This window comes from Muntiacus reevesi, chromosome 8, assembly GCF_963930625.1.
Source record: "Muntiacus reevesi chromosome 8, mMunRee1.1, whole genome shotgun sequence".
In the NCBI taxonomy this organism is placed as follows: Eukaryota; Metazoa; Chordata; class Mammalia; order Artiodactyla; family Cervidae; genus Muntiacus; species Muntiacus reevesi.
In genome coordinates this window covers 15,078,479-15,222,657 of record NC_089256.1, presented here as the reverse complement: position 1 = coordinate 15,222,657, position 144,179 = coordinate 15,078,479, and the positions used below count along the sequence as shown (strand labels likewise).

At 39.4% G+C, this 144,179-nt stretch overlaps 1 protein-coding gene and 2 pseudogenes across 2 annotated transcripts; 2 read left to right on the top strand and 1 right to left on the bottom strand.

The window, feature by feature from the left end:
- Positions 1-27,260: 27,260 nt before the first annotated feature.
- Positions 27,261-142,640, bottom strand: RYK (receptor like tyrosine kinase). 2 transcript variants are annotated; one of them, XM_065942386.1, is made up of 15 exons: positions 142,224-142,640; positions 116,595-116,716; positions 105,014-105,113; positions 103,105-103,239; positions 100,018-100,071; positions 96,363-96,507; positions 89,867-89,967; positions 85,903-86,028; positions 84,581-84,667; positions 77,283-77,352; positions 70,011-70,143; positions 68,995-69,104; positions 68,672-68,831; positions 29,884-30,020; positions 27,261-28,373 (listed from the first exon to the last, which is right to left on the bottom strand). In XM_065942386.1, the coding sequence occupies exons 1-15, from the start codon at positions 142,450-142,452 to the stop codon at positions 28,262-28,264; spliced, it is 1,821 nt and encodes a 606-aa protein (XP_065798458.1). In that variant the 5' UTR covers positions 142,453-142,640; the 3' UTR covers positions 27,261-28,261. The 2 variants fall into 2 exon arrangements, with proteins under 2 accessions (XP_065798458.1, XP_065798457.1); XM_065942385.1 differs by having other exon boundaries at positions 85,903-86,037; positions 142,224-142,639.
- On the top strand, positions 44,802-45,483 carry LOC136173602 (proteasome subunit beta type-3 pseudogene; annotated as a pseudogene).
- On the top strand, positions 47,825-49,988 carry LOC136173510 (geranylgeranyl transferase type-1 subunit beta pseudogene; annotated as a pseudogene).
- Positions 142,641-144,179: the final 1,539 nt, after the last annotated feature.

Sequence of the window (144,179 nt, the reverse complement as noted above, 5' to 3'; positions counted from 1 at the left end):
AAGCAAAAGTCGCTCAGTCATGTCCAACTCTTTGCAACCCCATGGACTTCTCCAGGCCAGAACACTGGATTGGGTAGACTTTCCCTTCTCCAGGGGGATCTTCACAACCCAGGGATCAAACCCAGGTCTCCTGCATTGCAGGCAGATTGTTTACCAGCTGAGCCACAAGGAAAGCCCAATAATGTATACCATTCAGTCAAAGATGCTGTGAAGGACTTCTCTTGTGATCCAGTGGTTAAGAATCCATCTGTCAATGAAGGGGACATGGGTTCAGTCCCTGGTCCAGGACGATGCCACATGCCACAGGGCAACTAAGCCCCTGTGCCTGCATTGCTACAGGCTTAGTAGTGCAACATTTAGACAAATTTTACCATAAACCTATAAAACAAATTTGAAAGAAATGAAAACACATAGAGCGTGTTCTGTGACCACTATGCAATTATTCTAGAAGTTGACAACAACAGAAGATAACTAGAAAATTTTTATTTTGATATTAATGAATACATTCCTAAATAACCAATGGGCTAAGGAACCATAATGGAAATTAGAAGGTATTTTGAATTTACTAATAAAGAAAATGGTAAGTAAAACTCATGTGATCCAGCTGAAGAAGTATTTAGAAGAAAAGGTAATGACTACAGTACATATACTAAAAAAGAAAAAACACCTAAAATAAACTTTTAAATGTAGAAAAAGTACAAAGCAAATCTAAATAAATGTAAAGGAACAAAGGAATTTATGAAACAGAGATGCAATAGTGAGGATCAGCAAAGCCAGAAATTTATTATTTGAAAAGATTTTGAAAATTGAACTCTGATAAAACCTGTCATTAAAAGAAGACATATGCACCCAATATCATGAATAAAAAAGTGAAACAATTACAAATGCTACAGACATGAAAAATATAAGAAAATAAAATTATAAATAGGGTTTCTCTGATATCTCAGCTGGTAAAGAATCTGCCTACAATGCAGGAGATCCCAGTTCAATTCCTGGGTTGGGAAGATCCCCTGGAGGAGGGCATGGCAACCCACTCCAGTATTCTTGCCTGGAGAATCCCCATGGATGGAAGACCCTGGAAGGCTACAATCCATGGGGTCACAAAGAGTCAGTGACAGAGTGACAATTACATGAGTCACTCTGACAATGAATGACAGATATCATGACAATATCATGAATAAAAAAGTGAAATAATTACCAATGCTATAGATATTACAATTATAAAAAATATTAAAAATATTTTGTATACATTTGAAACATGTTATAGAGAAGTTGCTAGGGAAAATACAACTTAAGAATGATAGAAAGCTAAATAGCACTGACTTCAAAAGAAATTGAATCAGTAATCAAAGATCTTGTCACAAAGAAAGCTCTAGATACAAGTCACTTCAACAGTGTTCACAATTATTCAATAAATAATTTCAATCACACATGAACTCTTCTAGAGAAGAGAAAAGAAGGACTATCTCTAATACATTTTTCCTTGTGGGGGCTGGCATCAAAACCCTAATGCCATAATCTAACAAAGAAAGTATAAGAACAAAAAATTAGAAACTATCATCACTCATGAATATATATTTTAAAATTATTTTTTAAATGTTATATCAAATACAACAATATATAAAAAGAATAATACAGCATCAATTTGTATTCACTCGAGGTATACAAAATTGGTATATTATTACTTCAGAAAATCAATCAATTAATTAATTTGCCACATAACAGATTGAAGAGTATGAGGTCCATCAATACATTATGTATTGTATTGCTCTGATGGCTGTAGAACAATATAAGGTATTAGAATTAATAAGAAAGTTTAGTTAGCTTGTTGGGTACAAATTTAATATAAAAAAATCAACATTCCTTCAGCAAGGTTGCTGGATACAGTATCAACATACAAAAATCAATTGTATTTCTACAAACTTGCAATAAAGTCTGATGAAATGAAATTAAGAAAACAATCCAATTTACTCTATCATCAGAAAGAATAAAATACTTCAGAATAAATCTGAAAAAATGAGTGCAAGACTTGCATATAGAAAACTACAAAATATTGTTGAAGAAATTAAAGAAGTTTTCAATAAATGGAAAGCGATCCCATGTTCCTGGATTGGAAGACTTCATATTGTTCAGATGAAAATATTCCCCAAACTGACCTGTAGGTTCAATGTAAACCTAATCTAACTCCTAGCTGGGGTTTTCTTTTCTTTTTCAGAAATGACAAACTGATCTTAAAATTCATGTGGAAATACAAGGGATACAGAATATCCAAAATAATCTTGAGAAAAGTTGGAAGACTTAAACTTTCTAGTTTCAAAACTTACTACAAAGCTACAGTAACCAAGACAGTATGGTGCTGGCATAAGGATAGGCATATGGGTTAATGGAATAGAATTGAGAGTCCAGAAATAAACCCTAACAGTTACAGTCTCTACTTTTTTGCCTATTCTGAATATTTCATATAAATGAAATCATTTAACATGTGGTCTTCAGTGACTGGCTTCATCATTTAACACAGTGTTTTCATGGTTTGTTCATGTTGTAGCATAATATCAGTATTGCATTCTTTTTTATAGCTGAATAATATTTTGTTATATGAATATACCACATTTTGTTTATCTAGTCATCATTTGATAGACATTTTGGTTATTCGCACTTCTGGATATAATGTAGAGAATTTAGAAGTCATCACCCTCATCCCTACATAAGAAAAAAGCCAACAAATGGAAAATCAACAACTCTTCTTAAAGCCACAGAAAATTGAAATCATAGGGCAAACTGTTTCCCTGAAAACTAGAGAAACAGATGGATACAGAAACCCATATCGCACCAGGAGAATCCCAGGAGCAGAAGTCAGTATGATAGAAATATAAATTACAATTGACAGATTGCTGGAAGCTCAGCATAGACAAGCTTGAGAGCTAAAAACTCTGAAGGGGGCAGTCATGGGGATTCTAACCACTTTTATTACTTTCAGGAGCCTCTCGACCTCTCAAGTAGAGATTGGAGAAGTTTCCCCTTGTGCTGGGAAAAGTAAACATTTTAGAATATGCCCAGAGTCCTTTGTTCTCCTTGACATGGCCCACCCTCAAGAGAAACTATTTTATCTGAGCCTGACTGACTTGAGTTTTGCCCAAGTCTAACCAACCTGAGGAAAGGAAACTATTCAACTCCAGTCTTCTCTGACCTTCCTGTCTCACTTAAAGGGTGAGGGAGCTGAGAGGCACTTGTGATGCCCAGGGACACAGGCCTATTAAAAGACTGAAATCCAATGATAGTACTATAGAGTATGTCCCCTCCCCCGCCTCCACGTCCTGCACAACAGGGATAACAGCTACAAGATTGCAAACCTCAGATCCAATTTAAGAAGGAGTCTCTTGGGAAACTCAGTGAGGGACAGGGCAGACAAAAACAAGAACACTAGGAGAAAATTTAGCCTCTGACCATAGCTACAGCTAGCAATGAACACAGCCTAATTCCTAGCCAGGCAAATGTAAAACATTCCACGAATACTCTATTCGTTCCTTTTACACAATATTTCACAGCCAGCTTTCAACAAAAAATTGCAAGCCTTGCTAAAGGCAAAAAAAAAAAAAAGACTGAAGAGATAAAGTATCAGAATCAGACTCAACTATGGCAGAGATTTTGGAATTATCAGGCTAGGAATTTAAGAGTCTCATGCTCTATCGACTGAGCTAGCCGGGCTACAGATTCAGGCTAGGAATTTAAAACAACTGTGATTAATACACTGGGGGCTTTAATGGGGAAAAAATGGACATGTGGGAACAGATGGGTAGTATAAGCAGAGGGATGGAAACTCTAAGATACAACGTAAAGGAAATGCTAGAAATGAAAAACACTATTAACAGAAATGAAAAAATGCCTTTGATGGGCTCATCAGTAGATTGCACATGACTGAGGAAAGAACTAGTGAGCTTGAAAATATTTGAATAAAAACTTCCTAAATTGAAAAGCAAGGAGGAAAGGAAGGAAGGAAGAAAAGGAAGGGAAAGGAAGAATATCCAAGAATTGTGGGACAATTACAGAGGGTTAATGTAATAGCAATAACAGAAGGAGAAGAAAGAAAGGAATAGAAGTATTTTAAGCAAAACAATGTCCAATCTCTTTACTTTGATTTCTAGATTCATGAATTCCCAATCAAAATGTTTAATAGGCTGGTTTTCTTTGTTTTCCTTTCTTTTAGTGAAACTGACAGGTTGATTCTAAAATACACAGGGTTAAGAGCCAAAGAATCTAGAGGAAAACGAAACAGAAAATCTTGTCCTAGCAGATATTTAAGACACTACAAAGAGATAGTAGTCCAGACAGTGTGAATACAGTGCTCATAAACGTAGATCAATAGGCTAGTTTCAAGACAAAGTTAGCACTACAGAACAATGGAGAATGGCCTCTTTGATAAATTATTCTGGATTTCTCTATATAATATCCATATGAAACACGAATGAAGCTCAACTCCTATATTAAACCATGCACAAAAGTCAATTTCAGGTGGACTATAAACCTAGATGTAAAATGAAAAACAATAAAGTTTTTAGGAAATAATAGGCGTTACTGGTGGTAAAACAAAAACAAAAACAAAACAAACCCACCTTACAGGGTAGGAGACATAAAAGATTGGGTTGGACCCCTGGGTCGAGAAGACCCCCTGGAGGAGAGGAGGAGGAGAAAACCGCAACCCGCTCCAGTATTCTTGCCTGGAGAATCCCACGGACAGAGCAGCCTTGCCCGCTACAGTCCACAGGGTCACAAACAGTCGGACATAACTTAAGTGACTTAGCATGCATGCCCTGAGGAATCTCTTCTAACTGCCGGATAAAGATGTTATCTTAGAATAAGTCACAAAAAGCACTACCACAAAAGCAAACACTGATAAAATTTGACTACATTAAGGAAAAGAATTTGGTTATCAAAAGATGCCCTTAAGGCAGTGAAAAAGACAAGTATAGGATAGGAGAAAATATTTGTAATATTTTCTGACAAAGGTCTATATATCTGAGAAACAAAGGATTCCTATCATTCATTTATCTAACTAAAAAGGCAGATAAATAATAGAAAAATGAGCTAATGGGTTGAAGAGATATTTAAAAGAGAATACCCAAGTGACCAAAAAAGAGACAGAAAAGTGTTCATCCTCATTAGTAATCACCACAGTGAGACACCACTATACCCTATGTGACTGGTTGGAATGTGAAAATTTACAAAAGCAGAGAGATATAGACCACCAATGCATGGTGGAATATGAAAAGATCAAGTTGCAGAACAGGAGACATACTAAAGAAACAGTGATAACCTGTGATGGGAAATATCAAGGCCATGCTGGTATAATTTATTGGCTTACAGCTAGTCTGCCTAACTGCAGAACCATTATGCATGTGAATGCAAATTCTAATGTAAACAGCACTTCAAGAAATTGGCCCAGGTCTTGGAAACATCTGAAGGCTAAAGTGGAGAGTCTGAAATTCCCTCCCATGAATTCTCCCAGAGAGCTCAATTCAGTTCCATGAAGAATGTGGGAGCTCCCCTGACACGGGCACCAAGGGAGGCCCCTTCGGTCTTCGCCCCAGGCACTGAGATGAGCCCTTCACAGTGGAGGGGGCGCAACTAGGACAAGGTAAACGCTTATTGGGCTCCCAGGTGGGGCTAGTGATAAAGAATCTGCCTGCAGTGCAGGAGATGTAGGTTCAATCCCTGAGTCGGGAAGATCCCCTGGAGAAGGAAATGGCAATCCACGCCAGTATTCTTGCCTGGGAAATCTCATGGAGAGAGGAGCCCGACAGGCTGCAGTCCATGGGGTCACACGGAGTCAGACACAACCGAGCACACACGTGCAAGTCTTTTATTAACAGATTAAAATCCATTTATTCTCTAAGCAACACTCCTCCCAAAAATGTGTGATGAGTTAATGATTGTTGTTAACTGAAGCATAATGAGAGAAGGGCTGGCTTTCGTTCCTTTAGGTAGGCTGAGGCAATTTGTAAAGAAACCAAAGGAACCACCTGATCTGCACTTCAATCCAATCAAATAAGCAACTTGCCATGTATCTGGTATATTCTTATCTCTTCCTAAAAGTGAGGGGAAACACAAACACTCTGCTGGAGGTTTCCTACTTTTGGAAACAAGGGATACATGTGGACTTCCTGAGAGGACCTGGACCAACAGGAGGGAGAATTCTACCAATAGCATGGGTAAGAGAGCAGAGAAAGGCCAACTGAGGTTGGAAAGGACTTCCCCCAGCATTGGACGTAATGAGTACCCAGCGAACGGCGGTGATGGTGGTGGCGTTGGGATGGTGTGGGTGGTTCTGAGGATGGCAGGGTGGTGGTGGTGGTGGAATTGATATTGGTCACGGTTAATAGTCACAGTGGAGGATAACAAAGATGGTGGGGAAGGGCAAGCTTAGGCAGCGGAGGCTGGCGAGGATGCATGGTTGGTGATGATGGTGGTGCAGTAGGTTTGATAGTGATGGAAAATCTTTGACCCCTCATAGAAGAATGTGACTGGGCCCATCAAGGCCACACAGCTGGGACAAAGAAGCCCAGTTAGACTTAGACCACCCTGCTAGGGCCGGGGAGCCAAATCGACGACGAGAAGCTTTATCCCAAGTAAAGGGTGAGTTGTACGCTGTAAAGTTAGTTATTCTGGTGAAGTGGATTGAGGTGCAGCATCCTCAAGATTACTAGGAAAACTCTCTGGCCAAAAACAGATGAAGAAGAGAGGCTATTCCAACGCACGCTGTCTCTCTTTCTTCATCCAGTCAACCCCACGTCCTGAAGGTGCTCTCTCCTCCAGCCTTCCCAGTGACTCTGTCTCACTTCAGGCCCCATCATTGCTCATAATGACACCCAATTCCCTCTGCTTCACAGTCTATAGTCTTCCAGAAGTCTGTGACTTTCCACAGCCAGAAACCCAACTCGTTAAGCCCAGAGGCTTGCAGAAAGATCTAGAGAGGGAAAGGGGCTTCTTATGTGAGGGTCATAAGGCACTTGCTGTGGGAGAAATAGTACCTGGTGCCTATTCGGGGTCTCCCCGTGAGTTACAAACCTCGTAGCCCAAAGGAACTGGGCAGAAGCCTGGAGTTTCTAGGGTCTGACTGGGCCTGCCCCACAAGGCCACTGGCTTCTGAGCAAACACAGTTCAGTTCACTCAGTCGTGTCCGACTCTTTGCGTCCATATGAACTGCATGCAGCATGCCAGGCCTCCTTGTCCATCACTAATTCCCAGAGTCCACCTAAACCCTTGTCCATTGAGTCAGTGATGCCATCCAACCATCTCATCCTCTGTCGTCCCCTTCTCCTCCTGCCCCCAAATCCCTCCCAGCATCAGGGTCTTTTCAAATGAGTCAACTCTTCACACTAGGTGGCCAAAGTATTGGAGTTTCAGCTTCAACATCAGGCCTTCCAATGAACACCCAGGACTGATCTCCTTTAGGATGGACTGGTTGGATCTCCTTGCAGTCCAAGGGACCCTCAAGAGTCTTCTCCAACACCACACTTCAAAAGCATCAATTCTTCAGCGCTCAGCTTTCTTTACAGTCCAACTCTCACATCCATACATGACCACTGGTAAAACTATAGCCTTGACTAGACAGACCTTTGTTGACAAAGTAATGCCTCTGCTTTTTAATATGCACACCTTCCTATTAACTGAAATTGGCTCCTATTGGCTCCCATAAACCTCTCTGGGCCACACAGAGCCAGCCTGCCTTCAGAGCATGTAGCTGCAGCTGAAAGGAACAGCAAGTTCAGTCCCAGGGCTCAGTGGCTGGCGGATGTGATGACATTCTTACCATCAGGAACTGGGATTGCCAGGTTCCCCTACAGGTTTGGGTCCAGGGCGGTGAGGCATATGGGCTCTGGGGAGGCTGGGAATTCTGGGTGGGCAGAAGGCGATCAGCAGCATCCCTTAAGGTCTAGTTATGCCTCCCCAGGAAGCTTAATCCCTAGACATTCTGGTACTGACATGGGTGGAGTCATTTTGCTTTTTGTCCTCAGAGAACTGCATATTTTCAGTGGTATTTTTTAAGCATTACAATGAATTTACCTCTTACCTTGAACAAGTGAGACTAAAGAGAATAGAAACAGAAAACACCTTTATTTCTGCCCCTAGAAAATTTTCAGCAGGTCCCATGGCTTTCTGATCACTCTCGAATAATAAAAAACTTGTAGTCTCAAGAATCCTATAATAAATATGACCAGTCCGGTGCAAAAATCAAATCCTTCTCTCTTTCCTGTCAGCTTCTCTGTCACTGAGTGGAAACCAGTGCTGGTCTGGAAGTGCTTGTGGAATAGATTCTCTGAGCCCCAGTTTTCTGATCTGTGAAAAAGAGGTATTTCACACTGTGCTGCTTACCTTGTAGAGCTGAGGTGTACAATAGCAGAATAAAGTGGCCCTGCGGTGTCCCTAGAACTCTTCCCTGGCTGGGAAGACTCCTCCTAAATCCCCCTCTCCTGGCCAGCTCTACTCTTCCTCCTGACTTAGCTCCTGAGAAGCCTTAGCTCCTGGGATACCCCAGGCTGAATTTGGGGCTCCTCCTTCATGCTGCCCTCTCTTGGAGCTTGATCACACAATTTGCACGTGTGTGCTCTTATCTCATCTTACATCCACCACCACAGCCTACAGTGGTGTTTGCTGAATACACAGAAACAGAGGGGAAGAGAGGAGTGTAATAGTCCCTGATAAATGGTTATGAGAACTTAACAATGTGAGGCTGCTATAATCAGCAATAAATGAGAGAGGAGAGGAAAGCAGGAGGAAAAAAGAGGCAGGGTGGGAGAGAAAGGAGAGTGAGGACGAGAGACAGAGGAGCTACCCAGACTCAGAGGCTTCCTGTGACATTTCAGGGGTTGGGGCCAGCTCACCCCCATCTCCTGCTGAGCTGCTGGAGGAAGGAGGAGGGACAGCGTTAGCTGGCTGCCTCCCTCCCCCTGCCCCCCATTCTCCCCCTTGTTCCCTGTGGCCCAGCCCCTCTACAGGTGGCCTGTAGGCAGGGGGAGGGGGTAGGATTTAGAATAAGATTGTCTCCAAAGAAATTCTCCCATCTTCCTTGCTCTTCCTTTGTTTTCTTGAAACAGAACATTCTTTGGACATTTTCTTACAAGTTTTGCAGTTGATGGTCTGTCTCAGACTTGGTGGAATCTGATTGTCATGTTGGTGACTCAGATGAACTGAAGAGTCCCATTTTAACACTGATTACACTAGTTTAAAAAATGGCAAAGGGAAATAAAAATTACAGCACTAAGACCGGGAGAGGGGCCACCAGAAGAGTTTGAAGAAAATCATATGGGACCATCCTGATGGGCAAAGCAGACGGGCAGCCAGAGATGTAGATGCCTGGGAGGTGAGAACCAGTGCTCATGGGGACCTGGGAAGAGTCAGTGGTCAGAAGGTACAGGTACAGAGGTCAGGAGATAGCAGGGAGGAGAAATCAGGGTGAGTCCTTTGCCCATCTGGAAAAGAGTTGTGTCCAAGAGAACATCCACTGTATGCTTGCCCTCTGTATTGAGTAGGAAGAACAGTAGGCCAAGATGGTACCCACCCCAGGCCAAACCGGAGGGTGCCTTAGAATTTTGGGAGAAGGCTGGGAGCTCCTGCAGCCAGTGCTACCATCCCAGGAAAAGGCTTCTCCATTTTACCGGGGGCTGGGAGAGAAGTGGCCCTGGCCATGACCCTTAAATGGAATCTTGCCAGTTGATATGCCAAAGGTTCCAACTTAGAGGAGAGGGCTGTTGAAGAAATAGAGTCTATGATGGGAGAGAAGATAAATACTAGCCACCTATATTAAACCATAAAATCCTTCGTTCGCAGATATAAATGTGTAGCCAAGGATCCCCAGATCTTTGAGTAAAACCAACAACCCATAAAAAAGGAGCCAAGACAAACAAACAGAACCCTGAACCCAGAAGAAACAGAGGTAGTGTGGGGAATAGAAAATAACTTTAAAAAAATCTACTTGGTATCCTCAGGGAGATTTTTAGGAGGTTTTTCTTTTATAGACAAAGAAAAAAAGTCATCAGAAAATAGAAAACAATGAAAATGTTCTTGGAAATTAAAAATGTAATTTTCAAACTTAAAAAATGCAAAGAAGTAGAAGAAATACCTGAGAACAGTAGGTCTCAAAATGTGATACCCAACTAGCTGCATCAGTATGACTGGGAAACCTTTTAACATGAAAATTTCTGAGTTCCAGTCCAGACTTAATCAGAAACTAGGGGTAGGGCCCAGCAATCTGTGTGTTTTCACAAGCCTTCCAGAAGATTGGGGTGCACCTCAAGTTTGATAATCACTGTGACCTAAAACATAGAAAAAAAAAACCAGAGAGGTGAGAAACATGAGAGAAAAATTAGAAAATCTAGAGAATGAATGGAGGAAGAGTCATCGAAAAAGAAAACAGATTTCTGGGGAGTACACAATCAAATACATAATTTCAGAAAATGTCCTTGAACTGAATAAAGATATAAAACTTTAAATCTGAGAGTCTTCAGAGTTGTATCTTCTCGGAATTGCTGGGAATATTAGAGCTAGTATATGTAAAGAATCTATAACATCTCATAACACAAAGCAAGCACTCAGTAAACTATTATTCCCTCCCCATTCCTAGGTTATTTGCTATGTGCTCTTCCAGGCCTCTCTCTACACCTTTATAGAGTCCTGCTTGTAGTTTATTTTTTTCATAGATTTATCTTACTGTATGTAGTGTTTTGTAACTTAGTTTTTTGTGTTTAAGAAACAGGATGTTCTCCAAGGTGAGTTCCTCCAGATTTACTTCAATTACTAGGCAGTATCCATACTCCACCTGCCTCTTGTTGATAAGTTTACATCTACTTTTTTACAGTTATAAATAATGCTGTGCTAAGTTTCAGGTCTTTCAGTGAAGGTACCAATTTCCTTCATCAACACTTGATATTAAAAGTGAGTTTAATTCTTGAGACACGTTATTAAAAAGAAAAGATCCTCTTACTGCATTTCACTGCATCTCCTTGACTTCAGAGGGAGTGACCTCTTTCTTGTGTTTGTTGAATATTCATGTTTTCTCTTCTATAAATTTTATGTTCATAATCTTTGTCTAGTTTTTTTTTCATATCAAGTTCTTTTATTTATTGTTTCATATAGTATGAAAATGAACCTTTTCTTCTCAGTTGGTAAAGAATCCGCCTGCAACGCAGGAGACCCTGGTTCAATTCCTGGGCTGGGAAGATCTGCTGGGGAAGGGATAGGCTATCCACTTCAGTATTCGTGGGCTTAGCTGAAAAATAATCTGCCTCAGCTGAAAAATAATCTGCCTGCAATGCAGGAGACCCAGGTTCGATCCCTGGCTTGGGAAGATTCCCTGGAGAAGGGAAAAAGCTACCCATTCCAGTATTGTGGCCTGGAGATTCCATGGACTGTATGTTCCATGGAGTTGCAAAGAGCTGTACACGACTGAGCACCTTTCACTTTCACTTCATGCAACATATTTAAATTTACAGCATAAGGTTAATATTAATTTTTGAGGTTATAACTTTCTAATTTTTTTTCATATAGATAATTTTTGAAAATTAGCATTTGAATAGTTTTCTTATCCTAAGAAAATGTTGTTTAAATCATTCCCCCATTTTCCCATGTAAATATGCCCATTTCAGGGCTCTCTATTCTGTTTCAGTGATACATTTTTCAAATCCTTAGTAATCTTCCCCACCCCAACCACCATCACTACTACCAATCACCATCATCCTCTATCTTTTTTCAAAATATTCTCATCTATTCTTGAACATTTTTCTCCCAAATTTTAGAATAAGCGTGCCAAGTTCATTTTATTTTACACTCACTCACTACTTTTTCAACATTCCCCCTCTGTTTAGATCCAAGTTTTTGACCTATATTATTTTCCTTCCCTCTAGAAGAACTTCCTCAAACATTTCTTGTTTGAAAAGGTCTACTGGCAACAAATTTCCTGAATTTTTGTCAGAGAAAGTCTCTATTTCTCTTTCACTTTTGAAGGAAATTTTACAGGTTAAAGAATTCTAGGTTGGTGAGTTTATTTTTTTTCTCTTGACACCTTAATTTCACTATACTGCCTTCTTGTTTTGCATGTTTTCTGAGATGAAGTGCAATGTTAATTTTTACCTTTGTTCCTCTGTAGGTAAGGTGTTTTTCCCCTCTGTCTTCTTTCAGAATTTTTTTATTTTTGATTTTCAGGAGTTTTAAAATGAAACGCCTAGTCTTTCTTCTGTTTTTCCTTCCTTCATTTCCTTCTTTCTTTTTTTAGCATTTATCCTGCTTTATGTTCTCTGAACTTCTTCCCAGTTCTGTGGTTTGGTGTCTGACATTTAGTAACTAACAAACAAAAATTTTTGTAACACAAAGAAAATTTTTCAGTAATTATAGTTTCAAGTGTTTCTTTTGTTCCTTACTTTCTTCTCCTCTGGTTCTCCCATTACACGTATATAGGATACACTATTGTTGTCTCACAGACCTTGAATATTCTGCTCATTTTTGATTGTTTGCTTTGTCTTTTAGTCTTTGTTCTCTTTGCTTTTCAGTTTTGGAGGTTTCTATTGAGATATTCTCTAGCTCAGATTCTTTCCTCAGTTGTTCCAGTCTACTAACAAGCACATCAAAAGAATTCTTTATTTCTGTCATGCTTCTTATCTCCAGCATTTGTTCCTCTGCTTACATTGTTCATCTGTTTTTGCATGTTGATAACTCTATCCATTAGGTTCCTTAGCATATTAATCACAGTTGCTTTGAATTTATGGTCTCATAATTCTAATATCCACCCCCTTACATGTCCAGTTCTGACGTTTGCTCTGTCTTTTCAAGCTGTTTTTTGTCTTTTAATATACCTTGTAATTTTTCTCTTGAAATATCCAACTCTGGTTAGCTCTAGTCTTCCACAAGGGAGAAGGGAAATTCCCAACTCCAGCCCCCTCTACCCATTCTGTCCCACTAGAAGTTCCACCCCCCCATTCATTAAAAAAGCCCTCATTTATAACTGCATTGAAACTATTAGTTAATTTGGGAAGAACTGACATGTTTATAATTTTGCATCTCTGTATCCAGAAACATGTTTAACATCTCCATTTATTCAGGGTTGCTTTTTGAAAAGTTCAGTAACTTCAATAATGCTTGATAGATTTTTTTACAAGTCTTGCACATTTTAAGACTTACTTATTCCTATTTTGTATAATTGTTTATAAAGCTATTTTTATAAAATTCTTTTTAAAAAGTCAAGTACCCTGTTTGGTATTGTTGGCTTCTTGAAATGTTAATGGTTTTGGTAAGCTATTCCTTACTAGGCTTCTTTTTTCTTTTTTTTTTTGGTTGTTTTTGCTTTTTTCATTATTTTAATAGTTTGTCTAATAGTTTTATTAGTTTTAATTGTCAGTTGAGTCCCCTGCATTTTCTAGCTACTTGATGAAAAAAGCTGGTGATGATCACAATTTTTGTCACCCTTCCTGCACCACTCCTTGCCTTCCTATATTATTTCTTATTCATGTCTTACTGTATCATGAGATTTTGACAAATAAGGCCTGGCAGAACATGAAGTCACAATCCGAATTTATGGACCACATGAGAAAAAAAAAACCACCACTAATGAAAGTCAGCAAAAACATGAGCAGCTTGAGACTAAGAAATTTAAGAAATGGAATTAATAGATCTAGATTATTAAAAAAGCAATGTGTACAATGATTAAAGAAATAAAAGGTGTAATGAAAAACATAAGCAACTACTTAAGTAAAAAGATATTTTTTTTACAAAAAAAAAAAAGGAGAACTTTGGGAAATGAAAAAATAGAGGCACTGAACTTTACTTATTTATTTATTTTTGAGACACTGAACTTTAAAACTCAAATTCCATTAGAGAGCAGAACAACTATAATTGAAAACAAAAAAAAAACTGGTAAATCAGAAGCTACGTTACAAAAATCTACCCAGAATGCAGTGCAGAAAATTAAAATGAGGAAAAATTTTAGAGAGAGGTTAAGAGGCATGAAAAGGGGAACAGGTAGGTAGGCAGGTTTGGTAGCTCAGTCATGTCCGACTCTTGTAACCCCATGGACTGTAGACTGCCCGGTGGCTCCTCTGTCCGTGGGAGTCTCCAGGTAAGAATACTGGAGTGGGTTACCATTTCCTTCTCCAGAGGATCTTCCCAACCCAGAGATTGAACCTGGGCCTCCTGCATTGCAGGCAGACTCTTCGTTGACTGAGCCACCGGGAAAGGGGAACAGGGAAAGACAAAATTAGACTTCAGCATATTTTTTTCCCCTCTTATTGTTGAGGATTACTTAATCTAACACTATACTCTAGCCCTGTATCCACAACTTGGCATTTCCTCCCAGATAACAGGAAGCTAATCAAATACTTACTGCTCAAGTAATTTACACACAAGCATATTTTCCTTAGATCTTCAAAAACAATTTCAAGGCTGCTTCCTGGTATCCTGTGTTTAGATGAGAAAGTATATTTGTAACAAAGGTACTGTGTGCTTTCTGATTTTGCTGCATAAAATTTTTTTGAAATAAAAAACTAGATCAAGGAATCTAATTCCTGGGTATGAAGGAGTGAAGGAAGGCATTTGTCATGAAATCACCATGGTGGTTGCTGGTGCCTCTCTTCCATGGTAGGTCAGCCAACCACGTCAACTCTTTAGAAGGACATTCTAAGTGATGTTTGTGCTGATGAATTAGAGCAGAGAGTGATGATGTCTAGGTCATGGGTCATTTCCTTAGTGGCTCACTGCCACAGGCAGTCGCCCAACCCCAGTAGGCGCCTTGCGGTCTCAAGTCTGGGTCCAGAGGTCAGAGCCATTGGGCCGAAGTTGCTATCACTACTAGAAAAGCAGCTCCAGGGACTCTACCTGGATTGTGCACATGCATAAATATAGGTTGAGTGAATGCATAAACATATGAGCCAGCACGATGCTCTGCAGTGGAAAAGGGACCCCATCTGTGGGTCTCACGTAAAAACTTCCTACACATGACCATCTCACCCAGTAGACTGCATTAAGTGCATTCTTCTGTTTCTTTCAGGAGGGTGTGTCTTAGAAACCAACCGTCTCTCACATACCTTCCTCCAAGGCTTTTGAATACATTTAGATTTTTTTTTCTGCCAGTAGGAACTCTGAGAATAATGAGTTCCATATGTGCACATTGCTCAGTGGGAAGATTACCTTTATTTGGTCAGTAAAATTTACTCTTTGCTCCAACAAATCATTATATTTCATAAGCCCTAAGTGCTAGAAGAAGTTGCAGAAAGGAGGGTGGAGTGATCCTTCATTGCTTAGGAAGCTTACAATGTAACAGACTCCAAAATATATATCTATGCATCCATATTTGTTATTGGAAAACATTTCTCATATCAGTTTTTCAGACTGCTTGAAATAAATGCTTGAGTGATTTTCAAAAAAAGAAAAAGAAGGTTAACTCTGGCAGCCAAGGTAAGATTGGGAAGAAAAAGGAGGGGGAGGGAGCAGAAGGTACAGGAAAGGTGGGCCTACAGACAAGACACTCTTAGGAGGATGGGGGCTGGAGCAGGCTTGGTCAGAGAGATCCAAAATTCTGCCCCTGGGTGACTCAGTAAGAACCACAAGAGAAGGAGTGAAAGTGGCTCCCTGGTCATGCCCTGATGGAGGACCGAAAATGAAGAGGATGAGTTTTGTGTTGTCTGCGTTGGTTTGAGGTAGCTGAGTAACATCCAGGTGGGAATGCCCAGGAAGGGATATTCAAAAAGGCCTGGACCAGAGCCCCAGGTGTGGGGGTGCTTGGCATAGAGCAGTTGTCTGAGTATAGATGGAACCACCGCGTAAGACAATGGAGACAGAAGGCTGGGCTAGGAGCCTCAGGAAGTTCCACATTTGAGTGAACGGGAGAGAAAGGAGCCTGAGTAGAAGGCGAGAGGAAGAGGAAGAAAGGGCCCAAGAGAGCAGCACTGAGGGAACAGAGTTTTGAGCAGGGTGATGTGGTTGAGGGGTCAGGAGGAGGACACTGAGTCTTGCTGCTTCAGGAGCACTGGGAACTGCCGAGGGAGGCACCCCAGAGAATAGACACTGGTCACAGGTTGGGGTGCGGACACCTGAGCAAGCCATGAGATGGCCCAGGGGTGTTTGAGCCTCCTCTTCCTGTGACGGTGCCCAGCAGAGGGCACTGAATGGAGAGCAGAGGGAAGTCTGGAGACGGGAGAATCGCAGGGGATGAAGACCACACTGAGAGGGGACCTGGGGCGGGAGGGGACAACAGTGTTGGCAAGAGCGAGAGATGAGAAAGCTCTTCTGAGAAAGGGGAGGGGCATCCGAGAAGGACTTTCTCCTAGGGCTCAGTCCGGGAGTTGCCGGGAAGGGAGGGAGGAGGGAGAAGGTAAGATGAGACGGGAGGACAAGCAGGGCCAGAGGGAAGGAGGGGACACTGAGGACAGTCGTGGGACGCCAGCTGGACAGAGCATAGCACAAAGTGGCTCGGGACAAGCAAGGGACAGCTAGACTTCTGAGAGGTGCCCTGGCCTAGCCTGCAGCCATGACCAAGGTCATGCCACGGTCAGTCGTCCTTTCTCCTGAGCCCCAGGGAACTCAAGGCTTCCAGGTGACCACCCAGACAGTGGTGGCTTCTTTTCTGGGAACACTCCAGCCCCAAAGCCCTCTGTCGAGTATAACCTGGCCTTGCTCTGTTCCCTGTGGTTCCCCCCTTCACTCACAGCTTCCAGGGGAAGGAGGTGATAGTTCCTGTGCAATTCCTTCTGGAATTCCTGCCCAGGCTTTGGGGTCCATAGCTGTCCTGGAGAATCAAGTTGTGCCATACGTGCCCACTGTGAAGATCCAGTGGGCATTCGGCTCAGACAGCTGTGAGGACTATGGCCTGAAGTAAGGGAGGCTGGAGGGCAGCTTCGTTAGGAAGGGGCTGAAGGGTTCTAGCAGGAGTGATGGAGGCCCAGACAACAGGGTCGGTGATGGAGAGAAGGGGCGGGGGCGGTGCAGGGGCACATTTTAGAATGAGTGGATTGAGTAAGGGGGTGAGAAAAAGAGAGGAGCCAAGGCTGATCTCTCAGACTAAGTGGCACTGAATGTTGTCATCTGACCAGCAGACTTCCTAGCAAGAAAGGTACCAATGAGTACACAGCAGCCCAGAGGGTTTTCCACAAAACAGCAGGTGTCTGTTTTCCTGAGAGGGCCAGAGGGTGGGCAGGGCCCATGACTGAGGGCTTGAGAGTGGCCGCTTCTCCTGCCCAGTCATGCAGGGACTTCCCTGAAAGGTTCAGGGTCAAAGTCTCTGAGCCAGCTCTGGGTAGGCTGGGGGAGGTCCAGCCGCATGGGACCACCTCAGGCCCGTGCCCTCAACTTCTCCCAGTTCCTGCCCTGGATGCGACCATGCTGTGTGGGCTGGGAGGCCAGGCTAGACATCGTTCACCATCCTGGGAAGAGAACTGACCTAATGTGATACAGCTTTCCACAATATGGACATTTTTGGTTTTTATCTCTGGGAAATGGAGCATTTGTTTTGCAAGCAACAAACAGATTCTTGGATAGAAAGAACTGGATTTGCAAATAAAAGTTTTAATAAAAATGGTGGGAGCAGGGGAGGAGGCCAGCCAGATCATTTCTACCTGATGCCACAAATGATTTCCTTACTGTGAGGATGAAGCTCAGCCTCAGGGTGTGTGCAAAACTGCAGTCAGACTCTGGGACCTCAGTGGTCTGAGCTACTGGGTTTAGAATATAGGCTCTCCTCACACCAGTTAGAAAACCAAGCTCCAGGACAGAAGTGATGGCCACTCAGATGGACAAGGGCCATGCATATCCATGGAACCCACACACTAGCCCTGAGCAGCATTCCGATCCACGGGAGTGGCTTGAGCAGTTCCCTCTTAGAACAGGAGCCACTGCCCCTTCAGGGATCACCCCACAACTCTGGAGATGCTGGTGATGCCCTCCCCGAGAGCTCAGGCTTTGCTGGTTTTACTGGGCCCTGGGGTAAGGCCCTGTGGGGCTGGAACCCAGGGGGTGCCCCCAGCTTCAGAGCCCTTCCTCTCATATACACTGTACCATAACTGGCCGGTTACCTGCCCTGCACCCCTCTTCTGTCCTCCCCAGCCACCCACGCCAGCCTGTGAGAAGATGTCTTCCTAGCCCTCTCCATTCCCAGGAACTGGCAGAGCTCCTCAGTGTTCTTGTTGAAGGAACAGACCAACAACCCAATACTCAGCCAGCTCGGCACATCCCTTTGGCACAACAGAAACTTTATTCCTAAGCGGTGAGGACAAACACCTCAAAGCGGTGAGGACAAACAACTTGTGTCTCCCTGAAAGCCCCTCCTACACCCAAGGCCTGGCAGGACAACAAAGCAATGACGAGCTTGCCTTTCTTCCCATCACTGCGCCCACGGTCACGGCCGCAGCACTGAGCCCAGCACGAGAAGCAGCTGTGGGTCTCATTCTGTTCTCCTGCACGTGACTGGTTGGCTGACGGCAGGCACAAGTTAGCTCTGCTGTGGCTTGAAAAGATGAGATGGGCACGGCCAAGCAGATGGCCGGCCTTGGAAATCTGACACGAATATAAGCAAAGAACCTGCCGGTTAGTTACAGATATGCAGTGTGTACGCAGAGGGCTGGAATGGCCAAACTGGCCATATGCAAGCTTCAGTTACAAACTATAAATAAGAGAGGAGGAAGCTAGCTGAGACCCAGACAGAAGCCAAGAGGAGGTTTTAAAATTCTAGGGTTCAAGAACAGCCTCTTGGATAAGGGAAACAAAAGCAAAAATAAACAAATGGGACTACGTTCAACTAAAAAGCTTTTGCACAGCAAAGGTTATAATTAACAAAACAAAAAGACAGCCTGTGAATGAGAGAGGATATTTGTAAACCATAAGTATGAGAAGGGGTTAATATCCATTATATATAGAGAACTCATACAAGTCAATATCCAAAAAACAACCAAATTACAAAATGGGCAGAGAACCTGAATAGACATTTTCCCAAAGACATAAGAAATGGTTCAACGGACACAAGAAAAGATGCTCTGCATCTGTCAGGGAGATGCAAACCAAAACCACAATGAGATAGTACCTCACACCTGTCAGAATGGCTATAATAAAAAAGATCACAAATAATAAGTGTTGGTTGGCAAGGATGTGGAAAAACGGGGCCCTTCATGCACTACTGGTGGGAATGTAAATTGGTACAGCAGCTACTATGGAAAAAAGTACAGAGGTTCCTCAAAAAATTAAAATTGAACTACCACACAACCCAGCAATTCTACTTCTGGTATTTTTCCAAAGAAAACAGAAACACTAATTTGAAAACATATATGCATCCCTATGTTCACTGCAGCATTATTCACAATAGCCAAGATATGGAAGCAACTGAAATGTCCATCCATAGATAAATAAAGACGTGGTGTATACACACACACATGAATATTGTTCAGACATAGAAAAGAATATCTTGCCATTGCAACAACATGGATTATACTATGTGAAAAAAGTCAGAGAAAGATAAATACTATGTGAATTCACTTACATGTGGAATCTGAAAAACAAAAGCCCAAACAAAAGAGAAACAAACTACAGATACAGAGGACAAACAGGTGATTGCCAGAGGGGCGGGGAGTGGGAGTGGTGAAAAAAAAAACACATAACTGTGTGAAGTAATGAATGCTAATCAGCTTGACTGTGGTGATCATTTCAAAATGTACGTTTATATGAAACCATCACATGTATACCTTAACCATATACAACTTTTGTCAATTATACCTCAACAAAACTGAAAAAAGATTTTAAAACTTAAATTTTAAAAGGATAGTCTCTTGAGAGAGATGAAATGTGTGGTGGTTTCTGCAGGTGAGGCTTTACCTAGATGGAAAGGAAGTGCGGTGTGGTACTCATTTACAAGAAGGGAGAGAGTGGGAGAAGTCATATAAAGGGTGTATGTGTAAGAGCCACTGGCTTCGTGTGGTGGGTAGAAAGCCAAGGAAGGGAGGAAGGTGCATGTGAGCAGAGGGCAGGCCCAGATGCTGGAGGGTCCTGTGTGCTGGTTGCAGTGCAGAGAACCTTGAATATGCTCTGGGACGGCCTCACTTCTGGGCACCAACATGTCCCCCTCCCAAGGCCATGGCCCCTGCCTCCCCCAAAACTACGCCACTTCTAGATCCAACGTCGAGCCTACTCTACCCACAAACCACTAACTCCTACTCCAACCACTTACTACTTAATCTCACATCTACTCTGCAGCCTCTCTGACCCAAGGCTCCAGGCCTTTAATATCCTGGCCTAACTACTTTGTCCAGCTGGGACTCAGCTGACCACGTGAAATACATCTCACCAATACCTGAAGCTTTCTCATGCTGCTGCCCTTACACCTGTCCAGAAAAACTACAATCCTCCATCAACCCCACAGTCAGCCTTCTCTCCTGTGGTGGGCTCCGAGCGGGCCCCCAAGCCTATTCTCTTCTTCCACACACAATAGTAGAGTTTCATTTGGAAATGGTGTTTAGTTTAACTAGACCCATTTCCCAGAATTCCTTGCAGCCGGGTGTCTAAGGTCCCACCAATGGAATGTGAACAGAAGTGATGTGTACAACTTCCCTCTCTCTTACCTGAAAGGGAACTATTTGCTTTCCGCTTGTGCTCCCACCTGCTCTCAGGAGCTGGAACACTGAGAGGGCAGAGACCTGGCTGTGGCCACATTAGCATAGTCGATGGAATGGTGGAACAAGACTGAAGGACTGAGGACCCTGAGAGGTTCTGGAAAATGAGTCACTCCACTCTCCTCCCTTTGGATTGTAACATGAGAGAAAATAAATGTTTATCTTATTTAACCCATTCCTTGTTATAGCAGATTCAAGTACAGTCAAAAGTGTGCAGCACAATGCTGTAACCAATCAGGGCAGTCCTGTCTCCGGGTCTCAGCTAAGATCCACCATCACTTGATTCTGATCAGGTCCCTTGCGAATTTCCCCTAGTAAAAAGCTTCCAGCTCTCATGTTTATCAGACCCCCCATCTGACTTTCATTCTCCACAATCCTGTCCCTTGTGCACGACAGACGTGGAGATGAGCAAACAGGGTCCACCATGTCCCACACACCCCTGCAATACTCTCCTCTATCCCAGGGGCTGCCGGCCTCTTCCTGAGCTCTGATCAGACTCCCTGGATGGAATTCACAGCTCCACTACATACTATCTGTACAACCCACCTCAGCATTCCTTTCCTCCACTGCAAAATGGAGAAGACAATACTATTTAACAGGACTGTGAGGATAACTGAGATAACGCCTGGTGTTAGTCAACAATGGCCACCAGCCACTAAAACAAATGTGACCACATCAGCTTTAATGGAGGCCTTTTACTGAATCTCTATCACCTACAAAACTCAGTCTAAACCTTGAAATAGATGAAGTCCTTCATGATACATTGGCCATTTACCCCAGAAATCTTTCAAGCCATTTTTCCTTGAATGCTATGTTTCAACAATACCAAAACTGCCCACAGATCTAAAAAATAAAACATTCACTAACTAGACAGATACATCTTAAAATGCCCACTTTTGGAATATTAGTGACTACTCCAATATTAGTGTCTACTCCCCTTGCTGGAAAAAAACACCCACTCCCTAAAAATCACCATGAGAAAAAGCCTGTTTTTTATTCTTTGTCTAGAAAGTGATACTGAATTCAGTTTCCTAAAATAGAAGTTAGGATATTCGTTTTTTCAGCTCTAAAGTGTGATGATTCAGCTCTCCACTAAGATGATTTGGGGCAGGGGAAAGCAATCTTTACATCTGCTTTTTAAATCTTATTCTATTGTTTACATACATTTGAAATGTTGCCTCCTGTGGAAAGGAAAGGATGTTCCTTTCAGAGGGACATGACACACGAGTCTGATGTTGAGGCTGGCAGTAAGACGGCCAAGGTCGCCAGCAAAGGCTGTGGGGATGGGGCAGGCCTTCAGGGCAGAGCCAGCCCCAGGTTTCCACAAGGCCCAGCGGTGCCTGGCTGCAGCCTCCTGTCTCTTCCTCTTCCTGCCTTCCCAGAAGAGGCTGAAGGATCCCCCAGGGAGTACTTACAAGAGTCTGATAAACCGACCAAGAATGCCTGGCAGATCAAATAAAGCTGCCCTCATTTCAGTCAGGTCATCTGCGGGTATCTAAGAGGAGGAAAAAAAAGAGCAAAGGCCAGAGGGACACTGCCTAGAGATTCCAACACAAAACTTAAACACAGGTTTATCAAGACATTACACTTCCTGATGAGATTACGGTCAAGTCAAACCTATTTTGGCCTGAGCAAGTCAGTGTTAGATGAGCTTCATTCAGAATATGAACTCCAGCACTTTTCTGGGGCCAGTTCCTATGACCAATTCCTCCTCAAGTCCACCAGTGTCCAGAATGTCCTGTTCTCTGAGTTATGCAGACAACATTTAAGATGTTCTTTAGATGTATATTAAGTAACACTGTCACCGAATACTTTCAATTCAAAATTAACAAACCTTACATGAATGCAAATAGTCTAAAAAAAGCATATAAAATATAGTCCAATAAATTCATATAATATTTCATTAAATGAATAAACAAATGTTTAAGCTTTTTTAATAAGAATTTTTATGGAGATAGACAGCTAATCTCTAGCTTACTTCCAAAGGCTCTAGGTAGTGAGACTGTGAAGCTAGAGGAAAGGCACCTGGTAGGAGATACTGCAGGCCAAACATTGAGGAGAACAAAAACATCCTTGCAAGGCCAAACCTATTAAGTGGTGGCAGAATTATGGACTGGTGGAAAACAGTAGGGCTGAGGCCAAACGAACAGCAATCACGATGGTATAGTAGGGTTTTCTGGATATAGAGGCTTCAATGTTAGGTAGTCGTCCTGATCTGGCTTTCTCAAACAAGGGCAGTACTCACCAACCTAAAAACAAGCTGACTGGGCCCTCCTTACACTGGGCAAGACTTCCCAATCACTGTACCTCCTCGCATGCTGACAGAACTCTGAAGCAGTGATACTGCTAAAGGAGCCCAGAGACCAGCCCCATACCCCATTTCTGCACAGGGGTAGACATTGCTAGCTGCCCACCAACAGCCATCCCTACTTTCTTACCAATGGAAGGTAAATCTTGTTCAATATATGTGCTCAAATGTGCATAAACTGATGAATAGTATATGTTTACATACATGCTTGCATATATACACACACACATATATATATTCATTACAATGGAAAATTTTGCATAAAAAGAAACACTGAACATGCTAATATATGCATGAACCCCCAAATGTTATGCTGCATGAAAGAAGTTAGACATAAAAAGTTAAATGTTATATGATACCATTTACATCAAAGGTCTAGAACAGGCAAATCTAGAGAGACAGAAAACACATTTGTGGTTGCCGAGGGCAGGGTAGGAATGGAATTAGGAGTGACTGCTGATGGGTATGGGCTTGCTTTCTTTTCGCGTTGGTAAAAATGAATTCAATTGTGGTGATCACACAAGTCTATGAACACACTGAAAATCAGGGTTGTACACTGGACGGGTGATATGTGAATTAAATCTCAATAAACCTGTTGAAAAAAATCCAACAAAACTTTATTTCCCAAGATGGTGGACTGCTAGGGGTGCCCATGTGCTACAGCTCTGGCCAGTAAGATGCTGGTGGATGTATACCATGGGTAAGTTGTCTCCTCAAGAAAAAGACTCAAGTAACTCATGCCTGTTGCCTTTCATCCTCTTCTCATCTTCCTGCTTTGGGGGTCCCTCACAACAAAAACATGTTAAAGCTGACAGAGGAGCCAAAATGGAGGTAGTGGGTAATGGGTGATATCCTGGGATCCCTGCACTAGCTCTGGTTTCTCTGTCTCTGGAGTTGTTATGTGAGAGAAATAAGCCTGTATTTCGTTAAGTGATTATAATCGTGTTTCGATCGCTTGCAGCCAAATACTATTCCTAATGATGCATGCTAGCTAACATCAGTAGGACTGATTCATGGAGCCAAGAAGGCAAAAAAAAGTAGACTCAGAAAGACATAAAAAAGGGGATTCCAAACATAACATTCAGATGCCATGCAGCGGGCCTTAATTTTTTTTAAAAGGGTAGTTATTTTATTTTCTAACTATACATGTTTTTCCCAGTTTTGTATATCCCCAAGGGGGTGCTTACCCCTTTCCAAAAACAAATTGCTAAAAAATGTTTTAGTTTTGAAATACTGATAAACCAAATATGAACAAATGGCATACTATTATTTGTTCAGAGGAATAATTTCAAATATAATCAATTTCCATCTTTTAAAAAAAAATAATTTCTTTATTTTGGCTGTGCTGGGTCTTCGTTGCTGCGAGGACTTTTCTCCAGTTGCAGTGAGTGGGGCTCCTCTCTAGCTGTGGTGTCCAGGCTTCTCATTGCAGTGGCTTCTCTTGTTGCAGAACACAGGCTCTAGCGCATGTGGGCTCAGGTTTTCACATGATGGAAATGTTAAAAGTTCTGTGCACCACTTCCCTTCACCCTCACATTTGCCCCCAGCAAAAACAGAACCTTTACCACAAGGAAAAAGATCGGTGGCTGAAGAGGTTTTCATGCTTGCAGATCAAATGATAAGAATGAAGAGGACTCCACACCCAAGGGATTTTTCTCCCTCTGCTTAGTCATTCCCATGAACAGGGAAACATTTCCTGATACTGTATCTTCACCTGGAAAACAAACATGCCCGTGTCCACTCCCTGCATCCCCTCACCCCAATACTTCTCTGATTTCTTCTAATTACAGCTCCATTTCCCTTCACAGCAAAACGTTCAAGTAAGGTCTCCACTTTCCCACCTAGTATTTACACTTCAACTTGCTCCAAGCCCTACTGCTTCTGCCAAAAATTCCATAATGCCAAATCCCACACAGGCTTCTTCCTCCATTTTGAAATACTTTCTTTTGCTTTTCCTGTTTTTGTTGTTGTTGCTTTTTTCCAAGTAGAGTGGTTTCTTTTCAGTCTTTTGTTATTTTTTCTTCTTTCACTAGACCATTACAAGTTGGAGTGCTCAGGACTCAGTCCCAGGATCTTCTCTCCATCTGTAACTGCTCCCAAACCAAGTTCATCCAATGCCATGGCTTTAAATATGATCTACATGTTACACTCCTACATTTATATGTTCACTAAGACCTCCTCCCTGAGCCGCAGGTTCTTATCTATCTCCTTAACAATCTCCACTTAGATTACCGATCAGCATCTCAAATATGGCTTATACAGTTACTGATTTCCCCTGACAAAGTACAATCCTGAGTTTTTTTGTTTTTTTTCCCCTCCATCTCAGTGTATAGTTTGGCCTTACAGATTCAACTATACATTCAAGTGTCAAATTATCATTCCTGATTGTGCTCTTTCCTTCTTCACCCCACCCTCCAACATCCAACAAATCAGGTCCAATCCGTCCCTCCTGATTTCCTGCACTACTCAGATTAGTCCCAAACCACTATCTTGTCTCTCCTAAACTATGCAACAGTTTCTTACAGTCTCATTAGCTTCACCCTTGCCTAATCTTCACAAAAAGTTGGCATAATCTTTTGTAAAAGACAAATCAGAACATGTCACACCCTTATTTAAACACTCCTTGAATGAAATTCCATTGTATTAAAATATAAATGTGTCACCTGGCTTACAACCCACCCTCCCCACACAGGTCTGTCTCTGCATCTCCTCTGCAGCCCTCTTTCCTAACAACATCCTAGCCACACTGGCCTTTATTCTCTTCTTCCAGTGGCAGCAGCTGGAGAATGAACAGGGATGGCTGACACTGGAGGCCAGCTCGTTCCTGCTTTAAGGGTTCTAAGGATGTCCCCTCCGTCTGGACCATCTCATAGCTGGCTTTTTGTCATTCAGATCTCAACTCAAATGCCAGCTGCCCAGAGAAGCCTGGCTAAAGACATTTAAAGATACTCTCTCTGATACCACTTTGCATTTTTTTTAATAACACTTACCAAAATCTTACTTATGTTCATTATCTGAGTCTTCTAACCAGAATGTGAGACCTAAAATGGGAGGGACATCAGTGTCTTGTTCCCTGCATATCTTGAAGGCCATATGTACAATGGGTTCTCAATAAATACAAACTGAATGAATAACCCAAACTTCCTTACTTTTAGATAGAAAATTTCCTTACAATGGGAGTGTTACAAGAAAGGAGAGAATGTAACAGAGCTCTTGGTCACTAGAGTCAGCTAATACCACATCAGTGCTTTGCCAATTTGCTTCTTTCCTATAAAAATTACATTTTCTACAAAATCTATTCAGTAATATCCACAAACCACTGGAACGAGATCAGCCATGGAAAACTTATAACTGCTTTTTTCGTTGAAGTCAATGACTCCAAGTAGTTCAGCAAGAAAAACCTAAGTCTTAAGCCACCTCTAAAACAAATATACACACATAAAATAACTTATAAACAGAGATACAGTTAAAGGCACTGCACATCCAAGCAAACTGAGAGCACCTCTTACTACATGCTAACTTAGGGCAGACGTCAACGATAGCACTTTTTTATTTGAACTGATCTTGTGTACCGAACTGTGATATCTAAACAACATACTGTCCCAAACACTTAAAAACACGCACTGAATGTTAGAAGTGATGCCAGAGCTTAACCACTCACTTCATGTGCATAATAATACACAGTAAATGCTATAAATATTTGTTGACTGAATGCCTTCTAAGATCACAGGTTGTGAACCCAAACTTCTATGACTTACAAAGTTCAAAGAGCTTTAAAAGAGCTGGCCCTTCAGGGGGCTGAGTATTTCATAAAACTGAAGAACCAGTATTAAAAAGAAGCACACAGAAAGACCACAGTCTTGCTGCTTGTAGCAGAGCATGTACCATGTGAGCTGTTTTCCCAAATGAACTGCTGATTCATAAAGCTCCTTTAAGAACAGCAAAAGCCTTCAACTGCTATGTACCCTTTCTACTCTCTAGTGAGGATGGGAGCAGAGGCAGGCACCTGCAGGCCTAGCTATTAACATTTAAGAGGCCCATTCGCCTCTGCCTTAGGCCAACGATAGCCAAGCATAAACACACATACCCTGAATTTAATGGCTCTGGAGAAAAGCTTTAGTGTTGTAACACTGTCCTGTAATAATAATCTCAACTTTTTATTAGAACCTGGAGGCTGAGTAGAGTCAACTGCACTTGTGTTAGGACTTGGGAGCCTGAGTGAGACATGCATGAAATGAAACAGGGTATCCAGCTGTTGTGTGTTCAAAGACTTACCAGACACAAACAATCATTCATTATGAAGAATATTTTCAATACTGTCATAATATAAAACAAATCTTTTAATTTTTCAAGTGTTTTTTTTTAAACATTTTATACTTAAGTTAGCCTTGAAAATAAGCACAAAATCTACCTGTTTACATTTTTCAACTCACAACAACTCAAGCACCCATTCTGTGCATAGCACTATTCTAGGTGCAAGAAAAGGGAGTCTTAACTATAAAAACAGGATTTCACTTTCTGGAATTCTGTTATCTCCTTTTCCAAAGAGTAAAAATAAATAAAATCACCATTGTTTACTGTTGACGTGCCCCCAAGTCCACTCCTGGCTCTCAGAAATGCTAGGTTCTGCCAAATTCAAGATGTTTCAACAAACTCAGTTCCTACTTCCCCCTAAATAAGAAAGCAGAACTCTTTTTCATTAAAAAAATAAAAAAAGAAACAATTTTCCATGAAAGGACAGTTTCTACTCCTAGTATTTTTCTTTTTTCCTCTCTAGCTTTTCTTTAAGTTTTCTTCCTCCAACATAAGCTTTTCCTGTACAAGGCAAACCAACATCTTTTTCTGTTTTTCTCTTCCTAAGAAAAAGTACTGCATCTTGAAGACAAACCATTCCCAAGACTGGTGATATTAAAACAAACAAAAAACTTTAAAGGTGAATCACCTACATTGATGAAGTAAAAAAATAAAAAGCAGTTGGCACTAAGATAGCTATTCCAAATATCCATATTTAAACAATTTTAAAAACGGTTTATTTATTTTGTAACAATGTACCCTAGTCCAAAGTTAACTATGTTTAAAAAAAAATTTTGGCCAAAAAATTTACACATTTTCAGTTCAATCTAATAAAAGTGATATCTAGAAAATATTCCGCATCATTAAGTCTGTCTTATAAAGTTCAAATTCTAAAGCATTCTTAAGGCACGGTGTTCTGGAAGACAAATGTGCTTCTGTGGTGTTGCGTGACGTAATGTGGCATCCAACACTGGCTCCAAGCAGGCCCGGCAGGCGCCCTCCTCCTGACACTGTGGGACGGTGACAGCAGTCAGACGTAGGCCCCCAGGGCTGCATGGAACTCTGTGAGACACTGGACCAGCTGTTGGAACTTGGGCCTCTCCTCCGGATCTAAGGCCCAGCAACAAGCCATCACAGCAAATCTGCAGTGACAAAACCAGAAAATTTGCCTATTGAAGATATACCGGGTTGGCCAAAAAGTCTGTTTGGGTTTTTCCACAAGATGTTACTCTTAACTTTTGATCAATATGATACCAGCTACGTTTTCGGTCTAAATGTGGGTGTGGAGAGGAAGATAAATTAAAAATCAATCTCTTCACAGAGCAAAACTGAGTTATCTGGATGTTACATGTAGATTTCAATTCTGAACCATGTCAAAATATACCAGCAAGTAAAGATTTTATGTAACTATTTAAAACAGTCAAAATAATAATCTGCATTATCCTTTACAGTTGATTCTTGAAGAACATGGGGCGAGGGGAGCTGACACTCTGCAAAAGTCAAAAATCTGCATAAAACTTATAGTCAGCCATTCATATCCCCAGTTCCTCCACATCCATAGACTCAACCAGCCACAGGCTTTGTGATATTGCAGCATTTATCACTGAAAAAAAAATCTACATGGAAGTGGACCTGCAGAGCTCAAACCCACACTGTTTAAGGGTCAACTGTATGTAAGTTGTGAGAGAAAAAACTTGGAGGAAGAGGAAGCTGTAACTAAGCTGTAAGAATCCTGGATCTGTAGTAAAATCTGTACAAAGCTGCCCCCTCACCAGAGTATAAAAACCTGAGGGGATTCTGGAACTGAGACTTAATCACTGGGCACTCCATCACCCCTGAAGAGCCTCCTGCCCACTCTGACCCCATTATATGGCAAGACTAGCTATGTGGTAAAAGCAGGACACAGGAGATATTTCACTCACTAGACCAAACATCTTCCTTATACGTGTATCAATTCACACCAGTTGGCAAGGCCAAATGGCAAAGAGAAGGGCTCTATATAGAAGCAGAAGAGGGCGTCAAAGGATGAGATGGTGGGATGGCATCACCGATGCAATGGACATGATCTTGGGCAAACTTCGGGAGATGGTGGGGGACAAAGCAGTCTGGCATGCTGCAGTCCATGGGATTGCAAAGAGTTGGACGTCACTGGGTGACTGAATGAATAACAGTGTATTCAATGTTTTCTCACTATGCAAATGAGTATCTTGGATTAATCACTACAAATATGAGACAAAAAAGTCCTAATGTCAAATGCATTCAAGAGTGAATGAGTCTGGCTGACTTTGTGGTTGCTCTGTGTGCATGCTCACTCAGTTGTGTCCGACTCTTTGTGACCCTTTTGACTGTAGCCCACCAGGTTACTCTATCTATGGGATTTTTCAGGCAAGAATACTGGAGTGGGTTACCATTTCCTCCTCTTCCTGACCGAAGGATTGAACCCGCATCTCCTGCATTGCAGACGGATTCTTTACCAATGAGCCATCAGGGAAGCTTATGGTTTCTCTACAGGAGTATATAACTCAAGTCCAAAGAGGCATGATTCTCGAAAGAGTAATCTCTGTATTAGTATGGACACCTGTTCTTATTTCTTTCATCCAATCATTGTAAATGGAATCAAATCCATGTCTTCAAGCTCAGAAAGAAACTTACAGTTCATCAGGGCAGTTGATTGGCTGGGCTATTCGGTAACCGTCTTTCAAGTATGCGGCCATCTCAAAAGGGTCGATGTCCACATAGGGTGTCTGGCCCAGAGTCATGAGCTCCCACAGCGTCACTCCAAAGGCCCACTGAGAAGAAGAGAAGCAACACCATGAGGGGATATTTAACACAGTTGTCAGAATGCTGCTACTTGTGGCCAGGTACAGATCAAAAATACCAAACCAATCAACTCTTGACATATCCAGTTAGATTCTCTTATTGAACAGAAAAGAACACTTCAATGAATGCATCCTCTAAGATGAATATTATTATTGTATATTTGAAAGTAATTAGAGCCACTGGAAAGAATTATTTGTTGATTTTAAGCCCCACCACTCAAAACTGTTAATTATTTCTAAAATTTTCCTAATATTTAAATGTGTTACTTTAAATACCATGGCTAGCCTGCATAGTTGAGAAGTGGAAAGTGTAAATCATGTAAAATACAATGTCATGGATTTTTACTATATTCAAAAAATTCAAATTAACAGAAATTCAGGAAATTTCAGTATCCTGAAAGAATATCTTTCAACCTTGCTTGAGTAAAAGATCAGATTTATTTAAAATCAACACATAAACTATTGGTAGGAGCAGAAATCATAAGCAGTGGCAACAGTGCTTAGTCATGGTCCAACTAGGGCTCCTCAGTTCAGCTGCAGCTTCTGGGGAGTATGTGGTTGGCAGGAATACGTCTACATGCAGCTGCTGGCATGAGGCAGGAAAGGACTCAGACTAGGATACCCACTCATCTGCTACCATGCATGAGCCTTGAGGTCAGGAGAGCTGAAGGTGAATAAGAAGGAAGATATCTGTGTACTGTGCTATCACATTTATGAATCCCTTCAAGTTCTAGACTTCTTTTTTTTCATTTTTTTCTCATTTTTTTCATTTTTCCTTCACAACAAACCTATAAGCATCATTGGTAGCCTGATATTACAGATGAGGAAACAGGCTCAAAGAAATAACTTGCCACAAAATACACTTTTTATAAGTGATGGGGGGAAAAAAGGAAAGGAAAAAAGAGGAGAGGAAAACACAAGAACTGGTCTGTTTTAAACATTTAATCACAATGCATTAAATTTTAAGCTTTTTTAAAAAGTAATAATAAAATCTAGAAAATTATCTAAAGTATACAGATTTTTTAAAAATGTATTAGTGAACAATAGCTTTATTTCTTATTATAATCTAGACAAACAAGAAAACAATAGAATGGTATCTTTTAGAGTATTTTTAAAATTGTTGATGAAGAATTCTATACTAAGCAAAAATATACTTGAAACATGAAGACAAAATACAGGTTTTCAAACAAAAGCTGAGAGAATATGTCACTGGCAGACTTACACTGTGAGACACATGAGAATAGTTCTTCATGAGGAAAGAAAAAACACTGACGGGAATTTGGATCTAGTCAAAGCATGAAGAATAATGAAAACACAAACTAGGTATTTTTTCCTCATTTAAAAATTTCCTTAATAGACTGTTTAAAGCAAAATCCCATGTGCTATGGGGTTTGTAATATAAATGGAAGTATTAGGTTGGTGCAAAAGTAACTGCGGTTTTTGCATTGTTGAAATTTACCATCTGATACTGGAATACACTGTTAAATGTGGTTATGTTATACACCATTTTAATGTGCATTTATTTATTTATTTGCTAATGACTTATTACTTGCTGTTTTATATTTATTTTAGACTAGGGAAATGATGTTAGATAAAAAGCAAATTCCAGCAGTTTTCTTTTCAAGTTCAAAATGGGTTGTAAAGCGGCAGAGACAACTCACAACATCAACAACACAATTGGCCCAGAAACAGCTAACAAATGTACAGTGCGGTAGTGGTTCAAGAAGTTTTGCAAAGAAGACGAGAGGCTTGAAAATGAGAAGCGTAGTGGCCGGCCATCATCAGTTGACAACGACCAACTGAGAGCCAGCATGGAAGCTGATCCTCTTACGACTACATGAGAAGCTGCTGAAGAACTCAACATGACCATTCTACAGTCATTTGGCATTTGAGTGAATTGGAAAGGTGGAAAAGCTGGGTAAGTGGGTACCTCATGAGCTGACCGAAAATCAAAATAACTGTCATTCTGAAGTGTCATCTTCTCTTTCTCTATGCAACAATGAACCATTTCTCGATTGGATTGTGACAGGCAATATAAAGTGGATTTTATACAAGCAGCTATGATCAACTCAGTGGTTGAACTAAGAAGCTCCAAAGCACTTCCCAAAGCCAAACTCGCACCAAAAGGTCACAGACATTGTTTGGTGGTCTGCTGCCCGTTTGATCCAATAGAGCTTTCTGAATCCCAGCAAAACCATCACATCTAAGAAGCATGCTCAGCAAATCAGTGAGATGCACCAAAAACTGCAATGCCTGCTGCTGGCACTGGTCAACACAAAGGGCCCAATTCTCCATGACAATGCCAGACCTCACGTCACACAATCAATGCTTCAAAAGTTGAACGAATTGGGCTATGAAGTTTTGCCTCATCTGCCATATTCACCTGACCTCTCACCAACCAACTACCACTTCTTCAAGCATCTCTACAACTTTTTGCAGGGAAAATGCTTCCATAACCAGCAGGAGGCAGAAAATGTTTTCCTGAGAGTTTGTTGAATCCCAAAGAATGGATTTTTATGTTACGGGAATAAACAAACTTATTTCTCATTGGCAAAAATGTGCTGAGTGTAATGTTTCCTGTTTTGATTAATAAAGATGTGTTTGAGTCTAGTTACAATGATTTAAAATTCACGGTCCGAAACCACAATTATGCTTGCATCAACCTAATAAAATGTATGTCCAGACCAGCATAAAGGATGGGTAGGGATGAGTGAAACAATGTACTGTAAGCTGCTTATATTAAATATGAAGTGGCATAATATTTGAAAGCAGGATGTGTACACTGTAAATCCTAGAACAGGTTTCTTAACCTCAGCACTACTGACATTACAGAGTGACTGAATTTCTGTTGCAAGAGGCTGCCTTGTGCATGGCAGGATGTTTAGTTCAGCAGCATCCCTGGCCTTCAGCCACTAGATGCCCCAAGTGGTGATAACTGAAAACACCTCCAGATACTGCCAAATGCCCAAACCTCCAGGACACAGGGTACAAAACTGACCCCAAGTGAGGAAGCCCTAAGCTAGACTGATCAAAGAAGATAAAAAGACAGAACCAAAATGAAGAATAAAAAAGGAAACATCATTACAGGCCCTATAGACATCAAAAAATATCACAAGTAGCTCAACTTTATGCCAATAAATTCAGTAACTTAGATGAAATGAACAAATTCCTTGATATACACAATTACCAATACAGACACACAAAAAAGAAAATCTATATAGCTCAGTAATGTTTTTTAGAGAAACTGAATTCACAATTTAAAATGTTTCCACAAAGAAAACTCCAAACAAAGAAATAGCCAAACAATTTCACTGGGTGAGTTCTATCAGGCTTGAAAGAAAAGAATACAAGCCTATTATTCGCTTGCTAGGGATGCCATAAAAAGCACCACAAACCAGGTGACTTGAACAATGGTATATTTATCTCACAGCTCTGGAGGCTAGAAGTCCAAAATTAGGGTGTCAGCAGGTCTATTTTCCCTCTGAAGCCTGCAACGGCGAATCCTTCCTTGCCTCTTCCTCGCATCTGGTGGTTTGCCAGCAATCCTAAGTGTTCCTTAGTTTGCAGCTGTAGTACTTCAATTTCTACCTCTATTTCACATATCCTTCTCCCCTTGCAGGCCAGTGTCTCTTCTTATAATGACATCAGTCATACTGGATTAAGGTTTATCTTAATTATGACTTCATTTCAACATTATATCTTTAACAATTCCGAAAAGTCACATTTTGAGGTACTGGGGTTAAGAGTTTCAATGTATCTTTTGGGGGAACACAACCGAAACCACAGCACCATCATATACAAACTCTTTCAGAAACAGAGGAGGATGAAATACTTCTCAATTCAGAGTTATCCTAAATAAACAAACCAAAGAATTAAACTTTTTGGAACTTAAGATCTTTTTCATTAATTGTTACCACTTAGTAGAGCAATGGCCATCCTTGAGGTCTATGCTTTGGGAGGAGGGAAGAGAACAGGATCAGATGCAGATGGGCCTGTATTTATAAAATCTCCATAGAGACAGAGTCTATTGAAATTTCCATAAACTTACCAGTTTAAGAGTAATATTCTATTCTGCTTAAAAATGGAAAAATGATTTCAAATTAATAAAGTTAAAAGAAAGTGCCTGCTTACACACAGGTATTTGTCTACCTTTAAACTTTATATGGCAAATAGATGGGGAAACAGTGGAAACAACGGCTGACTTTCTTTTTCTGGGCTCTAAAATCACTGCAGATGGTGATTGCAACCATGAAACTAAAAGACGCTTGCTCCTTGGAAGGAAAGTTATGACCAACCTAAACAGCATATTAAAAAGCAGAGACATTACTTTGCCAACAAAGGTCCATCTAGTCAAGGCTATGGTTTTTCCAGTGGTCATGTATGGATGTGAGAGCTGGACTATAAAGAAAGCTAAGCACCGAAGAATTGATGCTTTTGAACTGTGGTGTTGGAGAAAACTCTTCAGAGTCCCTTGGACTGCAAGGAGATCCAACCAGTCCATCCTAAAGGAGATCAGTCCTGGGTGTTCGTTGAAAGGACTGATGCTGAAGCTGAAACTCCAATACTTTGGCCACCTGATGCGAAGAGCTGACTCATTTGAAAAGACCCTGATGCTGGGAAAGATTGAGGGCAGAAGGAAAAGGGGACGACAGAGGATAAGATGGTTAGATGGCATCACCAACCCGATGGACATGGGTTTGGGTGAACTCCAGGAGTTAGTGATGGACAGGGAGGCCTGGCGTGCTGCAGCTCATGGGGTTGCAAAAAGTCAGACACAACTGAGCAACTGAACTGAACCCTTATATAAACTCTTAATAATGATAGTAATTGGACTGCAAGGAGATCCAACCAGTCCATCCTAAAGGAGATAAGTCCTGGGTGTGCACTGGAAGGACTGATGCTGAAGCTGAAACTCCAATATTTTGGCCACCTTATGCAAAGAGTTGACTCGTTGGAAAAGACCGTGATGCTGGAAGGGATTGGGGGCAGGAGGAGAAGGGGACAACAGAGGGTGAGATGGCTGGATGGCACCAACTCGATGAGCATGAGTTTGAATAAACTCCAGGAGTTTGTGATGGACAGGGAGGCCTGGCGTGCTGCGATTCATGGGGTCGCAAAGAGTCAGACACGACTGTGCGACTGAACTTGAACTTGAGTCAATGCAATGATTAATTTTTAAAGTAGTGTCCTATTTCCACAGGGAAGGTAGTTCACTACACAGATGGAGCAGAGCTTTTACAAGATGAGACAGATCTGTTATTCACTCATTGGGGCAGCAGCTGTGGGGAAGGAATAATCAATCCAAACAATCTTGGAGGAAGAAACAATGAGACTTGGTAAGAACTGGATGCTGCCACTTCAGTAACCCCATCCACTGACAAGAGAAGTTCTAACAACTTCTGACTGTAAGACAGTAATGCTGGTGGTATCTGTGACCTGGAGTGTGCACAGGTATCATAACAGTATAACATATATAAGCTGACTTTTTAAAAAGTACTTCTTTCACAGTTTTGTCCACATAATCACTAAGCACCATCTAAGGTTCTTGTATTACAAACTGTAGCACTAATAAACACCAAAAAAGAACAATAAAGCCGAATGGAAAGTTGCAGTTTCATTTCCTTAGAAGCTAACAACAACAAAAAAAGTGATTAATTACATGTTGGCTCACTAACCCTCTTTAAAAAGAAAAAAAAATCAGGACCAAATAGCACAAGGACGATTTGTGGAAAACTTTGTGGAAAACTTGTTCTCTAAAGTCTTCTGATAACCGAACTATTTTAAATTTAGACAGACATCCTATAATTTCCACTTGTTTGATGTTGTTGGAAAGGGGGCAGTAAGAAAGTCAGGCTGTTTTCCCCAGAGTTTTATGTAAAATGTATTGCTATGTCCATTTAAGGAACATGTAGAGAGTAACAGTGTTCTTCTATTTCTCTTACTCCTCTTTTCCAATTTGTGTTTTTATAGCTTAATACACAAAGATATAAAATACCTCTTTTCACTAACAACATGTGATGTTCACTAACACATTGATGTGACTTGTCAACAGGTATGTAAATAAAATTTTTTTTTACCCTTTGATGGAATGTTCACTAATGCTGGGACTATTCAGAGATTTTCATTTTGTTACTTCAGGTATTTATAACGCAAGGCTGATCTCAATATATTATATATGATGAGAAAAAAATTTTGTCCAATTCTGAATGATCTCATCTGACCACAGTAGAGCATCATCAAGTTTTCTATGGCTAAAAAATCTGTTAACACTAGAAACTTAACATCCTTTTTTCATATATGGAAATAGGTTCAGATGACCAAAGTAGAATTAATTTAATCTGGGACAAGGGCTTTCCAAGCTGGAGTAATAAGAAGAATCGCCTGAAGTGTTTGTTAAAAATACAGATTCCCCAGTTCCATCTTAATAGTGTGAAGGCATGGAAGTCCACATTTTTAACAGATATTTAGACCCATCTATCCTGCAAATTTAGGAAATAGTCTTAGATGAGTTAGCAGTGATGGTCAGACAGCAAAGACAAAAGACAGTTTTTATTTACTTTTACTGTAGTATGGCCAACATATAATAAACTGATTTGACATATTCTCACACATATATACGCCTCTGAAACAAGTCCCATAATCAAGACAATAAATCCATCACTTCCAAAAGATTCTTACAGCTCTAATCCTTTTCCCCTAGTCCTCTCCACCACCACCCCTACTATTTCCAAATAACCATTAATCTGCTTTCTGTCAACATTAGTTTGCATTTTCTGTTGCATGCATGCTAAGTCACTTTAGTAGTGTCCAAATCTTTGCAATCCTATGGATTGTAGGCTGCCAGGCTCCTCTGTCCATGGGATTCTTCAGGCAAGAATACTGGAGTCAGTTGTCATGCCCTCCTCCAGGTGATCTTCCTGATCCAAGGACTATAGAATTTTACATAAATGGAATTATTTAAACTGTACATCTTTCCTAGCTTCTTTCACTCAGAATAACAATTCTGAGATTCATTCATGATGTAGCATGTATCAACTTTTCACTGTTGAATAGGATATGAATAAAGCAGTTTTTACCTGTTGATAGACATTTGGATTATTTCCTGGTTTAGCTTCAAAAACAAAGCTGCTATAGACATCTATGTACAAGTATTGGTAAAGATACATGCTTACATTTACCTAGGAGCAAAATGACTAGATGTGGTATGTATATGTTTAACTTTCTAAGTAACTGCCAAACTGCCTTCCAAAGCGAATGTACCATATTACATTCCCATCAGCAGTGTTAGTGAGCTACCATTTTTCCATATCCTTGCAAACACTTTGGTCTTCAATTCTAGCCACAGTTAACGGGTGTGTTAATAGTATTTCATTGTGGTTAAGGCTGCATTTCCCTAATGACTAATGATATTAATCACATTTTCATATGCTTATTTGCCATCTATGTATCTTTACCGGTGAAGCATCTGTTTAGATATTCTGCCTTTTTTTTTTTTTTTTTTTAAACATTGAGTTGCTTTTTTTACCTTTTATATTTACTTATTTGGCCCTCCACCCAGCATGTGGGATCTTAGTTCCCCAATCAGGGATCGAACCCAAAACCTTTGCACTGGAAGCACGGAATCTTAACCACTGGACTGCCAGGGAAGTCCCTTGGGTTGCTTTTTTATTACAAGTTTCCCCTGCTATCTGAAAGTAGAGCATTCCTATGAAACAGTTTATAAACTGAAATGGTATAAAGTGAGGCAGTAATTACTTTAGGACCAGTTTACTAACACATGCACAATATAAATCAAGATAAATCACAGATGTGCACATGATTTATCTTGCCCACAAGATAAATCACAGATGTTTGTGGAAACAGAGTTAAAAGCTATGGTGGCTTGATGCTGATATGCTAAGTGTAGTGCCTGGGTAAGGAGCTTGGCAAGGCCACTCTTGGTTAGGGCGGTTAGGGTGAAAGATGCTTCTATAATCACTGCGGCAAAACAAACACTTGAAAGCTATTTTTGCTTTTTACCATTTTTTTGTAAAACCAAAATCCTCTTTGGATTTCTCTTGGTTTGTGAAAATCAGCATACTAACATAGGTCTTTTGTAAAAGACCTATAAAGTCACATAAAGTGAACTTCTGAAAAGTGGGGAATGCCTGTATTGAATTTCCAGAGTTCTTTATATATTCTGCAAATTTGTCCTTTACCACAGATATACGATTTGCAAACATATTGTCTTCTCATTCTCTCAACACAATTTCAAAGGGAACAAGTTTCAAATTTTGATAAAGTCTAATTTGTTCTTTTACAGATCTTTACTTGGTGTCACCAAGTAATTTGCTTAATGGAAAGCCCCCAGAGATTTTCTTGTACTGTTCTCTTCTAGGAGTTTTATAGTTTTACGTCATGCACTTAGGTCTGTGATTTACTTTGGGGTAACCTTTGTACATGGAACAAGTTATGAATTGAAGTTCATTTTTTTTTCCCCTGGTAAATGGATATCCAGTTGCTCCAGGATCATTTACTTAAAAGATAATCCTTTCTCCACTGACTTGCCTTAGCACTTCTGTTGTAAATTAACTGTCCATACATATGTAGGTCAAGTTTTAGACACTCTATTCTACTCCACTGAACTACCTTAGTGCCAATACCAGAACTGTTTTGATAACTGTAATTTGAAATCAAACCCATAATGTCCTTTTTTCAAAATGTTTTATGACATGAAAAAAGTTATCTTTTCATATTAATCTTATCAACTTCTACAGAAAACATTTGAAGTCTGCAAATATTTTCTTTGAAAATGTGCTGAATCTATAGATCACCTTGGAGAACATCTCAAGTTTTCTGGCTAAAAAACAGGTACAGAACTCCATTTATACAGGGTGCTAATTTCTCTCAACAATGTTTCCTAGTCTTCATCATAAAAATCTTCCCCAATTTTTGTCATATTTCTAAGAATTTTATACATTATGCTTTTTTCCCAAAAACCTCTAATATCTGATTTTTATTAGTATATATAAATACAACTGATCTTTGAACACTAATCATATATTCTGTAATTTTTCTAAACTCATTTACTCGATTTTCTTCATAGACAATCAAGCTGTCCACAAATAAAGTTACTTTTTCTATCCAATCTTTTCTTGCCTTTTGTTTCCTTTTCTTGCCTCATTATACCGGCTAGAACCTTGAGAACAATACTGATGAGAGTAGGTGTCCTTGTCTTGTTACTGCTATTAGGTAAAACGAATTCAGCCTTTAAGCATTAAGTACAGTAATAGCTATAGTGTTTTGTTTTGTATAGATGCTCTTTACCAGACTGAGGAATTTCCTTGTCTATTCCTAGACTGCTAGGAATTTTTATTAGAAATGAATTTTGCTTTTTTTCTAATACCTTTTCTGCATCTACTGAGATGATCATGTGGTTTTTCTTTTTTAGTATGTTAACACAGTATATTGCACTGCTTGATTTTTCAAATGATAAAAAAGCTTGTATTCTTGGGATAAAGTTTATGTGGCCATATTATTATTTTAAAATATATTTATGGAGTCTAAACTTTCAACTTTTACATTTGTGACCATGATAATGACATGTAGTCTTCTTCAGTGATGTTTCAAGGTACTGCTGATGTCAGAGAATGAGTTATTAGTGTTAGTCGCTCAGTCGTGTCCAACTCTTTGCGACCTCATGAACTATACAGTCCATGGAATTCTCCAGGCCAGAATACTGGAGCGGGTAGCCTTTCCCTTCTCCAGGGGATCTTCCCAACCCAGGGAGCAAACCCAGGTCTCCTGCAATGCAGGTGGATTCTTCACCAGCTGAGCCACAAGGGAAGCCCCAGAATGAATTATTAATATAAAGTATTCTCTCAACTTTCTGAAGGAAATTGTATAGAATTTGTATTATTTCTTCCTTAAACATTTCAAGGCATTCACCAGTGCCCCAGTTTAATACATACCTAAAATTTTCTTTGGGGGCAGGCTTTTAACTAAAAATTAAATTTTGGGGAAATTCCCTGGCAATCCAGTGTGTAGGACTCTTGAGCTTTCACTGTCGAGAGCCTACGTTCAAGACAGTGCAAGCCACACGGCATAATCAAAAAAAAGAAAAATTCAACTTTTAAATAGATATGGGGTATTCAGATTATCATCTTTTAGGATTTTAAATAGTTCTGCTGGAATTCTGTCACCTCCAATGGCAGTGGGGGAATGTCTTATTTTCCTTTAGCAGGTGTTCCATATTTACAGAATTGAAGTTGATAACATGTGTTTGTTCACACACATGGGCATGTGCCTTTTGGGGCATTTATTTTAAGATCACTCACACCCAGCAGTGTTAGTCTTAGGCTTGGAGAGCTGCATAGTTGACTATATAAAAGGATCTCAGAGGGCCTCACACTGTCCTCTTCTACCTTCTATTTCCATGTTGAATCTTCCTATTTCTCTTTGTCTCACTCCCACAGACTTCCCTTCAGAGGTCCCATCTGCTCCCTTGACTACAGTTGTTATTTATGACCTTTATGACCAGTTATTTAATTGACCTTTGTGGTCTAAGGTGTCCCTCTTAACTATTAGATACATTGCATAGATATCTACTGCGCTTTTGTACCCAGGGTCCATGTTTCTGAAAATGCCAGTATAATCTTTGCACTGTGAAGATGCAACACAATTGAGGACAAGTAGACTGTCTAGTTTTGGAGGAAAACATGACTGATTTGCTATGGGGCATGTTGAGTTCAAGATACTGATGGGTGGAGCGTAGGTCTGGACTTCTAGAAAGACACAGAAGCGGGTTATTATAAATTGGACATCAGCTTCATGAAAGTGGTGATTGAATAAACAGAGAGCTTATGGTTCTCAGAGATATAAAGAAGCAAATAAAAAGAAAAGAAAGCCAAGACAACATAGCGAATGTTTACTTTTAGTTAGTGAGAAAGTAAAGATGAACAGTGAAATAAAGCAGAAAAGTAAGACGAGAATCCAGAGAATGCTGTGTCTCAGAAACCAAGGAAGGAAATAATTTCAAGATTCTAGTCTCTAAACATACCTGCAGTGGTCAGAAAGGATGAAGAAATCATTGGGGGCTTTTAAACAAGCAGGTTTAATAAATCAATAAAGATAGATACGATTGTCATGGCCCTGTGGGAGATGAGAAAGTGGAGACATTAAGTAGATTACAGTTTGACAAGTTCAGTTATGAGGAGGAGTGGAAGGATTGTACCTTAATGGGCTGGTAAAAGCAAGAGAGGTTTTACTGTGTTTTCTTTTATTGAGTTTGTTTGGTTTTTAGGCAAGGAAGCAATAGGGACAAAGAAACTGGACATATGATTACTGGAAGAGAGGTCTAAGCAATAATAGGTGAATGGGCCCAGAAGTCCAGGTGAAGGCATAGTTTGGCATAGGAGGAGGTATACCTCGACTGAGATGGGGATAGAGCGAGAGAGAGGAGAGAATATACAGAAAATTCTTAAAGAAGAATCTCTGTTTGACTGTGGGACAACTTCAGGTTGCTGAATATATTTGTAACTGGGGTCCTCAAAAACATGCAGTGGAGATATGGGGCAGGGGACAGTGGACAGAAAGAATGATGAAGAAATAGCAACTGAAATGTTTCCAAATTTGATGAAAATTATAAAGCAACAGATCTAAGAGCTCAACAAACCTCAAACACTATAAGCATGAAGAAATTTACAGAATATAGTCAAATTGTTCAAAACTAGTGATAAAGAGAAAATCTTAAAAGCTGCCAGAAAAAAAAATGTTAACATACAGAGGAACCAGGATATATGCTCACTGGAAGCCATTCAAGGGGGAAGACAGTGAAGCAACATCTTTAAACATCTTCAACATCTACTGTATGAAAAATACCCAGCTAAAATATCTTTTAAAAAATGAAGGAGGAATAAAGACTTCTCCAGAAATAAAACAGTTGAAAGAATTTATCACAAGCAGATACACACTATAAGAAATGGTAAAGGAACTCTGATAGGAACCAATGTTGTCAAATGAAAATATGGTTCTAACAGAGGAACAGAGTACCAGACATGGTAACTGCATGGGTAAATATGTACAACTTTTTTTTTTTCATCGCTTAAATCCTTTAAAAAGATCATTGAACATATTCCCATGCCCTTTTTGCAATAATTGATAAGACAGAAAATCAGTAAGGATATAGATTTGGAAGACAGTATCAACCATCTTGATCTAACTAACAATTATAGAACATTCCATCCAACAACAACAGAATGTGTATTTTCAGGTACACATGGAATATTTACTATGGTAGACCATATTCTTAACCATGATAAAGTCAATAAATTTAAAGGATTTAATTCATGCAAAGTAGGGTTTTGTGAACACAATGGAATTAAATTTAGAAAACAAAGACAGAAATTAGAAAATCCTCAAATATTTATAAACTAAATAATACATGTCATCCAAATAGCTCATGTGTCAAAGAAGTAATCAAAAGGAAAATTAGAATACTTAGAATTGAATGAAAATAAACACACATTTCAAAATTTGTGGGATGCTGCATGTATACTATTAAACATCAATATTAGAAAAGAAGAAAAGTCTTATATTAGTGACTTTCATTTGCACTTAAGAAACTAGAACAAGAACAAATTAAACCCCAAGTAGGTGAAAGGAAATAATGAAGACTAGATGGAAGTCAATGAAATATGAAACAGAAAAATCAGTGAATACAATTCTTAACTCTGAGAATATCATTAATGATAAATCTTTTGCCAGATTAAAGGAAATAAATGTTATAAATTAACAATATAATGAATGAGAAAGGTGATATCATTAAAGGTCCTTACAGGTGTTAAGTAGTAAGAGAATATTATGAACAACTTTTTCTCAATAAGTTTAAACACTCAGATGAAATGGACAAATTCTTTGGAAGGTAAGAATTCTCAAAGCTCAGTCAAGAAGTAGATAACCTGAATGTTGTTCAGCTGCCAAGTCATGTCTGACTCTGTGACCCCATACACTGCAGCATGCCAGGCTTCCTTGTCCCTCATCATCTCCTGGAGTTTGCCCAAGTTCATGTCCACTGCATTGGTGATGCCACCCAGCCATCTCATCCACTGTTGCCCTCTTGTACTTCTGCCTTCAATCTTTCCCAGCATCAGGGTCTTTTCCAATGAGTCAGCTCTTTGCATCAGGTGGCCAAAGTACTGGAGCTTCAGCTTCAGTCTCAGTCCTTCTAATGAATATTCAGGGATGATTTCCTTTAGGATTGACTGATTTGATCTCCTTGCAGTTCAAGGGACTCTCAAGAGTCTTCTCCCGCACCACAGTTTGAAAGCATCAATTCTTCGGTGCTTAGCCTTCTTTATGGTCCAGTTCTCACAACTGTACGTGACTACCAGAAAGACCAGAGCCTTGACTATATGGATGTTGTCGGCAAAGTGTTGTCTTTGTTTTTTAACACGCTGTCTAGGCTTGTCATAACTTTCCTGCCAAGAATCAGTCATCGTCTAATTTCATGACTGCACTCACCATATGCGGGAGACCCGGTTTGATCCCTGGGTTGAGCAGATCCCCTGGAGAAGGAAACGGCAACCCACTCCAGTATTCTTGCCTAGAAAATCCCATGGACAGAGGAAACTGACAGGCTACAGCCCATGGGGTCGCAAAGAGTCAGACACGACTGAACAACTGAACTTCACTTCAGTCACCATATGCAGTGATTTTAAAACCCAAGAAGAGGGAATCTGTCACTGCTTCTGCCTCTTACCCCTTCTATTTGCCATGAAGTGATGGGACTGGATGCCGTGATTTTAGATTTTTAATATTGAGGTTTAAGCCAGCTCTTTCACTCTCCTCTTTCACTTTCATCAGGAGGCTCTTCGGATCCTCTTTGCTTTCTACCATTAGAATCGGTATATCTGAGGTTGTTGGTATTTCTCCTGGCAAACTTGGTTCCAGCTTGTAACTCATCCAGTCTGGCATTTCTCATGATGTGCTCTATGTATAAGTTAAATAAACAGGGCGACAATAAACAGCCTTGTACTCCTTTCTCAATCCTGAACCAGTCAGTTGTTCCATACAAGGTTCTAACTGTTGCTTCTTGTCTGGCATACAGGTTTCTCAGGAGAAAGGTAAGATGATCTGGTATTCCCATCTCTTTAAGAGTTTTCTACAGTTTGCTATGATCCAGACAGTCAAAGGCTTTTAGCATAGTTGATGAAACAAGAGGTAGATGTTATTCAGGAATGCCCTTGCTTTCTCTATGATCCAGCCAATGTAGGCAATCTTGATATCTGGTTCCTCTGCCTTATCTAAACCCAACTTGAACATCTGAAAGTGCTCAGTTCACATAATGCTGAAGCCTAGCATGCAGCATTTTGAGCACAGCCTTACTAGCATGGGAGATGAGTGAAACTGTCCGGAGGTTTAAACATTCTTTAGTACTGCCCTTCTTGGGAACTGGGATGAAGACTGACCTTTTCAGTCCTATGGCCACTGCTGGGTTTTCCAAATTTGGAAAGCCTTCCAAAGGAGGATTTACAAATAGCTGAAGAAAGGAGAGAATTGAAAGCAAGGGAGAAAGGGTAAGGTATACACAACTAAATGCAGAGTTCCAGAGAATAGCAAGGAGAGACAAGAAGGCCTTCTTCAGTAAACAATGAAAAGAAATAGAGGAAAACAACAGATCTCTTCAAGAAAATTGGAAATATCAAAGGAACATTTCATCCAAAGATGGGCACAATAAAGGACAGCAACAGTAAAGACCTAATAGAAGGCGATTGGAGGTCCTAACACACCGCAATCATGTCTATTATGTCCTATAACGGAGGGGCTGTCATGGCCATGAAGGGGAAGAACTGTGTGGCCATTGCTGCTGACAGGCACTTTGGGATCCAGGCCCAGATGGTGACCACGGACTTCCAGAAGATCTTTCTCATGAGCGACCGACTGTACATAGGCCTGGCGGGTCTTGCCACCGACATCCAGACAGTTGCCCAGCGCCTCAAGTTCCGGCTGAACCTGTATGAGCTGAAAGAAGGCCGGCAGATCAAACCTTACACCCTCATGAGCATGGTGGCTAACCTCTTGTACGAGCAACGGTTTGGGCCCTACTACACGGAGCCGGTCATTGCCCGATTGGACCCGAAGACCTTTAAGCCTTTCATTTGCTCTCTAGACCTTATTGGCTACCCCATGGTGACTGATGACTTTGTAGTCAGTGGTACTTGCACTGAACAAATGTACCGGATGTGCGAGTCCCTCTGGGAGCCCAACATGGATCCAGAACACCTGTTTGAAACCATCTCACAAGCCATGCTGAATGCTGTGGACAGGGATGCAGTGTCAGGCATGGGAGTCATTGTCCACATCATTGAGAAGGACAAAATCACCACGAGGACACTGAAGGCCCGCATGGACTAACTCTTCTTAGAGCCCACTTTTTTTTTTTTAATAAAAGATTTTCTTTAAAAAAAAAAAAGACCTAATAGAAGCAGAAGAGATCAAGAAGAGATGGAAAGAATACGTATAAGTACTGTATAAAGAAGATCAATATGACAGCAGATTTGGAAAACTCAGCAGTGACAACCTGGAAAAGCTCTGTTTTCACTCCAATCCCAAAGAAGGACAATGTCAAAGAATGTTCAAACTTCCACATTATAGGGCACATTTCACAGGCTAGCAAGGTAATGCTCAAAATCACTCAAGCCAGGCTTGAGTGATATACATGAACTGAGACCTTCCAGATGTACAAGCTGGATTTAGAAAAGGTAGAGGAACCAGCAATCAAATTGCCAACATCTGTGGGATCATAGAAAAAGCAAGGGAATTCCAGAAAAATATCTACTTCTGCTTCATTGACTATGCTAACAATTTTGTGTGGATCACAGAAAACTGTGGAAAATTCTAAAAAGATGGGAATACCAGACCACCTTACCTTCCTCCTGAGAAACCTGTATGCAAGTCAAGAAGCAACAGTTAGAACCAAACATGGAACAACAGACTGGTTACAAGCTGGGAAAGGAGTACGTCAAGGCTATACACTGTCACCCTGCTTATTTAACTTATATGCAGAATACATCATGAGAAATGCCAGGCTAGATGAATCACAAGCTGGAATCAAGACTGCCAGGAGAAATATCAATAACCTCAGATGTGCTGGGCTTCCCTGGTGGCTCAGATGGTAAAGAGGAAAGTATTCACCTGTGATGTGGGAGACGTGGGTTCCATCCCTGGGTTGGGAAGGTCCCCTGGAGACGGGAATGGCTACCAACTTTAGTATTCTGGCCTGGAGAATTCCACGGACAGAGGAGACAGGCAGGCTACAGACCATGGGGTCACACACAACTTAGCAACTTTCACCTTCACCTTCAGATATGCAGATGACAGCACCCTAATGGCAGAAAATGAAGAGGAACTAAAGAGCTTCTGGATAAGGGTGAAAGAGCAGAGTGGAAAAGTTGGCTTAAAACTCAACATCCAAAAAATGAAGATCACAGTCTCTGGTCCCATCATTTCATGGCAAATAGATGGGGAAAAAAATAGAAACAGTGACACACTTTACTTTCTTGGGCTCCAAATCTCTGTGGATGGTGACTGCAGCCAAGAAATTAAAAGACACTTGCTCCTGGGAAGAAAAAGTACAACAAACCTAAACAGCATATTTAAAAACAGAGATATCATTTTGCCAACTAAGGTGCACATAGTCAAAGCTATGGTTTTTCTAGTAGTCATGTACAGATGTGAGAGTTGGACCATAAAGAAGGCTGAGTGCTGAAGAATTGATGCTTTCAAATTGTGATGCTGGAGAAGACGCTTGCGAGTCCCTTGGACAGCAACGAGATCAAACCAGTCAATCCTAAAAAAGATCAACCCTGAATATTCACTGGAAGGACTGATGCTGAAGCTGAAACTTCAATACTATGGGCATCTGATGCAAAGATCGGACTCACTTTCAAAGACTTTGATGCAGGGTAAGACTGAGAGCAGGAGGAGAAGGGGACAAGAGACGATGAGATGGTTGGATGGCATCACTGACTCCATGAACACAAGTTTGAACAAACTCTGAGAGACAGAGAAGAACAGGGAAGCCTGGTGTGCTGCAGTCCATGGGGTTACAAAGAGTGGGACACAACTGGGGGACTGAACAACAAGAGATAAAACAGGAAGATAAGGGACAGGAAGTTCTGAAAACCATGGGGAAGGAGTTTGGATCTCTCTTTACCAGTTCCTTTAAGAATTCACTCTGAAGATCAAAATATCATGAAGTAACATTCCTCGAGTGGAGGCCTGAGTTAACTCAATTTTCACCGACATTAACTAAACAATTTTCACAAATTTCCAAAACTAACACTATGCTATATTCAAGGTTTAGGTTTTATTAATATATACCCCTTTTCGAATATCCAATTTTTGAAGCTATAATATTCTACCAAGTATAATTTTTCAGACACATATTTTCAACCCCTTTCCAACTAACCACAGCTGAAACATGTATCTATAGAATTATGTTACTTTTAAAAAGCTTGACTGGCAGCAGCATGGCAGCCACGGAGGATGAGTGGCTGGATCTCCTGTGGGATCAACATGTGCAGTTCTTCCAGGGCTGCCTGCAGGAGGTAAGTGGTGACCACAGTGAGTGTGCGACACAGGCTGGTCCTGGGGAAAGGCGCTGTGGGGCCGGGCAGCCCCCGACCTGGCACTGTCTCCACCCCCGGCAGACTGGCCGCCCTCGCCCCCCGTGGTCAGGTGCAGGGCTGGGCTGAGCAAGTGGCTGCGGCACTTGTGCACTATCCATGCTCAAAATGCCGGCCTCCTCGGATGCAGTGAACAGCGATGACATAACTGACTGGATTTACTCCCTGCAGGTCTTCCCCACAGAAGACAGATCAAATCTAAATCACTGTGGTTTCTGAGGCTCTTCACACCTGGGTATTCATTCAATCCACCAAAGAATCCTTGAACAGGTCACCCTTATGATAGTGGCCACACGGCAATGACCTACATTGACCTTTCATTCCTAGTTATTCTTGGAGATTGACTTAAGCCAAGTAAATAACGACGCTTGCTTCGCAGGTTAGAGAACCCTTCAGCTAAAAGATGAAAGTTTTTGTGCATACCTGAAGGCAGTAAAAATGTCATGTAATTTGTATACCCAGGCTTCAACAATACATGAACCGAGAACTTCCAGGTGTTCAAGCTGGATTTAGAAAAGGCAGAGGAACCAGATATCAAATTGCCAACATCTACTGGATCACAGAAAAAGCAAGAGAGTTCCAGAAAAACCATCTACATCTGCTTCATTGACTACACCAAAGCCTTTGACTGTGTGGATCACCACAAACTGTGGAAAATTATTAAAGAGAAGGGAATACCATACCACCTTACCTGCCTCCTGAGAAACCTGTATGCAGATCAAGAAACAATAGTTAGAACCAGACATAGAACAATGGACTGGTTCAAAATTGTAAGAGGAGTACATCAAGGCTGAATATTGTCATCCTGCTTATTTAACTTATATGCAGAGTACACCATGTGAAATGCCAGGCTGAAAGAAGCAATAGCTGGAATCAAGACTGTTGGAAGAAATATCAATAACCTCAGATATGCAGATGATGTCATGCTAATGGCAGAAAGTGAAGAGGAACTAAAAAGCTTCTGATGAAAGTGAAAAAGGAGAGTGTAAAACCTGGCTTAAAACTCAACATTCAGAAAACTAAAATCATGCCATCTGGTCCCATCACTTCATGGCAAATAGATGGGGAAACAATGGAAACAGTGACACACTTTATTTTCTTGGGCTCCAAAATCACTGCAGATGGTGACTGCAGCCATGAAATTAAAAGACACTTGCTCTTTGGAAGAAAAGGTATGACAAACCTAGACAGTATATTGAAAAGCAGAGACATTTCTTTGCTGACAAAGGTTTGTATAGTCAAAGGTATGGGTTTTCCAGTAGTTATATACAGATCTGAGAGTTGGACTATAAAGAAAGTTGAGTACCAAAGCATTGATGCTTTCGGACTGTGATGTTGGAGAAGGCTCTTGCAAGTCTCTTGGACTGCAAGGAGATCAAACCAGTCAATCCTAAAAGAAATCAAACCTTAACATTCATTGGAAGAACTGATGGTGAAGCTAAAGCCCCATTACTTTGGCGACCTGATACGAAGAACTGACTCACCAGAAAAGACTCTAATGCTGGGAAAGATTGAAGGCAGGAGAAGGAGACAACAGAGGATGAGATGGTTGGATGGCACCACTGACTTGATGGACATTAGTTTGAGCAAACTCCAGGAGATGGTGATGGACAGGGAGGCCTGGTGTGCTGTAGTCCATGTGGTCACAAAGTAACGGACACAACTGAGTGACTGAACTTAACTGTGCTTCTTGCATTTGCCATATACTCAACAACTGGTCTGACATGGATATGAAAAAAGCCATCAACTATACTGGAAGTATGTCCTATGCAATGAGTTCACACAGGGAGCCAGACTTAAATCTCATGGAGGGTCAACTTTTTGTGGCGTTGCATCACTGTGCCTGATGGGTAAACTAGAAGAAGCTTTTCCAGAAATAGCACTGAACAGGATGAAAAGGTGGTGTATAATGAGACAACAAAATGGTTATCATGAAACACCTAACAAACCAAAAGATACCTATTATTTCTTTTGGGTGGGAGCAACTGTAAATTTCCAATATAGTAACTGAGGTAAACAAAAATTACATCTCATCAACTCAAGATTGACTCATAGGAGGATTTGTCAAGTGGCCAGATAGTCATTTAGATGCTTTGCATGTACACTTTGGAATCTGTGGCCTGTCACTAATGAAGGAAAGTGGCATTCATAAAGTTAATCCTGGTCTGAATGTAAGCACACGGACTTCTGAGCGCTTTTGAGATCTCCATTAGAGCTAGAAAACCAAGGACTGTCTGAACAGTGCTCAGAGAATGTACACATCTCCACATGACTAACTTCGATTGGGAGGGTGGGAAGGATTTGTAGCATAACTGTAGCTCAAGGCTAAAAGCCATCGATAACCAAGTGGAGAGCTTCCCTGGTGGCTCAGTGGTAAGGAATCCACCTGCCATTGCAGGAGATGCACTTTCAGTTCCCAGGTTGGGCAGATCTGTTGGACAAGGAAACAATAACCCACTCCAGTATTCTTGCCTGGGAAATCCCATGGACAGGGGAGCCTGGTGGGCAACAGTCCAAAGGGTCACAGAAGAGTTGGACATGACTTAGTGACTAAATAACAACAACATAACCAAGTGTGCTCTTCTTTAAAGAAGTAGAGTCTTACAACAGAATCTTGTGCTGATGTCACTCTGGAATATGGTCTTGGGCCAGTAACCTCTATACTAGGTTCAAGAAAATCTCCATTCAAGTTTGAACCACAGTGGACTCTGCTGTGGTTCTTAAATGTTTATACTGCATCTCTAAGTTCTGTGAGGCAAATTAACTATATGGTACTGTAGGTTATCTTTTTAAAAAAATTCTTCAGTACAAAACTGTATCATATTATAAAATGTACACAAATCTTCAAAAGAAGTTAACAATTTACACAGCATTGATAAACTTCAGGTGAATACTTAGTGATCATTTAAAAAGCTTGACTGCTTATGGTAGAACACTGATTTAATGAACAAAGTATCTGGGATTGTTATTTGAAAATGGATGATCCCATAATTTTTAAAAAGAACAATGACTTACTTTGTCTTATTCTTAGGTAAAATGTGCCAATTAAACTTTTGTGGCCTACGCAAATGAAACTAACTTCACAGCAAGAATAAACAGCTTAACTAATACAATAATTTTCTAAAAGGAGATTTTTCTGCTGTGTGGTTCTTGTATTTTAGACGCTGCTGGGGTAAATAATAGTTATATTTGATTATAACTGCAAATTATTAGTTGCCTTTTTTTCCTTTCTGCAGAGAAAAGTCTTATCTAGAAGGAAAGACATTTAGTGGTTTTGTTTCTTTTACTGAGATAAATGATACTGTAAATTGTACTTTTATAACTGAGTTATTTTTAGCCATTTGATTTTTTTTTTTAGTTTGTTGCCCGTTGTGTTAACTGCTGTAATTTCAAACTGATGGTTCTTTAATTTTTTCTAATTAAATAACTAAACATTTAAGTAGGAAAAAAGATAACGCCATTCAAGTAAATTTAATGGTATAGCCCCATACACAGTCATACATATTCATATATTTGTATTTTCAGGTAAGCTGGAAGGAAATGTAACATTTAGGGGTTAAGGACTGGAGATGTGCTTTGCTTTGCTTTGTTTTCTTCATTCTGTGACCTACTTGAATTGTAAGGAAGTTAGTATAAAACTTACTTTTATTAGTAATCAGTTTATCAGTAAATCACACCATCACTGTTAAAAGAAAACAAAAAATAAAAAAGCTTTACTGGAGGCACAGTGGTGGCATGTTGAACAGAGAGAGGCAAAGGACAGAGGCAGGGATCTGATTAATAAATTTATACAAGTGAGCTTTAAAGGGGTCTTAATAACTCTTCAGTGTAAACTATCACCTAAAAATCTTAATATCTTTATATTTATGCCACAATATTTTATATTGTGGCAATATTATTCTACTACAGGTAAAAAAAAGTCCCCAAGTGTACAATGACTGTATATAAAATGCAATAACAAAATATACACACTGACTGCAACAGGTAACAAATTTAGTACATGTTGTTAACTCAACTTCAAAATCAGAGTGTCACACATGACTGAAAAGAGACCAATTCTACCATAAATCTGTCCTCAGATCTAATATTGGATGCCTACCAAGCCATCACATATATCTGCTACATACGGTATTTTCCTCCATGGTATCAGATGCTTTCACATTGCTCCATCAGAACAATGGGGCCATTTGAAGGGAATATTAAATAGAATGATAAGGAAAAGGCAGGAAAGGAAAGAGACATTCACAAGATCTCTTAAGGAAAGTATCTATTCTCAGTTCAGTTCAGTCGCTCAGTCATGTCCGACTCTTTGTGACCCCATGAACCGCAACACGCCAGGCCTCCCTGTCCATCACCAACTCCCGAAGTCCACCCAAACCCATGTCCATCAAGTCGGTGATGCCATCTAACCATCTCATCCTGTTGTCCCCTTTTCCTTCTGCCCTCAATCTTTCCCAGCATCAGAGTCTTTTCAAATGAGTCAGCTCTCCGCATCAGGTGGCCAAAGTATTGGAGCTTCGGCTTCAACAACAAACCCTCTAATGAACACCCAGGACTGATCTCCTTTAGGATGGACTGGCTGGATCTCCTTGCAGTTCAAGGGACTCTCAAGAGTCTTCTCCAACACCACAGTTCAAAAGCATCAATTCTTCGGTGCTCAGCTTTCTTCCCAGTCCAACTCGCACATCTATACATGACCATTGGAAAAATCATATCCTTGACTACACGGACCTTTGTTGGCAAAATAATATCTCTGCTTTTTAATATGCTGTCTAGGTTAGTCATAACTTTCCATCCAAGGAGTGAGCGTCTTTTAATTTCATGGCTGCAGTCACCATCTGCAGTGATTTTGGAGCCCAGAAAAATAAAGTCAACCACTGTTTCCCCATCTATTTGCCATGAGGTGATGGGACCATATGCCATGATCATAGTTTTTTTGAATGTTGAGCTTTAAGCCAACTTTTTCACTTTCATCAAGAGGCTCTTTAGTTCCTCTTTACTTTCTGCCATAAGGATGGTGTCATCTGCATATCTGAGGTTACTGATAATTCTCCCAGCAATCTTGATTCCAGCTTGTGCTTCCTTCAGCCCAGTATTTCTCATGATGTACTCTGCATATAAGTTAAATAAGCAGAGTGACAATATACAGCCTTGACGTACTCCTTTTCCTATTTGGAACCAGTCTGTTGCTCCATGTCCGGTTCTAACTGTTGCTTCCTGACCTGCACACAGGTTTTTCAAGAGGCAGGTCAGGTGGTCCAGTAATGCCATCTCTTTCAGAATTTTCCACAGTTAATTGTTATCCACACAGTCAAAGGCTTTGGCATAGTCAATAAAGCAGAAATAGATGTTTTTCTGGAACTCTCTTGCTTTTTCGATGATCCAGCGGATGTTGGTAATTTGATCTCTGGTTCCTCTGCCTTTTCTAAAACCAGCTTTGTTCATCTGGAAGCTCACTGTTCATGTATTGTTGAAGCCTGGCTTGGAGAATTTTGAGCATTACTTTACTAGCGTGTGAGATAAGTGTAACAGTGTGGTAGTTTGAGCATTCTTCAGCATTTCTTTTCTTTGGGATTGGAATGAAAACTGACCTTTTCAGTCCTGTGGCCACTGCTGAGTTTTCCAAATTTGCTGGCATATTGAGTGCAGCACTTTCACAGCATCATCTTATAGGATTTGAAATAGCTCAACTGGAATTCCATCACCTCCACTAGCTTTGTTCATAGTCATGCTTCCTAAGGCCCACTTGACTTCACATTCCAGGATGTCTGGCTCTAGGTGAGTGATCACACCATCATGATTAATTGGGTCATGAAGATCTTTTTTGTACAGTTCTTCTGTGTATTCTTGCCACCTCTTCTTAATATCTTCTGCTTCTGTTAGGTCCATACCATTTCTGTCCTTTATTGAGCCCATCTTTGCATGAAATGTTCCCTTGGTATCTCTAATTTTCTTGAGGAGATCTCTAGTCTTTCCCATTCTATTGTTTTCCTCTATTTCTTTGCATTGATCGCTGAGATAGGCTTTCTTATCTCTCCTTGCTCCTCTTAGGAACTCTGCATTCAAATGGGTATATCTTTCCTTTTCTCCCTTGCTTTTTGCTTCTCTTCTTTTCACAGCAATTTTTAGGCCTCCTCAGACAGCCATTTTGCTTTTTTGCATTTCTTTTTCCTGGGGATGGTTTTGATTCCTGTCTCCTGTATAATGTCACAAACCTCTGTCCATAGTTCATCGGGTACTCTGTCTATCAGATCTAGTCCCTTAAATCTATTTGTCACTTCCACTGTATAATCATAAGAGATTTGATTTAGGTCATACCTAAATGGTTTAATGTAGAAATAACTTAATGGATTTAGTGGAGAAAACCACTGAATGGATCAGTGGAGAAATAACTTAAGAAAGAATGAAGGGATGGTGTCAAAGCAAAAACAACACCCAATTGTGGACGCGACTGGTTATAGAAGCAAGGCCCAATGCTGTAAAGAGCAATATTGCATAGGAACCTGGAATGTTAGGTCCACGAATCAAGGCAAATTGGAAGTGGTCAAACAGGAGATGACAAGAGTAAACGTGGACATTCTAGGAATCAGCAAGCTAAAATGGAGTGGAATGGGTGAATTTAACTCAGATGACCATTATATCTATTATGGTGGGCAGGAATCCCTTAGAAAAAATGGAGTAGCCATTAGAGTCAACAAGAGTCCGAAATGCAGTACTTGGATGCAATCTCAAAAACCACAGAATGATCTCTGTTCGTTTCCAAGGCAAACCATTCAATATCACAGTAATCCAAGTCTATGCCCCGACAAGTAACACTTAAGAAGCTGAAGTTGAACAGTTCTTTGAAGACCTACAAGACCTTTTAGAACTAACACCCAAAAAAAGATGTCCTTTTCATTATAAGGGACTAGAATGCAAAAGTAGAAAGTCAAGAAACACCTAGAGTAACAGGCAAGTTTGGCCTTGGAGTACAGAATGAAGCAGGGCAAATGCTAATAGAGTTTTGCCAAGAGAACGCACTGGTCATAGCAAACACCCTCTTCCAACAACACAAGAGAAGACTCTACAAATGGACATCACCAGATGGCCAACACTGAAATCAGACTGATTATATTCTTTTCAGCCAAAGATGGAGAAGCTCTATACAGTCAGCAAAAATAAGACTGGGAGCTGACTGTGGCTCAGATCATGAACTCCTTATTGCCAAATTCAGACTGAAATTGAAGCAACTGGGGAAAACCACTAGACCATTCAGGTATGACCTAAATCAAATCTATTCTCAAGGAGAGCCAAATACAGAAAACGTTCCGAGGGCAACTACATGATCACAAGACAAGAACTGGTCACTCTGAAACTGTTAACTGTTTCCAAAGTAAATCCACTTATTCCTCATTCTCAGGAAATATTAGGACTATTTCATAAAATTAAACAATATTTTCTTAATGTTAATATTAAACTTTAAATCTTTATTTCCTAATGTCTCAATGATATTTTCATTTCTCCAGCTTTTTACTAACATCTTTTAACCAATTCATCTTAATATAAATTTAATATTTAAATAATAAGTCCAGGATTTCCCTGGTGATATAGTGGTTAAGAATCCACCTGCCAGTGCAGAGGACACAGGTTCCATCTCTGGTTTGGAAAGATTTCACATGCCACAGAGCAACTAAGCTCATGAGCCACAACTACTGAGCCCGTGTGCTGCAACAGTTAAAGACCATGCATCCGAGAGCCTGTGCTCTGCAACAAGACAAGCCACCTCAACGAGAAGCTTACATGGTATGACTAGAGAACAGCCCCCGCTCACTGCAACTAAAAAAAACCTGTAAAGAGCAACAAAGATCCAGTGCAACCAAAGATAAAAATGTCTGTGAGGGCGCCCAGAAAAGCAGCCCATTGTCTTCGAAAGGAGGTAGGACAAAATATAAAAGATAAAAAGAGAGACAAAAGATCTAAGGATGGAGATACGACCCGGGAAGGGAGTTTTAATAGGGGAAGTTTCCAAACACCAGGAAACCCTCGCACTGGCGGGCCTGGGGGAAGTTTTTGAATCTCGGAGGGCAACCTGACTGGGAGGGGAAGAATAAAACCCACTGATTAAGTGCCTAAAAGCAACTCCCAGCAGAAAAGTACCCCAGACGCCCGCATCCGCCACCAGCACGTGGGGGGCAGAACGGAGAGGAGTGGGCGGCATTGCTTAGGGTAAGGACTGGGCCTGAGGACCCTGAGGACAATCGGAGGGAGCTTTTGTGAGTTAGCAACTTAAAATGTGGGATAACAAGAGAGAGAGAAAATTAGCCGGCCAGAACACACTGCCGGCCGTTCGCAGAACAAAGGGTCTGAGCAAGTCCAGAGAAGAGCTCGCAGGCTTCACACCGGACCGGCCCAGTCCCGCCGGAAGCAGGAGGCAGGGGGGAGGGGAAAGGGGCAGGCTCGGCCCCAAGGACCGCATCCCCTACTGCACTGCAAACAGGCCTCCAGTTTCTAATCAAAGATTTCCTGAGATTCTGGATGGTCAACATCCTCCAGGAGGGTCGCAGTGAGACACAGGGCGCACGCACCCAACCGGCGCAGGCGGAGACTGGGGCTGGGCACGCGGAGGGCAGAAGGCGCACGCACCCAACTGGCACGGGCGGAAACTGAGACTGGGACCGCACAGGCGAGAACTCGGACCGGAAAGGCACAAGACGCAGGCGCGGCCGAGTCCGCGCTTTTGTGGAACACCCGACGGCTGGAACTGCGCGCAGCGCAGGGCACGCTCCATATAGAATGGCGGGAAGCCTGAGCAGCGACGGGAAAAACAGTGCCAATCCCTCCCAGCAGCGCGACAGAAATAGCATCCTGAATAAGAGACCACCTCCGCCCGCCTGTGTCAGGGCGGAAATGAGGCACTGAAGAGACCGGCAAACAGAAGCCAAATAAACAAAGGGAACCACTTCAGAAGGGACCGGTGCAACAGATTAAAAATCCCTGTAGAAAACACCGACTACACCGGAAGGGGCCTGTAGATATCGAGAAGCGTAAGCTGGAACGAGGAGGTATCTGAAACTGAACTGAACCCACATTGACCACAACAGCTCCAGAGAAATTCCTAGATACATTTTTACTTTCTTTTTTTAATTAAAAAAAATTTTTTTTCTTTATTATTTCTCTTTTATTTTCTTTTAAAATTCCCTATTACTCCCCCATTACTTCTTAACTTTCATTTTGATAGATTTTTATGATTTTTTTAATTAGGAAAAATTTTTTTTCTTGTTTTTTTTTCCTTTTCTTTTTTTCTATTTCTCTTTTTCTCTTATTTCCTTTTAAAGTCCTCTATTACTCCTCTACTACTCCTTAATTTTCATTTTCATTACACTATAACCTTGCAAAAAAAAAAAAAAGAGAGAAGCCCTATTTTTAAACCGAACTTCATATATATTTCTAAATTTTTTTTGTTTTGCTTTTTGTTTTTAATATTGTATTTTTAAGAGTCTAACCTCTACTCTAGATTTTTAATCTTTGTTTTTCAGTATATGATATAAATTGTGGACATTTAAGAATCCAATATTCAGTTCCCATTTTTATTCAGGAGTGTGTTGATTACTCTCTCCCAATCTTGATTCTCCATTTTCTACCTCAGAACACCTCTATTTTCTCCTTTCGCCCTCTCTTCCCAATCCAATTCTGTGAATCTTTGTGGGTGTCTGGGCTACGGAGAACACTCTGGGAACAGACGACTGCATAGATTTGTCTCTCTCCTCTTGAATCCCCGTTTTTCTCCTCCTGCTCATCTCTTTCTCCCTCCTCCCTCTCCTCTTCTTCATGTAACTCCGTGAACCTCTCTGGGTGTCCCTCACGGGGGAGAATCTTTTCACCATTAACCTAGAAGTTTTATTGTCAGTGCTGTACAGTTGGAGAAGTCTTGAGACTACTGGAAGAATAAAACTGAAATCCAGAGGCAGGAGACTTAAGTACAAAACCTGAGAACACCAGAAAACTCCTGACTACTTGGAACATTAAGTAATAAGAGACCGTCCAAAAGCCTCCATACCTACACTGAAACCAACCACCACCCAAGAGCCAATAAGTTTTAGAGCAAGACATACCATGCAAATTCTCCAGCAATGCAGGAACATGGCCCTGAACGTCAACATACAGGCTGCCCAAGGTCACACCTAACACATAGACCCATCTCAAAACTCATTACTGGGCACTCCATTGCACTCCAGAGACAAGAAACCTAGTTTCATGCACCAGAACACTGACGCAAGCTTCCCTAACCAGGAAACCTTGACAAGCCAATCGTCCAACCCCACCCACTGGGTAAAACCTCCACAATAAAAAGGAACCACAGACCTCCAGAATACAGAAAGCCCACTCCAGACACAGCAACCTAAACAAGATGAAAAGGCAGAGAAATACCCAACAGGTAAAGGAACATGAAAAATGCCCACCAAGTCAAACAAAAGAGGAGGAGATAGGGAATCTATCTGAAAAAGAATTCAGAATAATGATAATAAAAAGGTTTCAAAATCTTGAAAACAAAATGGAGTTACAGATAAACAGCCTGGAGACAAAGATTGAAAAGATGCAAGAAATGTTTAATAAAGATCTAGAAGAAATAAAAAAGTCAAGTAAAAATGAATAATGCAATAAATGAGATCAAAAACACTCTGGAGGGAACCCAGAGTAGAATAACGGAGACAGAAGATAGGATAAGTGAGGTAGAAGATAAAATGGTGGAAATAAATGAAGCAGAGAGGAAAAAAGAATCAAAAGAAATGAGGACAACCTCAGGGACCTCTGGGACAATGTGAAACACCCCAACATTCGAATCATAGGAGTCCCAGAAGAAGAAGACAAAAAGAAAGGCCATGAGAAAATACTCGAGGAGATAATAGCTGAAAACTTCCCTAAAATGGGGAAGGAAATAGCCACCCAAGTCCAAGAAACCCAGAGAGTCCCAAACAGGATAAACCCAAGGCGAAACACCCCAAGACACATGTTAATCAAATTAACAAAGATCAAATACAAAGAACAAATATTAAAAGCAGCAAGGGAGAAACAAAAAATAACACACAAAGGGATTCCCATAAGAATAACAGCTGATCTATCAATAGAAACCCTCCAGGCCAGAAGGGAATGGCAGGACATACTGAAAGTAATGAAAGAGAATAACCTACAACCTAGATTACTGTACCCAGCAAGGATCTCATTCAGATATGAAGGAGAATTTAAAAGCTTTACAGACAAGCAAAAGCTGAGAGAATTCAGCACCACCAAACCAGCTCTTCAACAAATGCTAAAGGATCTTCTCTAGACAGGAAATGCAGAAAGGTTGTATAAACGTGAACCCAAAACAACAAAGTAAATGGCAACGGGACCACACCTATCAATAATTACCTTAAATGTAAATGAGCTGAATGCCCCAAACAAAAGATAAAGATTGGCTGAATGGATAAAAAAAACAAGACCCCTATATATGTTGTCTACAAGAGACCCACCTCAAAACAAGAGACACATACAGACTAAAAGTGAAGGGCTGGAAAAAAATATTTCACGCAAACGGAGACCAAAAGAAAGCAGGAGTCGCAAGACTCATATCAGATAAAACAGACTTTCAAATAAAGGATGTTAAAAGAGACAAAGAAGGACACTACATAATGATCAAAGGATCAATCCAACAAGAAGATATAACAATTATAAACACATATGCACCCAACATAGGAGCACCGCAATATGTACGGCAAACGGTAACGAGTATGAAAGAGGAAATTGATAGTAACACAATAATAGTGGGAGACTTTAATACCCCACTCACAACTATGGATAGATCAACTAAACAGAAAATTAACAAGGAAACACAAACCTTACATGACACAATGGACCAGCTAGACCTAATTGATATCTATAGGATATTTCACCCCAAAACAATCAACTTCACTTTTTTCTCAAGTGCACACGGAACCTTCTCCAGAATAGATCACATCCTGGGCTGTAAATCTAGTCTTGATAAATTAAAAAAAACTGAAATCATTCCAGTCATCTTTTCTGACCACAGTGCAGTAAGATTAGATCTCAATTACAGGAAAAAAATTGTTAAAAATTCCAACATATGGAGGCTAAATAACAACCTTCTGAATAACCAACAAATCATAGAAGAAATCAAAAAAGATATCAAAATATGCATAGAAATGAATGAAAATGAAAACACAACAACCCAAAACCTATGGGACACTGTAAAAACAGTGCTAAGGGGAAGGTTCATAGTATTACAGGCTTACCTCAAGAAACAAGAAAAAAGTCAAATAAATAACCTAACTCTACACCTAAAGCAATTAGAGCAGGAAGAAACGAAGAACCCCAGGGTTAGCAGAAGGAAAGAAATCTTAAATATTAGGGCAGAAATAAATGCAAAAGAAACTAAAGAGACCATAGCAAAAATCAACAAAGCTAAAAGCTGGTTTTTTGAAAAAATAAACAAAATTGACAAACCATTAGCAAGACTCATTAAGAAACAAAGAGAGAAGAACCAAACTAACAAAATTAGAAATGAAAATGGAGAGATCACAACAGCCAACACTGAAATACAAAGGATCATAAGAGACTACTACCAGCAGCTCTATGCCAATAAAATGGACAACTTGGAAGAAATGGACAAATTCTTAGAAAAGTATAACTTTCCAAAACTGAACCAGGAAGAAATAGATCTTAACAGACCCATCACAAGCAAGGAAATCAAAACTGTAATCATAAATCTTCCAGCAAACAAAAGCCCAGGACCAGATGGCTTCACAGCTGAATTCTACCAAAAATTTAGAGAAGAGCTAACACCTATCTTACTCAAACTCTTCCAGAAAATTGCAGAAGGTAAACTTCCAAACTCATTCTATGAGGCCACCATCACCCTAATTCCAAAACCAGACAAAGATGCCACAAAAAAAGAAAACTACAGGCCAATATCACTGATGAACATAGATGCAAAAATCCTTAACAAAATTCTAGCAAACAGAATCAACAACATATTAAAAAATCATACACCATGACCAAGTGGGCTTTATCCAAGGAATGCAAGGATTCTTTAATATCCACAAATCAATCAATGTAATACACCACATTAACAAATTGAAAGATAAAAACCTTATGATTATCTCAACAGATGAGAGAAAGCCTTTGACAAAATTCAACACCTATTTATGATTAAAACTCTCCAGAAAGCAGGAATAGAAGGAACATACCTCAACATAATAAAAGCTATATATGACAAACCCACAGCAAGCATCACCCTCAATGGTGAAAAATTGAAAGCATTTCCCCTGAAATCAGGAACAAGACAAGGGTGCCCACTCTCACCACTACTATTCAACATAGTGTTGGAAGATTTGGCCACAGCAATCAGAGCAGAAAAAGAAGTAAAAGGAATCCAAATAGGAAAAGAAGAAGTGAAACTCTCACTGTTTGCAGATGACATGATCCTCTACATAGAAAACCCTAAAGACTCTTCCAGAAAATTACTAGAGCTAATCAATGAATATAGTAAAGTTGCAGGATATAAAATTAACACACAGAAATCCCTTGCATTCCTATACACTAACAATGAAAAAACAGAAAGAGAAATTAAGGAAACAATACCATTCTCCATTGCAACAAAAAGAATAAAATACTTAGGAGTATATCTACTTAAAGAAACAAAAGACCTATACATAGAAAACTATAAAACACTGATGAAAGAGATCAAAGAGGACACAAATAGATGGAGAAACATACCGTGTTCATGGATTGGAAGAACCAATATTGTCAAAATGACTATTCTACCCAAAGCAATCTATGGATTCAATGCAATCCCTATCAAGCTACCAATGGTATTTTTCACAGAACTAGAACAAATAATTTCACAATTTGTATGGAAATACAAAAAACCTCGAATAGCCACAGTAATCTTGAGAAAGAAGAATGGAACTGGAGAAATCAACCTGCCTGACTTCAGACTCTACTACAAAGCCACAGTCATCAAGACAGTATGGTACTGGCCCAAAGACAGAAATATAGATCAATGGAACAAAACAGAAAGCCCAGAGATAAATCCACGAATCTATGGACACCTTATCTTTGACAAAGGAGGCAAGGATATACAATGGAAAAAAGACAACCTCTTTAACAAGTGGTGCTGGGAAAACTGGTCAATCACTTGTAAAAGAATGAAACTAGAACACTTTCTAACACCATACACAAAAATAAACTCAAAATGGATTAAAGATCTAAATGTAAGACCAGAAACTATAAAACTCCTAGAGGAGAACATAGGCAAAACACTCTCTGACATGAATCACAGCAGGATCCTCTATGATACACCTCCCAGAATATTGGAAATAAAAGCAAAAATAAACACATGGGACCTAATGAAACTTAAAAGCTTTTGCACAACAAAGGAAACTATAAGTAAGGTGAAAAGACAGCCCTCAGATTGGGAGAAAATAATAGCAAATGAAGCAACAGACAAAGGATTAATCTCAAAAATATACAAGCAACTCCTGCAGCTCAATTCCAGAAAAACAAATAACCCAATCAAAAACTGGGCCAAAGAACTAAACAGACATTTCTCCAAAGAAGACATACAGATGGCTAACAAACACATGAAAAGATGCTCAACATCACTCATTATCAGAGAAATGCAAATCAAAACCACAATGAGCTACCATTACACGCCAGTCAGGATGGCTGTTATCCAAAAGTCTACAAGCAATAAATGCCGGAGAGGGTGTGGAGAAAAGGGAACCCTCTTACACTGTTGGTAGGAATGCAAACTAGTACAGCCACTATGGAGAACAGTGTGAAGATTTCTTAAAAAACTGGAAAGAGAACTGCCATATGACCCAGCAATACCACTTCTGGGGATACACACTGAGGAAACCAGATCTGAAAGAGACACGTGCACCCCAATGTTCATCGCAGCACTGTTTATAATAGCCAGGACATGGAAGCAACCTAGATATCCATCAACAGACGAATGGATAAGGAAGTTGTGGTACATATACACAATGGAATATTACTCAGCCATTAAAAAGAATTCATTTGAATCAGTTCTAATGAGATGGATGAAACTGGAGCCCATTATACAGAGTGAAGTAAGCCAGAAAGATAAAGAGCATTACAGCATACTAACACATATATATGGAATTTAGAAAGATGGTAATGATAACCCTATATGCAAAACAGAAAAAGAGACACAGATGTACAGAACACTTTTGGACTCTGTGGGAGAAGGTGAGGGTGGGATGTGTCGAGAGAACAGCATGTATATTATCAAGGGTGAAACAGATCACCAGCCCAGGTGGGATACATGAGACAAGTGCTCGGGCCTGGTGCACTGGGAAGGCCCAGAGGAATCGGGTGGAGAGGGAGTTGGGAGGGGGGATACATGTAACTCCATGGCTGATTCATGCCAATGTATGACAAAACCCACTGCAATGTTGTGAAGTAATTAGCTTCCAACTAATAAAAATAAATGAAAAAAAAAATGTCTGTAAGATTGTTTGATGTATAAAATGTCAACCATAATGGAAACAAAATAAGTCATGGGACTAAGTATTATTTGAAAATTAATAATAAAGGAGTAGCATTAAATGGAACATCTTCTGTTCTTTTAAAAATAATAAGCCTTCTCTCAAAACTATAGCTCTCTGTCTGATACCACAGTATCACAGCAGTTCAAAAGACCACTCTTCCTGGGTATATTACCAACATGACTTTCTTCTGCTTGAGTCTGTTCAGGATTTTGGCAGTGACTTTCCATGGCACTGGGCAAATAGGAGTAATAAGAAGCACTCTGCACCAAACAGAATATCTGGATGACTTACAGATTTCTCTCCTTCTTCTAGAAATAATCTCTTATGTCCACAAAAAAAATAATGTCAAAGAATACATTTTCATGTGTAAAAAGTGAAAATGTTGTCACTCAGTCGTGTCTGACTCTTTGCAACCCCATGGACTGTCGTCTGCCAGGCTCCTCTGGCTATGGGATTTTCCTGGCAAGAATACTGGAGTGGTTGCCATTCCCTTCTCCAGAGGATCTTCCCAACCCAGGGATCAAAGTTGGGTCTCTTGTATTGCAGGTAGATTCTTTACCATCTGGGCCACCAGGGAAGCCCACTTTTCATATGCCCTACACCCTAAAAAACTGTTCAAATACCTTAAAGGATCTCCTCATTGCCACAAATCACACTGATATGACTAGCATGGAAATCATTTCCTTGATTTGTTTTTCCCAAGAAAATATTTTCTAAACACTATGTAATACCACAATGACAAGAAAACTACCATGAAAAACTCTTAATTGTGCATTCCTGATTGCATTTGTCTCTTAATATAAGGTAGCCTCTTAGCAGAATTATGTTAGCTACTATAATTAGCTAAATAATTCAAAGAAGATATAAATCAAGAAATCTGTTTTCAAATAAAGGAAAAGAAAGTCACCAAACAAAAAAAAACTATGGCAGTACCACATCTGATGAAAACAGGATAAAAACAATATCCAGAAATTCTTAAGAATGGTTAGGATGACATCATATCTTAGAATAATATTAGAGATTTATTACTAGTCAAATCTAATTGTGCGTATTTCCTACGTTTAACAGTTAAAAGTTTTTATTAACATTTTAAGAATCTCAACATAGTGAAATATTGAATCCTTCCAGGAAAAACTGTTAAAACACAAGCCAGAAATGCAATGTATTATTTTTAAGATGGAAAACATTAATGTATTTCCAAGGAGAACTTTTAAATATAAAGGAATGCAAAAATATTAAGGGTCTTTTAAAGGGCAGAGAAAATGTCCCTTCCAAGGCAGTAATATCATTTGTTAGATGTTACATTAATAGCTAAAACAGGTATTTTATATGCATAGATATTTTGGTGGGAATGGGGTTACATTACTTATTTTGTATTTGACTCTGAATCAAGTTTTACAGCCCAAAAGTAGACTGCTAAATGTCGTTTTCTAAAATTCCAAGTCCAGGAGAAGGGACACACGTTATGTATGGTTGAGTACTTTTGCTGTCCACCTGAAACTATCACAACATTATTAAACGTCTATATGCCAATATAAAATTAAAAATTTCAAAATTAAAAAAAACCAACTCCATCCATAAAGGAAGAGCGGGATCAGAATATATGATTATACATTTTCAATACCAAAGTTAAAAAGCAATTTAACACGTGTGCTTTAATATAAGAAATCAAAAAATATTCAATCTCACAAAACTGAAAGGCTGGATTTTTACACTAAATAGTCCCATTAGAGTCATAGGAAACAGAAAGGTATTCCCATTCCTTTCAATCTCAATTATTCAAGAAAAAGATGTTAAAGGGAAAAATATGTCTATCTTAAAAGAAATGACATTATAAGAATCTAAAGAAGAAAAATCTGAACCTTTTAGGATCTGACCATGTTAAATGTAAATCAACGGGTATGCTCACTATCATATTCTAAATACTGCTCCGAAGAACTTGGGTCACACAGATATTTCAAGTTTATGCTAAGACACACTAAAAGTAGAGATGATTTTAAAGTAATTTTCCTGTTAAGCTTCTTACCAGTAAGACTGCAGTGATTTTTAAAAATAAAGCCATCAAGTGATCAAGTAACAGGGTATTTGATATGACTGCATACTGACAGAAGGCAAGTTCTCATATATGAGCTCTTGTAAAATTTGTAAAATATCATTAACAGTAACTGATCCTAAGTATGATTTTGAAATATTTGCTTAACTAAGCAATGTATGCTCTACATGGACTTTGCCAGCTAATACAGCACAGTGTACTGCAGATCATATTGCTTAGAAATGTATTATTAACTGAAACCTCATTAGTTTAAGTGTATCATCTAATTTTTACTCTGAAGTTCCTGTGAAATATGCAAGGTGTTACTAAAAATATCTCCTTAAAAAATTTCCTAATATGGCTTAAATATACAATGGAATACTTAAACACAGAAATAAGCAGATACATTAAGTTAAACATGCACATTTGGTGGTTTTCACTGTGTGAGCAAACAGTACCATCATGTATACCCCTCTGAAAATTTTTCTAAGAGAATAATCAAACAATCCCCAATCTCTTTAAGTTACATGGCATTCCTGATGATTATAATCTCAGAAGTATCTTTGGGTTTCCTGCCTGTTAGACTAGTTTTGAGTTCACCATGACTGCCACCTCATTTCTGCTAAGGCAACTATGCTATATTTCAATAAGAAATAAAATCATAAAATTTTAAAATCAACTATTGAAAAGAATATTAACATCTGAAAGAGATGAATGAATTAATCTTTTAAATCAACTATGGAATGATATTTTCAAAGAAAATGTAAGGAAAGTTTCTTTTACTTTTCTGCATTCAAAAGTGTTCATATGTAGGCTTTCCTACTACAGGGGTGAACTTGAAAACCATACAGCTCTAATTCAACTGACATTATGTTTTAGAATTATGTTCTAATACCCAAGTTAAACTCAATTTTCACCCCCATGAAAACAGTTTTGCTTAGTGTAGAAACTGGTATTTCATCTACTATTCAGAACTTCTGAACACAGGTTTGGCAACCTGAAAAACAAGCACTTGAGTATAACTGGTCCTTACTGTCATTCAATACAGCAGCTGTGTGCTGGCCTAAATCCTGCCTTCCTTTTTTAAAATATCATGAGAAATATAAACATAAAAAACAAACAAGCGACCCCTCCTTCCCTGCAAAGAAGTCCAGGCTCTCTTTACGTAACTACGGAATTATGTAAGCTGCTTTCTGTATCTGTACTGCTTTAGTTGGAATTTTAACTTTGTGACATTAATGTTAGAGAAGTTTTATTATCACAGCTCTGGAAGAACAGACTAGATCTAGTTCCCCACTGCATACAAACTGAACCCTCAGGGCTCTGTATCTAAGAATCAGCATTTATTTCTCCCACTTCTATCCATTCTCCAGCAGAACCCGTGCCTCTGGCTGGGAAAGACTGTGGCAACATGAAGCTAGTTTCTATCCACTATTAACCTTTGCAGCTGCTCCATGAAGCAAAAAACATCCTTCTTATCATCATCCATATTTTTTTTAATATTTATTTTTGTTTATTTGGCTGCACTGGGTCTTAGTCGTATCATGTGGGATCTTGAGTTGTAGACTGCGAACTGTTAGTTTCGCCATGTGGGATCTAGTTCCCTGACCAGGGATCGAAACTGGGCCCCTGCGTTGGGAGCACAGAGGCTTACCACTGGACAACCAGGGAAGTACCCATTACCCATATTTACTCTGCCTATCTGACAAGTGTCAGAGAAGTTGTTTTGCTTTTTTTTCCCAGAGAGTAGCTGTGTTTAAGTTAAAAAAGCATTTTGTAGACATGCATAATGAAAGACCTTCATTTACAGGGGGAAAAAAAAATCTTTAAAAAGTACACGTGTAAATTGTTCATTCACATCAAGTAAGTACATTTTATCAAGACACATGGTTTGCAGAAAAGCACAATATGTCTAATAGCCAACCTAACTTCTGAAAAAGAGAAAACAAATTTTAAGTAAAAGATTATAGTAACAAGAGAGGGTTTCTCCCCAAATAAATCATTCTCATTTCAAAGGTTTTAAACTGGAATATCTGCTTTTCAACAAGGAAATATTAAATAACTTCAATTACTGAGGGGTGAATTGAACGGTGGCAACCAAGATATGTCCACACTGTGATCCCTGAAACCTATAAATATCACCTTATATGACAAAACATGTGATTAAATTAAGGACCTTGAGAGCCAGCAGTAACTTCTAGATTTTGAGGTGAGTCCGAAATGTCGTCATACATATCACTGTGAGAGAGGCAGAGGGAGTTTTGAGAGACAAGCACATAGAGGATAAGATGACGTGAACATGGAGCAGAGAGATGCAACCGCAAGCCAAGGAACACCAACAGCCACCAGAAGCTGGAAGAGGCAAGGAAAGTTTCTCCCTTCGGGGCTCTGGACGGAGCATGGTCCTGCCTACGCCCTGATTTCAAACATGTGACTTCCGGAATTCAATTGTGAGAGAATAAATCTCTGCTGTTTTACCACCAACGGTTAACAACAGCAGTCACAGGACACTAGTACACTGAAAAAAAGTGTGTATTAAATGAGAAGTCCTTAAATGACACAAATTTAGTAAAAGGGTAACCCTATACTATAAATAAAATAAATCGCTGAGACCCAGGAACAGTGATGTGGTAAGTCTGATTTTTACAGCTGAAACTTTGAAGCAAATTACCCTACAAAATTTTACATGCAACAACACTAACAGATCCTGGTTGATACAGGGGACTTGTAAGCAGAAGTTTTACCTGATCTCTAAATATTCAGCTATAATAATACAGCGCAGTAAGCAAGAGACAGAAAAATAATTTTCCAAATCAAACTAAAACGTGACAGAAATTAAAAACAATTAAAATATCTGCAAAATACACACCAATTAAATGTGGCTTCTGAAACTATACATTGTTAAGTTTAAAGGATCCCACTATATTATCTCCTTGAATGAGCAGAACTACCTAGACACTGACAAAAGGGAAAAGAGTGACATCTGGGGAATTATAAATTATACAGGCCATAAAACTTGGAAAAGGTCATTTGACAAAAAGAAAACAATAAATCTTTACTATATGACAGCCATTTGGTCACTCTGAGACTTAAAATAGCCTATCTTCAATATCATTACCTTTAAAACTGGGATGGTGTCTACCTCTCTCTCACAGGTTATTGTGAGGATGGAATGAGGTTACACACAGTGATGATCCGTGGTTTGGGTCACAGCTCAGCTCCACAAATCAGCTGACAGGGAGCTAACTACACTTGCTTTCTGAATAAAAAATTGGGGGGAACAGATACTGGATCAAAAAAATTGGAAAACATTCTAAAAATGTTTGGAGCCTCTTCTACATTTTGTTGCTATGTGGGCGTCTTAGCACTTACCACGTCACTAGCGCTGGAGAACTCATTATTAACCAGACTTTCAAGAGCCATCCACCGAACCGGCCTGTTTTCATTGTCTCCCAAACAATGGTAGTCCATAGGGAACAAGTCTCTAGAGAGGGCATTGTCTGTGATCTTAACTTGAAGTGTGTCATCAATGCTGAAAAGTAAAGACATGAACATCAAATACAATCAGCATATTGAAAAAATAAGGAGCACAGTCACTCTTAAATACAACACAATTCCCACTGTGACTCCTCGAGAGAATCCCAAATCCAGGGAGCACTAAACATCAAACCACAGTGACAAGTCATGGCACCTACACGCAGTTCCTAGCAGCCAGGTCTTTGTGGATGACTTCCCTTCTGGCCAGATAGCTCATTCCACAGGCAATCTGAATAGCCATGTGGACCAGGTCTTGTTGAGAAATTGCCTGAGGTAACAGAAAAGGACAATGCTTGTGGTTAGCACAAAAACACTGACGGTCATTGTTTATTTTATCCCACATCTTACTCCATCCCCAAATACTTTCTTTATACCTGCACACTGAGTTTTAAAAAGCTACTTCTTGATTAAGAATATGTTCCCATAGCTTCTTATATCTACTATAGTCCTTATCATTGTTGACCATTTAGTTTACTCTCTCTCATCTGTTAGGTATATCACCCCAACATCTAGAATATACAATAGTGGCTCAATAAACATCTGATCAATTAATGTTGAATTCTCCAGGTAATATTTCTAATGTTTATAATTCAATAACTTGTTATTTTATAGGAGGTTATCCCCTAGGGACCATTTTCAAACTAATGCAAGTTTACAGCTAACTCTGATGTGCTCTCTCAAGCCAGTGTGCCCATACTGTAGGTTAAGGAATGAAATTTTTCCCCAGATGATGCTGATGGGCACAGCCTCCAACAACTTGTTGGAAATCCTGGTTATCAAATTATTCCCCACAATGTATACTTCCAGCTATCACCAGTTTTGGGGGGGAGTACGACCTCTGTAAGGTCTATTTTCATTTCTAGAAGGAAGATCTAGTCCAACTACCTTCAAAGAATTATCAGGAAAATGACTGAAATGGTGTTACAGAGGGTCTGAGGTGGTTATGAATAACACACAATAGTTACACAGGGAAAACCTTCAGCACCAGCCTCAAGACAGGAATCACAAACCATCTTCCTCTAAATCAACAGGTTAGCAACACCTTCTGGTTCACTGTGAGTTTCTTTTTGCAGACTTCTAAACAGTTTGTATTCAAGAATGTTAACGTCTACTTTCAAAGATATTATTTAGAAGCTACTGGCAAATAATTGGTATTTGGGCAAATTTTTCTCACCTGCGGATTATTGGCCTCTACTAATTTGCACTGTCGTAAAAACAATTTAAGATTCCCCCAATTCATGTAAGGCAATATCACCATGGGCTTTTCTCCTTCTTCTATACACACATTGGTAATAGGAAGAAGATTTCTATAAAATAATAAGAAATCAGGAGAAGACAAGTGAAATCTGAAACTTCAGGGGGCTATTTTTAATTAAAAGTAGTAAAATACAGATAACCTAAAAGAAAACAAGAAAATCTCAAACTTATTTAAAAACATATAACCATTTAAAATGTAAAATTATAAAGCTCTTTTAGAATAGACTTTAATGCTTCCCATGTATCCACTTTTTTGATAGGGAAAAAACTCAAAATCTGTTTCCTGTGGACTAGATTCTTCTAAGATACTACTCTAGCCACACTAAATTGTTACTCTAAAAGGTAATCAGAGAGACCAAAAAAATTACTTGATCATGAGCATATGATAATAGCTTACTTGGTTCATTATCAACACTTAAAAAAAAAAAAAGGCCCCAATGCAGTCTACAGAAAAGAATATGAAAATCAAGAGCCTGAAACTATCTCACAAAGCCAAGGAATTCTTAGCAGTTCACATGAGATTACTAAATCCTAAATTTTACCATTTATTGTCTGTGTGACCATCTTTCTTGGCCTTAGTTTCCACACCTCTAACATAGGGCCCCCAACCATACAAAGTTGCTGTGATATGCAAAAAGCCAAGCATGTAATTTAAAAAAAAAAAACAAACTTGTTCCTTTTAAAATCTCCAGGGCAGACATAAATACATACATCCTATGCCTAGTGACATCTCTTCCATTGATACCTGGAAATAATTTTCCCAAAGTTATATTTTTACATAATTATTAATACCTCATTTCCCCCAATAAGCTGAAAATTCCTAGATGGCAAAAACCAAAGTGAACTTTTTAAAATACCCAATGCTTTGTATTCTGTGTCACAGAAATAAGCATTTAATAAATATCTGAAAAATAATACCAAATGACAACCTTAAAAAAACTTCTCCTCCTTAACTTAGAAAATTGTCTCTAAGCATATTAATAAGGAAACATTATTCAACATAAAGCTATATGAACAAGGATAGTTAATGCAGGATTATTAGTAAAAAGTTGCAAACAACATGATTGTCCAAAAGTAAGAAAGTACAGTCAAATAATAGGCTAGTATACAAAACAAATAGTCACAAAGAGATGCTATGAGAATGGGAGTAAAAGCTTCCTTTATAGGAAAGCAAGATACAAAACTCACATGTTTGCAGGATAATTACAAATATAGTAGATAAATAATAAAACTCTGCACAGAAATGTGCCAAGAGTTGTTGTCTGAGTTGTGAGACTTTAGATCACTCCTACTTTGCTTTTCTGTATTTCCTAAGTTGTTTCAATTGAGTATATATCTACTAAAACCACAGTCACACAATTTTGGCCCAACAGTGCACAAGTGAAAGCTATGGGCCCGCCTTCCGCTGTGAGGAGCTACTAAGAGGGAAAGCACCGACCCTGAGGAGCCAGGAAAATGAAGACTAGATCTGTAAACCTGTATGTGGTAACCTCTCTGTAAGGCTTCTGCCTGTATTACAGCCTGGGAGTGGCAACGATGATTAGTTCCACTTCACAGGGGAGGTAATCCATGCAGAGGTAAGTGATAAGGGTATCTGCCAAGAACAACAGCAAGCACATGAAGGAAAAATTCAAGTCTTCATCTGATTCTAAAACTGTTTTTCCTGGATCATTGGATATTCCCTACCAGGGGAGCAAGACAGAGCTTCTTTTCACACCAAGTCCCACACATCCTAAAATGACCGCAGCAGGAGGACTGGAGGGAGGTGATCAAAAGGTACAGACTTCTCATTATAAGCACTAGGGAGGTAATATACAACCTGATGACTACAGCTAAAACTGCTGTAGAATGTACAGGGAAGTGGTTAAGAGAGTAAATCCTAAGAGCTTTCATCACAAGGAGGAAACTTTTTCTTTATTCTTTCTTTCCCTTTTACTATATCTATATAAGAAGATAATGTTAGCTGAACCTACTGCAGTAATCATTTCACAATATATATAAATCAAACCATGCTGTATGTTTTAAACTTATACAGTGATATGTCAATTATTTCTCAATAAAAGTGGAAAAAATGATGAACAGGTGTGCACTCAGGTTTAAGTGAACCTACTATGACTTCAGAGATATGTGGAGAGCTGTCCAATCTCTTTAACTTTCAAAATTATTTTTCTACTCCTTTCCTCATGACTGAAATTCACTGAGCAGAGTTAAAGGAATCTGACTCAAGCACAGTAAGTTTTCTGGACAAGATCAAAGCATTTATTCTTTATTTAAAAGCCCTCCAGGAGAAATAACAAGCTGCACAAAAATGTTTCCGAGAACAGATGGCTGCTCTTCATTTTGCCCAGTTTATAAAGGGAAGGATGATAAAGAGGAAGGTCTGGGATGTATAAAAAGAGTGGATGGGAGCAGAAGCAGGTGTATAAAGGAAAGGTATAAAGGAAAGATAGGTTCCAGGGGGAGTTGAGACAAGAACTAGTACAATTCTCCGTCTTGCCGAGTGGGCCTGCAGAGTGAGAGCCGTGAGGCATTCAGCAAAGTGCCTACCATCAGGCACTCTTGGGCCAATGGAGAGTCAAACCACAAGAAAACAGCACAAGTACTTTTTATAAAGCAGTCCTAATGGAATTTAAGTAAACTGATAGCTATCTTTTATTTATACAGCTATTTTAACTTATAATAAAAATTATTCTCAAAAATTCCACTGGAAAAAGGAGTGAAAAGAATTTCAAAATGCTTTAAAATATTTCAGTACTTTACAACTCTTAATCATAGAAGGTAAAAAATAAAGTAAACATAATGAATTACATAACAAACCTAGTTTTTTAAAAAAGGTAAAATCAGAAACCAGGTGTCATTTGTTGCTGAGTATATTGAGTTTGCTTGATAAATTCTATAATCTGATTACTGAAGATCATTATTCATTTTTAACCCTCATGCCTGGCAGTGTTCCAAGTGTAAAATGGGCACTTAATAAAGGAGAACAAAACAATGAATAAACAAAAGCATACATACAGCCATGAGCAGTCTAGACAGTTCAGTTCAGTCGCTCAGTTGTGTCCAACTCTTTGCAACCCTATGGACTGCAGCATACCAAGATTCCCTGTCCATCACCAACTCCCAGAGCTTGCTCAAACTCATGTCATCAAGTCGGTGATGCCATCCAAACATCTCATCCTCTGTCATCCCCTTCTCCTCCGGCCTTCAATCTTTCCCAGCATCAGTGTCTTTTCAAATGAGTCAGTTCTTCACATCAGGTGGCCAAAGTATTGGAGCTTCAGCCTCAGCATCAGTCCTTCCAATGAATATTCAGGACTGATTTCCTTTAGGATAAACTGATTTGATCTCCTTGCAGTCCAAGGGACTCTCAGGAGTCTTCTACAATACCATAATTCAAAAGCAACAATCCTTTGGTGCTCAGCTTTCTTTATAGTCCAACTCTCACATCCATACATGACTGTTGGAAAAACCATAGCTTTTCTAGACAGACCTTTGTAAGCAAAGTAATGTCTAGGCTTTTTAATGTACTGTCTAGGTTGGTCATAGCTTTTCTTCAAAGGAGCAAGCATCTTTTAATTTTATGGCTGCAGTCACCATCTGCAGTGATTTTAGAGGCCCCAAAAATAAAGTCCGTCACTGTTTCCATTGTTTTCCCATCTATTTTTCATGGAGTGATGGGACCAGATGCCACGATCTTTGTTTTCTGAATGTTGAGTTTTAAGCCAGCTTTTTCACTCTCCTCAATCACTTTCATCAAGAGGCTCTTCAGTTCCTCTTCACTTTCTGCCATAAGGGTAATGTCATCTGCATATCTGAGGTTACTGATATTTCTCCCAGCAATCTTGATTCCAGTTTGTGCTTTACCCAGCCTGGTATTTCACTTGATGTACTCTATATATAAGTTAAATAAGCAGGGTGACAATACACAGCCTTGACGTACTCCTTTCCCAATTTGGAACCAATCTGTTGTTCCATGCCCACTTCTAACTGTTGCTTCTTGACCTGCATACAGATTTCTCACGAGGTAGGTCAGATGGTCTGGTATTCCCATCTCTTGAAGAATTTTCCCAAGTTTGTTGTGATCTACACAGTCAAAGGCTTTGGTGTAATCAATGAAACAGATGTTTTTCTGGAACTCTCTTGCTTTTTCGATGATCCCATGGATCTTGGCAATTTGATCTCTTGTTCCTCTGCCTTTTCTAAATCCAGCCTGAACATCTGGAAGTTCACGGTTCATGTACTATTGATGCCTGACTTGGAGAATTTTGAGCATCACTTTGCTAGCGTGTGAGATGAGTGCAATCGTGCAGTAGTTTGAACATTCTTTGGCATTGTCCTTCTTTGTGAGTGGAATGAAAACTGACCTTTTCCAGTTCTGTGGCCACTGCTGAGTTTTCTCAGCATTCTCAGCATTTGACTTCGCATTCTAAGATGTCTGGCTCTAAGTGAGTGATCACACCATCATGGTTATCTAGGTCATGAACATCTTTTTTGTATAGTTCTTCTGTGTATTCTTGCCACCTCTTCTTAATATCTTCTGCTTCTGTTAGGTCCATGACATTTCTGTCCTTTATTGTACCCATCTTTGCATGAAATATTCCCTTGGTATCTCTAATTTTCTTACAGTCTAGGCATTAGGGTCAAAAAGAAATGTACTGTAGACCCTAGTCCCCTTATAAATGAAATAAATTCCTACAGTGAGTAGAAAGAACCATATATGTTCTACATATTAACAATGTGTTTTGCTAATTTAAAACCGAGGAGTCCTGGTATCACTTTATGACTGGAAAGAACAATTAGTCAGGATCAAACCATAACCTATCTTTAGAAGACTTCCCCTAATCACTGAGTGTGCAGTAACAAATAACCCTAATTCAGTAAGTCACCCCATTCCACCACCTTAGGGTATCTTGGGGCTACTAATTCATCCTAATTGGATGCTGGAAAATCCTGTAGCTTAAAATGCCTGAGAAAATGCTACAAATGCTTGCTCTGAACATTTTTCAGCCAAAGCACCTTTGGGCTACCATGGATATAAAACTGCTTCGTGAGAAAATTCTGGCTTTGTCTATTTTTATCCCTGCCACCCACTTTTGTGCTGATGTGGTACAGATCTTTCATCAGGGTAAGAATACTAGCTAAGCACCTAAGTATTAGGTTAACATTATATACCAGTATTTAACATTTTGGTTCTTCCCCCGAGCGTCAGCATGATAAATCGAGTACTCGCAACACTGTCGGCAATAACATTTCCCAGTTCACCATTACATAGTTCTTATTTTGTTACTCAGAGGAAATAAAATGTAGCTTTTTTCAGAAAATATAATCTAAGGAATGAGTTATCTATCCATTCCTCTTCAAATGAGTTCTATTCTTGGACTAAATCAGTGAATCAGGCCAACAGAAGGTAATATTCTTAAAAGTACAGGACTTTAATCCTTCAAAAGGACATTTTTTGCCCCTCATTACTGTGTGGTCAATTTTTTCAAAATTCTCTGGCTGCTTTATTTTCAATGTCCATTAACTTAATCAATGTCCCAAATATATGATAAACCTAATGAGATATCTGTTTCAGAGTATGAAGCCAGAAAATCTTTTCTCCACCAGGAAACATGTATATTTCTTTCTCTTCTAATACTGAGATTTAACAAATTTTAATACTTCCTTCAGCCTTGCTTGCCCAGAAGCTAAGAGTTGCTTTGTCTCCTTATTGTTGGTTTTTCCAGCATCAAAATGCCATAAAACTCAGTTTTGTTTTCATTACCATTTTTTTTATTTTACTATAGTTGCCTTTTTAGGTCCTCAAATTCTTTTAAATATGAACTGAAGTATAAATAAAATTCAAAAATAAAACTGCATAGTCATTTTTTGGCAGAACTCAAGTAACTGCTCAAGTACACAGAAATTACAATGTATAATGCCTTTTGCACACATTACTTTTTTTTTCCCTAGAAGTCTATAAATATCTTCCAATAAGGATGGTCACCCTCCCATTTTTCAAACATACATGACCAAATTTCAAGTAGGCACACAAATTAAACTGACTCTGTACAGTGCTTTAAAACAACAACAAACACCTTGCCCAGACACTGATACCACTACATAATGTGATACTATAATTATGCCTTTTTTGGCTCAGAAGTTAGAATATCTTGTTATAGCTCTGGAAAAGGACTGCTATCAAGCTTTTAAAAAAATTTCTTCATATAATAGAACTATATGTATCTTTAAAAAAAAATCATACTGAAAACTAATGGTAAGAGACTGGTTAAATAAAATTTGATGCATCCATTAAATGAACTACAAGCAGTATTTTTAAATATGGATATGAATCTATAGTTACTTACATGAAAAGTTAAATACATCTTTTTGCTATATCAAGAACGATGCTAACCTTATTAAAGATAATAGTGTTATGATTTTGTAGGAAAATATTCTCAACGTTTTGGAAAAATGCATGTTGGAAATGCATTGAAAAGTGCTGAGGTATCCAATTTAGTTTAAAATATTTCCACAATCACAAATACCTATCCATCTATATCTATCTAAATAGATGAATGATACATACACATGCACAGCACAAATGGCAAAATGTAAACTATCAACGAATTTAGGCTGTAGGCTTATTGGTGTTTATATTCTGGTCTTTGGTACTCTACATTGGAGGTCCCCAATCTGCTTGGCACCAGGGACTGGATTTGTGGAAGACAATTTATTCACAGATGAGGCGGGGGTGGGGGGATTCAGGTGGTAAACTGAGCAATGAGGAGCGGGAGATGAAGCTTTGCTGGATCACCTGCCATTCACTTCCTGCAGTTCAGCCCAGTTCCTAACAGGCCTGGGGACCCCTGCTCTATATGGGCAAAATTTCATAACAAATATTTTTTTAGCATACGTATATCATTATCCTACTTTTTAAAGGGAAATATACACATAAATATAAAACCTTTCCTAAAAGCTCAGCTATAATTATCTAGATGTGGGCTTACATACTCTTTACATTTTATTATGTTTTTAAATTTTGTGCAATGAGCATAAATTTCATTTTCATATTTAGGAAAAAAATTAAGCTATTCCAAAAAGGCTTTCAATTAAGAACACATTACAACATTTTTAAAAACATAGCATACTATGTTACCATATATTAAGTGTAATTAACACTTAAATGCTGAGTGGTTTCTCCTCTCACCTGTGATGAAGACCTCGGAGCTTACAACTTTCGGTGAGCATCATTGTCACCTGAATTTCAGAAGCTTGATCTGTATATAAAGAAAAAAATATTGTCGTATATAGTACGATAATATTACACTTATGACACCAATATTTTCTGATATTAGTAAGGAACTATCTCAAAGAAGGCTGAGAGCCAAAGAACTGATCTTTTGAATTATGGTGCTAAAGAAGATTCTTGAGAGTCCCTTGGACTGCAAGGAGATGAAACCAGCCAATCCTAAAGGAAATTAACTCTGAATAATCACTGGAAGGACTGTTGCTGAAGCTGAAGCTCCAATACTTAGGCCACCTGATATGAAGAGCTGACAGACTGGAAAAGACCCTGATGCTGGGAAAGATTAAAGGCAAGAGAAGAAGAGGGCTACAGAGGGTGAGATGGTTGGATGGCATCACTGACCAATGGACGTCTGAGTCTGAGCAAATTCTGGGAGATAATGAAGGACAGGGAAGCCTGGCGTGTGGCAATTCATGGTGTTCTAGAGCGTCAGACACAACTGAGCGACTGAACTGAACTGAACTGAATCTGTTCCATCAATCTTAAGTCTATATAACACTTTCTTGATTACTGTAGCTTTCCAGTATATCTAAAAATCAAGTATACTATAAATTCTCCAAATTTGTTCTCTTTCAAGATTATTCTGGCTATAACTTTCCACATTAATTTTAGCATCCGTTTTTCTATTTCTATGAGAAAAACCTGCTGGAATTTTGATCGAGATGAGTTGGAGCCAACTCCAGGAGATAGTGGTACACAGAGCAGCCTGGTGCGCTATAGTTCATGGGGTCACAAAAAGTCAGACATGACTTAGTGACTGAATAACAGACCATATGGTAAATTTTCATGAAAAGTTTCAGGTAAATCTAAACAGGTCTAGCCTAAAATTCTACTGTAGTACACAGAATCTCACTGACAAGGTCAATATTTACAAACGCCAATAAGGATAAGCTTCACTACATAAAGTTGAAATTAAATAAGGTTTCAGAAACAAAGTAGACAAAGTAACAGACTGGATGAATATCTGCAACACATAAGGCATATAAAGGGCCAATTCCCCCACCTCCCTTAGAGCTCATACAACAGGAAAACACATTTGAAAAAGAGGCAAAGGATATAAACAGTTTACTTAGAAAAGAATACAAAGAATCAGCAAAATTAAAAAAGGATTTTCTGCCTCGTTCCTAAATAAAGAAATGCAAATTCAACTGTAAAAGTCGCTCAGTTGTGTCTGACTCTTTGTGACCCCACAGACTGTAGCCCGCCAGGCTCCTCTGTCCATGGAACTTCTCAAGGCAAGAATTCTCAAGGGAGTGGGTAGCCATTCCCTTCTCCAGGAGATCTGCCCAACCTAGGGATAGAACCCGGGTCACCTGCCTTGCAGGGGGAGTCTTTACCATTTGAGTCACCGGCAAATTAAACTAGGAGATGCAATTTTCCTCTTAAGATTTGAAGAGACAGAAAAGTCAGCAACCTGCCAGTTTGGGCAAGAGTGTAAGGAAACAGGCTCATGAAGACCATCTTGGGTAGACAGAAGAAGCAACATCTAACAAAATTTTTAAATACATATACCATGTACCATCATCAATTCCACTGCTAAAAGTCTACTCACAAAAACTCATCTATACATAACTTAACAAGAATGCTGTTCAATTGTAACAGCAAAAAACTCAAAACAACCAAAGACCAAAGTGCCCATCAACAGAGACCTAGTTAAATTTTACCATGCAAGAACATTATGCAGATATCTTAATTTAAAAAGTCAGATTTATATGCACTGACAGAGGACTATTTACAAGATACATTAAATTTTAAAAGCAAAGTAAAAAACTGTGCTTATGTGATCAGCTATATTTCAAAATCAAATTTATTTGGATGTCCATCAACAGGAATGGATAAAGAAGATGTGGTACATATATACATGGAATATTACTCAGCCATAAAAAGTATGAAATAACACCATTTTCAGCAATAAAGATGAACCTAGAGATTGTCATACTGAGTGAATTAAGTCAGACAGAGAAAGGCAAATATCACATGATAAGGTCATATGTGGAATCTTAAAAAATCATACAAATAAACCTCTTTACAAAACAGAAATAGAGTCAAAGACGTAGAAAACAAACTCATGGTTACTACAGGGAGAAGGGAAAGAGGCATAAACCAGGAGACAGACTGACACACACTACTGCACAAAATAACCAACAAGAACTTACTGTACGGCACAGGGACTCAGATCAGTACTGCGCAATGACCTACTCATGGGAAAAGGACCTAAAACAGTGGACACGTGTGGATGGATAACTCACTCACTCTGCTGCCCAGCAGAGACTAACACAACACTGTGAATCAACTATACTCCAGTAAAAATTATTTTTAAAAACGGTTTTTGAAAATTAGATATATTTGGATGTGTTCTTCTTCTTACTGGTAAAGAGTCATAAGAAATTGTTTAGGGTGGTTACTTTTATAGGTGGAAGACCTACATTTTGTACTTTTCTGTCCCGTTTAAATTTTCTAACTTCACAAACATACAACTAGAAAAGAACGACCACAGGAGACTGTGGTGCATTTTATTGTTCCCTGCTTACCTCTGTGTAGCTAAACAAACAAAAAGAACTACCATTACATTAGTAGAAAAAGATTTAATTTTCATATACTAGTCAAAATTAATAGGATTATTCTATTTTCTTTTTAGCTTCTGAACTCATGGTTTTCTCTCCAGGTAACAAACAGAACTAAAACTGGCTTTTAGTTCATTGTTTTTGAAATAAAACATGATAATGCAATTTATTAATATCTTTAGTCTACACCTTCAAAAGAATCCAAAGCCATCAAATATCTGTACAAATCTATAAGGATTCCTCTATCTTAACAGAATAGAGGATTTTCTTTCCTATTTGAAAAGAACATTTCCATTAAGTGAATAAGTGAATAGTATATTTTCTTATGTAACGGAAAATGAGTTTTAATTTTTTAAAATGGCTTTTAGATATTAAAAAAAAAGTTAAGAGTATATCTTTAAAAATACTTTCAAAGAAACCAACACTGTATGTCAACAGTAAAAAAAAAAAAAGTAGTAATAATTTATACATCTTATGATCAATGCAGTAGGAGGGAGAAGAAGATACACAAAGGTTGGAAAAGCCAATATCCAGCTTCCAGTCCTACCAAGGAAAATGTTGAACCATCAATAAAATCCAGACCACTAAACACAAGCACCATGATTACATACTCACTCCTTAAAAGTGGAGCGGTCAAAGCTGAGAAATTATTAATTTCACTTACTTCCAAGACTAACCCATGGAATCACTCCAGATGGCTTCACTTAAAACTTTTGTAGGAATACAAAATGGGTAGACACAAACCCAAGGACTTGAAACACTTGCTATTTTGGAAAAATCACTTTACCCCAATGTCTGTTGAAATAAATTTTAGTTGTTTAGAAACTGTTTAAAATTTAGGATCATTCAGTAAATGGCAGGATATGTCTTTTTTACCCTTTCTGTAATATAAATAATTTTTAATCAAATTATGGTCAGAACTATCAGTATTTGGGGGCTGGAAGGATTTTTTTTTTATTTATTTTATTTTTTTTTGGAAGGATTTTTTAGAATTTAAAACCAGTAATAGTTGGAGGTCTGCAACTAATTGGTAAGAGTTTATCTTCCTGCCAGCTAGTACAGACATCCAAGTAAAATAAGAAGTAATTTCACAGTGTCATTTTTTGCATAATTATTCAAGTACTTAACTTTGATAAGCATGTTCTATTAAGCAAGGGACACCTAAGTTGGATAATGAGCTAAGAAAACTTTGGGGGGAAATAATTTTATACATTTTGTAAGGAAAAATCATTTTCCTGGATTCTTTACCCAGTTTGGCCCTAGCCTTTTAATTTTAAATACTGAAAGGTCTAACTTCAAAAAGTATGTATTTGAAAAGAATACTACACAATAACTTACATTCTAAAAGTTTCAAGAAACAACAAAATGACTTTTAAAAAGCCTACTTATTTCTAATTTGTAAAAACTTAGATGTTACAAAAGAAAATAAGAACTTAATACCAATAACCTCAAATTAATTCATTTATTTTATGGAATTCAATTTTACAATATTCACCATGTGAAATTCAGATTCCTAATTTCAATCTCTGGAAATTTATATTAGCATATCCATTATGTTTCTGTGAAAAATTATTAACTTTTAAAGAAGTCAAACTCCAATTTTGTGCTTATGCCTAAAGGAAAGGTCACTGATCTTTGTGAAGTAAGTCAGAAAGATAAAGACCAATACAGTATACTAACGCATATATATGGAATTTAGAAAGATGGTAACGATAACCCTATATGCAAAACAGAAAAAGAGACAGATGTATAGAACAGACTTTTGGACTCTGTGGGAGAAGGCGAGGGTGGGATGTTCAGAGAGAACAGCATTGAAACAAGTATACTATCAAGGGTGAAACAGATCAGCAGCCCAGGTTGGATGCATGAGACAAGTGCTCAGGGCTGGTGCACTGGGAAGACCCAGAGGGATGGGATGGAGAGGGAGGTGGGAGGGGGGATTGGGATGGGGAACACATGTAAATCCATGGCTGATTCATGTCAATGTAAGGCAAAAATCACTACAATATTGTAATTAGCCTCCAACTAATCAAAATAAATGGAAAAAGAAAGTATCTTTGTATTTTTTAGCTGTATTTCTAATTGTACAGCATGTAACAAAGCACACAGATTTGTGAGAGAACTTTGTCAGCTCTATGTGGCTTCAATTAAAAAATAAAAATAACATTCCAAAAGAATAAATCTCAGTGATACTCAATCATGTGGAGCTATCTAACAATTTTAAAGCAAATACTGTGGTCAGTACACTTCCTCCGTGTTTCCCACACAAACCATGACCATATCCTGGCTAAGGACTCACTGTGCTTTCTCTGGTTTCCGTGTAACTCAGAGAGAACATTGTAATTACAGTGGTAAGATACAGAAACAAGCAAGTGACTACAATGCAAACGTATACAGACAGAGAAATCTTATCTTGTGAAACAGTCCCAGTATCGGCATTGTGTTTTCTTATCACTATTTCCTTTTTTCCCAAGTCCAATCCTAAATCAACCCAATTCTGTATAAAAACCTCTTTAGTTAATTCTACATTTATTCAGAACAAATTAATAACAGCTCAGTTCTAAATTATCCATAGAACATTTACAAACCTCACAGGAAATATTAGAATTAAGGGGAAATGTTTCCTTTAAAAAGAGGAGAAAGTGTAACAAAAGACAGATGTTATTAAAATTAGGGCTCAAATTTTACATTTACAAAGAGTAACAGGTAAAGTACCCTTCAAGACTAGTCAGAAAACCTAGTGGGACCAAACTTAAATATCAATTTTTAAAAGTGTTTTACAGTTAGGGGAAGTGAATGAATAAATATCGAACACAGTAAGTTAAACCATTTGTTTAGAAAAGAAAACTGTAAGTTTATGCTTGTAGCATCCTTAAACAATTTTGCTAAATTAAAAGAGAGTAAATTCCTAAGATTTTTTTTGGTTAGATTAGTACAATCCAACTTTTTAGAAAGGATAAACATAAGCCCTTCATACTTTCCAAGAATTCCTTTAAGTAAATTTAGAAACATAAGTTCTTATAAATTAACATTAAACGTAAGTTCTTATAATTTAACGTTGTGAACTTTATAAAACTGTCACCTCCTACTCATAAAGCTGAATTTAGTTTTGCCCTCAATTTCTGCATTTGAAATGCTAAATTTGTTTTTCCAAAATATTCTAGTTATCTCACCTTACATCAGACACTGTCAGGCATTAAGCACATTTTAAATTACCACATTTTTTCCTTCTCTTAAAGTAAGCAAATAGACTCAACTAAGAATTATTTTAGTTCAGTTCAGTTGCTCAGTCGTGTCCGACTCTTTGAGACCCCATGGACTGCAGCACGCTAGGCCTCCCTGTCCATCACCAACTCCCAGAGTTTACCCAAACTCATGTCCATCGAGTTGGTGATGCCATCCAACCATCTCATCCTCTGTCATCCCCTTCTCCTCCTGCCCTCAATCTCTCCCAGCATCAGGGTCTTTTCAAATGAGTCAGCTCTTTGCATCAGGTGGCCAAAGTATTGGAGTGTCAGCTTCAACATCAGTCCTTCCAATGATCACTCAGGACTGATGTCCTTCAGGATGGAGTGGTTGGATCTCCTTGCAGTCCAAGGGACTTTTAAGCTTTTACAAATGCCAATCATAAATCATTAAAATTTTGATATCATAAAAAGGTTTGCTAATTTACCAGTATTAGGCAATAAACCATTTTAAAATATTCTAATATATTTTTATAGGGAATCTCTAACTGAAAATTTTATATAAATCAGTAAGTGAAAATCTAAGCAATACATTTCTCCAAAAGGAGAATATGTGAAAACAGGTATTCTGTTCATGAAAATATAAACTAAGTACTACCTTTTAGAAAACAATCTGGCAACGACTATCAAAATTTTCAAAGCAAATACCTCGTGGGGCAGCAATTCTAACTATGGCTGTATCTGTAAAACTCTACCAAGACAGAACACACACAAACAGATACTTTCTGCAAATTATATATAACAGCAACAAAAGGGGATACCGGGAGTGAGAGGAAGGCAAATAACAGCTATTCACATAAGGTACAGTGGTTTATCTTTTTCTTTAAAATTCCTCAGTACTGGGGATAGGGGGTGCTGAGATGTTTTTTAAGAAGGAAAAACCAAATAATTGGAATCTAGGAAAAACATAATATCAGATATAGGAAAAAAGAAGTTAAGTGGATGCAGTTTAATTGGAAGCCTGAGTACTACCTAGGGCTTCCCTTGTGACTCAGTTGGTAAAGAATCTGCCCACAATGCAGGAGATCTGGGTTAGACCCCGGGGTTGGGAAGATCCCCTGGAGAAGGGAAAGCCTATCCACTCCAGTATTCTGGCCTGGAGAATTCCATGGACTCTATAGTCCATGAGGTCTCAAAGAGTCGGACACGACTGAGTGACTTTCACTTTTGAGTACTATCTAACAAATGCATAATGTCTTAACTATTAGCTTCTATTTTCTATACCTTAATGAGAACAACACAAATCTCCTAAAAGTTAGGCTGTATGAGCTAAACTAACATGGACTGATTGAAAGGTCTGTCACACTTTGAAAACCTGAAACAATTTCACTGGCATAAACCACCTTAAGACAGAAAAGCATTATGGAGACAGGATGGGAACAAATCTTACCTTTAACTGTTTTCACAAATGCTTGTTTTTCTTTATTTGGATCTTTTTCATCTACTAATATCCCATGGAAAATACGCCCAAAAGTACCTAGAAGGAAAAACAATAATTACTGAGATCATATGTTATGCTCATAAAATTATAAGTACAAAACTTTTTGGCACAATACACCTTAAACATAACAAGGCCAAATGTGATCAACATTACTCCAGCCCTAGCGTAAAAAGACTCAAATCTTTATTTCTGTTCTTTTTAACTACAAAACATCTTAACTTGTTTTTAGAATTTAAACTGTCTAAGAGAATTCATTCTGAAATAGCCTAAACAAACTTATGATATAGCTAGGAGCACTGAAGCTCAGTAATGGGCTATGCATAGAGACATTTATGAGTTTCTAGGCTTAGCTTCAGAGCAATGACAAAGGAGAAAAATGGACTCTCCTTATACATTCAAAAATGCAAAAAAAAAAAATCTGCTTCCGTTAATGACTACTTGCCTCTGGGACAGTTCAAGCCCCTCCCTTAGCTGTGACTGACAAATAAGCATCTCTAACTGATAGATGAATTCAGAATGACTCACATGCATCCAAAACCCTTCAAACTGAGTTATGGAAGGGGGGAAAGTTACTGTCTATTTAACAACTTGAAGAGTTCAGGAAAGTATTTTATTATTAATTTCTGTCCTCTTCTTTCAGCATTGTCCCCAGTCAATACCCTGAAACTCAAAAAAGAAAAAAAGGACCAGCAAACAGGGAAGGGCAGGGTCTTATCTCTCAAAAACCTATCACGTGTTAGTTCATTTAATATACATCAGTTCATCTAATCTTCATATCTAAAATAGAAAACATAAGCCCATATTTACAGACAAGGAAACTGGCTACAGGAAATGATTTCCCTAAGGTCATGTAGGTAATAAATTTGTGGGACTGAGATCGTAATTTGGGCATAACTCCAATACTGATGCATCTCCTTCTGCTGGAACCCCTACACTTTCCATCACAGAGAAAATTACTTAGAATGTTTCAAAAAGGCCTGTGAGCAAGTGATCATCTTTGGACAAGAACTAAACAGGAAATATCCTTTTAAAGGTGATAAACACTAATAATCATGCTTTAATATACTTGAATATCAAAATTGTACCAAAGCTTAATAAGGCAAGCTAAAAATCTAAAGAAAGGGAAAATAAAGATCAGTTTTATAGAGGAAATAAATTGTGCACTGCTTTCTATCCTTAGGGATAAGATGAAATTCTTAAAATCTGAAACAAAAAATATTTATACCAACAGTAAATCTTCCTTGAAAACCTGATTTTGAGAGAATAGATACCTTCTTGGAGTACATCTTTTAGAGTTATCCTCTCCCTGGATATTGCGATATCCTTCACCTTAGCTTTCGCCTCCAAAAGAGTGACACTTCTCAGGTCGTTCTTCTCTATCCGCAAGGTAGGATAACCTGAGGAGCCAACAAAGCCAAACCAAGAAATATAAATACCTTCTTATGGCATCAGGATCAACTAGTTCAGTTATAACCCCAGGAGTCAAGTCACAGGAACAAATGAAGGTAAGAATCAAAAACGAAAAAGGCACACACAGGGAGAATTATTTATGAAGGCCATACTAAATTTTAAAGAAACACTTTCCCACCTACCCCAAAACCTTAAAATGCAGAATTAAAACAGGAAACACTAAAAATAATATTTTATTAATACACTTCAACTGCTTTTCTGCCAAATGAAACAAGCTTTGACTCATGGAATTACTCTAATCCCTTGAATGAACTACTTTTTCTCCAAAGATTTTCTAATATAGTGTCCTAACAAAAAAACTTTTCAAGTGAAACGTTTGTGAAAATATCTTTTCTTAAAAAAAAAAAAAAAAAAAAATATATATATATATATATATATAATTGGTTTAATCATTCTAGCATCCATACAGCCTAGTCATACCATTGTGAGATCCATATTCATTTTTCAGTTCCCTTAATTCATATTCATTCTTAATATGATGATAGCAAAACAAAATTTCTGGACATAAATGAAAATTCTCATTGCAACAAAAAAAGTTAGAATAAAAGGAAGATCTGTGTTACTAGCAAGCAGAAACTGGAAAGGTATTTTAGGGAAGAAAAATCCCGAAAGAAAGGGTGGACTCAGACAATGATTATCAGTGGCTGCTGGAAGAACTACATGAAAAGCTTTGAAAAACTTTATTAAAAAGGATGGATTAGGATGATAAAACCTGATCCCATTGATCAGCAATTTGACCATGATACATCTAGGTGTGTGTGTGTGTGTGTATGTCTAGTATATATGAGTGTTTAATCCTTCCTGGAGTTCTCTGAGTTTCTCCCATCTGTATACTATTGTGCTTTGTTATTTTTTAAAACTCCTGGCTCCTTTATCTTCAAGTATTTTTTCCTGCTCCTTTCTTTTTTTTTATTTATAGGCAAATATATTTCTGCTGTTTTTTTAAAATAAAAACAACACTATTTTGTATCATACGTTAATAAATGAAATATCTATCTCCTTAAGGTAATGTCTACAAAAACAAGTAAACTTATCGGTGGTAAATTTAAAAATCTGTCAAAAAATAACTGCACTTCCACTGACTTTTTAAGATCCATTTTGCTTTTAGCATATATAATAATTTGCTTATCTACCTCTTTAAGGTTATATCCACAATCAAGAAATGACTCTAGTGGCAAAGCTAAACATTTAAAGCAATGATGTGTTTCTTAGGAATAGTTTGAACTACCCTCACATCTATCATTTTATATCCTGAGGACCATACATCTTTCTTTCCTTGGTAGAGATGTTAACTGCTGCTATGATTTCTCTTAGATTTCTTTTAAGCTACAATGCCCCTTCTTTCCCCTTTCGTTTTTCTTGCCACATCTCTTACTAAAGAAACTAGATCAACTATCCTGAAGAAAGTCCAGCATCTGACTCTTCCAGTGTCATCTAACTCGTTCCTCTATCCCTGTAAACTGAAAATCAGTCTTACAGCCTTGATTAGATCCAGGTTAACTCTCTGCGGGGGAAGACGACAAGAATATTCCACCTGGGAATACAAACTAATTAGCTATCCTACTTTTAATGATGCTAAGTTTCAGTAGCAGATTCAGGCAGTGACACTATGATCCCTCAAATGGTAAAGCTCCCTTCCTCCCTTTGTTCGTATAGTTTAAAACATCGACAATCTTTTCCTGAATGAAGTATTTTATTAGGGGATACAAGTATGATTTTATGATTCTATCATTCCTTCTGCATTTATTAGCTGGGATTCTTCTGTAAAAAAAAAAAATGTTCTCTTCATAAGCCAGCACTATCTGGTTACTGCAAAATAGTTCATGCTCCGCTGTCAGAGTAAGGTATTATTGGTGCCTCAGTTAACTCCCATAATGAACTTTATTTTAAAAAGCATCACTACAAATTTGTGGATTTTTACACATTTCTACATTTCACATTTTTATCACTTCAATCTACTGCAGTCATTATTCTTTTTGATGCTCAATGGTTCCATTTTGGAAAGCTCTTGTCTTTAGTAGTTTCCTTGATTTCTGGCTCAGCAAATGTCCCAGGTTATCTTACTTATTCCTGACCCAGTCCTGAGATCATCCACTTCTCCAAAGAATCCTGATTCTTCTTAATGAGAAACAATACTGGAAGACCATAGGAGGGCACTGGGTGAACAAGACACAGTCTTATTCTTTAGGTAACGTTGTTTATCATTTTTTAATTGACTTTTCATTTTGCATTCACTCCTGGACCATCTGTTTATTTGGGGGCTGTGCTGGGTCTTGATTGCTGTGCCTGGCCTTGTCTCTAACTGTGGTGTGCGGGAGCTGCTCTCTAGATGCAGTGCATGGCTTCTCACTGTGGCGGCTGCTCTGGTTGTGGAGCACAGGCTCTAAGGCACGCGGGCGTCAGTATCCTGCAGCACGCAGGCTCAGTAGTTGTGGTCCACGGGCTTAGCTGCTTTGCAGCCTGTAGGATCTTCCCAGTCCGGGGATCAAACCTATGTCCCCTGTACTGGCAGGCAGATTCTTAACCACTGAACCACCAGGGAAGTCCAAGAACTGATATTCTTAATTTTACTTTACTAGAAAGTTGACGTCGGAGAAGGCAATGGCACCCCACTCCGGTACTCTTGCCTGGAAAATCCCATGGACGGAGGAGCCTGGTAGGCTGCAGTCCATGGGGTCGCTATGAGTCGGACACGACTGAGCGACTTCACTTTCATGCATTGGAGAAGGAAATGGCAACCCACTCCAGTGTTCTTGTCTGGAGAATCCCCAGGGACGGGGGAGCCTGGTGGGCTGCCGTCTATGGGGTCGCACAGAGTCGGACATGAAGTCACTTCAATCGTGTCTGACTCTGTGCGACCCCATCCCTGGGATTCTCCAAGCAAGAACACAGGAGTGGGTTGCCATTTCCTTCTCCAATGCATAAAAGTGAAAAGTGAAAGTGAAGTCGCTCAGCCATGTCCGACTCTTCGCGACCCCATGGACTGCAGCCTACCAGGCTCCTCTGTCCATGGGATTTTCCAGGCAAGCCCACTGGAGTGGGCTGTCATTGCCTTCTCCGGACTTAGCACTAGCAGAAAGTAAATGTCAGTCCAAGGGAAATAAAGGTAACTTGCCTACAAGAACCTAATTAATCAATGGCACCAGTGAGTTGAGTCCTGACTTGTGGCCCACTGTCTATCCTGATGATTGTGTTGTTTCTTGTTTGGTGAATGACATTGTTCAATCCTCATTATGTCTAAATTATACTCCAAGAATGATTATTTTCCCCTGAACAGCTACAGTATAAAAACTTTCATTAAAATCCTGTTCAAAAATGGAAATTAGATCTCCAACGGCAGCTAGTTTCCCATCACGATCAGAAAACAATGTAAAGTCCTTACCACAGCCCATGAGACCATCAAATAATTCATTAAAATCCAAGTCTCTGTCTTCACACAGCTCAGTGGCTTATTCTAACTACTTGAAAATCCTCCTTTTGAATTTGTACAGAAGTGATTCAGTAGCCCTTTTAACATAATCTACAGAAACCTCCCTAAAACTAATTCTAATAACTAAACCTAAAATTTTAATACTCTAATTTTGGAATGTTTCATTCAGTGTTCTAGAAAACAAAAGTTTAAGCCTAATTCTATACATGTTAGATTCTATGAATGTAGCATGGCATATGTCCCATAAGCAATTAACCACACAGGACCAAGGACAGACAGACCATAAACAACTTTAGTAAATCATCTTTAACTTTCAGAATTAAATTAACTCTTACTGGTAATAGGAGTTGCATTGTTGGGTGTGTCGGCTCTCAAATACTGAGTCGTCTGGGTAGATGGCTGAGACAGCCCTTGGGAACTACTGCTGGCACTGATGCTGCAAATAATTTTTAAAAGAGAAATACTTGGCAAGTCAGCTTCAATGAGACATTTCCTTTTTCAATACACACAAAATGCATGGAGCTATTATAAACAGCTTAAAACCTTAACAGAGATCACAATAATGCATGGATCTCCATCACAAATGTTTCATACTGAAATGTTACTCTACCTCATAATGCAGAGCTCTATTCTTTTTCTTTCCTTTTTATCTCCATAATCATCAGGCAATTCATCATATCAAAGTCATTCACAAATGTAGCATTCTTCAAATACCATAGATAGCAGTCTTGAACCTCATACAATATGTTAGGGAACTGTGGACCAACACTTAGTAAAGAGCTCATGCCACTCCATTTAGATCACTTTTAAGAAAAGGAGTATAAAGACAGGATTCTTTTAATGATGGTCCATAATCAAATGGTCTACAGATGATGGCATATGAAAGCAAATCAAACATGCTCAAAGCCTGGGAAGGGATATCCTACCTGGTTCAAGTCTGTTTAATCAAATACATTTTGCTTCTTCTACTTCCCTAATCCCACCTTTTTGGAATTTCTAGAACTTACTAGAAATCGTTAGCATTTGAAGCATTTTATTATGCCATATTTTTTTAAGTAATCAAGAGACCCAGAAGATGGTAGACTTAAATAACTTCATACTCAAGATTACTACAAATCAATGTCCTTTCATCTTGTCAGTGGACAACCACCTTATCTCAGGTCACTCTCGATCACATTCTAATTACACTGCCTCAGTCTAGTAATTCTGCAGCAGTGGAGAAGTAAAGCATAGAAATTCAGCATGAAGTGTGAAATCAAAGGCAAGATGTCATACCCTCAAGAAAGAAGGGCTACCTTCCATGTCTCCCTTAGCTGCAGGATCAGCAGAGTCCAATCAGAGACTCCGAACTTTCCTAAATATGAAAATCTTTTGAATGACCACACCCCACACAATAGTTCTATATTTTCAAAGCCCAATGATTAAAAATACACATAATGACAAAAAGCTGCTACTCAAAAATTGATCTATATAGGTCTACATGTATAGTAGGTACAGGATAGCACAGTGAAGAGATGGAAAGTATAACCTTGAAATCAAAACTGCCAGCGCCACCATTTATTAACTAGCTGTATGACCTTAGGCAAAATAGTGCTTTTGGAGCCTCAAATTCCTGATGGATAAAATGACGATAATACTACCTCCTGAAAAGGTTGCTAAAATAATTACATGACAAATATAATCCTTTTACATCAGTGCCCTGCCCTCAAATATACATTTATAAATTATTATTACTATTTATATTCAATTATTACTAATATTACCATCCCTAATCCTTAGAACCACAGGGCACCCGTTTTTGGAGTTTTGAGCACAACTCAAAAATCACATCAGAAATTAAAACTGTAGAAGTCCAGGATTCAATAATCCTGGGAGGGAAGAGAAGCATTATCATTCTCAAAGATGGAGGAAATAACAGGATACAAATTCTTACCCATAAAATGAGATTAAGAAAACCCACATCCCAGGACCTAGGGGAGGCTCAAGTTACATAATATACGTGGAAAGTACAATTTAAATATTACCTGAAACCTACACTGATGACTGAATCAATATGCACAGATCCCAAAGCATTTACTAGTTACTGAGGCTCTCTTCAGCAATTCAACAGTAGGTGGCACTCTTGTACCACCTCAGAATTCTTGAAAAGCCTGGGCATGCAACGATGTTGCGAGCATATACATATTCAGTGGTCCCTTCAATGAGCAAAGCACTATGTCAAGCGGCCAGAACAAACGTTTGAAATCCCAGATTTATGAGAGAAGGATGGCGCGTTTGAGGATCAACCCTTGTTACCTATTAAAATCAGTATTTACATAGCTACAGCACATGAGGGAAAAAGTGAGATAAAAATGTACATTTGCTTGCACTTAATAGTTTAATATCAGCCTAAATAAATTATCTCATTTAATTTTCATAAGCAAGTAAGATCAGCAGATATTAACCCTGCTATAGAGTTAAGGTTAGAATTTAGGGCAAAGATCATCATTTTCTTTCAAAGCACTTGTTATAATTTATATCTATACATGTAATTCATTTATTCATTCAACACTATTTACTAAGTGTATATTATATGCCAGAAACTGTGCCAAGTGCTGGCGATACAGTAGTGAACACAATAAACAAATATCCCTACTTACATGAAGCCTACATTCTAGCAGGGAATTCTGGTTTAATATCTGTTATAGCAGACTATAAACTCCATGAAAGCAGGAAAAGTACCTGTTTGTTCACTCCTTCCTCCCCAAAACTAAAGCCAAGGCCTGACCCAAGAGGCCTCAAGTGGGCCCAACTGAGCATTAGTGAGAGCTCAATTAATACTTATTGGATCAACCAATAAATAAACAGAGAAAAACACACTTTCTTCATATAGAAAGCTATAAAGCACACAGAATGGTTGCTTCTGATATGAGCTATTGATACGTAACAAAAGAGGCAAAGAATTACTGCTCTAACAGAATGGCTTCCTGCCTCTCTCCACTCATTCCTCCTTCAACAAATTCTTCACGCAATATTCACTCAGTGATAGCTATTAGACACCAGACACAGAGATGAATAAAAGGAAATAAAAAGGCCTCGTCGCCAGTAATGAGATAATGGAAAATGAAGATACTGCCAAACAACAAGTTCAAGCACCCCACAAAGGAGTGAGTTCTCCTACATTCAAGAGCCAACAGAGAAAGACTATAGGGCAGATAGGGCAGAGGCCAGTCCCTCTGTGCAAAGACTTCACAGAAGCTCTGCTTTTCCAGAACACATTCCCCTGGCACAGCAGAGACAAAAAAGATGAGCTTGTACTGTCAGCAGAGGGCAAGTCGCACACATGGGCTCCAACTGCCGCTGGCACGAGCACCCCTTAGGTAGTTTCGGTTTCTGCCTCTAAACGAGCTGTGCAGAACGGCACCCTGGCTCCTGAGCGTCAGGAATGGAAGAACTCGCTACCACCCCTGTGCAAGGAACTCCGTGCAGCCATGGGCTCCAACAAACCTCACAGGGCTGTTGTCAAGACTAAGGGAATTAATGGCACGTGGAACAGTGCCTGGCATATAACAAGTGAAAAAAGAAGTGAAAGTGTTAGTTGCTCAGCTGTATCTGACCCTTTGTGACCCCATGGACTATAACCTGCCAGGCTCCTCTGTCCATGCAATTCTCCAGGCAAGAATGCTGGAGAGGGCTGCCATTCCCTTCTCCAGGGGAGCTTCCCAACCCGCAGACTGAACCCAGATCTCCTGCATTGCAGGCAGTTTCTTTACCATCTGAGCCACAAAGGAAACCAAATATAAGTGCTTTATACAATTACAATACTGAGTTACTACAATACAGCTATTACAACAATTGGCCTTCCCTTATGGCTCAGACAGTAAAGAATCTGCCTGCAGAGCAGGAGACCAGAGTTTGATCCCCAGGTTGGGAAGCTCTCCTGGAGGAGGAAATGGCAACTCACTCCAGTATTCTTGCCTGGAGAATTCCATGGACAGAGGAGCCTGGTGGGCTGCAGTCCACGGGATCGCAAAGACTCAGACACAACTGAGCGACTAACACTTTCACTTTCACTACAACAATGAGTCCTTCCTGTTGCTCTGCTCTGGTTCTAGCAGCACAACCCTGAAGAAGTTATTTAATCTCTTCAAGCCTGTTTCTTCATCTTTAAAACAAGGACAGCATCATACCCATAAGTGGCTGTGAGCATCAGATAAAATACTACACATATAGGGACTGGTTTAGTACTAGCAGACAACACTTGATGAAGTGGTAGTCACTGTTATCTCACAGGCCCCAATGCAAAGAGAAGAAGCAAGTGCCTCAAATACTATTAGATTACTACATGGGAACTTTCTAGTCACCACTGTTAGCTTGCTGTCAAGTAATAAGTAACAGTTAGTAGAAAAGGCGGAGAAGGCAATGGCAACCCACTCCAGTACTCTTGCCTGGAAAATCCCATGGACGGAGGAGCCTGGTAGGCTGTATGTAGTCCATGGGGTCGCTAGGAGTCAGACACGACTGAGCGACTTCACTTTCACTTTTCACTTTCATGCATTGGAGAAGGAAATGGCCACCCACTCCAGTATTCTTGCCTGGAGAATCCCAGGGACGGGGGAGCCTGGTGGGCTGCCGTCTATGGGGTCGCAGAGTCAGACATGACTGAAGTGATTTAGCAGCAGCAGTAGAACAGGCAAGAGTTGAAGAAGAAATCAATCCATTAGTACCAGTACACTACAACTTTCTGAAAAGAAAAAGCTTAATAATGGCACTTACTATATGCAGGGCTTGTTCTAAGAGCTTACAGTTTTATTTCACTAGAACTTAACAACATGCTTACTAAGTACGTGCCATGATAATCTCTGCTTTAGAGATAAGGAGAACCAAGACATAAAGAGGCTACAAAACTTTCTCTGGGCCACAAAGTTAGCAAGTAGCACAACCAGAATTCAGAGGTGTGCTAGCTCCAGTCCATGCTCTTGACCACTAGGCTGTACCCTGAAAACAAGTGATGATGAAAGATGCTTCTCATCAGGCATCATCTGGAAATCATTGTCAAAAAACTAGAGAGAACTGGAACACCAATTAATGGGTGGTAATGAATTATTTCAGCAGCAAAGGTAGAAGCCCACAGATTCTTAAGCTTTTGTACAACTCTGACCTGGCTGTACATGGTTCAGAGCCCTCACACACAAGCAAACCCTCAAGAAGAATGTATTTATCAAGACTAACTCTGAAATGCTATGCCTCCCAGTGACCTTTAACTCTGCCATATCCTCTCTCAAGAGGTCCAACAAAATGTTCCTGTTACCTCACGACCCGCTTCGCTCCTTCTCTACAAAACCCAAATCTAATGAACACAATCATACACACAAAACATATTCTGAAACACCTCACCCATGTGTTTCTTTTCTCACTCTGACCTCCTTTCTCTTCTTTGCTCAGATAAAAAAAGTGTAACAGAGGGGACAGAGAGTACTTAGGGGCAGGAATTAATCCAACCAGCCTCCCCCATTTCCATATGCTTACCCCATTATATGTATGACCCCACATAGGACTGGGGAATCAGCAGTATGATGCTATGCTTCCTGACTGGAAAAAGCTTACATTCAAGCAGGGAAGACAAGTACATAGGGAAAAGGTACAGTAACTGCTACCAAACAGAGACAAAAAAGAGAAACAAAGAAAGAGAGACAAAAAGAGGAGGGAGAAATTGATGGTTGGGGGGCTTAAGAAAGAGTTCATGAGAGAAATGGCGATGGAGCTGAGATGTGGAGAGTGGAGAGGGACTGAATTCACAGCAAATACGGGGAACAAAAGAAGGCATGAACAAAAGTCCTGGAGGGCAAAGAGCAGAGCAAAGGTGAGGAACAAGTAATTACGTGACTGGAGCACGAGAGGCAAGTTCAAAGAGGAAGGGGTGCCTATCTCCACAATTTAAAGGAGGACACCTTGAAAGCCAAGTCACAAAGCTGAGAACGTCTTCAGTCAGCAAGCGGGAATCAAGAGGGAAACAAGAACTGTGGACTAGGAAAATAAACTCATCTATCATTTCATCCTTACCTGTCACCCTATCCTGTCTACAACGTACTTCTAGTCATCCTGACTCACCCAGGCTGGGACAAGCTGCTATATTCCCACACTGTAATACATATGATCAAATTTATATACTTGTATAAATATGGTTAATGTCAAAGATTAAATACTTGAAGCCATGATAGTATATCATTATTTTTTTACTCCTAGCACTTAGCTTAATAACTATTACAGTGTATCTCAAAGGCTACACATTAGAGTCACCAGGGAAGCTTTAATTAAAAAAAAAAAAATACTGAACACCCAAACACCACCCTAGACCAATAACATCAGAATTTTTGGAAGGGGTGTTGATATATTTTAAAAGCTTACCCATGACTCTAATAGGCAACCAGGTTGAGAACTAATGATTTAAATCATAGCAGGTTCTCAATAAATGTTAATAAACTGGATGGATGAATGGACGAACGGACGGATAATGACGGAGGGATGAGTGAGGAGGGAAAAGCAGGGCTATTCCAATAAGACACTAGAAGTCTAGAAGACAGTCATGTCAAAGGGGATAGAAAAAAAATTGATCTCTACTTTTTCACCAACTAATAAACTGTAATTTCTGATTTTACAAATTTTTAAAAATAAAACTACAGAGAAACACAAAGACAGTATTTTTCCTTTGGCCAGGGCTTAATCACCCTCCCTTCTTCCCCTGCACCACTGTGCACCGCTGAGCACAGGTGTGGGTAGGCTCCCATGTATATGCAAATGACTGCATATAAAAAATAAAAATTTTTTCCTTTCCCCAAAGATGTACGATACCTGTCATCCAGTTCAATCCTTTTCATACTATGAAGGTGCAAAACAGCTAATATTATTGCTACAAGAAATATTACTGCACAGCAAACCCCTACGCTGATATAAAACACACGCGTAGAAGTGGTTGGCGCTGCGTGTACAGGATCATCTGAAATAAAAAGGAACAGCACATTAAGCTTTTGAAACAAATGTCATCAATTGCTTTGTGACCCACTATACACAATGAGTATCCTGTTCTTTGTAAAAGAGATCTTCATTTCACGTGTCCATTTTTTGATAAGATCGGTTACCAGTACTGTGTTACTATAAATTCATACAATTTAAAGTGCTTTTGCTGCAGTTTTAAAAAGGGTTTTTAAATAGAACTTTTGGTTAGTTAGTACAATTCACAAGTGGCAGACACATAATAAACCATCTATCTATAGTCATGCTGTCCGACAGGGAAAGGCTCTGCAGCCTGCCATGCAGTACCGCAGCCACTGGCCACCTGAGGCTACTAAGCACTTGAAATGTAGCTAGTACAATGCAAGAACTGAAGTTGTAATTCTATTTCATTTTCATTAATTTAAAGTTAAATAGTCGCATATGGCTAGTCATTACCATACTGGACAGCAAGCTCTACAGACCCTTCCTCGACAGTGGCATCTGGTGTGAGAGATGAGACATCTTTTTTGCCAATGATCCCTCCTCAAAGGGGGAGGAATATACAGCAGAGCAACCCATGAGGTAAAACAAACAAACTTTTTTCATCTTTTTCTCTTGAGAGTTAAATTATTTTGCCTATCTGTTTTTAAAAATAAAAGCAGGAAAATAAGACTCTACTCATGAAATAATATTCACCTTAAAGTTATTCAAAAAGAAAGCCTCAGCAACAGAGGAAATAATTTAAAGACACAGATACATGCACACACATACACACAGGAGCAACAGAGAAAAACACAGAAACAAAGATCCACATGATAAGAGCAAGCAGAATGGAAGACAGAGAAACAGAAACAGAAATGATGTAACTGGAACTGGTGTAACTGAAGATTAATGAGTACTCACATCAGCATTCTACTGAAGAATGTGAGTTTTATCCTAAATGATACGGGAAGTCATTGCAAGCCTTCAAGCAAAGAAATAACACACAGAAACGATACTTGAGAAAAAGAAACACAAAGATGACTCTGCATACTACATAAAGAATACTGTGGGAGGAGCGAGAGCAGAAGCAAGAGCACGCCAAGCAAGAAGCAGCCACGGCCTGGACAAGGGTGTTGTGGGGAAGGTAAGGCGCTCATGGACGGGGAAGCAGAGCCCACAGGGTTTGCTAAAGCGATTATGCGAGGATAGAAAGAAAAAGAGGAATCAAAGCTTTGGCTTAAAGAATTAGGTGGATAAGGTACCTTTATAAAGAGGAAAAAGAGGCAGGTTGGGGAAAGAGAGAATTAAGAGTTTTGTTTTGTCCAAGAGCACCTGTACACGTCTATGTGGAGATGTCAAACTGACAGATACACAAATGCAGAGTTAAGGGACTATGTCAGGACAAAAGATATAAAAGTGACAGCTTTCAAAATTAAGATTGCTTTCTAAAATTTAAACTTTGAATCAACAAATAATAAACCAGCACAGATTGATGCAGAGACCAAATGGCTTCTAGAACAGCTATACTTGACCTGCAGTCTGAATGAAAGCAGGACTTTCCTTAAGAATGCCAGGGGCCATTCAATCTTGAAGGGCTGGGAAAGGAAGGTCCCAAAGGCTGATGCTGGCAGCATCCATCTCAGCACATTCCAGGGCAGAGGAGAGGATGTCGCTCTGCTGGGCACATGCCCAAATGCGCGCTGCCTGATGACCTTTAATCCCAGAGTAGTGTATGCGCTGCTCCCTTCCCTCACTGACATGGCACCTACCACCCGGTCACCCTCCAGGTCTCAGATGAGACGCCACTTCTCCTCAGAAAGCTGCCCCGCATTTCCTCTCAGGAGGTTACATACCCTTCTCCTCAGGGTCCCAAAGCACCCTGTGCTGGCCACGCCACAGCCTGCCACAGGATACTGCTAGCACTGCTTATTGCCTATCCACTTCCTGCGGCGCATCAGAAGCCCCAGGGGGCTTACAAAGTCCGTTTTGTTCACGGTTTAATCTTCTGCCTCAATCACACCACCTGGCGTGTCATAGTGTCTTGGTAAATGTTAGGTAGATGGAAACAAAGAAAAGGAAGGGAGGAGAGAGGGAGCAAGGGAGAGACCAAGGATATACAACACTCTATTCTCCTTGTCAGAAATAATAATCCTAAGCATAAAAGGAATGGATAAAATCACCGGAATTTTAAAAGTAAGCTTGGAGAGAGAGCAGTGATATTTTAAAAAATAGTTTAATTTCTTCTCAAAGACAAATCCAAATGAAATATTTTTAAAAGGCAGATAAATCTCATATTATTTTCTCTTTAAAAATGGTATACTTTGAAACATCCAGAACTATTCAATTTAACCAAGTACAAAATCTAACTACAGTTTAGAAGAGAGAAAAACATGTTAAATGGCACCATTAAAATGCAGATGTGGAAAATTCTATTAGACAAATGAGTCAATTTCTTCAACAAATAAATGACAGTGAAGGGAAAGGGGTGGTTTCTGATTAATATAATACATGTCAACCACATACAGTGCAAGTAGGCTTCATATGGATCCTGATTCAGGGAAGAAACTATACACAGACAGCTTTGCTGTGTATTTCCCATTAATCAGGTTAATGGGAACATGGATTAGCTCTTAGAAGACATTAAGGAGTTAGTTTTGTTACATATGATAAATCAAATACAAGTAAAGAGGTGTTGGATGATTGTGGCTTGTTTACTAGTGGCTTTTAAAAATTCTTTACAATGAAACATTTATAGGTGAAATGGCATGAAGCCTAGGACGTGCTTTAAAAAATTCTACCCTTCCCTACCTACCCACCTGTCTGAAAGAGGAAGGAATCAACAGTACAGGAATGGCAAATATTGATGATTACTAAGGAGGGTGATGGTCACATGGGGGCTTATCAAAATAGTCCCTTGACTTCTCTATTTTTGAATTTCTCTTCCTCAATTCTTTTTAGTTTACTTCCATAAAGAGAATCTAGTAACATTTTAAGATGCTGCTATAGGACGGCTTCAGGAAGAGTAAGACTTAATGATGCATCCATATCAGAAAAGGAAAAAGAAGTCTAAGTTATATAATCTTACAGAACCATTACCAAAAAATAAAAACCTACGTTATTTCTGCTCTGTATGTTTAAACATGGATCTTTCAGCTTGTATTTTCACCTGGATGAAACTAGCCGAGAGCTGCGTCCAGGCCATGAATTAGATTTTCTAACTTTCTGTTAAACAGATGAAGGTCTTAACACATATTTCACATTCATACTTTAATTATGGCCACTTGAAATGATGATATAAATTCTTGCTTATAGAAGTTTTTTAAAATTCTACTTAACAAAATTTTCAATATTCAAATAGTTCCATCTAAATATACCATTGTAGAAAACATCAGTTACATAAGTAGCACAGTATCACTTAATCTTTTGGCAAACTGGAAACCACAAAACCTCCAAGCTTCATGAAATCAAGTCTATTTGCAATCAATTATTTTTCATCCCTAATGATGGAAAAAGATAATACAGTAACACTTACAAATAGTTCTGCTAGTGTTTTTGTCCAAGGCTGAAGTTTTTACTTCTTCAAGTTCTGAATTTAAAAGGAGATAAAAGATGCTTTAGAAATTCTTTTTCATGAAAATCCTTATATATTGTAATTAAATTTTCTGAATTTTTTCTAACAGTTTTATATTCTGAAAGAACACCCTGAACTAAGTAACGAGGTATTTGTTGCAAAATGATAAATGCTACATTACTATTCTGATAATCATCACTATATTCCTCAATCAACAGTCTATGCCTATATTAGCCAATTACATTTACTCAATGAAAAAGGGTTTCTGTGGTCAAGAAGTCTGGGAAAGCCTACATACTATAACCTCTGTGGAGGCTAACAGTCCACATTAGGAGAATGTAAAGGCACTGAGGAGTTTCACAATAATGAAACTTGTCTGAACCAATAGTTTCCATCCTCGTATGATAAAGGAAACTTTTGTTGCCAGTACCACCAATTAACATTCAATACAGTACATGCATGTTTTCTGTTGCAGAACTTTTCAAACAGTACTAAGTTGGAAAACCATATAAATAAATATATTAAGATCACATACTAAAGTAAGAATCATGAATGTGAACTGGAAGATTAGGGTGGTCAGAAGTACAACCACCAAACAAAAAGGCTGGTTTGATATTAAGCTTCAGTCTAAAACAGAATAGAAAACTACATCAACAGTTAGTTTTCATGTACATAATAAAGAAAATGGAGAGGGTATGCAATCATTCTGAGTATCAGCCGAGCACTAAACCTCAGTGGGTACTAGTACTGGTGTGCTCTGCAGACTCCGTCACACCTGGCCATCATTCTGCCTTGAAGCACTAACAGTTGAAGTGCCATCGTACAGGCAGCGCCACCTCCCGAGGGACCAGGAACCACCTGTTCTGCACTCTGTATCTAAAGTCCACTTTGGCTTTAAAATTACATGAAAGGGCAGGCATAACTGGATATGCAAGAAGTGACAAATGTACCAAAACACCAAAGCTAACATGGGGCTAACTTTTCATTATAAAAATGTCTATTCTGGATAAAGAAGTGGTGAAAATACACACACACACAATAAAATAAGAAAATCCTACCATTTGCAACAACACAGGTAGACTTTGAGTACCTTATGCTAAGTGAAATAAGTCAGACAGAGAAAGACTATGAGATACTCCATGATCTCACTTATATTTTCAGAACAAGAATTAAATTTTTTTTTTAATCATAAGAGAAGAGATTAGATTTGATATTATCAGAGGCCAGGTGTGAGGAAAGAGGAGGACCTGGAGGAGGTAGTTAAATGGCACAAACTTCCAGTTACAAGATAATTACTACAGATACAATGTATGTATGGCATACATCATGTGTTATTCAACAACATATGTTAACTGTATGATTATGTGAGAGTTGTTGAGAGAGTAAATCCTAATTTACTAAATTCTCATCACACGAAAAAAATTTTTTTCTTTTTTTGCTTTCTCATTCTATTGTAACTACATGAAATGATGAAGTGGTTGTGTTTGCAACCCCAAGGACTGTAGCCTGCCAGGTTCCTCCGTCCATGGGATTTTCCAAGCAAGGATACTGGAGTGGGTTTCCATTTCCTTCTCCAGGGGATCTTCCCGGCCCAGGGATTGAACCCGGGTCTCCTGTATTGCAGGTGGACTCTTTACCACCTGAGCCATCGGGGAAACCCACATGAAATGATGGCTGCTAAGTAAACTTACTGCGATAATCATTTCACAATGTATGAAAATCAAACCACTATGCTGACACCTTAAATTGATACAGTGATATATGTCAATTATATCTCAATAAAGCTGGGGAAAATATATATAGAGAGCAATTGTTCACTCTTAATTAAAAGATTAAATGAGAGCTAAAAAGAAAATGCCCATTCTAATGCAGTACCACTTTTTTGCTGGCACATATCTGGACATTAGCCATTTTAACTCTGGTTAATGAACACCTGCTGGCCTCAGGCGTTCTCATAACACTGAGCACTAGCTCTGACTAGGAAATATTTTAAGAGACAGTTTGACAATGAAGCAAAAGCGCAGGTTTGCAACCCAGCTCCACCACTTATTTATCCGGCCTTAGCAAGTTGGTCAGACTCTCTGAGCCTCGGCTTCCTCCTCAGAAACTGGAGATAATGAGAGAAGCTACTGTCTCAGGCTGCTATAAGCATTAAATGGGTTTAATGTGTTTGTGAAGCACTTGGAACATGGTTGACACTCAGCAAAATCCAAACTCAGCATGTTTTCTTTAGTATTTATTTTTCTACCTTAGATACTAACCAGTTCCACCACTGTGATGGGTAAATTCAGGTCACTTTAATCTCTATGGAACTTAAAGTGAGTGGGCTGGATTAGATAACTTTTAAGGAGAATTCTAAAATTCTTGCTCTATGAACTCATGTGCTGAAGCTCTTTCATATCTGCTGCAATTTCTTGAGTAACAGATTATTCAAAGCCAAAACTACCAACAATTAGTTAAGTATCCACATATAGTATTTTAAATTTCATGGTAGTAGATTAATCGAAAATCAACCCACCTACCTCTTGAAACAGGTTACTATGCCATTTTATAGATGAACAAAAAAAACCCTGAAACTTAGGTTAATAAAAGGAAACCTATTCCAACACCCCACCAAGGGCAGAGCTGTAATTCTAACACATTTTTCTGGGCCCAGGGCAATGTTTCTGTATAAAAGTAATTCATAAAGGAAACATAGTTAACCATTATGTTAACAGACCATTAGTCAGGGGCCCCTATCTAAAGTCTGTGATTTCTTTACCTCTTCGGCTACTCGGCTATTCGTGCTATTTCACATTCCTAAAGGAAAACATTCTTACCAATTCTGGCAAAAGTTTTGAGAAAGCAGGGATTGAGTGGGGCCTAAATGAGATTCCTAACTAGAAGTTATCATGGTGATTATTTCAGAATTTCATCAGTTAGTGCTCTCTTTTCTTATTTGCAACTATAGTCAAGATTGGATCACAAATCTGTAAAAAGACGACAAAATCTATTTTTGATCTTCTCACATCTATATAAAATACATACTTTGGTAAATAAATTTCTTACTTTTATAGCACATTTTCCTTCGTTTAAAATTTAAGACTGTAAAGTTTTTTGAAGAATTTACTGTCAAGTTGAGCTGCATGAGTATCATAACCTCAGAATCTACTTTGCCAGTACAGGAAAGCTCGACCCGAAACACTGTTTAAAAAAAATAAGAAAAAATATTTAAATTTTCTAAAAATCAACATTAATGCCCCATAATTTAGAATTTATTTATGTTGCAATAAAGCTAAAAAATAATACATTTACAAAAAACACTAAGCAAAAACTTACAGACAATTTAGACTACACAGCTTTTAATATAAAGTACTATAAAAGTTAGCATTAAAGAACAAATCAAGACAAAGGAAGAGAATTATTTTAAAATTTGCTCATGATTTTTAATACACCAATTTGTCTCCTAAATTCTCTTATTACCATATAGTAAAGCTACAAAATCACAAGGCAAACTCCACTATCTTACCAGTCACAATCAACACAGTAACCACAAAAATTACTTGATAAAAAGGAAAGACAATTTCACCACCAAAATGCAATTATGTATTGTTCTTAAGGAAGAGATTAAATATAAAGCTGTAAATGAAACTGATAAAATCTTACCTATGAATTAAAAAACCTTTCTAAGCAGAAATTGCTTTAATCAATTACCACAGCAATGGGATAACAGACTTTGGTGCATTTTTTTTTTCATCCTTTCAGTTTAAGACTCTTTCTACGAATTTAGAATACATCCTTCTACCGTTTGTATCAGCGAATGAACAATACTGGCATTTCTGAATTTCTTTACTAGCCCATAAAAATTAATCAGCCTTCTCACATTCTCTTAAAGCTTAGATTAACATATGCTACTAGTAACAGTGAGTAAGAAAGTTTCATAACACTGGGGCGTATACTTTCAAGTTTTAAAACTTTTCATTTTCTTTAAATCTCACATCTTCAGGAGCCCTTCTCAAAAGACTGGCTCAAAACAAACTGGTGTAAACATGATGCATATCATTTACTCAGACATGTCCTGAGAGCCTATCCTGTTCAGGTGTTACACTAGGCACCAAGGATAGACAGCTGAATAAAACAGCTCCTGCCCTCAGGTGGCCACAGGCTAGCAGGCATAGACAAGGACAAAGAATTACAAAATAATGCGATCAATTTTAAACAGTTAAATACAAGATCTTACAGGGCAGGAAGAAAAGAGTTATTTAACAAATGGAGGGAGAGGTGGCAGGGAAAAAAAGAGTAAAGACTTTGAGTCTTGTAGAATATTTAATATGAACAGAAATTCAGATGCAGGAAAGATGAAAAGATGGTTCCAAACACAGAGATCAGCACGGGCAAAGGCTTGGCTCTGAGAATCGCATGCAGCCTGGCACTGCTGGAGCACTGGGGCAGATCCAGCAACAGGCTAGACAGACAGGCAGGGGCAGATGCTAAACACGGCACACCAGCTGGAGAATCTGGAAGGTACTCAACTAAGGACGAGGGTGGGGCATTGAGGAAGTGACTATCCAGGCTGCAGTGTGGGAACTAATTGAAGAAAACCATATCAGGCAAAGGGACTCGGGTCAGGGCCAACAATGCATAAAAGGAGACAGAGAAGAGCTGAGTGCACACGGTTCTAAAGGGGATGGAAAAGAAGAAAGTGTTTAAGAAGTCCAAATAATCCTCATTTATAAAAATCACTTGTTAAAGAACTTATGCATCTTACACCTGTGTTCTTTGAAGGTATGGGTGTGTGCGTACGTGCTAGGTTCCTTCCGTCATATCCAATGCTTGTGTGACCCTGTAAACTGTAGCCCGCTAGGCTCCTCTGTTCATGACATTCTCCAAGCAAGAATGCTGGAGTGGGTTGCCACGCCCCCTCCAGGTACAGGAGATACAGTTAAAAACGGCATGTTAAACTGTCACTGAGACTCACCTGATAAAGTGCGTGGAACTTCCCCCTGAGCAGAAATGTTGACCTGGGGCATGTCCATAGCCACAAAATTGTCTACTTGGAATCCCAGCTTATATTCAACCTATAATATGGAGAAATAAACAAACTGGACCTGTGATAACAGAAAGGGCTTAGTACAGCTTGACCACACTGATTTAGGTCATTAAGGAATAATCTAGCTTTTTTTTTTTTTTAAATCCAAATTGTCAGAAACAGTCTTAAGAATGTTCCTTTATTTTAACAAACACACCAAGCCAGGGAAGTTTAATATACGCAAAGCAGCCAGAGTGAGACTCCAGATCTGCTGAGTCTAAGACATTTCCCCAGTAGACCACTGCCTCTTACATGACTCATTAGATTACTGCCTTGGGGGTGTGTTTTACTTATTTCTTCCAGTTTTATTGAGATATAATTGACATATATCACTGTATAAAATGGTTTCAGCATAATGATTTGACTTACATACATCATGAAATGCTTATCACAGTAGGTTTAGTGAATATCTATCATCTCATATAAATACAGAATTAAAGAAACAGAAAAAAAATTTTTCCTTGTGATGAGAATTCAGGATTTACTCTCTTAACAACATTCATACATAGCATACAGCAGTTGATTACATTTATCAGGTTGTATTACATCCCTATCTTATAACTGGAAGTCTGTAGTACCTTTTCATTGTTTTCATCCAATTCCCCCCCTGTCCTCCTCCTCTGGTAACCAAATCTGATCTGATCTCTTTTTCTATGAGTTTGTACATTTGTTTGTTTTTGAAGTATAACTGACCTACAACACTACGTTAGTTCCTGTTTTACAACAATGATTTTTTTCCTATACATTTCAAAATGATCACCACAATAAGTAGTTATGATAAGTCAACACAAAGATAATATTATTTAGTTATTGATTATACCCTCCACACTGTAAATTTCATACCCTTGACTCTAATTTTGCAACTGGAAGTTTGCACCTCTTAATTTCCCTCACCTATCTCTTCCCCCAACCCCTCCTCTGGTAAGCACCTGCTTGTTCTCTATATTCAAGACTCTATTTCTGTTTTGTTATGCTTGTTCATTTGTTCCTAGGAATTTTCAATTGGATAAAAATTCAGTCCAGTAAGCCACCCTCTATTCCATGCCCAGAACAGTACCACCACTCTCCTATACAACCTGCCATCTAGGATTCAGAAATCCTGCTGAGGATCACAGTCACTGACAGAGAAGCCCTAGAGAGGCAGATAGAGATGAAGAGCCAAGGAGTTGAGATGTATAATTTACAGACCATGACTAGTCACCAATGTCTTCTCTAGCTGATAAAAGCCAACCTCTGAGGGCCCGTATGTGACTGGCAGATGAAGGTCTGATCTACAGACCCACTCACCTCACAAGTAGATTCCAAGGTACAAATTTCTCATAAAATATCTATGCTACATTCTCTAGTCTGGCTTTCACCACTAATAGAGTTAATGTTTGGATGTCCATCTAACCTCTGGATCTCAAGTGATTCAGAATCCAGAAAGGAAGAGAGATGACTAAAAAATGTCCCTGGAACATTAATATTCTCTATCAATACCTGGCCTCCATAGGTGGCTTAATAGAACCAATCAGCATCAATCAATATCAAATATCAACCACACCCCTTTTGCTAGAAAGATGTTCATGAAAGAAACAGCTGAAACTGCAGAGCAAGAGCTGAAATTCAGAATGGATGCCATCTTCAAGACCCTCAACGGGGTCTTATATTTTCTGATATTCTTTGTCCTGTCCTTGGGACACAATAAGAAGGGCACTCCTCTCCCATTCAGTGGTCACAACGCCTTCCAGAGAAGGCTGGGATTGGCAGAAGCCAAAAGGCAGAGGGTTAGGAAAACAGTAGTAGGAAAGAGGTTCAAGAAACCACTCTTCAAGAAACTTAACTAGAAAGAATGTAATTAGGTAATGGTAGAAGAGACTTCAAAGCCTATCTTTCTTCTTTTTTTCAATGGGAGATACTCAAATGTGGTACGCGCTAATGAAAAAACCCAACAAAATAGGACATAACAAAGATGAAAGAAAAGAGGGAAAGAGTAACCTCCCAGATTATAACAGACAGGATGGACAGCTGAGCACTGACTGAGTCAGGAGGTGTTTAACCCATGGGCAAGCAGGGATCGATCCAGTGACTATAACTCCCTCTCTCGATTTCCCTGTTCACACTCTGCTTGAAAGTCCCAGAACACCACTGTTGCTGTTCTTCAGTTGCTCAGTCATGCCCAACTCTTTGCGACCCCATGGACTGCAGCACGCCAGGCTTCCCTGTCCTTCACCATCTCCCAGAGCTTGCTCAAACCCATGTCCACTGAGTTCATGATGCCATCCAACCATCTCATCCTCTGTCGTCCCCTTCTCCTCCTGCCTTCTTTTCCCAGCATCAGGGCACTGGGACATTCAGGTGTGCCCAGAACGCTATAGGGGTATGCAAGTATTGAAGCACTGCTTTACAGTTAAGACAGATATACAGACAATTGTTAGAAGTTGTATTTGTTAAGTGCCGTGTTCATAGCCAAGGAAATGTTCTCGCTGCTGCGCATGGGTGATTTGGTGGTTCCCTGGCTAGAAGTGTTTCCTCTCACCTTAGCATTCTGCAATACTCAACCACTGCCACCAGGGGGCGAGAGAGAGCCACAGCCCAGCAAGTCTGGGCCAGAATGAGCAGGCTTTCCAGCAATACTTACTGACCAATACTGAGAAAACGCATTGACTATATTCCTATATCCATGCTATCTCTAAACAAAGCAACACATGAAAGGCAACTGCTTGAAAAAAAAATTTAGCACAGTCAGCAAGAACTGGATTAAAACCATGAGACTGTGTGATCATCAGAAAAATTACTAACTTTACCCAAGTTTCAGTTTTTATAAAATGAGGCTAGTACAATCACATTATGAGGATCAAATAAAGTAATTAAATAACACACCTAACTGTCAGTCTGGTACAGGTCCCCTCTGATAAACGCAGACCCCAGTAACATCAGCAGTGATTCCAGAGCGGCCACACTATGCCCCACTGCACTTACCCATACTGGCCAACCTGCTCCTGACCTCCATGATTCTGACACATGCCTTCCTGTGCCCTGCCAAGAGCAATCCTGCAGCCCTCTGTATTGTCCCCTATCTTGGGAACCCCACTACACTAAATAGACTCTCACACTGTTGGCCTCTTCCCAAGTGTCTTCCCTGCCTTCTCCTCCAGCCTGGCTTTCCTATCATTTGGTCCCTGTAACCCTTAATGCCCAGGGCCTAGACAGCAGGGTCAGCATTCCTTCAGGATCATCAAGTCTCTTCTCTACTTCCCTTCCTCATGCAAAAGCCCCTGTACTCTGAGGCTCGCAGCTTCTACTCACAATGGCTATTTCTCACGCCACCATCATCAGTGTCACACAAGGACTCACAGAGGCCGTGGTGCTTGGATCGCTTTGTCTCCTGCCTTCTTCCTGGTGGCTTTGATATTAATATTCAGCATTCCTATATACTGAAGAATTACTCCATAGCCAAAACAAATGTAAAAATCCCACTCTATCAAAGATCCCATCACAATCTCTGATTCCTACAAAACCAGTTCTTTGTTTCCAACACTCTGATTCAACCAATATTTATGAAGCACATTCGTAAACCAAAGGCTGTGCTCATAGCTGGGATATAATGGCCAATAACGCTATTTCCACTCTCTCCAGCCTATCCATCCAGTGACCTGGTTTTACTTTCTCATAGACTGTGCCCCAAAGACTAGCTACCAACACAGTCTTTTTGTCATCAGAACGCTGACCACCTCTCACGCCACTCCTGCTGCCCAGCACAGCTGGGGGGAACCACACACCGGAAGAGAAAGCTGCTCTTACGCAAAGATGATCCCCATGTTCAGGGTAGGCCGTTAATCCCGCTCAGCAGTCCCGTCCCCACTCAGCCCCTTCTCCCTAGTCTCCTCACTCCAAACCTCATGGGATTCACGGCTTCAACACCTGCTGCCCTGCCCACTTTCCTCCTCTCAGACAAAGCTCCTGTCCCCTTCACCTAGCACACAAGAACCGGCCCCCCCTTTCTGCCTTTCTTTTCAGCTCCAGGCAGACTTGGTGGCTCAGATGGGAAAGCGTCTGCCTACAACGCGGGAGAACCAGGTTCAACCCCTGGGTCAGGAAGATCTCCTGGAGAAGGAAATGGCACCCCACTCCAGTATTCTTGCCTGGAAAATCCCAAGGGCAGAGAAGCCTGGTGGGCTACAGTCCATGGGGTCGCAAAGAGTCGGACAAGACTGAGCAACTTCACTTTTCACTTTCCAGGCAGATCTGTTAGAGCACTCTTCCTTTGTACTCCACTCCCAAGGAGAGATTTATTCTCCTCTCCAAATGATAAACCCGTCTCTCTCAGCATACTAGCCTTAGCCCGATAGACCACTAATGGGATCCTGTATCATCAACTCGTCTCTCTCACCCTCCTACATCTTCATTCTCTCCCACATCTTCATTCTCTCCCATATGTCCAATAACTTACTAGACATATGTGCCTAATAATCTTACAGTTCTCAAACACAGCAGATTCAAAACCAAATTTACTGTGCTTCCCCACACTTGCTGTCTCCTTTACAATAATTGCAAGCAGAGGCATAGCCAGCCAGGGACCAGGACCCTGCGGCAGTAGACAGAGCTGCAAACAAGGTCAAAGGCCCTGACTGTAGTGCTGAGGGCAGGGACCAGACCAGCACTGGAGAGCTTCAGTGTGGCAGGGGGTAAGGGCAGAAGGTAGAGAAATGGGCTTGTGAATGGAGCTGGGTAGCATCAGAGGAATGCGAAGAAGTGGTGAAGCGGTTAAGTAGAATTTCCGAGAAGCCCAACCCTTTGGCCAGCAGCAGCCCAGAACACTAAAAAGTGTGAAAGCATGTAGACTGCCCTCTGTTGCCTCCCTTTTTAGGGACTGCCTAAACATGAAAGGCATTCCAAAGCAGTTCTCTTCTCCCTCAGGAATCTTCAGAATATAAAATTTTAAACTGTAGTTTCTGGGGTTAGAAACTGCTTATTATTAAAGGGCATTTTTTTCTATTTTGGCATGCCATCGATCTATATGGACTCTCACTGGCCAATAATCCTTTGAAGAATCAGATCTGCTCTAAAGCTAACATTTATAATCTGCTGGAACAAAGAAAATCTAAAAATTAGTTGTTTATCAGAACAAAGAATGAGCCAAAATACTTCAGAAAAGAAATGAGAAAAAAATATAAATATTTGAATAAGCTAAGAAATAAACATTTTTGGTAATCTTCCCTTACTTGGAAACAAATGGTAATTGCAAATAGGCAGCTGCTGAGTAAAGCCACTTCCTCTTGGAACCCAGTGCAGACTTAAAGTGAGCACACTTTGCCTGCAGTCCAACAGCCTTTCAGTTTCTCTGAGATTATCAGGAGTGCTGCCCTTCCCACAGAAACCCCACTCTGCAGGGGATACGGCAGGCTGGCCCCCGGGGCTGCTGCAGGAACGCTGGACAAGCTCCCTGCAGACCCTGCTGACAATGATGGATTCCTGAAACCAGAGAACAGCTTACAGGACGGGACTGAGTGGGGTAAGTAAGCTGCTACCTTTTGGTATATTTTTGCCTCTCAGCTATCTAAAATATCTACTGAAACTTAACAGATGCAATTGTAAGTTTTTTCCTGGATATTGGAGAATGTTTCGGAATGCAGAAGTAACTTATTATCTGTTAAAACCACCAGTAAGGAGACTGTGAAAGAAAAGCAACACCAGAGTTCTTACCCCATCTGGAAATGCAATTAACCCATTATATTTACCAACCACTCGCTAAGGCAGTGTGATACAAGGTCAAGAGTAAGACACAGCTCTAGTCTCTGAGAAGACCACAACCTGTTTGGCAAGATAAAACACAGTCACTGCAGAACACTATTATCAGAAGCTTCGATAATGTTAAAATATCTACAATGAAGTGACATACCAAGACGACTGAAGATCTTTGGAAGCAAGTATCTCATCTTCTGGTAATTCTTAAAAAGCAATAATTGTAAAGTGTTGGAGCCGAGGAGCCATGACCCTCCTTCTGAAAGTTCCTAACTGCATCCCAGAGCTGACAAGATCAGGTGAAGAACTCTTCATCATGTCTCTCCTGCCCCCTTGCATAACTATCATTTCAAAAAATATATATATACACACACATACATACACATATCTAGATGCTTATCCATGTACAGACTATCTTTAGAAGGGAAGATCAGAATCAGGTAACAGTGGTTGCCAAAGGAAGGGGAGTTAGGTGGCCAGAGTTAGGTGGGGATGGTCCTAGAAAGGGGTAAGGGATTTATTTTTCACTATATACCCCTGTGCCTTTCGCATTTCGTACCATATGCATAAACAAAATGCTCAAAAATTAACGTTTAAAACAGACAAACTTCAATTAAACAACTGTGCTAAAATCACAAAAGAAATTATGACCTACAATTGGAAATAGGAGTTGCAATGGAGGTCAAACCTGACATTAAACATACACACGTTGCTTTGCTTTTTTAAGCAACATTTTAAGACATAACATGACTAGTACTTTCCTCTAAATTCTTATACCTTCTACAGATGAGCTGTGAAAAAAGCTTAGCTATATGTTCAAACTATGAGTTACATTCATTTTTTCAAATTTAAAACTTTATATTTTTTCAAATTTACAACTTTATTCAAAGTAAAATATCTGAAAAATCCCAGGTGTGCAACTAGTTTGCCAAATAGTTTGTCAAGTGTACCCAACCCATGCTTTCACACTCCTAGACACAGGAATCCACTGCCTCTAAAGCAGCACACCCTAACTCTGAGAGGCTCTAACCGCTCAGAGGCTGCCGTTTTGCTGAGCTGTGCCTGGGCATCTCCTCCACGGTCAGTTACGAAGCACCTGTAACTAACTACCAGCTGCTGCATCAGGCACGAGGGACCCAGAGAAAGATGAAAAGAGGTTCCTACCCTTGACGTGCTCAGCACCTCAGAGGGAGAGAAGACCAACCACGAAAATATTCTTAAGAGCATGATAAGGGTGTGAAAGACAAGGGCACCGGACACAGATGAAAAAGAGGTGACACCAGGTCTAAGTTTTACGAGATAAACAAGAGTTATTGAAGTAAAGAATGGGGAAAGGGTATTTCTAGCACAGCGAACAGCAGCACAGTAACAGGGCACAGGGCATTCAAGAATAAAAAAAGACACTAAACAGTCAGCTGGAGCGCAGGCAGAAAACGAGGGATGAGAGGCTCCCTATGAAATAGAATTTTATTCTGGTGGCAACCGAGAGCCTTAGAGCAGCTTTGCAGGAGGTGCAGCAAGATGTCAGTCCAGAGGCCAGGAGACCAGTTAAAAGGCTGCTATTTTTCCATAATCGAGTTAAGAAACATGAAAGCCTAAATTAAGGAGGAGGCATTAGATCTCAAGAGAGATAAGAAACTAATTTAAGGTATAGTCATGAGAGAGAATCATCTGGATCATCTGGACTTGGAAGGTGTAGGAGGCATCTAGGATCCCTTCTAGGCTTCTGGCCTTGACATGTAAATAAATGGTGATGGCCTCCAGCAAGTCAGGGAACTTCTGACTTACAAAGACCATCATACCAGTAAGGGCAGCCCAAATGTACACTAAGGACGGTGTTTAACACCTGCCACAGAAGTAGCTTAGAAATTATGCTCTACAAGATAACGTGAAGAATGTGGAAGTACAGTAGAGCTATACCAAGGCTCCTCCTCATCCAACATGTACCCAAACCAACACTGCTTCCCATTCAAACATATACATTCATCTGAGCCCCTTCTTCTATCTATTCTCCCCCACTCCAATTTCCTCCTTGTCTATAGGTTTCTAAAACTCCTCAGGCACCCATAAGCAGTCAGATGCCTGAAACTCACTCCAAAAAAAAAAAAAAAAAAAATTAGTGCATGTATATTTTTAAAAACAACAGAATAAGAGGTTTAATTCTGTTCAATTCTCACTGCCACATCCCACATTGCCTTTTTATTCCTAAATCAGTACCCACACTCGTGCCCAGGAAATATTCTCATAGTACATATATACATCAGCAATCTTTTCTCCCAAGTGGGCCCCAAAACAATCACATCCTGTTTAAGTCAGTAGTTCACTCAGAACAGAATCTCTACTATTTCATTAGATTTTTCACAACTCTAAAATATATGTACTATTTGTTTTTATATTACAGATGGGAAAAGTAACATTACAGATGGGAAAAGTAACAATGGACTAACTATCAATTTTTTGGAGAATATAAAAAAGCTTCTCTACTTGAAACAATGGATCTCAGAGTTGTAAGGGAACCTAAAATTCAAGACTACCATTCCACAAATGTTTAAATTCCTTGTACAACACTCCCACCAAATGGTTACCCAGTACAGACAGATCAGACCTTTCAGTGAGAGGAACAATCACAATGGCTAAAAGCAAAACCGAGTTTTAAACACAGGTGCAAAAACTAGTGTTTGAAAGGGTGTTGAGTTACAGAATTTTAATATATAATTTCAAATTGTGCACGTGTGTGTGCTAAGTCGCTTCAGACACATCCAACTCTTTGCAACCCTATGGACTACTGCCCACCAAGCTCCTCTGTCCCAGGGATTCTCCAGGCAAGAATACTGGAGTGGGTTGCCATGCCCTCCTACAGGGGATCTTCCCAACCCAGGGACTGAATCTGCAACTCTTATGTCTCCTGCATTGGCAGGCGAGTTTTTTTTTTTTTACCACTGGCCCCACCTGGGAAGCCCTACTTTCAAATTGTTTCCCCACCATTACTTGTTCATTATAAAGGAGAGAACCTTCCAGTGGAGAAATCTGGTGAACTGAGTGATCACAGAAACATCCACAGTAGAAGGACGAGCTGCCCCACGTGCACAGTGGAGGACAGCACTGCTGCGGTGCTACCACCGAGGAGACACTCGTGAATCCAGGCGTGAGGGAACCTCAGGCAACGCAAACTCAGGAGACAGTTCCCCGGCCTATATGTTCCTAAAGGTCAAAGTCAAGAAACACAAAGAAAGGCCACAGAAGGGGAAAGAAAAAAAAAGCCACGAAAAACATGATTGTGACTAACTGGTGAAGTGTGAGTTCTGGAGATTAGACAACAGTCTTGTGTCAGTGTTCAGTTTCCTGGTTTTGACCGCTGTACTTTGGTTATATAAAGAATGAGCCTATCCTTAGAAAATATACACTGATGTAATTAGGAGTAAAAGGGCACGAAACAGCCAATTCACCTGCACACAGTTCAAGAGGGAAAAAGTCTGTGTGCATGAGAGTAGGGAGAATGAATCATAAAATAAACGGGGCAAACCAGTAACAATTTGTGAAGCTGGGTGAAGGATAAATGAGAATCCTTTGCACTGTTTTGTAATTTTCTCTGTCTGAAATTATATCAAAATTAAAGGTTACTCCCCCAAATAATGATAAGATCACCCAAGTAATAATAAAGTCACACAGTACTGAAAAATGCATTAGGTTTGTCTCCTTGAAGAGTCCAGGTGCCTACTCATTGAAACTAACAGACCTCAGATTAAAATGTCTCAAGTGAACCTTTTCTGAGTTACCTATGTCATTTATGCTGGCACTTCAGCATATCCAAGTTACCATCTACTAAATGTTCTTAGATCACATGAATCTTCTCCCTCTGTTTTTGCAGATTTCATCCTAAAGAGATCTAACCACTCCTAAAAACACATCTCCTATTTGGATACCACAGGCAATAATGTTGGACTTGAGGTGTTCTAGCCAGCAGGGCACATACACTTTACCCAGGATCCAAGCTAATTTAACTTTAATCAAAACATTCCTGCAGCTGTATTTTAATGCACATATGTCTATATGTGTATGTTTCTCTAATGTACGTGTGAGCATATATAAAAATGTGGATATATGCATATTTACATAATCATTTTTACTTACCTAACTGGCAAACAAATATACTTAAAATATTTAGCATTAAGCAGTGAAATAAGCACCTTATTCACTTTGTAAGGAATGATGGCTTATTGGTACCATCTTGGGAGAGGGATGGGAGAAAGAATTTGGCAATAGCAATCAAAATTTTAATCATGAATATTCTCTGACCCAGTCATTTCACCTCCTGATCACAATGTACTATTCGGAAATAATGCCAAAAGTACACAAAAATTTATGAACAAATTAAGATATTCTTAATACATACACACACACCTATATACATACATACACATTCACACACATATTTTTTCTATGATTCTATATTCATTAATAATAATGCTAGAAACAGCAACAAAAGATGACTACCAGTTGTTTTTACCATCCTTTTACCATAAAATTTTGTCTGCCAAATGAATTGAAAAGTATTTGTAACAGTGAAGGGAAATGTTACTAAAAATCCATACGTCAATGAAGCACTTAACAAATAACCATACATCATACATCCACACAATATCATATTATAAAGCCATTAAAGAGACTGAGTTAAATCTGTAATTAGAAAAGTGGAAAGTTGCCAAGACATAGTATCAGGTAGGGAAAAAATAATGTACAACACATGTATCAGATAATCCCCTTTTTGTTTAAAAAGGAAAAAGAAGTACGGTTTCAAGTATACCAAATTATAAACAATGATTATTCTTCTTGGTTCAGATGTACAAAGTCTTCACAGTTCTTAAAACAATTCTGTAATAGTTAAATTTTCCCAATAACCATTATTATTTTCTAAGAAGATAAAAAGATCTATATTAGGGGTCAGATTTAAATGATTTGCTTAAGAACAAACACCTATTTATAATAATTTTTAAAAAATAAACTCTACGATAGGTATACTTATTTTAGTATAGCAAAAACTACTTTTATTTCCCAAATAAAATCCTACTCAAAAGCTTATACATGAGGCTGACAAAAGAAACTGAAGTTGATCGGGGAAGGTGGACTCTACACTCAGCCTCTCACTCTTTGACTTAAGAGAAAACTTACCATGATCGAGGAGCCCAAACAGAGGAAATCTGAAGAATTCAGCAACAAGTAAACCAGGCAAGAAGTTTGTTACAGTTAAAGAAGCATAGCCAGCGCCAGCATGAGTGCTTACATCTCCTGTACTTTACTTTTACTGCTTCTCCATAACTGGAAGAACTACATCCAAGACCTCACACATGTCTAAACCACCTATCTTACCAGTTCCCCAACCCCTCAATCATATCACTCCATCATAACAGCACAGTCATTAGCAGGTCCACCTGTCCCCTCTTTAAGCTAGAGCTATATCCTTGTTTGGAAAGCCTGAAAATAAGTGTTCTGTCATAAGCTAGTCACATATATGACTAGCTTTCTTTCCATTTTCAAATGAAAGGCTACTTTCATTTTCAAGGATTTGAAAGTCCAGAGGAATGGGCTCAAGATTTAAAACACAAATCTGAAAAGACCCAGTACTGCTACAGCCCACCACCCACTGACCCTCTTGTGCGGCTGGCAGCACCCCTCAGATCCAGCCTCTGCCTCAGCCTCTGGGCCTGGGTGGTCCTGTCTTGGCATCTTTGGTGGACCGCTCACTTACCTTGGACTTTGCATGCCAAGTGAAGTGCAGGAAATTTGTCTCGCTGGGTACTAACAGGTTAAAGGATAGAGCGTAGTGGCTAATAAGGTCATTTCTCACATAGTAAAGTTCTGCATCAAGACCTAGAAAAAAAAAAAAAGAGAAAAAATTAAATGCCCCAAATACCCTCAAAAACATTAACCATCAATATTTCAAATACTGATCATAACAACAGATTAAAAGCACACCCCACCTGTGCTGCCTTATGAAGCAGGAAGAAGACTGGATTTTATCATTGCCAACAAAGATGAAGAAACTGAGGTTCGGAACACTTAGGCACAGGGGTGCTGGAGCCAGAACTCTGGTTCTGAGAACCACCAACGCAACACATTTCCTTTTGGACAAAGACCTTCTCAGATAAATGCCTACGGACAAAAGCCCCTTCACCTTGCAAAACTGATGAGGATTTAGGAAAAGAGACAGGCACCTGGGGGAAAACACGAGTGTGAGTCAAGGCCTCAAGATCCTAGCCAGAGATGATCTTGGCTTCTGTCAGTATGACATGCTGACCACTTGAACAGCATGTTACCAAGGTACACTCACCCCACTGCCACACAGACACACATCCTCTTCCAAATCTAAACTACAAAGCAGAGAACACTATACTTCTCATATTCTCAGGACAGTCCTCTACACAAAGCAGATGCTCAGTAAACCCTTGTCAGACAAGCTAGCACCACAGGTAAAAGGAGAAAATATCAAGATGCCTAAGAAATGCTAGAGATTTCTAATTTCACTCATTCCTACACCACTTTCTTGGCCAAGGTCACATCCAACCTCCAACACATATAACATTACTCAATTTTGTGATAACCCCTTCATCCTCCTTGTATTAAATATTTTCTTTAAAATTAAATCAATTTTAAAATAAAAATTTTAAGGCAAAATTTAATTACCACCTTAAGTAGAAAACCAGTAATTACTGAGAAAAAAATACAAGGTAACACACACACACACAAAATCAATTAAAAGGGAAAAAACCTACCTACTAAATGCTAGCTAATATTGCCTACACCAAGGCAGTGAGTCTGGGAGCAGCTCACTGTTTACAAAAAGGGAAGAGGAAGGTAACAGCAAGTGCTTGAAAGAGGTAAAAATATCAGAAGTTTTCTCCACAATATAATCCAGAAGAAATGAAAGAATAAAAGCAGGGGATAAGATCTCTCAATTGATTTACTGTTATTTATAGTTGTGGCTAGGTGTCCCTCCAGTAATGGATGACATATATTTCACACATGGAAGGAAAAAGGTACAGGGGAAGCCAACTGAAATGTAAATTTCCTATTTACCGAGCCTTACACCTCAGTTATGCAGATGACACCGCCCTTATGGCAGCAAGTGAAGATGAACTAAAAAGCCTCTTGATGAAAGTGAAAGAGGAGAGGGAAAAAATTGGCTTAAAGCTCAACATTCAGAAAACTAAGATCATGGCATCTGGTCCCATCACTTCATGGGAAATAGATGGGGAGACAGTGGAAACAGTGTCAGACTTTATTTTGGGGGCTCCAAAATCACTGCAGATGGTGACTGCAGCCATGAAATTAAAAGACGCTTACTCCTTGGAAGGAAAGTTATCACCAACCTAAATAGCATATTAAAAAGCAGAGACATTACTTTGCCTACAAAGGTCCATCTAGTCAAGGCTATGGTTTTTCCAGTGGTCATGTATGGATGTGAGAGTTGGACTGTGAAGAAAGCTGAGCGTCAAAAAATTAACGCTTTTGAAGACCATGGAGAGTCCCTTGGACTGCAAGGAGATTCAACCAGTCCATCCTAAAGGAGATCAGTCCTGGGTGTTCATTGGAAGGACTGATGCTGAAGCTGAAACTCCAATACTTTGGTCACCTCATGTGAAGAGTTGACTCATTGAAAAAGACCCTGATGCTGGGAGGGATTGGGGGCAAGAGGAGAAGGGGACGACAGAGGATGAGATGGCTGGATGGCATCACCGACTCGATGGGCATGGGTTTGAGTAAACTCCGGGAGTTGGTGGAGAGGGAGGCCTGATGTGCTGCGATTCACGGGGTCACAAAGAGTCGGACACAACTGAGTGACTGAACTGAACTGAACTGGCCGATACCATGAGTTTAAAACACCTTGTGGTATGCAAAAAGGTCAAGGTGAGGCTCTCATGCCTCCTAAGATACCCACTCCAGTATTCCTGCCTGGGAAACCCCATGGATAAAGAAGCCTGGCAGTTACAGTCCTTGGGGTTGCAAAGAGTCTGACATAACTGAGCAACTAACACTTTCACTTTCACTTTCCACAACGTGGGTTAATCAGACATCTCTTGGACTGGCCACACAAACCATGAATCCAAAGAGAAAAAAATTTTTTTAAAAAATTGATGAAGTGGCTATCATTAAAATTAAAAACTTTGCTCCTCAAAAGATATTAAGAAAATGAAATTCAAGTCACAAACTGGGAGAAAATACTCACAACACATCTACCAAAAAGACTTATTTTTAGAATATGTCACGATCTCTTATGAACCGAAAATTAAAAGACAACACAAAAAAATAGGGCAAAAGATGTGAACACACGTTTTGTACGAAATGATACATAAATAGATGATACGCATATAAAAAGGTGCTAAACATTATTAGTTGTCAGTGAAATACAAATTAAAACCACAATGAGATATCATCTCCACTCAGAAGAATGACTAAATGTTGGCAAGGATGTGGAGCAACTGCAACTCTCATACATTGCTAAGAATGGGACAATGTTCAACCACTTTGGAAAACTGGCAGTTTTCTTATAAAGCAAAGTGTACGTCTACTCAGATTTCAGTCATTCCACTCCTAGATAATTAACCAAAAGAAATTAAAACTTATGACTGCACAAAAAAACTCCTATGTTAACATCGAGAGCACTCTTTTTCAGAACAGCAAAAACTGGAAACAACACAAATATCCCTCGGCAGACAGATGAATAACCAATTGTGTTATATTCATTCACACAATGGAATACTACTCAGCAATGAAAATAAACTGTTGAGACTCTGTAACAAGGGGTGACTCTAACAGACCATGAATCAAAGAAGCTGTATATTCTATATTAATTATTTTTATAAAACATTCTGGGAACAGGCAAAACTAATTTGTGGTGATAGAGATCAGATCACTGTGGCTAAGGGAACTTCCTGGGGTGATGGTAATGTTCTGTATCTAACTGGGGTGGTGGTTACACAGGTGCATGTATTTTTCAAAACTCAACCAACTGTACATTTAAGATCTGCATGTTTCATTATATATAAAGTTCACCTAAACTTTTTTAAAGAGAGAGAAAAAAAGACCAAACAATACTTTTCACCTCTCTTTTCTAATCTCAAAAAGTTTGCATACCATAGAAAGTTACTAGCACAAACAAAGTTTTAGAAAAAAATAACCATAAGTGATCAACAACTTGCAAATTTAAATTTCAAACACCATTCACAGGGAAATAAATCTATTCCTAACAAATACCAGTTACAATGCAATTACTGGTAATAATAAGAATGATGCGTAAATATTTGCCTTTTCCAGACACAGTTTAAAAGGTTAAGAGCATCTAGTAAATTCAACTCTACACAAAGTTCCTTTCCAGTATCTTAGCTGCCTCATTCACTGAGATACTGGAACCAGTTAATGAAACTTCTAAACATCCTTCTCCTGTGACTTATTATGCCAGACTCCCAATGTACGTGAGACTATCCCACACTCAACGTGTTCTTCAATGTTCCTTTTATTCCCCAACTCCAGCAACCTTCGTCCATATCAAAGTAACCCATCTCTATGGACAACGGGAGTATACAAATTGCTTTACCTCCAAAATCTTGAGCTGTAATGATCTCAATACTTTAGTAGCTCTTCAGTTCCTTCCCTTTATTGTTACAACAGCTGTTCTCTGGGCTCATAATAGCTCCAGGGTCCATAATCCTCTTGTTTCTCCCACTTGATTATAGCAATCATTTCCTTGTTTTTTTCTTACTGACCTCAACCCCAATTACTGTAATTACTTTCTTACCAGTACCCTCAACTTTCTCCCACAACCCAGACGAGCATACCCCATCCTGAAAACACCCAATCTTGAATTGTTTTGACTCCCCTGTTCCTTATCTTCTCTGGTCCTATAACTGAATGCTGCATAATCTAGGATGAAGGCATTCCCACAAATGAAGAGAGTCACTGTAAACCCATGCTTCTATGTTCAACAAATAAATATTTATAAGCTGTTGACAGTTTGGAGCCCTGTGATCCATATCTATAAACACTTAATGGCCACCAAAATAAAAATTGAAAATTTTAAATTCACTACCCTAGATTTAGGTATTGAAACTATAATACAGTAATACTGTAAAACTGCAATACAACTGCAAACAGAGTTGCTGTTTCCTGATTAGATTTTGAGAGAATTTGTTTTGAAACAGCCATTCTTTACTAAGGTAGTTATTCCTAGTTTGAAAGGATTTGAATTTCTTCAAAGAAGCCACGAAAATGAAGTTCAAATTTTCACCCATCAAATTAGTAAATCTAGTTTATTCTGTCATAAAACATATTCCTAAACATCAATTAGCATATCAGTGGTTAGGAAATAAAAATACCAGTACAACATATTAATAGAAACTGTGTCAGTTAACATTTGAATCTTCCCAGACATGGGGAACTAGAATAGCAGGTAAAGAACTATAACTTTCCGTGGAAAAGGAAAAGACCCTCACTTGGTTCAGCTACTGCCAGGCAGGAGTCCCCCTCGGCCCTATTTTAAGAAAGCTAAAACGGCGAAAAAGGAAACTAAAAATAAGCATCTGCACAAAAGGTTGTCTCCTCAGAGGAGCGCCACCCACCTCTGTGTGGTTCCTAGACCCAGGAAGCTGCACGTTCTCTTATGCCCAAGTCGATGGCAGCCCCACCAGCTTGGAAAGCAGCTCTCATCTGCACCACCTCAAAATCATGCAAGCCAGTGATTTCCATCCTATTTTTTTAAACATCTTTTAACTCTCTTCTGAAGCTGCCTCAGCCACCCTAAGTGGTTTGACCAAGCTGTTCAAGTTATCCCATAAGGTACCAATTATGCTTTTATTAGTACTTGGTTTGAAAATTGCAGAGGTCTTGAATGGTTTGCCCTTAACCTTATTTTCCCCATAATTCTTGTTATTTTCAATGATTTCGAAATCTTAAAGGTTTTTGTTTGTTAGGAATGCATTTGATGTTGGAACAGAAATGCTTATATTCTGTCAATACAATACTGAATGTTAGATAGGGTGTGGCAAGCAAGCAATTTGTGAACATATATCAATGATTTATAAATGTTTATACTCTAAGCCAGTAAACCCAATTCTAAAAATTCATCCTCAGAAGACCAAATATAGATACAAACATTTATGTATAAAGATATTAGTCAAAATTATATTTAAAATTGAAGGAAAGTAACAATATAAATTGCCACTAACAGAGCAATGACCAATAAACTATAATACATCCACAACAGAGAGCAACAGTTTCAACAACTTCTCTTTCTCTGGAGGAGAGATGGTGTTCCAGGCCACTGCACCCTTTAGTCAAATCTCTCCCTGCTCACCCACCAGACATACTGAAATTCCCCCTTGAAGACAGGTTTTAACGACTAAAAAAATTACTAGAAAAAGACTATGAAGCCATCGATAATACTATTATAAATAAATTTTAACAAATTGAGTTTTGCTTGTAATAACATTAAATAAGGACAGGCAAGATACATACTATACACAGTAAATTTTAAATAATGTCTGTCATTTATAATGGGTCTCTTGTATAAAACAGATGTTCAATAAATGTTTGGTGAATTAAAGTTAAACGTACATACTAATGCCACTTGCAGCAACATGGATGGACCTAGAGATTGGCATACTAAATGAAGTAACTCAGAGAGAGAAGGAGAAATGACATCCCTTATATGTGGAATCTAAAAGGAAATGATAAAAATGAACTTAGCAGATAGAGACCCATAGACTTAGAAGACAAGTTTATTGGTTGCCTGTGTTGTTTTAGTCACTAAATTGTGTCTGACTCGTTGTGATTAGGTAAGTCAGATAGAGAAAGACAATTACTACATGATATCACTTATATGTGAAATCTAAAAAAAAAATTATACAAAGGAATTTATTTACAAAACAGAAACAGACTCACAGATATAGAAAACCAGCTATGGTTAGCAAAGGGGACAGTGTGTTTATGTCTGCACATGCTCAGTCATGTCTGACTCGTTGCAACTCCCTGGACTGTCGCCCATAGACTCCCCTGTCCATAGGATTTTCCAGGTTAAGAGTACTGGAGCGGGTTGCCATTTCCTCCTCCAGGGGATCTTCCCGACTCAGGGATCTAACCCACGCCTCCTGCATCTCCTGCACTGCGCACAGATTCTTCACCCATTGAGCCACCAGGGAAGTCAAAAAGTGGGCAGAGTATATCAAGAGTTTGGAATCAGCATATACACACTAATATATATAAAATACATAAACAAGGACCTACTGTATAGCACAGAGGACTATATTCAATACGTCGTAACAACCTATAATGGGAAGGAATCTAAAGGAATATATACAAATTCAGAATATACATTCAGTTATAACTGAATATATAACTGAATCACTTTGCTGTATGCCTGAAACCAACATAACATGGTAAATTAACTGTACTTCAATTTTAAAAAAGATTTTTAAAAAAAGAAGAGAACCTGCATTTTTTAAAAAACTAAACTTATATGCATGATGTGTACCTTCCATTTCTCAAAAAAGAAAGGAAATAACAAAAAATATGAACAGTAATTGATTTTAAATAGTAGATTATGGCTTATGCTTTTATCCTTTTTCTTATAATTATCATAAGAGTTAAGTTAAACTAGGAAAAATAAAAATTAGTTTTCAAAATCATGTTTAAAGAAATATTCAGTTGCAGCAATTCACTAAACAAAAACCCAATTACTGTCTAAAATAATACATGAAGGCCAGCAAAAGCTAGAGAAAAAGCCCTCAAATGACAAAATTCAATTAAAAAATCACAATGATAGAGATAATATTTTTGATATATTAAGACTAACATAGTAATAACTAATTACTAATGACTAAAACACCTTTCCTTCAACTTTCCCTTAAAATACCCAACCAAAAGACTGTCATTGTTGTTGTTCAGTCACTAAGTCGTGTCTAACTCTTTGTGACCCATGGACTGTAGCCCCACCAGGTTCCCCTGTCCATGGGATTTCCCAGGCAAGAATACTGAAGTGGGTTGCCATCTCCTTCTCCAAGGGATCTTCCCAACCCAGGGATCAAACCCACATCTCCTGCATTGGCAGGCAGATTCCACTGAGCCACCAGGGAAGCCCCAACCAAAAGGTAAAATTTGGAAAAGCATTATGAACTGAAAAAGATCAAAGCTCAGAATTTCACCATTCAACAGTGACAATGGGGCTGAAATGAGAAGAAAATCCTTGAACCACCCATGCTCACTGTCTGAATGAGGATAACCTGGGAAATCCTAAAGATGATAGGGAAGGCAACAGAGCAAGCAATAGATTTCAGGAGAATCAGAAGTGCGTCAAGAATTATATTCCCAGACAAATTCTCATCATGTGCAAAGACAATAGATTCTCAAAAAAATACCAATTATGGATCCTTCTCCATAAAAGTCACTCCAAAACATACTCAGAAGTTAATAACACTTTTTATTTTTAACATGAGATAATCATTTTATACTGAGAAAAGGTTTATCATACAATAATAATTCTAGTATAACAATTATGAATATAGCTCTAAATCAAAATGTAGAATCCAAAAAATCCCTAAATATTAGAAATGCAAAAAGAATCCAACGTAAATACAATTTTCTCAAAATAACAGAAATATGAGGAGAACCCAATATATGTTTAATCATGTTACAAAACTATCAGCCTATGACTGATCTTAGCATGTAGATATGTGTATCTCCAACCACAATTAATATGGGGGAGTGGACATTGTAGACACATCAAGACCATACTCTTAAAGGAAATTCAATTCTTCCAAAGCAACCATAAGAGATTTAGAAAAAAGTGATCAGCTATAAGGAAAAGCACAATCAGTTTGTAAAGTAGAAAACGTATAGTCCACAACCTGAACACAGGCAAGGAGACAGAGAGGGAGGGAAAATATAACATTATCGATTCTGAAGTACCATTTATCTCAGAGTTACCTATATTCTAAGATTTCAACTGCATAAAGAAAAATGAGAACATGGAAAAATGCTGGAAAGATATTTACCAAAGACTCCCAATGCATAGTTAAATAATGTATACTTTTCTTCTTCTTTATAGTCCTGTATACTTTCCAAATGGCGTATGTTTTTATTCAGATAATCAAGCAATAGTTAATAAAATAAAAAGAATTTTAAACAAACTGATTTTTAGAAAAAGATGAAATCTGTAAAGACCACCATACATGTATTCCTGAATGTAATTCTTTCCTTCCCCATCATGCTCAAAACAATTTTTTTAAGAAAGAGAAAAGTAATAGACAATTGAAGACAGGATCTAGATAATCTACTCCTTTCTAATTGCTACTAATCACTAATGTTTCAAGTATGACAGAACAATTAAATGCAGTCTCAAAGCAGGGCCAGCAGACGGCAGGGTTTGTCACTGCCTGGGAGCGGCGCTGTAGGTTCTGCAGAGAAGTGGGCAGTGAGGCGTGGTTAGAGAGGCAACGAGGGAAACGATTTACTCAGTGATACTTTACTCAGTCTGTTGTGCACAAGTCAGGAAAAGGGAAAGGAAACCTTTAAGAGACCAGGAAACAGTCTGGTTCCAGTAGAAGGGAGTGATTAACAGTAGGCTGGGTTACCCTGATCACAGCAAGGATGTTCCAAGGGCTGAGAAAAGGACCAAGTCCAAAGGGGCCACTTCAATAAGTGCCTTATTTAGGAAAGCACCAGCACAGTCACAAGTAACAAGTGAGAAAAAAAATCAGTAATGTTAATATCCTCTGGGATAAATGGAGGGAAATAATGAAAACAAGTCACTGAGGATCATCTTACAATTCAGTGACATCAACAACACTAGTGGGTCAAAGGTCCTACAAGTAAACCTCAATGGTATAAAAAGAGAAGAGGATGTCTAGTCACTGTCCTCAGGCAAAACAATCAAAAATCAAAGTAACAAATGAAGGATACAATGCATGATAAAAGCTGGCCCCCTAAAGAACAGTCCAAAAAGGAAACTAAGAAAACAACTCCAATCACTTAAATTAGGAGATGAAAGTTTTATACACTGAAAACTACAAAACTGCTGAAATTAAAGAAGACCTAAATAAATAGAAAGACATCCCATCTTCATGCATTGGAAGACTTATTATTACTATTGTTAAGGTAGCAATACTACCCAAAGGGATCTATCAGCGCAATCCCTATCAAAATTGTAACTGTCCTTTTGCAGAAAACAGAAAAGCAGATTCTCAAATTAATATGGAATCGCAAGTGGCCTCAAACAGTCAAAAGAGTCTTGAAAAAGAACACAGTTGAGTTACGTTTTCCAACTGCAAAACTTAGAACAAAGCCAGAGAAACCAAAACAGTGTGGTAATAGCATAATGACAGATATCTAGACTGATGGAATAAAACATGAGAGTCCAGAAATAAGACTATATATTTCTAGCCAATTGAGTTTTCCCTTAGGTTTTTTTTTTAATGGAGTATAGTTGACTTACAATGCTTTGTTAGTTTCAGGTATATGACACAATAATTCAGTTATATATTCATTCTTTTTAAGACTCTTTTCTCATATAGATTATCCCAGGATATTGAGTAGAATTCCCTGTGCTATATAGTAAGTCCTTGTTGCTTATTTATCTTTTCAATTAATTTTTACATAGCTTAAGTTCAATAGTTAAAAAGTTTAAAGTTTTACACAATTGATGCAGGTATAATCAGGTCTTTGATATAAAATATTGTGCAACCAGAGATATCGATCACTTAGCAGTTATTGTTTCTTCCCAATCAGCATAAAAGACTTAGCCAAATAATGTAGAATTTAAGGAACCAGTAAAACACTAATTTTAAACAAACTACAAAAATATCTTGCAATGAAATTGGCAATGTTTCTCTATGCAACTTTTCAAAGGGGAAATGTGTTCTGTAGGGTAAATGTAGGTTTCTTGGCACAGTGTTTTAATCATGTATAAACATTGGCTCCATTAGCTAGTACTGGAACAGAACAAAACCCATAGTTATTAAAACCATCATCAAAAAGTGGTATTCAATTCCTCAGGAACTATATGTTAAAGGATGTGTTATGATGCATGGCAAAGAAACAATAGATAGGAGGGAGTGGGGCACAAGCGCAAACCTGGGAAACCCTGCAAGGCCAAGGCTGTTCATGACCTCAAAATCCACCTGATATCCAAGGAGACATTTAGCCTACTGATTTTTGGCAAGTGTGCCAAGACCGCTTAATGGGGAAAGAATAGCCTCTTTAACAGATGGTGCTGGGACAACTGGATATCCATATGTAAAAAGAATGAAATTATCTCAGCCATACATAAAAACCAACTCAAAATAAACCAACAACCTAAATGTAACACCTAAAACTCTTAGAAAAAAATATAGGGATAACATTTTATCTTGGATTTAGCAATGAATTCTTAAATATGGCACTAAAAGCAAGAGCAACAGAAGAAAAATAGATAAATTGGACTTCATAAAACCCTCTGCACATCCAAAGCCATTATCAAGGTGGAGACAACCTAGAAAAGGGAGGAAAATGTTGCAAAGCATGTATCTGATAAGGGTCTAGTGTCCACAATATATAAAGAACTCTTACAACCAACAACAAAAAAAACACCAATTTAAAAATGGGCAAGGGGGACTTCCCTAGTAGTCCAGTGGTTGAGAATCCACCTTCCAATGCAGAAGTCGACTCCCGGTCGGGGAATTAAGATCCCATATGGGGTGGGACAACTAAGGCCACACACCACAACTAGAGAGAAGCCTGTATGCCACAACGAAGATCCTGTGCACCGCAACACAGATCCTGTGTGCTACAACTGAGACTCAATGAAGCCAAATAAATAAATTTTTTTTTAATGGGCAGAGGACCTGAATAGACATTTCTCCAAAGAAAACACACAAACAGCCAACAAACATATGAATATCACTTGTCATGAGGGAAATACAGATCAAAACTACAATGAGGTATCCCTTTACACTCACTAGGATAGCTTTAATTAAAAAACAAAGAGAAAACTGCAAGCGTTAGCAAGGATATGGAGAAGTTGCAACTTTTGTACACTGTTGATGGGACCACAAAAAGGCTCAGTCACTGTAAAAAAAAAAAAAATTTGGTGGTTCTTCAAAAAGTTAAAACAGAGAATTACCACATGACCCACTCTCAGGTTTATATCCAAAACTGAAAACAGATAATCAAGTACTTAACACACACGTTCATAGCAGCACAATTCACAATAGTAAAGATGTGGAGACAGCCCAAATGCCCGTCAAAATATGAACGAATAAATAAATTTTGGTATATACAGAGAATGGAATACTATTCGGTCATGGAAAGAAATGAAGGACTGATACATGCTACAATGTGAATGAACTCCCAAGACAGTGACAAAAAGAGGCCAGACAGAAAATGTCTCATATTTACTAGCCCATTTATATGAAATAGTTAGCACAGATAAATCCACATAGGTAAATGGAACAGAAATTGGTGGCTGCAAGAGGCTGAAGAGAAAGGAAGATGAGAAAACCTGCTTACTGGGTAAGGAGTTTTACTCTGGAGCAATGGGAATGTTTTGAAACTAGACAGGGTTGGTAGTTGCACAACATGATATATAAACTAAACGTCACTGAATTTTACACTTTACAAAGGTGAATTTTATGTCATGTGAACTTAACCCAATAAATTATTATTTTCAAAAAAGAAAGGAAAAAAGCTGACCCCTACCCCATAAATGTGAAGGGAGGGTACTAAAACTGTTTTTAAGTGACTGGAAAGGATTCTGAGGAAAATTTCACTCACAAGAGGAAATCAGGTTTCAGTTAAGCTGAAGAGAAAAAGCAACACTATGAAAAAGTCAGAGACCTCAAAACAAAACTTGAGCTCCACAAGATAAAAATGAAAGGGCCAACAGAAAAGAGGACAGAGCAGGCAAACAAGTAGATGGAAAGTGGGAAGAGACTGCTGGAAGGCAGACAGGAACAAGGGTGAACAGTCATGGATTGAAAAGGTAGCATTCTATTCTTAAAATGTATAGAACTGTTCTCTTCTAAGATGAAAAACATTTCAGTTCTTCAACTATCATAACCAGACTTAATTAAATTTCTCACTGCCAATTCTAGCACAGTAGGAATGTTACTCTCTTGTTAGAAAATGTGACATTTATTCATAAGTTATTTTTAGATAACCCAAATTCCAAGCTGAAAAACCAAAGTTATTTCTGCAAAACTCTCAACATCCATCAAGGAAAATTCACTTTCCCCTAAACAATTTTAAGCTCAAGCTTAATTCAAGGCTTATGTTCTACATGACCTGGCCTGTGCAGCTTAAGTTCAAATAACACAACAGTTTAAAAATTATTCTAAATGATTTTAAAAGTTAACTATTGGTTTCCTAAGACCACAACAATGGGCGAGCGACTAGTGCCAGTGACCAAACCATCTCCCTTTAAAAAAGAGCACCTTCATAGCACTTAACAAAACACATCCAGGAGCGGCGCACACGCCTGTCCTCCCTGCTGCCTCTCACACCTCTCAAGCAAGGCTGGCACATTAGTAGGCTGTAGGTACGCAAATGTTAGATGCATGAATGGCTGGCTAGTGATAAAAATCAACCACATCAAAGATGAACATAAGGAATCAGTTAAGGCAAAACACAAAAGTAATGCTGTAGGAACAGAACTAAAGTGGAGTTTTTGCTAATGAGTAGCTGAGTGACCTTTGGTAATCAATTATTTAACCACCTTCTCCAGGCATCAATTTCCTCAACTATAAAACAAGGGAGTTAAAGTCCCTCGTCAGCCACAAAATTCTATTATTCTATGATATCATGATGGTTTCAAAAAGTCAGCCAAAACTCTATTATTCTATGATATCATCCATGGTTTCCAAATGTTAGTCAAACTGAAGTTGAAAATTTACTCAAGATACCCTTCTAGGTTCTGAGGACAGTATGGTATGTGAGCCAGAGGGGAAAAAAGGCTAAATCATTTACTATGTCTGAAGCCACTAAATAGTCTGTATTTTAATCAATGCTCAAATTAAATAAATACAGAGTTCTTGTTTCAAATTTTCCTAGTTTATGGAAACTAACAAACTGAAATGGATACAATAAAGTAATAATTTGTCCACCAGAAGCTCATAAATCTAGCTACAGTCAAATTATACCTAGAAAATTAGCTGAGGCCTAATATTTAACTACACCATAAGAAGAGAATTTACGAATGTTACACTATAGGAAAGGGGCATCTTTTCTTCAACTCCTATCTAAGGACAGTAAGTAACAAAAACATAACCCTTAATCTCTGGCACTGTAACATAAAATATGAAGCATGCCCTGCCATAGTGCCAGAATGTTCTATCTGGTAAAATGATATTCTGAAAAACAACTTATAATTGATTCCTGCACTATTTAAAGAAGAAAATTATCTTACCAAGCTCATGTACGCATTGCAAGCACAGCTCTACAGTAGAGGTGAAGTAATTTACTCACAGTCTGACATAACCACCTTTCAATCTCTTTCATAGCCAATTTCTAACAGAAGCACACACACACCTTCAGTGGCTATGCAGCCATTAGTAACTCTGACTTGGCTGTTACAGCCAGGGAATCAGACACAGCAGAGACTTCACAAACATTATTCCTCCCTGCAAGCAACTCCAAGTGCAAATTTGGAGTCCTATCCCAAAGTTACCTGATTTTTTTCCCCCAGGCAAGTCACTCAGCTCTCTGCTAAAAGTTAGTTGCATGAGGACAGGGATCTTTACCTGTTTTATTTCACCAAAACATGTCAAGCTTCTAAAATAAAGGCTAGTGTAAACTCAGTAAGTAATATTCAACGAGTGATAAATGTTGCTACCTAAGGCAATCAATCAAGCAGGTGATATCTAAATGACCCCTCTAACATTCTATGATTTGAGTTTTTATCCAAAAACATACAAATCCCCCACCAATAACTAAAATAAATTATTCTGAGAATTATATGGCACTTTCATATACAGCAACTACGGTAACAGACCACCTGTTATACATTGAAAAGTATCTCATACATGAGGAAACCAACACTCAGAAACATTAATTACCTGCCTGCCCACATGTAACAGAAGGAGGAGATAGATTTAAAACTCAAATATGCAGATTTCAAATCCAATATTATCCCACATGATATTATCTACTACAAACCCACATTTTTGCACATGTGCATGCATGCACACATACACAAATCTTAGGACTTTTTCTTGAAATTGACTTAACTATCTTAACAAATAATCTAGGGAGTTAAACAACTTTAGAAAAAATGCAAACAATCGAAAAGATAATCCTCGGACATTTCCACCTCTGGATGAGACAGAGTAACAGGACCAGATAAACTCTCTCGTCTGAAACAATCAAAAACAGACAAAATACATGAGTTCAGAAAGGTAAAGACAGCTAGAGTATGTAAGACAAATTTCCAGAGAAGAGAGAGCTGCACAGAGAGAGAACTTCCAAGATCTGTAGAGGGCTGCCCCTCCAGCCTTTGGATGAGTACTGATCAAAGCATGCATAAGGAAGCTACAGAGGACAGAGTAAAAATAAAAGGTTAATAGAGTGTAACACTTCATAGATTCTGGAATATCACCTATTCACATCTGCCAGACTGGAAAACCTCATGAGTCACAGGAGAAAGTACACAGAAAGGTCTTGACTCAGAAATACTAAGACCTACACTGAGCACTGCTCGTTTCCTATCTAACAAGTCTAAATACCAACACCTGAAAAGATCAAACTGTTTCCAAGTAAGTTAACTGAGTACCAGAATAAAACCTAAAAACATTTACAGAAATATAAAAATATCCAGGACCCAAGAGGATAAAATTCATAATGCCTGTATCTAGTCAAAAACTATCAGGCATGCAAAAAAGCAAAATAGATCAAGTAAAACCAATGCAGAACTGGCAGATGTTAGATTCAGCTGACATTAAAACAACTACTATAACTGTACGCCCACAAAAAGTCAAGAAGAGACATGGAAGACATAAAAACACCCACATCAAATTTCTAGAGATGAAAAAATACACTGGCTAGGGTTAATAGCAGATTAGCATTTCAGAAGATTAGAAATCTGTTTTCCAGCTTTTAATTACTTTGCCAGAATCTCTGTTGAATATTTTATATCCTTCAGCTGGAGTGTGGACCAGCAGTCTGCTGAGAGACAGATACGTGCCAAGCCACAAGGTAGCCTTAGTGAAGTAGGGACACTAGAGAATATGATGGGTACAGTGATCACATGGTTTATATGTGGTACAGAGCTATGGAAGCCAAGACAGGGACATCTCACTCAGGCAGGGGGGCTCAAGGGAGAGAGGGTTGGGAAAATTAGGCAAGTTCAAAGGAAGCTATTATAACTAATTTATTTAAACTTCCATTCACGAGTCCAATATCCTTTTGGATAATAACTAAGTGGGCAAAGGGAAATGATGAAAAGAATGATGACTTCAGTAAGGCACAAGATGGTGAATTAAAAAAAAAAAAAGTACGATTCATTCACTTACTCATTCACTGAACGTTAACTGAACAGCGACTACGTGCCAGGTACTGTTTCAGGTGCTGCAGATATAGAGTAAAACAACATAAAAGGGTCTCTACTCAAACAGAATTAACTTTCCTATAGAGGGAGAGAGAAACAACAAAAGTCAAAGTGTTAATCTCTCAGTCCTGTCTGACTCTCTGGGACCCCTTGGGCTGGAGCTCACAGGCTCCTCTGTCCATGGAATTCTCCAGGCAAGAATATTGGAATGTGCAGTCCCTTCTCTAGAGGATCTTCCTGACCCAGGGATTAAATCCAGGTCTCTGGCACCGCAAGCAGATTCCTTCCCATCTGAGCCACCAGAGAATCCCACCTAAAAGAAAACAGTGCCAGAACAGAGTGGCACTGAGGGTCAACCCCAGGAAGGCAAGGCTCTCTGAGGAAGTAACACTAAGCTGAAATCCAGAAGGCTCCAGTCACGAAAAGATCTGAAGTAAGTACACGAGGCAGAGCTGCAGCTGAATGCAGACCCGAGGGTGAGGACAGCTTGGCACCAAGGGGACTAAAGAGTGGTGAGGCGGGGAACAGCGACAAGGAGAGTAACAGGTGGCAGGCAAGAGTCTCTATAAACGTTAACTTATAAAGCAGGAAGACTGAAGCCTAGATATATGATCTTTATGAATCATTGTTAATTTCTTAGGTGTGATCTTGGTTATTATAAATTTTTAAAGAGTCCTTATCTTTTAGACACACACACCAAAGAATATTTCATGCAATTTTCTGAGTTTGCTTCAAAATAATCCAAGTAGAAGATGGGGGGAAGTGATGACAAGGGAGTGGATTGGGAGTGGAGAAGTACAGACCAAACAAAACTGGCCATGAGTTGATAATTGTTGAAACTGGATAATGAGTACATAGAGGTTCATTATACTAGTCTGTCTACTCCTAAATGTTTGAAATTCTCCATAATAAATACATTTTTTAAAAGCAAACTTACTTAAAATATAAGTAAAGGTATTAATGAACATAAACACTCCCTTCACAGGGGAATTTTCAGGGCTACAAAATTATTCTGTATGATACTACAGTGGATGCATTTGTCAAAAGCCATGTAATTACAACAGAATAAGCCTTAATGTCTGCAAACTTCTTACAAATTCAGGGGGCAGGAGGAGTTGGATAAAGGTAGTCAAAAAGCCAAGCTTCCAGTTATAAGATAAATAAGTACTAGGGGTAAAATGTGTAACACGATAATTAACACTGCTATATGCTATACGTGAATGCTGTTAAGTGAGCAAATTGAAGAATTCTCACCACAAGGAAAAAAGCTTTTTTTCTATTTCTTTAATATTGCATCTACATGAGATAACGGTGTTCACTGAACTTGCTATAGTAATCATTTCATGAGGTATACAAGTCAAATCATTATGCTGGCCACGTTTAACTTACACAGTGCTGTATGTCAATTATACCTCAACAAAACTGAAAGAAAAAAAATCACATAGGAGGTCAGAGAATCTTAAGATGATATACGGAAGGCTGCTCCCTTCCAGAAGCAGCTTTTAAGGGATTCAGATGTACCCATAAGCTTTCATCAAAAGGTCCTGCAAAATCCTCAAAGTCTAAGAACCCCGATCATAGTGCACAAAACTTAGTATATGTGGGATCCATACCCTTGTCTAGGAAAAGGCTCTAAGGTTTTCACAAAATAAGTTGAGAACCACTGATATTTCTCTTGACAGCAACTTCCTAGCTGAAAAGCAAGTTTCCATTGTTTTTAAACCTAATGGCATCTTGACCTTCCCTGAAAGGACATTACTACACAACCATTACCGCAAATAAGTTACCACCAGTGAATTTTACAATTCTGAAAGAAAGTTATGACAGATAGCCAAAAAACAAGAAAGGTAGCAAATTATGTCTAAGTTTCCTTTACAATTTCACCTTGTTAAAATACTGTATTTTATTTAGTCTAAATGCACCGTTATTTTTTGTGCCATTAAGAAATAAAAAAGGCTGTCAATTACGTGATGACTCACCACTGATTGTAAAATGATTCCAATTTCAGAGATGTTCAAATGTGAAAAAGCCATACATCTTCTCATTCACGAGACATGCTGTTCAAAAACTTCATTGGCTGGACCCCATCTCAGATCTCCTAAACAAATCGCTCAGAGTAGGTCTTTGGATCTGTATTTTGTTTAAGCCCCTCAGACGACTCTGGTTAGACTATGTAAATTGTTAACTTGCAGAGGCAGCACAGTAGAGAAAGAACGCACTTTAGAGTCATACAGCCCCAGACATCTCTGTGACCTCCAGCAAACTGTGTAATTTCCCAGAGTCTCAGCTTTGTCTATTAAAAAATGCCAATGCCATCTACTGCCAACGGTTGATAAATAAAAGAAAGTTAGCGAAACAGATGACACAGAGCAAGACATGTTTATAGAAGAACATGTTCATTATTTATGAACAAGATACAACATATCCGTCTTAAGAACAAGAATGGGACTTCTGAAATTAATTTTCAGAAATAGTCTGCCATTCAGCACTGTTACTTGCTGGACACAGTTGAGAATTTTCAGTAAGCGGTTTATTATGTAATTCAGCAATACACACATTTGTTTTGGCACACCACATTTTTAGAGGTCCTACATAAATGAAAGGTGTTTAATAACATCTTGATTAGAAAATATTATACTTGATATACATCAACAATAACACAGAAAAAAACATACTTTTAAGCGTAATACAATTTCAGAGTAGGCAAAGGCTCTATTTCATGTCAAGTTTTTGTTTTGTTTTAGTATATATAGCTGGCAGGTTTTTTTCAGAACACTGGCATAACTGTGTTAAAACCCCAAAAGTAGTGATGTGCAACTTCTCAATTCAGGATGCTCAAAGGAAAAAAAAAAAAACAAAAAAAAAACCCACGTTTCATTTGTTTCTAAAGTGACCCTTAAAGTCCAAACAGTATTTCAGGCAGCACCTTCAGAACAGACGAGTCACTCAGGATGTGACTCATAGGAGACAGGTTTAGCCATAACTGGCCAGTTCTCCCACATGTGTAGAATGAAGATGGGAAAAAAAAAATTCAAAACCCACAACTGCACAATGTCTCAGTCTTGCTCTCCCAATGAAGAACACATGGATTCTAATTAACACTGTATCTTTACCACCAACCCCACCCAAAATATCCAAGCTTAAGAGCTTGCTGCAGGGGGCTACCCCACCTCCACCAGCACCCACCTCTTCAAGAGTCTGAGCAGCGGTAAGACAGGCCCCACACCAGCAGAGAGGGCACCCTCACTGCTCTCCCACCCCAAACACGTGGCTTGAGGCTAAAAAAGAAGAGAGGTGCTGGGAGAAAAATGGTTCATCTCATTTCTTTTCCTTCAACCATTTTCAATAAGAAAAAGCTGCCCAAATCTGAAACTTTGACTCCACTCTGCCTCCTCCCTTTTCTTTAGCCCTCTGTTCTCCCTGACTAAGTCTTCTCCAAACTCCCTGCGAATTCCTCATAAACCCATCCCACACCCTCAACTGCCCTAGCTGATCCCCTAGTGGCTCAGATGGTAAAGAATCTGCCTGCAACGTGGGAAACCTGTGCTCAACCCCTGGGTCGGGAAGATCCCCTGGAGGAGGGCAAGGCTACCCACTCCAGTATTCTTGCCTGGAGGACCCCCATGGACAGAGGAGCCTGGCGGGCTACAATCAGTGGGGTGGCAAAGAGTCAGACACGACTGAGCGACTCAGCACAGCACAAGGCTAACTCTGTTCCATTCCCCTGACCCATCTTTTCAGTCTGCAGCCACCCTTTTACCGGGGTCGAACCTATCTTCTCAAAACCCTTCTGTGTACTCTCCTTTCCTAAATTCAACAGTTTCGCGTTACCTATAAAATCAAATTCAAATTCCTAATCTAATTTCAACCTACCTCTCAGCTTTATATTCTGCCACTCCCTGGTTTTGCCAAATAGTCTCATCTTAGCCACATTAAATTGTTTCTACTCCTTCACTTCACACATACCTGCTTCCATACATCTATGGCTTTGTGCTATTTTCTCTCCCTGACATGAAATGCTCCTCTTCTCTTTCAAGTTCATCTTTGGAGATGAGACTCAATGTTCCCTGTCCTAGAAAAACCTTTCCTAAACCCCCTAAGACCCTCCACCCTTCTATAGTCAAAAGCAATCATTCTCACGATAACTTACAACAATCAGCAGTAGAGTTGCAGCTACAACTGGTAGTCTCTCCTATGAAATAATGAGTTCCTTAAGAGAAGAAATTTAGTAACTTTGAATTGCCATTTTCTACCACAGTATGTGGTACTTGGTTAGGCTTCAAAAATTTTTACTGGACTAATTCGAGAAGCAATGATCTCAACTAGTATTAAACTGATTTTAAATCAGATGTTAACAATGCTTAACTCTTCCAGAGGATACTTTATTTTAATGGAGAGGCAGTCATCCAGCGTGAATTCCTAATTGGTGGGAGGCAGAGTCTATTCTCCGAAGTCCCCTGGTCTCCTACAGATGCCCTACCGCCAGCGTCTCTGCTATCATGACCAGTTTATACCATACCCCTCATCCATCAGCAATTTTTTCCCACACCCTAGCACTGCCCCAGCCACAGACAACTTTCACCAGTTCTGGACTTCCAGGGAACTCAACTATCAGAATTACCAATTAGACAGCGAACAGGAGAGAACATGGATAAAAGTGAAGACAAATGAGCACATGTGGCAGCAGGCTTGTCAATTCTACTCCTTAAGAATTTCAGTTAATCACAGCTCTTCCAGAGCTGACAAAGAGGCAATATAGATTCTGGACTGAGTTAAGACCTGGCCCTCTACTCACTGCCCAAAGGGCCCCAAATCAGAGTCCTCATTAGTAAAATGGGGAATCGAATGCCAACGCTGCAGCCGATGCAAGACCTGGGGCAAACACAGCAATTCCACATAAAGCTTCTGAGGTTTTTGGAGTCTCTATACCGATAGACTTCCATCAGGACTGCATGCCCTACCACCAGGGAATGAGCTGGTTACATACTTCCTTCAAATCTGTAACAATACACACCTAAAACAGGGGTTATTTTGTACCTGACCCAGGGAAAAGACTGCAACATGCAGGCAGCACTCTATAAAGTGTCAACCATTACTGTGACCACCACCACTACTCTTCCTAATGTTGTTATTACCAAAAAACTACACGTCACCAGCTCTTCAACAGTCAAAGCCCAACCCTGACTGTCCTGTACACACTGTGATCGCTAGCCTTTAACCCCATCTTCCTAGGACTCCTCTAAAATGACAGTAATGAAATCACAAAGATATTAAACCACAAACAAAGGGAAAGTAGAAAACACATCAGATATTTCAACAAACTTTTGCATGATGCGCTCCTGTGTGCTTATTTAGTTGTGTTCTACTCTTTGAGACTCCATATGCAAGACGGGACACGACTGAAGGAGTGGTCAGTGCTTCTCAGGGCCCCTGGAGGGACTCAGCCCTGGATGCACCAAGGGCCACCAAAGGCCAGCCTGAGGCTCTAGCCTGTCAAAGAGGGAGCCGCTGATGAGGGGCATTCAAAGCTGTTGGGCCCTCAGGTCTGGCAGTTAACCCAAAGTTTTTCTCTGAAGAAACTGAACCACAGAGACAAGGGAGCTGTAAACAGGAGAAGTCAAAGCCTACAGCCTGAACAACGGCACCCTCCATCTCTCCCCAACCAGATAATCCAAAGCCAGGCAGCTGATGTATCACCAAGCACATCTGACGCAGCAGACAGGTGTCTCCCTCCCTCCCGCAGACACTGACCAGTCCTAAAGAAGAGGTGAAGGGGCTGATACATGAGAGGAGGCTCCCAATGAAAAGTCCACACGCACCCCATGGGAGGCCAGGAGACCTCTCACACACATACACACAAGCTTGCTCTCCCCTGATCAACTTTTCAGAATCTCACTCTTAATTACAGACACGGAAGGATCAACAGATGTAATTTAAATGAACAGAAAAAGAACTCTGAAATAAACAGGCACATTGGAGGAAGCAGAAGATATATTTTTAAAATAATAAACATACAGAAAAAATTAAAAACAACATATGCCTGAAAGATAAATGAAGATAATATATCCATAAAATTAGACTAAAATGAAATTGAAACAGGGAACAGAAGGAGTTCTAAAATTTTAAATCATCATTAAAATTTTTAAAAATACAAGAGCTTAGAAGACAAAATTGAGAAAATTTCCCGCTCCTTCCACCTCCAAATAAAAAGATATAAATAAGAGGCAACATAAGTTAAAGGTATCTGAAGATCAATTCCAGGAGATTCAATAAACAAACCAATAGACATTTCAGAAACAAACAAAAAGTGATGGACAGAAAATTATCAGAAGTAACAGGTATTCTTTAAAACTGAAGGATATGAGTCTCTAGATTGAAAGGGCTCACTAAGACAAGAGAAACCAAAGACAGGAGAAGGGGCCACAGAGAAGCTTATAAAATTACAGAATTTCTTAAAGACAAAGACCCTAAGCTCAAAAAACAAGGAAAAAAAGCATCAGAATGCCTTTGGATTTTTCATCAGAAACCCTTAAAGCCAGGTAACTGTGAAAAATGCCACCAAAAGTAGCAAAAATATATGCATTTTTTTCTGTTTAATATGTAAATTCTGTCAAATCACCTAAAAGTCTGAGGATAAGATAGACATCTCCAGACATACAAGGCCTGAAATAATTTACCTCCCATGCAACTCTTCTCAGGAAGCTACTGAGGATACACTTTAACAAAATGAAGCAAACCAAAAAAAAAGAAAAGGCAGGAGATCCAGGGAACAGAGGAAAAGGGTACAGAAGACAAAAAAGAAGGGTACAGAATCCGCAGAGAAAACAAGCCTAATGTTTTCTCCCTCCAAACCAAGGATTCTCTAAGAGGAAAACAAGTGGAACTGACAGATGATTTGATGTGTTACTTGAAAAAAAAATATCCAAAGGCATTTCATATATTTCTTGAAGTGTATGAGAGAATGTAGCCATAGATACAGAATAGACTAATCAAAAAGTTTAAGTCTCTTATTGTTCCAGGAAAAACAAAAGCGTTTTGAAAAGAAAACATAACCATTTATGGGTCACCATTTAACTCAGAAGTGAATTTATATTTATGTGTGTGTGTACACATACAATAATGTGTAATAAACATTTATAATATAAATATATACACAATAATGTAAATACAGACTGATGGTTTTACTAAAAATGATGTAACTAAACACAGGGGTTTGAGCATGAGAAGAGGGCAACTGCTCAGTTATTACACTAGGATATCTACACTGATTTCAAAATATGAAAAGTGAAAAAAAATAGGGGAAAAAAAAGAGCTAGCTTAGGAAAGCAGCTTCCACTGGAAAGTAGGGCCTGGAAGATGAAAGGCCAAAAGCAGAAAACTATTGCTTTTTAAGTCTTTTAGCGTTAACGATTTTTTAAAAACTATGTGCATGTATGAACTGCATTAAAAAAAAAAAAACTTATTCTCATGTCAAAAACAATTTGTTCAATTTATGAAGTCACTACCAACTTCATTTATAAGTTTCACACTTGGCAATGCAAATTCATTGTCTTAGAAATATTATAAAGTGATGGTTAGTTTCTCAAATTAGCTTTTGGAAGGCACTTAAACCATAATGATACGAAAACATGACAAAAGCAGTCTTAATAAGAGTTCCTATGGGAAACTGCATTCTGAGAACTCAGTTCGCCTGGTACACACATCATCAGCCCCACCCACTTGCTCTTTCCCAGCCAGGAGCAGCCAAGGAATACTTTCAAGTTAGAATAGAAGAATAGATAAAGGAAGAGGACCTGGATCTGTGCAGGATGGAGAGTCAAGTTGACTTTAACAGGTCAACTTTTTCTGTATTGAAGAAAATACTACAGGTCTCCCCTGTCCCAGAGGTGACTGAGGTTTTGATCAGTAAGGAAATTCTCTCTCCTTTCTTCCCAATGGCTCATTCCTGGGCATAAATTGGATGTTTATCAATCAGGTAACAAATACAATATTTCAAGTATAAATTAGCAATTATTCTTTTCCACCACACCATAATCAAATTTCTATTATAAATATCTTCATTTCATTCAATGAAACTTTGTGGTCTATGGCAACACTACGTTTGATTTTTTTTTTTTTTAAAAAATTATTAAATGTGTGGCCTTGACCAAGTTACTTCAAAGTCTCACTTTCTTCATCTTTAAAATGAGAATAATAATATTCACCTCACTGGGTCACAAGAAAATTAAAGAAAATAACGTGTATAAAACATGGAGAAACAAGTATGTGGTGGGCACTCCATGTCAGCCTCTGGTTGTCCGCCGTCCCTTTCCTCAATCCAGTTCAGCTGCTCAGTCGAGTCTGACTCCTTGGGTCCCCGTGACTGCAGCATGCCAAGCTTCCCTGTCCTTCTCCCAGAGATGATTTCTTACATATAAACAAAGCCACAAATTATATACACATTTTTAACCAAAAAATCTTTACAAAATCATGCACAATATAGTATTTTTTAAATGAGCAAATTACTATTTTTAAAATATTATTTTTTAATTAATGTGATGGGTTCATTTATAACAATATTTTTCCTAAACCTTAGTCTTGTTTCAAGCACTAATCCAATTTGCAATTTTCATTCAGCTAAACTAAATTCCGCTAATTCTGCTAGACTGCAAAGAGGATTTAGAATGGCAGGACATTACAAAAACACAGCATTCTTCCTTGGTTAAAGACTACAAACCCATATATGCAACAATGTCTAAACAATCTGCTTAAAAGCAATTCCATTTTAACACTAAGTCGACTTCAACAGGCTTCAAGAAAGTCTTATGACTTTAAAAAAACAGGATAAAATGACAGATAAAAGAATACTTTTTCCCATCAAACCTCAGACGTACCTCAATCTGAGATGAAATAAAGATGGGGAAAAAAAAAACAACTGTGGCTCTTTGGCCCATTATACACAAAAGAAAGTGAATGTCTAGGTATCTGAAAGTACCAAAGACTTCCTATTTGGGGCCATTTCTATTAGACCTTCCTCTAAGGGGTTACCTTCCAGAATCCACAAAGTCATATTTTTCAAATTAATTCCCCAATAACAAAACTAATTAGGTAGAACAGAACCACCAGCTGACCCAAAGCCAAGTTCTCCTTTCCTTACAAGGTATTCAACGTGTAAGTGGCCCAGAAATACAGGACCAGTCCAAACTCCAACATATCCAAGACAAAAACCAAAGTACTATAGAAGCTAAAAGATCTGGTACCTGGAGATTCATTCACTATTATAAAATACGCTTATCGTCCCTGATCTGGAGACTGCCTCGAACACGCAGCGCCCTTATAACCAATTTCTTTCATTTAAAGAAAATATAAACCTATGATAGCAGCAAAGTATCAACACAGTAGTGTGGGCTCTACCAGGGCATCAAAATCACTGCGATACCTAAATAAAACGTGGACTTCGAGTACCCAAAATCCAGGGCCCTAGAGCGACACGTATAGGGTCAAAGAAACTTGGAGCCGCGGGGAAGAGTGCCTCTAGGGAATAAGCCGAAAGGCTGAAGAGGCTGCAAGTAGGCTCGAATGGAGTAGCCCGCCGGCGGCCGAGGGGTCCCCGGGTCTTTAGGCGGCGTGGGGAGTAGGCCGGAAGGCTGGCCCGGGGTGGGGGGGCGGGCAGCGACCACACCTCCCCGGCCAACACAGCAGGCAAAGGCCGGGGCCCGGAGGCGACCCTGGGAGCTGGGACCGACCCGCCCGCGGTCCAGCGCGCGCGGACTGGGCCGGAAGCACCCGGGCCCGGGCCGACCTGCCTGCCCTGGCGCAGGCGTCCCCACTCACCGATGAGCCGGCGCACCTCGTCCTCGCTCAGGTAGAGGCTCACGCTGGGCCCCGCGGCCGCGGGCGGCAGCGCCGGGAGCCGCGAGGCCGGGGCGGCAGCGGCGCCAGGCGTGGGCAGCAGCGGCAACAGCGCGAGCAGGAGCAGCAGCGGCGGCGGCGGGGCCTTCAGGCCGCGGGTCCCCGGGAGGCGGCCCTGGCCCGGCGGCCCCGGTCCCGCCGTCCCGCGCATGGCCACCGCCGCCGCCGCTGAGGAGAAGCGTGGGCCGCCTGCTGCGCCGCCGCCGCCCACCCCCGGCCCCGAGCCCCTCACAGCCCCGAGCCGGGGGCGGCCGCCCAGCTCATCGCGCCGCCGGCCCGTGGCAGCCGGCCGCCGCTTCACACCGCCGGAGCGCGCCGCCGCCGCCTCCGCCGCCTCCTCCTCGGCGGCATCGTCCGCTGCGGGCAGCGGGTCGCGGGAGCGCGCGCGCGCCGCCGCCGCCCTGAGAGCGCGCACGCACGCACCGCCTCCTCAGTGCGGGCCCCGAACCTCGCGAGGAGCCCTTTGCCTTCCCAGTAGCACTGCCGGCCCAGGACTCTCCGCTAACCCTGTAAAGGAGCCAGCCCTCGTCCCACCTTGTCACCAGCCTGATGTTTGCTTGCCTATTGTCTGTAACACACACACACCCGCCCAGGATGGAGGGTCGTGGCAGGCAGGCCCAGGCCGCGCCTGCAGCCCACCGGTCTCCCAAATCCAGGGAATTGGGTGGATGCGGCCGCGGATTGCAAAAGAGAAACACGCTTTTCGTTCGGAGAGGAGATGGAGACAAATAGAAATCACCTTTTATCCTACCAACAGAGGTCAACATTAACATTTGTGTCTGTCTTCATGGGTATATACTATATACTTTTACTTTCCAAGATCTTGTTCAGCAAACTTTTTAACCTTATTTCTACATGTGACAAATTTTTAATTTTTAGAATCGTCCTGCATCTCTATAATCAACCTGCACTTGAGGTTATTAGCATATGGTCCTTGCTGGACTTTGACAGCCCCCGCCCCCATATGAAATTGTGTGCAAAAGTGTGTGCTGTGTGTAGGCTTGAGCATACACAGAAGTGATATGGACATCTCCTCAATTGTTGTAGGGAGTCCTTGTCCCTCAAAGTGGTTAAGAATCACAGATACACCTCGTCTTTTTTAAAGGCGATCCAGCGAGCTGGTGCACCTTGTGATGTACTGACGTGTCGCAGTGAAACCTGTTCCAGGTGCTGCCTGTCTTCTGGAGGCTTCCAAGCGTACTTGCCGTTCTGGGTCACCTAGGCAGGGCCCTGCCTTGGCCCCTGGTACTTTCCACCAGTCCTGCGCCCCTACGAACAGCTGCTTCCCTCCAGGCCCAGCTTCAGGGAGCAGTTGCTGCACCAGTGGTGAGCCCCTGAGAGGCTGCTATTTTAATCCTCTGGTGAGGGTGGGGGAAGTCCCAGAACTTGGTATTCTTCTCTAAGGAGAGGGATGGGTTCCAATTAAACTGGCCTTGATAAAGGGTTTCCCAGGTGGCCCTAGTGGTAAAGAACCCACCTACCAATGCAGTAGATGTGAGCGACATGGGTTCAATTCCTGGGTTGGGAAGATCCCCTGGAAGAGGGCATGGCAACTCACTCCAGTATTCTTGCCTGGAGAATCCCATGGACAGAGGAGCTGTGCAGGCTACAGTCCATAGGGTCGCACAGAGTTGGGCACCACTGAAGTGACTTTAGCATGCATGCACACACATGGCCTCGATTTGTCAAGCCTCAGCCCCCCAACACAGAATACTGTGCCCATGGAGGCTGGGCAGAGGGTGGGGGTTGAGGACGAGTGCTCCACCAGAGAACAATGAAACCACTAAGGTCAGAAAAAATACTTCTCTTGGGGCAGCCACTGCTACCTGTTGGGGAACCAGGGCTATGTCAAGAAGAATGGTTTGGGGCTGGGAATGT

What these genes read in the sequence shown, in the direction of transcription:
- RYK (XM_065942385.1), bottom strand. Translation starts at nt 142,452, where the DNA reads ATGCGCGGGACGGCGGGACCGGGGCCGCCGGGCCAGGGCCGCCTCCCG. An exon ending in CGAGGTGCGCCGGCTCATCG is followed by an intron (nt 116,717 to 142,223) that starts GTGAGTGGGGAC and finishes TTTTTTTTCTAG; the next exon opens with GTCTTGATGCAGAACTTTAC. An exon ending in AGGATTGAACTGGATGACAG is followed by an intron (nt 89,968 to 96,362) that starts GTATCGTACATC and finishes AATTATTTGCAG; the next exon opens with CATCAGTGCCAGCAGTAGTT.